At 37.2% G+C, this 130,955-nt stretch overlaps 1 protein-coding gene across 1 annotated transcript; it reads right to left on the bottom strand.

Annotated features, from left to right (window-relative positions):
• Positions 1-13,844: 13,844 nt before the first annotated feature.
• On the bottom strand, positions 13,845-110,300 carry fat2 (FAT atypical cadherin 2). Its single transcript, XM_007555038.2, has 29 exons — positions 110,089-110,300; positions 93,540-96,803; positions 91,157-91,468; positions 79,829-79,887; positions 78,616-78,927; positions 77,028-77,238; positions 68,460-68,599; positions 67,864-67,926; positions 66,666-66,878; positions 66,023-66,233; positions 61,811-65,478; positions 60,907-61,303; positions 59,318-59,517; positions 58,358-58,511; positions 57,662-57,895; positions 53,516-53,905; positions 44,604-44,815; positions 41,499-41,636; positions 41,263-41,406; positions 37,441-37,638; positions 34,537-35,137; positions 33,618-33,818; positions 29,964-30,121; positions 24,255-24,708; positions 20,074-20,227; positions 18,056-18,155; positions 17,815-17,963; positions 17,050-17,327; positions 13,845-15,676 (listed from the first exon to the last, which is right to left on the bottom strand). Exons 2-29 carry the CDS (start codon positions 96,772-96,774, stop codon positions 15,180-15,182), a joined length of 13,083 nt encoding a protein of 4,360 aa, XP_007555100.1. The 5' UTR covers positions 96,775-96,803; positions 110,089-110,300; the 3' UTR covers positions 13,845-15,179.
• Positions 110,301-130,955: the final 20,655 nt, after the last annotated feature.

Below are 130,955 nucleotides of genomic sequence, written 5' to 3'. Positions count from 1 at the left end.
GTTTCTAAAATCCCCAATAAAGCACCGGATTGTAGCTGGTGTTTCAAATACAGTCTGGCAAACAGGTATGTGTATGCAGATACGAGCGTACTCCCACACAGCCTCTGTGTAGCTGTGTGAATTAGATCAGTGCTCTTTGGTTCACAGCAGGGAATTCTCTGATATTCAGGAATCCGTACAGTACAAGTATGTCTGTGTATGATTGTTTTAGAACATCTAACTGAGAGAACACATTTGTTCTGAGACGAGCAGAGTTCAAATCTGCATATTTATGAATTGTCGTGTCATAAATTATGTATCATGTCCCTAGAGAAGTGTATTATTTTTTTTACCTTACACTGTACACATCAAACACATATTTATATGTACTCTTCTCTAATTGAATATAAAGAAAAACCTGAATAAATGAGTATAAATGACACAGAGTAATAAATAGTTTAAAACATATACTTAGACTTCACATTTACCTGCTACTGCAGCTCTGTGGGCACAACAGTCATCTTGTGATAGGAAGGTTGTAGGTTCGATTTCAGCTTCCTCTTAAGTTAAGTGCCTGGGCAAGGCACTTATCAACAAGTTGCCTACCAATCTGCATATTGGTGTGTGACTGTAGTGTAAAGTGTTTTGAGTGGTCAAAAATGATTGGAAAAGCGATATATAAGTCCAGTCCACTTACCTTTCTGCTGTCTAAAAAAGGTTTTGTTCCAAAAAAGGACGATGTGAAGCATTCTATGTCTAAAACATCTGATTTTGAACCAAAATAATCAAAAATCTCTCAAACTATAAAAAACAAATAAATTATGATTGTCCATATCCTGATTTTCTTGGCCAGAAATGTAATTTCAAGACACCTTTCTTTTTTTTTAAATATACTTTATTTTTTGTCATTTTAGCAATTTTAGAAACATACATAAAAAGTTATACCCCCTCTAACACAAACTACAGAGCATCTACCATCAAGAGCTTTGAGTAATGATCACCAAAAAAGAGGTAATTACATTACAGTTGGTGTGAAGCTCCGATGAATGTTCCATGTCATCCAGTATTTATTGTATTTATAAGTGGCAAGTCTTAATGAAAAAGTCAGTCTCTCCATTGTGTGAATTTCCTCAATTATACATGTTATTGCATGCAAGTATTTTCACGTTCCTTCCAACCATGACATGTGTGGCGTTAGCCCGAAGTGATTCTTTTTTGGCCAAACATCAATTTGTGACAAAACTGTTTGTATACAGCCTTGCAGCGTTTAATTTGTGCCTTTCTATGAAAACAATTCCCTGTTATTCAGAAGACAAAGTCCGACCAACAACATTTCAATAGCTGCACTACTCACTTAATCACTGAACTGTTGCTATACGATAGATGAAAGAGGCTGTTTTGGTGACGTAATTGTTCTGTGATTTTCAAGTGGTCATTTAAAATTATAGCGAATGACAGGCAGGCCAGGATCACCATAGAGTGCTTTAAACCCATGAAATGAGTGCTGGTTTGTTTTTTGCTGAATTGCTCCTTCCCACTAGTCAAATCCCAAAATAAGTCTTTATTTTATCAGCTCAAATTGTGGCTTTGCACCTTTGGTTTTAGTTTATTATTGTCTTATTTAATTATGCCTAGGTTTGGTGTTTCTTATGTAAGGCCTCACTCTTTAACAATTCTTAAGCAAAAATCGATTATGTATACTTGCACAGAATCATCCCCATAAAACCCACCATGCTTCATAATATTTTATGGAGGCTGGGGATTGTGGCAGCAATCGCTCTCCATACCTACCTCCTCCAGCTCATCTGAGCAGAAGCCAAGGAAGACCCAAGCCACCAATGAAACGTGCTCTCCCTTACAAACCCGGGACTGATTTCTCTTCCTGGTGGAGGCACCCCTACATCTAAAACATTTCCTCTGGAAGGCACCCCGGCATTAGGCCTCCCCACCACATGGGGAAAGCCAGCTGTACCCGCTGCCTTTTAAAGTGACGAAGAAGCATTAAGCTCTTCAAGGGCCCATTTGGCCTTTAAGCTCATTAACATTACAGCCACATTCTTTCAGTCTTTGTTCACTGTTTATTATGACAGGTAAGGGGTTGTAGATTTCCCTCTCTGGGTCGTTCCCCATCCTGCCTCCTGATCTTCATTCAGACTGAGAGATTCTAAAGCTCCTCCATCTGTGGCAGTATCTAATTCCCAACCCCTTTTCAAGTTATACGGGCCATATGGTGGGTTGTCTTTAATCAAAATTAGATCGTAAACCTCATTTATTATGATATTCATTTCAGATTTCTGTTTCCCTGAAAAAAGCAAGCCCATATTTTTGGAGGACAACCTCTTTTCCGGCAGTCATAACAGATCACCATTCCTCCAGAGTCGTATATTGTCCATCTAAGAAATGTTGAGTCTATGATATTTATTCTCTTTTAAGCTTTATTTTGTTCCCCACAGAAAACACCTGGCTTGTCAGCTGAAAAACACACCTGTTCCTCGCTAACTTCGCCTACCTGCTGTTTGGTTGTGGGGAAGTAGTGTACAGAGGGCTTTCTTTAGGAGGTTTTCTTTGAAAACAACTCCCTGCTGTTGCTGGAAATGATGGGATGCGCCCTGAGAATGAATCTAAGGTGAGGCGGCGAGTGTGGTGCTGATAATCGAGCTGAAATGTGCTTTAAAGCTCCTTGAGAGCAGCGAACATTACAAGCAATTTATGCTTAAAACTCCCTTCTCCAAGGGTAATTTCTGACTTGCTGAAAACACAAATAAATAAATATTTTAACCAAGCACTCTATTTTATGTAATTAACATAACCATAGATAAAATTTCCATTTTTAATTCTGTACTAAGAGTCCTTTGAAGTCTGGATTGCACTGACATCAAAGGGTTGGTTTTGTCCTTTGTGATGCTCAGCCAAGCCTGTTTGATCAGTTTGGGGTTAGGTGATTTACCTGGTCACTTCAGGATATCCTAATTGCTTTCAATTAAAATTCTATCAGTAAATTATGGTTGTGGATGTATAGCCCTCTCAAATCAGTTTACACTCAAGCCTACATTTCTTCTGGTTTCTGTAGCTTCATTAATAAAAACATGCATGTCTGGTAAATATTGTCTGTTGGCGTCACTTAGCCCCATTTCTATACGGTAGTAGACTAGAACTGGACTAAAGTGCATTACATACTATCACAATCCTAATTTGTAACCGATTCTGATTACATATATGTGATGAAAAATACTTTCCTTATATATCCTTTAAAAACTGTCTGTGCTGCAGTCCGATTGTTTAAAGCGATTTTAGAATTATGTGGCAGCCAAAAACATAAGAAAAGAAACAGTCAGTGGTTGAATATTAATAAAAAGTGGTTCCTGTATTTAAGGATTAATGTCTCAGTTTTATGCTGTCTTATTTTCTACACAAATAAATGGAAGCTGAAGTCATTTCCATTAACAGATGAGAGATCTCAACCAGCTCTGGTCCACAATGGGCTGCCATATTTACCTTGCACACCGGGGAGCATGAAGCGTTCCAGGTCTGGGGTCTCAGTGGAGGAAGCCATTATTTTCTTGTTTAGTGGAAAGGCCTGATATAATTCCTCTGTGCTGTGGGTTTCCACTGTTGTCTAGAAACTGTTTCACTTGGCAACATCTTCATTCACAAGCATAAATCCTGCTGCTGCAAACATGCAGACCAGCAGCACAGGTGGATATACCACTGAACTGATTCCCAGTTCAATTAACTTCTGCACAAAATTAAAGCCAACACTGACTACCAGTTAAAATATTCTATAACTCTCTGTGGAATGCCCTCTGTGAAATGGGATAAAGTGCTGTGCAAAAGTATTAATATTCCTGGAACTTTTCAAATTACTTTAGCAAATTTTTATGTATTTCATTAAGATTTCATGTGATATAATAAGGTAAAGAAGCACATAATTGATTAGGGAAGAAAAAAAAAGATATTTTAAAGCTTATGCATATGGAAATCTAAAAAAGTGTGGTGTGCATATGTAAGTCAGGACTCTTCATTTTAATACTCCAAAATGAAATGCAATGCTAGCGACTGTTATCAGAAGTCAACAAGTGAATAAAAATTTAAGCAGAGTTAGGTTATAAAACAATTACTCAAGATTTAAACACTTTAAAAACTGCTATTAAATACTTCTGACATAAATAAATAAAAAACAATGGGACAAAAGCAAAGCTAACATGACCATCGACCACCTCCACGGTCAAATCCAGTCCTCGAACTTACAGGTTAACATAACCTACAGGTTACATTTAACAGAATGAAACTTTGTTTGTTTGGATCCCCATTAACTGTTGCCGTAACAACGGCTACTCTTCCTGGTGTCCACATCAACCCACATTTTGATTTTACAGAAAATCTGTAAGATCAAGGAGGAATCCTAGATTCCATGAATGTTTCTTATTATGTCTGTATTGTACTAGAGCATAAACTTATATGTCAAGCGTCTCACAAAAGAGACACATAACTGTGAATTGTTAATTCCAGAAAGTACAAGGTCACAAGTTGCCTCATAAAAATACTGCTTCCTGAAACTAGCTTGTCAATTCATGGGCAGTGCTCCTTCAACTTACCTGGAATGTTTTATATGAAATAAATAAATAAAATCATATACATTGAATATAATGAATTGCTACAAGGGTTTTTACATGTGAGCTGAATAAATGTATATTTAAAAAAAAGTTTTAAAAAGATACATTTCCAAAGTCAAAACTTTGTGACTGATTAAAAGTTAATTAAGACAAAGTTTTATGTTGGTAATGACTTTAATAAAGTTTTTCAAAAGAAAAAAGTCTTAAGAGGTTTTGGTCACTTTTTGCATAAATAAACTCTGAATTAAAAAAAAAAACGAACTCTCAGGGATGGTTATCTCTTATCTCTGTAGCAGAAGTGACATTGTTAACTCAACCCCCTGAACACACACACACACACACACACACACACACACGCACACACACACTGTCACATACAGTGCTTGTTTTAAGTGGATAATGAGGACGATACCTGAGGTGCTGAAATAATTGAAGCTGTTTGATGTCACATCAAATACCCTTCACACAGTTTGACATGCACTGCAACACACTCATGATAACCTTTCTCTGTAATTATAACGAACATTAAAACACACACAAACCAGCAGGACCACATCAGCCGTGCGGGATACGAATGATCTGCCTTGCTTTCCAGGGACATCCAGCAGACACAGATGTAATAAGGCCTGGCAGGGCTGCATGACAATCTGTCCCCGTGTTTTCATGAAATCAGAGACTTTACAACAAGAGTGGTAGGTCTCTGTTTTAACTTACACCTTTGAACTGAGTAGATGGGAGGCAAGCGTACATAATTGCTGCAGCTGTCTGGAATTTTATTTAAAACTCAAATGACACAAATTACAGCATATTTGGATCTAAAATTCATGTAAATTGTTAAAAAATGATGAAAACTCGATTGAAAGTTGATGCAGCCAATTCTCAGTTAGAATTATGACCAAGTTTGTTTGTTGTCTCTACGGTGTCTGTCGTTTTGTTTGCTGATCAACCTTCTTTTCCCCCAAACGTTCTCCAAATCTTCCTTCCAATTTTTCAAAACAAACTCTCTTCTGATTGCAATAAATAGGGAGTAAGTGCTGGAGTGTTATCAGGCATATAGCACTGTCTGCTAACCTTCATGCAGATGTTGACAGCATTACAATAGACTTTTGAAAGGGTTTGTATGAGTCCAAGAGGATGTTATTTAATTGTACAGATGTAAGAAAAGACTGAGTCACCAAAAACATTAAATAACTATATGGAGACAAATTAAATTGGAAAGATTTATTGAATGCAAGTGACATTTACAGCTATGAATAAACCCAAAGGTAAATTTCAGAAAGATACAATGTACTTGTTTGCACTGAAAAAATCCTGAGTTTGATAATGTCCTAAATAAAATTTACAGCTGTTGGGCATGCCTTACACATTGAGCTGTCAGTTCATTTTTTTTTTTTTTTTACTCTATCCCAATGACTGGTAGGAGTTTTATAAAATATACTCCTTTTTTAGTTATTTCTTGACTTTGTTTTGCTTGAATCAAAGTGCGGTTGAAGGTAATGTCTTGAAAGGTATAACTTTATTTTAATTGGCAGATGTTTCCACAGCTGAGGTTAGAGGATATTTAAAGTAAGAACTTTAAGTCTTCAGACTTTTTTATTATCTGACCGAATTTACAATGATTTTAATTCCTTTGTGGGAATGAAAATAATAGAACTAATGTTAGTTGTTATCTATGTGTGATTGGAACATTGGAAATATATCTGTGTTTGGATCAGTGGTTTTGCCCTCAATCCAACAAAATAAAACTCATTTAGAGCTCCAAATGCTACAAGGCCTTTGCAAAAAGACAACTTGGATATTTACTATAGAAACTTTGTGGTTTTATTTCTATTTTTAGGTTTTAACACAAAGAAAAACATAAAAGATTTGCTTACTCAGAATACCCTTATTTACTTTATTGTTTAAGGCAGTGAATTAAAAGTATTCACACCCCTTTGACTTTGTCATGTCATGTATGCTCTTTAAATTCCTCAATCTTGCATCTATGTTATTAGGATTTTATGTGATAAACCAACACAAATTAGCAAATATCTGTGAAAGGGAACAAATTATGGTTTTCAAAATATTTTACAAATACTGTACCAGGAATGTTATTATAGCTCAGTCAGTTCCTACCACCTTTCTAGAAAGCACAGCTGGATAAAAATGCATGTTGTAATAAATACCTATGTGCCCAGGAATATACATGATGCCTATTTTAAGCACCTGTAATCCCCTCTGTATGTGAATCTGCTGCACACTGTACCTGACAGAAAGTGAGCGGACGCTACCAGAGGTCACGGCCAGTTCATGCCTAAGGTTCCTCTGACTGTGAAGTCAAAAAGTGAGAATATAAAAAGAAAATGACACACGTCAGTAACTACAGTACGTCTGCATGAGAAGAAGACCATCATCCTCCCCTCTTTCACGTACGACCACACTAGCCTTTAAATTATCACACTTCATCATCTGTTGGCATTTAAACTTCAGCTGTTTTAAGGTATTTGAAATACCAGCCATGCTGTTTGTCTCTTGAATTATTCTGAATCTGAGCAAGGATATTTCTATTCTGTCTAAGAGGTAAATCCTCAGCAAACAATTTAGCAGCAGAAACATGCACATTTACAGCATGTAAATCAAAAGGCTGGCAGCAATTTGGATAAAACAACCATCCTCAGATCTCTTAATCATGCAGATTAAGATATTTTGGCAACCAGGTGGGAGCAATCAGAATGGCCAACAACATTGCAGATCTGCTGCTCTGACAGTGTGCATTTAGGAAAAGCCATCTTTTTTGACGTTTTACTATAAAAATCTATCAGCAAACTGAAACTGGCTTAGCTTCTCAGTGTAGCTTCTGATAATTCTTTAATACGTACAAATGATTTAAATATCAATATAGCCAGTCATTAAGAAGATTTAGAATAATTACAAAAATGAGAAACAGCAGAAGGGCTAAGGATCGATGCAGTTATCTTTTTTCTCTATTAAAATTCCCGTACAGTAGCAAGCTGATGGCTCAAATTGCAAAGCAGTGATGCCAACTACACCCACTGAAGAAAGGCACCCAAGCATTAAGTGAAGCATCTGGAAGGAATAGTTCAATTTGGAAGAAATTTGGCCAACATGAAGACCAGTGATGGGGATGTAAATTATTCGATTTGCAAAAAGCTGAGTTGTTAGGAAAAATGACAAGAAAGTGGGCTGGCATGGAGCCAGGTGCACGTCGTGTAATAACCTCAGATGTGGGGCATTACAAAATGAAGCAGGGAGGCACAATGTTTGCAGGTGAACCCATTGATACCCACACTCTGCCACTATTTTAGGACATGTAACCACAAGACCCCAAAACCAAAATGTGAACCTTATTTAAATCCAGTAAATACTATGTAAAGCTATGTAATGCAATAGATGCCATCTGTCTGCTGACCTGTTTTAAATGCTGTAAATGACTGACCACCACTTATTGCCTCTGTTTTCTGGATGCAAACATGGAAACTCTTTGTAAATCAAATTATTTACCATTTATTGTTAGTCTGTAAACAAGGTCCACTCCTCCTAGGTGACTTATTGTTTAACTGTTTTTTTAGTTTGATTCTTTCTAACCCAAAGCAGTGAAATTGCTAAGACAGTTGCTAAATATTCTTCACATTTTACACTCATTAGTGAATTATTACATTATGTTCACATTCACAGTACAATTTATTTGCATCCACAAGTACATTGTAATAAGTGAAACAAAAACGAAACTCACATTGTATGGATTCACAATGCAACATAATATATTTAGATTTTTTGTAGTTTAAAGATTCTGGCTAACAGCTAATGAAAACCCAGACTCATTTTCTTAGAAGATTTAAATTTTTGATGGATTTTTTTTACAGAAATGTTGTGTTACTGTCTCAAAAGTTCATTGCTAAAGATGATTGTTGTTCATTATGTTTTGTAAAGTCTAAAGCCAGAGAAGAAATTCACCAAGACATTTTAGAGCACTTAACACTTTTCTATGCAAAACAACTTCATGGGAATGGAAATTTCTTTATCCAGCATGACTTAGTGCCTCTTTACACTTCATTTTAATGTGACTCATTGACCATCAGATCAATCTGTTCTATATCCCCCCTCGAAAAATATGTCTGCTTTTTAAGACACATAAGACCAACTATGGAGACAAAGGAAGGTTTCCATTAAAGTAACTTTGGCTTCATTAACAGTTCAGCAGAGCCACAGGCTAATCACCTTTGAGCCATTCAGAAATTAATTCAAAATGACCTCAGAGAAAGTTTGGACTGCATATATCAGACAGAATATGGGCTGATTTTCAACAGGCTGATATCTGGACACAAATCATTTTGCTTGGTTTTATGCAATGCTCTAATTTTCTGAGAAAGAAAATGCATACAGTGTCAAAAGCGTTTGATGCTGTGGAGACTCAAACTGAAATAAACCTTAAAAATCAGCCAACATTTTAATTTGAGGTTAAAATCCTGGAGTTGGGCATATTAAAATGTGATGCTTGATACTTTTACATGCTGTGAAGTTGTTGCTAAAAAGCAATCACATAAAATTAATTACAGGAGGACTCCATTAAAGACTGCCAGTGACCTCCTCACCACCTCTTTCTCCAATGTGAGCAAACTGCAGTGGATCCAATTCTGTTTGAATTGCACTAAAAATGAGAGCTATAATCATTGAGGAATTTCAGTACTTTAATCTTCGACACAGGGAGTCACTGAAACCTGCAGGAGACACGTAACCTCATGGAATTGAGGGGACTTTACAGAGATGAAGGACTTTTTCTTCCCTTCTTCGTTCCCCAGCAGTGTGGAGAAACCTGTTTTTATCAACATGGTACCTGATTCTCACAAAGTAACAAAAAGGTTGAGGATATGAAAAAAGGCTTTTTGCCTGAGGCAAGCTACTCAATTTCATTCAGACATGAATGAGAGGGAAGAAAGAGGGGAAGTTTAAATGTGTTCAGACTAACAGCATAGCGCATAGCACATGCTTTGATCATATATGGAGACAGAGAGGGAAGACAGAATGTGGCTCTTTATGTATTCACAGAATCCTGAAAGTGACCTTCGAGTAATGAGGATTTAAACCCTTATGTAGTTTTACTGACAACTACTCAAAGTTACATAAAGTTCTCACTCACCCTACCTTAGAGTATACAGTATAGATACAGTTTAGTTGAGCCCATACTTATTCATACTTCTAGCACATTTCAATTGTACCAACTTGGAAGTAACATTAAAATTTGGAGAAATGCAGCCAAACACTCAGACATCAAACCCAACAGAGAAACTCTGGAAGGAGATAAAAAATTATAAAGGAAAGAAGAAAATTCAACCTCAACAACTTGGAGCTTCTGAGCTTTTATCAGAGTTTGACTGATGTAATTTCAGTAAATAATTTTCTTTTGATTATTAGTTACAACTACGTTTTGATATACCCCTTTTAAAATAAAATGTAAATGATAACAGAAAACAATGTTACATTGGTTTATCTTTTTATAATATAACACCTTGGTTGGCTAAAAACAGTTTCAAAATTGAATAAAGATTTATACTATTAATGAAACTGTTTCACAACACTTCTAATTTAATTCCAAAAGACATACTCAACCTTGATTGTTTCCTGACTTGCAGAATCAAGAAATCACTTGAGTTGAATTGTCTGACAACACAAGGTAGGCTAAAAGATTTAGAAAAAGCAGCACATTATGCTGTGATGTAAAGAAAAAGTTAAAAATCTGAAGTTACCAACATGAAACAGATGTAGAAAATTGTGACTTTGTGTCTTCTGTCCTTGGAAGTACAGAACCTAAAGTCCTTGTATATCAGACTAGATAGGAAATCTAACTCATTATTCTGTTAATGTTCAGGTGACTGCTTTGGTTGGACATCAGTAACGAGCCTTGACTAGGCCACTAACTGGAATGAAAAAATGATCACTAAAAAATATTATTTGTATGTTTTCTTTACGATATTGTCACGAATCGAGGGAAAATCAATTTACAGTTTGCCAACAGAAAAACTCTCCCTGAGTGAAAGACACAGTTAGATGCAAAACCACAAGACTCAACGACAGTAATATCATTGAATCTACTGCCTGTTACGGCTTTTAATGACATTGAAACTATCTCTTTTCACTTCCACTCACCCTAAAGTGTCTAAAGAAGAGTTTAACAGCATAGCTGGCAGAAAATTTATTGCACCATTACAAATAAAGTGCATTATAAAGGAGTTATGTTACCACTGCAGAAACTTAAAGCCTGTCTGACTTATTTGGTGCATCAGGGTCCATATACATACTCTGCTTTTATATAGAGTTTGTGTGCAAATAACATAACAGAATATTACTTTCAGATCAGTCTGACCTTATCCTCTCAGAAAACATTTATCCTTTTCTTTAGGAGAAAAACTTCTTTGCCACTTTGTCATCACTTCCAGCAGGGCCAAGTACTATACCTAAGCCATGAACTCCCTATTGATGTTGCTAGACCATCAAAGGTTTTGTTTGAATTGTGTAGAAAATACAAGGTGCCTTTCTGTGTTCATGGGACAGTTTTGCACAAGCTGTGGATGAGATGAGTCTACACCTCCCAAGCCCTCATCAGCGAGTCATCTGCTATCCTCATATTCTCTATCTGCTCAATCCCTTTCTTCAATAAACCTTTAAATCCAGTCTAAGTCGTCCAAGAAGTCCTCTAAGACGCGCCTTCGAAAACAGTGTTGGTGTATATTATTTTGACAAAGGTTGAAACTGTTGAGTTGAAATTATTACCCTGGTTGCTGCTTTTTATCATCTAGAATGGATGTAGCTTTCAGCCCAGCAAATTCTATTTGATAGCATGCCTACGTTATATCTGAGTGTGTATAGTGTGAAATCCTCAATTACAGTAGTAGTTTGTAAACCACATGATGCCTGTCAAAAATGCCGTGTTGTTTCAGCGCTTCGTCTCCATCCTTCTCTGACTTTACCACCTGACCGGCAGACAGCTGTGCAGGCTCACAGGTGTTTTTAAGGGTTTTCACAGTCGTTGCAGCTTTATAAAAACAGGAATCTTTATAATAACGCGCAATATCTCGTCAACATCCAATCACCTGTGAGAGCACTCTGGTCAAACAGGAAGTTTCTCCTTCATGTACTGAGATCAAAGTTAAAACGTGGAGGTGATCGAGCCTTTGCTCCCACGGCCCAGACTGTGGAACGCCTCACCTGTCCTTTCAGTACGGCTCAGAGCACAAAGTCATTTAAATGTCTTTTAAAAACACATCTTGTTCCCCTGGCTTTTAACTGATTGAATATGAGACGCTATACAGTTCTTTGAAATCTTAACTCCTCTGTGTTTTATTTATTTTCCTTACAGTTTTATTATGTTTGATATTTTATAATTGATGGTGTAATTGTGAAGCACTTTGGTGAGATGCTGTTTTTAAATGGACTTAGTTTGCAGCTTTGTGTTGTTTAAATATTGTTCTCAAGATTTTTGCAGCAAGTCTTCAAGTGAAATTTATTAACATCTTTAAGTAATGCTTTATTATTTAGTCAGTAAACACAAACTATGCCTGTGGGTACAGTTATTATTCCCTGCAAACCTCCAGAACTTTCTTTATTTGATGAAAGCGATGAAGAGCTGCTTCGGACTATATATTTGCATAAAGTTTGGATTCTAAGTAATGTGTTACTGCTGATTTTTCCCTTCCAATATGTCCAAATTGAAAACAATGTTTACATTGAATAATTAAAAGAATATGAAATAATTGAATGATCTTCAGTTTCACAGAAATACAAGATTAATGTGAATGTATTATTATTTCTCAGGTGAGTATTTTTTGTTGAAATTAGAAATTAACATCCACGTCCTGCAAGATTCATAAGTGATTAAATTTACCAGAGAGGAGGCACCCGGATTGCTGAATTTGTTTCTAACAAAGAAATAAATGAGCAGAAATTGTTCTTTGTTGTCTTAAGATTAATATCACAATCATGTCTGCTGGAATGGCCTTTGATGAAAAAATAAACCAGAGAGAAACTAAACCAATTAGGACTCCAAGCTATTTGCTTTTGGTCAGCATTAATACATTCATGGATGACTTTTAATCTAGTTCCAGAGCCAACCTTTTTTTGTTGGCTAAGTTTGTGGCGAGTACTGATATTTTGTTTGAAAGACTTGCATTTTAGACTGGCTTGGTTTTGCTCTCATTGGAACATAGTTTCAAAAAAATTCTCCTTAACTTCCATATTCATAGGTTGTGTGCTGATTTTGTGGGATTAAAAACAATTTGAAGTTGATATCGTAGTTTCTAGAAGCTGTCTTTTTATTCACCTTTGGAAACAAAAAAGAAGTAAAGCACATTTTAATAAAATCTCTCACAGAGAAATAACAGAAACATGGGGATGCCCACATTAATACAAAAATAAACTTTGTAAATGAATTAAAAAAGAACATATGTAACACACATTCAAGCAATTTGCTTCCTGCATAACACAAAATTTGTATTAAATGTACACGTCAGTAGTTGCTTCGTTAGTTGCTCTTAACTGAATTTATTCAACTAAACTACCAGTGAAAAATAGGATGCACATCATCCAGTGTGACCATGTTAAAATGTGAACAGGACTGGAAATTCATGTTGTAGAAAACTGATTGTTAGAGGAGAATAATGATTCAAAATTTGGTACCTGAAATGTGCATAAATGAGTGTTTTGGCTTTGTAACAAGATCAAGTTCTTCTTTGTGTTTAAAATTCATAGCAATGTCTATAGCGACGCCTATAACAGCAAGTTAGAAGGCTGTAGAATTTTATTCAGCTGTTCAATACAATAAAACTAAGCCGGAAGGGTCAGTTAATTTAAACACATGCATTTTGATTAGTCTAACATTTTACAAAGAAGAAATGACCCAAGAATCCATCTGATTACCCTTGTTGAATCATAAATTTGGAAAGAAAGTGAGATTTCAGTTAAAACTCAGAAACATTGATGTGCTATCATCAGTTATTGTGCACAGATTTGATAGAATCAAATATTCATTAACTTGAATATCTTCCTCCTTTATGTGCGTATTTTCTTAAAACTTACTGCCTACTTGTATGTTATGCAAGAAGCTTTCCTTTGTGAATAAACAATAGAAGTTAGCTGTGCGTATTTATTACACTTCATGAAGAGAGTTCTTCAGAATAATAGCAGAAGTGGGCAGACAATAACTCTGAGTCATTTACAATAGAGTAGGTTTTAGCTAAGGAGAACATTTTATTTGTTCAGAGTCACTGAAATGACTTCAAATTTCTCTCTTTTGGAATGGCTATAACTTTTTAAAATATGTAAACGTTTTTAACGGTAGTGTGCATCTTGGAAATTTGAGTTTTTATTTTGGAACAATCAGTTCATGTTATTGCAATTTAGATTAAATATTAAATGTTGCAATTAAAAAAAAAAAAAAGAAAAACTGAAAAATACTGTTTGCTGCTAGTAACATTAACTTTACATATCTACTTAAAAAATGTGCTGCATGCAGCAAAAGTAGTTTTTGACCGAAACAGGAATTTCATTAATCAGAGTGTTGTATTTTCCAACATTAAAAATGGCTGACCAGGAGTTTCTTTGGTGCTGCAAAACTTCCACATTAAGCGTTCCTGTAACATCAAGGGTAGAAACATTGCTGAGCAGTGGGTAATCCAAAACTTTGAACCGAAATCCATTCTGCACTCATTAAAATCCAGGAGGAAATGTTCAGAGACACTAAAGCTACTGAATCGTCCCAACACTGAGGACAGTGGAACACATTTAGAAATACGACATCACAAATAACATCACCAAATCACTCGTTTAAATGAGGATCCAGCCCCCATCGGAAGAGATGTGAACATGAGTAAACAAACATTGAAATGCTCATCCTGCATTTCAAGTTCTGAATGTCTTGTTTAACACATTTAAAGTTGTTTTATTTGTATCCTTGCAATTGGGAAATGACCAGAAGCATAAATTCACCTATGATTAAAGTATAACATGATCTACTTGTTCAGTGCAGGACAGGGAGCAGGCATTAACAAATCAGTTTTGTACAGAGTGGCTGTCTTATCAGAAATGTTGATGAAATGCTTGATATTTAGCGACACATTTTTTCCAACAGTCTTTTCTGTTGAGAGGCAGAGTCTCTCCTGCTGGTTAAAAAAAGTAGTACTTTATCTCCTTTTTATTTCCAAAGAGTGCAGGATCAAGTCAGCAACACTGTTCATATTTTCTAGGGATGGCGCTCAGCAGTTTTTCTTTAATTAAAAGATGAACTTCTGCTGAACTACTTCCGAAGAGGTAATTGAGCAGCTTTGGACTGCCTCAGTCTGGTCTGACATGGGAAGACAACATTGCCTGTTGAAGTCAAATGAATCAGAGACACCTACACTGACATTTGCAATCTTTCTTTGATGTCCATCAGGGTGGAAAGAAAAGGAGATTGGATTGAGGAGCTCGGCTGCAGTGGACCCCCAACCAAGATGTGTACTTGTACACAAAGCTGCCTTAAAGTGGAAGTGTGATAGTAGTTCATGTATGAAGCAATATAATCTTCAGGAATGATAGAGATCTCTCCGTGATTTTGTCCTAAAACATGACTTCTTCACAGCTTCCATAATCACTCTCCACCATACTCAATCCATCATAGCCGTGGTGGTTTTGCCCCGTGGGTCGTGTTTGAGGCTGGGCGGGGTTCGGGCCCGGTGGCGGGCTGGACTGTTCAGCGTAGGAAGGCATAGCCACACTTAAGCGCATGCTGAGTCTTTTATAGCCCGAAGAGACGTTGTCGAGGCTCCGCGTGTGCTGGGTGGGATAGTAGCTGATGGCAGTGTACTCGTTCGGGCACTGTGAGCTGGGAAGAGGAAGACCGTCTGGACCCAAAAAGTCGTCTAAGTTCTGATTGCTGTAACACGGAGGCAGCGGTGCCCGACGATCGCAGCGATCCAGTGGGAATGGGAAGCCCCCAAAACGGGAATTTCTTCGAGAGTCCACAGTCGAGGTGGAGTAGGTGTCCTCCACAATGTCAAACTGAGGGAACTCCCGGACTGTTGGCCGTCCGTAATAGTCTGGGTCTGCTGGGTAGACTGGAGACAAGAGAAGGAAAACGTCACGTTTTGTCTCAAAACAATCAAATACACTGTTTGCAACACTTTCTACAGAGAGCAGAGGCTAAATTTATTTAGCTTCTAGTTTCACATTCTTACTCCAGGCCAAAGACAAACAAAATGAACAAAGAGATGTAGAAAGACGTTGTTGTTTGAAGCACTCCATAAATTAAAAGCTGATACACTTTGAATTATCACTTACTATCATTAATAGATTTGAACTATAAAACCACACGCATCACTGCATGTGGTCCACATAGGTTTGACAAAATCGGGGCTAAAATACGCATGTTAAATTGTTCAAGCACAGTTCCTACGATTGGCTTTGACAGGCAGAACGGGGAGAGGGAATGTATCTAAAGAGGACCCAGCATGAAGTCCCCACATTTCACCTAAAGGCAGGCTGAATAAAAAACCTTCTAAGAAAAGCACCTGGAGAATCCTTCTCATCTTCCTTCAACATTATTACAATTCAGCTGGAAACCTGAGCATAGACACCTTCAGCCTTTTATATGAATTTCTGTCTTTTTTGATGTGGACAGGCTTTACAGAAGTCACTGCAGGCCAAGTCCGTCACCAGGAGCAACATATTTTGGGATAAAGAAAAGTTTCAGCGCGCTCCTCCAGAATATACTGCCAGCAGCACAAGTTTGAAATTGTCTTTTTTTCAACAAGAGAAGGGAGAGCTGTGCTTGAATCATACTTTAGTTATTTCCACTAAATAACCTCTTGTAGCATACGTCGACATTTTCCTCAAACACCTGCTTGGTTTCCAAGCAAGTGTTTTTTTTATACTGTTAATATGTCTGAATTTTAAGTTTTCTATAACTGTTGCTGCAGTTTTTTTTGTTTTTTTTTTACCTCAACATATTGAAAAATAGCGATCCTGACTGACCAGCTCAAAGCTCTCAAACCTCTACAGGTCTGATGCAATTTAGATTTTCAAATGATATTTTTGTTTTTGAAGGATTGAGCGTTTTAAATCAAAATGGTTAAGATAATTCAATTCTACTTTGTGTAAGAACTAAAAGTAACAAATGTCGCCGTATCTTGGTTTTAAGAGAATAATTTAATCTCTTCTTTATTAAATAAATTAAACCATTTTGTTTACATGATTACCATAAAGCATTTAGCAAAAGAAAAATGGGTAATCTTATAAGTTAATGAACTCTAATACTATACTGACCACATTGAATAGACCTACCATTTTATTTTATTGTGCCATGATTTCTTCTATTTATTTACAGATTTTTATTCCCTGACTGAATTTGCTCTAAGTTAAAACGTGATTTGTTGCCCTGTCATCCAAGCCTGCTGATCTGCATGAATATTTAAAACAAACTGCTACACACCTTCGTAGTCCATGTCCCAGTGGCCCTTCCTGATGGAGTCATTGTCGGAGCTTGACGGCGGCCTGACAGGAAGGTTGGGGGCCACGCTGCACACCACCGGCCGCTGCGCCTTTGGGGATCCGCCTCCTGCGGAACCAATTTGGCTGCGGGGCCTCAGGGATCTGAATGGTGTGTGGTGGTCCAGGTTGTTGGTGGCGTTGACCAGCGAGCTCATCTCGGTGGAGTTGACGTCTTGGCATTCTGCCTTCAGGCTCTTAGCCAGACTGGGCTGGAAGTAACTGTTGGGATGAACAAAGGTGGCTTTAGTTTGACACTGTTAGCAAGTAGTTCTGTGCTGATGATTAAACACGTATTTGTTTGATGCTGGTCAAGAATTCACTTGATGAACTTTTTATGATTTAGTTTCTCTTTGCTTGGAAAAAAAGGAACATCCCTCTCCTAAAAGTTCAGTAATGTGATTCAAAAAGTGAAACTCTTACACTGTGATATATTTCCAAAATTTCAGTTTACATCTTACGAAAATCAAAAATTAATTTTCTCAAATGATTACTGTATAGTATTTTAATTTAATTTAATGGGGTTGCTTTGCGGGGCATCATCTTGTGGCACCACTTCCCCAAAGCACTTGAACGGGGTTTTCATTAACAACCATGTCACGGATGTGCTTCTTTTTATGCCCATATTTTTTTTCATGCTTAAATTATTTAAGCAAGTGTAATATGAAATAAATCCACACCTCTCTAAGGAAAAAAAAAATATTCTCACCCATTTGAGTCCTGGACACAAACAGGTTTTCTCTTCTTCTTCTGAACATAACGTCTCCTGACGCAAACAAAGACTCCAACCAGGAGGACTATTCCCAGGACAACGGCACAGATCTGTATGATTTCCAAATAGCCAATCTCTTGAGATACCTGACACAGGATGGGAGAGGATGAGTCAGACTTACAGAGGAGGAGAAATTACAATAATTGGTTCCAAAGTGCAAAGTTTCCATAAAACTGACCACTGGCAGCGGGGCACAGTAGATCAAACCATCAGTGACTTTACAGTCATAAGCTCCAGGACAGGAATTAGGCTGGCAGACCTCAACCTCGTTGTGGCATCTAAACCATGAAAGGAAGATAGATTCAGTAAAAAGCAGAGAGAGGAATACAGGTTTGTACGAATCTGGAGCATGTTTACTGTACTTGTTGTTCTACATAGTGGAATAAAAAGGCTTCTGATCTTTTTTAGGGTCAGTTGTATTCAATTTAAGCATTTAAATTTACCACAGATTAGAAGACTGAAGCAACATTATGATTTATGCAGCACCTAAATACACAAATCCTTAAATAGTCCTCACCGTTTGACTCTCCATGATATTCAGTTAGAGACATTTGGACCAACTCAAGTTTACTTTCTTGCTATACAGGGTATTTATAGCAGAAATGTGAATCACGTCAACATTAAGAATTGTTTTTTTTTTAGAATATGAACATAATAATATATCTAACCCTGTTCTGTTTTTTTTATTATTGTGAAGTATAGTTAAAAACATAGCAGGCAAGTTAATGGACCAAGAATTATTTTAATTTGTCAGTTTGCTAATAAGAAATAGCCCAAAGGCTGTTTTTAAATAAGGAATTACTTTTTTAGAATTAAACACTTAAAAAATCCCTTGATAGTAACACTCTTGTATTTTGCAAGCTTTGTGGCCAAAAACCAAGTCTTTCCTCTTTAAACTGTTCAAATATTTTAATTAAATCCAACAGCCAGGGGCCAGTGTGGCTCTGAACAAGAATGTTAAAGCAAAGAGCAGCACAAAGACTGGCACCTTGGCCAGGGAGTAAAGGTTATCCTTGGCTAATGACACTAAAAGCTTTACTGCAGCCCTTCATCTTCCTGGTCCAGGCAAGAAATACTCCCCAAGTACTGTCAGCGCTGTGACTGCTGAGTGTTACCGCCTTATTACATAAACCTATCGTGTTATTTTGCATTAAACAGCCTGGTGCTTGGTTTAACACACACATTTCCCAGATGGTAAATTTACTAGATGTGATACACTAAACTGTTTCAAAGCAACTCTTTAATTAAATAAAAAGAAAACATTTATTCAGTTTATCTGCAGAGAATTTGGTTTATAAACAGGGCTTTTGACACAGTTAAAGCTAGGATTTTTGTCCCTTCTGACCTTACATGGATGGACATCTGTTGTCTGTAATTTATCTTCATGTGCTGCTGACTGAGTGACTTTTATTATGACATGTACCGGGTGGAATAAAAACATCTTCACAGTCAAAAAAAACCTCTCAATTACAACCCACAGTCATTTTTCACTCGTTCAGTGGAAACGTTACCTGCAACGTGGATTGCTCTCAATAACCGTGAGGCGCAAAGCAATTCCACAGACGGTCTTAATGAAAGAAATAATATGCAAATGAATCAGTAATTTTGCTTGTCGTCCGCTGGTGATGCAAAAGGAATTCAAGTATCTAGTGATGAGTGGATGTTGTTTGTGTGTTCATCAAAATTTGGAAGTCCGATTGAATACACATAAAAATTCAAGGCCGCCTGCGTCGTTTCTCGAAAGACAAACTTTGAAGCTGTTCTTGATGATGTGGTTTGTGGGCTTTTTTCTATTTCATTATTCTCTTGGCCTTGCTGGACCGAGGCGATTACCTCTGAGTATGTAATTACAATTTTGTGTGTGAATGCTCTCTGACCACAGTTCATCTGGGAGTGATGGGATTGGTGGTAATTGGTTTTATTATTTCAGCTCCTCTTGTTTATTTGTTGAGTTGCAACTATTCGTAATATGTTTTACAATGGATAGACTAAAGCAAGGTCTTCTTGGTGTGCTTTAATCTTAATCTCCTCCCGAGAGGTTGCAAACATAATCATGTCTAAATGATGATTAGTGGGGATTGACGGATTGGCTTTTACTCTAAAACATCTTCCAGCTCTTATGTAAAATCAAAACAGTACAAATAAGCAATGTTTTCAAATAGAGAAATAAATAAAAAATGTGACAAGTGTGTCTACCTTGCTTCGGTGTTGTCCAGAGAGCAGTTACATATGTAACCCGGAGCCTTTGGTATGCACACCCTGCCGTTGGTACACGGTTGCGAAATGCATGGGTTGACGGCCAGCTCACAGCGGTCGCCGTGGAAAATTCCTGCACATGTGCAGTGGGGCTCTGCAGAATAAATAAAATGCACTTAGACAACTGAGACAAGAGCGACTGATCAAAGCCGCATCGAGCGTCCACAACAGGCAGGAATTAATCACAGCAAAGGTCAACGTGATCCAGCCTGATAACGCAGAAGTGTGTTTGATATGTACAAGGGAAAACACAGTAAGTCACTGGCCATTAAAATGAGGAGTTCTAAATGTTCTCAATTACAAATATTAATAGGAATAAAAATATTATCAAGTATTTTTTTTTATATACATGAAGAATCAACAAAAAATAGAGGAAAACTGGAAAGAAAATCTTTAATGCTTTGAAACTTATGTAAGTTAGGTAAACCAAAAGTAACATTAAACACATAATTATAAATTGAAAGGGGTGAACTAAACACAACATGAAATTTTATGAAAAACCAGTGAAACTTCAGGACCCAAAAATACTGACTGAAGTAAAAATGGTAGCAAAACCAATGAGTCAAATCTGTCTTTGTGGAAGACATTTCCACTGAAAAAAGCAGTTTGAAATGTGATATAGAAAATGTTATGTTGCTGTCTTTTCACAGTTTCTTTCTGTGGTGGTGTGACAATCCACCATGCTAAAACTATTATGTCTCATCAGTGTACACCAATGTTATATCAGTGTCGGATAATTACTTTATGTAGTATCAATATCGCAAAAGACTGCATGGAATTGAATAATTGTTGACTCTTCATGCCACTAATACTTTAGCATGTGGGAGAGAAGGGATGAGAATGCATTTTTATTGCACCTGTAGTCATCAATGTAATATTTAAAAATGCTGAATTTTCATAATTTCCTGTCATTATGCTCATCTATTCTGGACTTTCCTCAGCAATCTTTGCATGAGCAGTGAGCCACTACATGTACAGGCCACCAGGCTACCTGGAGACCTTCCTGCGAGGCAACCGTATGATCCCATTACCTGCCATTATATCATTTTGAAGTATTTAGCAGCCACTTGGTAACTTGTGTTGTTTTCATAACCGTGACCTAAAAAAGGCCTGAAGTAGGGAAACATTGACAACAATCTAATCTGTCTTTTATTTTCTTCCCAGCTGTTTTACGCAAAGAAAGCTGCAGTAAAACAAAACAAACCTTGAAGTCTGCATTGTGTTTAACATCTGTCTGATGGCATTGGCCTTACCTCGAGGCATCTTTAGGGAAATAAACACAGTTTAAGATAGTGGTTGTTTCTTACTGCAGCTCTGCTTTAGTAACTGAAGCGTGACTAAAAGATGAGTTGACACGATGATGAATACAATCCTGAGAAAACAGTAACCTTTCATCCAGTGTCCACAGAGGCCATTTGCATATTGTAAAAGAAAACAATAAAATATAATGTAGTTATGAGCCTTTAAAAGTAACTTAAGTAAAGAAATATTATTGTGGGCGGAAGATTATTGATAACAACTGTACAGGGTTTTTGTTCACATATTTTTTCTAAAGCAAAGAAACCTGCATCAATAACAACTTTATGTTCTGTTTCATATCTAAGCTGTATAAGAAAAACTAGATGTAATGCTACAATTTCACAGTGAAGCTCATCGGAATAATTTTTTAAAAGATCCTTTTATGCTAAGTTCACTTGTGCTTATCAGCTGCTGTTTGGATAAAGAATAAATCAAGCAGCTAGAAACAGGCTGTCAGAAATGCAACCTTTTAGAGATTGAATTTATTAGTATAATCTGCCTAATTAGTGATAACATGTCACAAAAAAAGATATGTTGTATTGCGCACAACATTGCAATACATTGGAGTAGTCTCTTATGCTGACAGGACAATATCTCTGACTGTGTGAAGATCCATGCTCTTTCCAGCCTGTTGACACTGCACAGCTGCTAAACTGCACATGTGCTGGAAAGCCCAGGGTTTAACATTCATTTTAAAATGAACATGAAATCTTTTGGAAAGAAACAACTTAACTGCTCTAAACACAGCTGTCTTTCATGAAGGATGTCTTCCAAAAGGACTACAAAGTTCACACAATTGCTTGACTGCAGAACTTTTTGTACACTATAACTTATTTTGACAACACAGACCTAAGGGAAGACGTGGTGGTTTAGCAATTTACATGAATGCAGCCAAGTCTATTGCTCATTGCTGACTTGTAGGTTATAGGGCTATGCATTACATTCTCCTTTGTAGTACAATTTATTTTTTTAGATGTGACACAAAACCCTTTTACATTGTTTTTTCAAGACACATTTTATAGGCTTCATAAATAACGAACATTAAAAGATAAAAAAAGTGTGAATCATAAAACTTCTATGCAGGAAAAATAAAAGTCTCTGTATAAATCTGTGTTTTGTAGTTATTTTGTTTCCTGCTCATTTGTTGATGCTCCTGGAACAACATATAGAGGTGCAAGACAGACTTTCTCTGTGGCTACTTTCAATGTTAATATAAAGCAAAGTTAAGTTGAGTAAATACAGAAAGCACTTTTCAAATAATGATTTAATTTATCAAGAAAAAAATTAAATAAAAATCTTTCTTATCTCATTTAAGATTAGTTTTTGCAATTCCTTGCAAAAGGGATATAAAGACTACTGAATCTCCCAAAAATATCCCAATAATGTTCAAGATATTTTAGAAAAATATCCTGTGAACTCACAAGACAAACATGAAACTACCTGGAAGGTGTGTGTCCTGCTAAACTAACACGGCACTGAAGTTTCATTGAAATAAATCATAGAATAGTTATTGTTAATGAAAATGATGGGGAATGTGTGACTGTTAGTTTGTGAAATAAAAGTCAATCGCACTCATGTTATGTAGCAGGACAATAATCCAAAACATACAAGCAATTGTTTACCTAGCTGCAGCCAGAAAAAAATAATAAATAAATAAATAAATACAAGTATTAGAGAGGCCTCATTAAACTCTGGCCTTCTATCCAATTAAGATGCTGTGACATGACTGAAAAATTATTTTTGTTCTACCTTATTCTAGGTCTTCTTGCTGATCTGAAATATTTAAATCAAAAAGCAAAAATCTAAACAATCTATAAAGGTCTAATTCTTTCAATAGCACTGTACAAATCAGCCTTTCATATAACTGTTTAGCATCCCTAACTTGTTTAAGCAAAACTATTTAATGGCTGCTGGATTGTGTTCCACAGCAATTGACTTCACATTTTGTACAACGTCTAAAAAACTAGAATAAAATATGCAGTAAAATGACCTGAAAAATATTCCAAATTAGGGAGCTCTTTAATCAAAACTTAATAAGATAGGGCTATTTTGTACTTTTTGTTTACAGCCTTATTGGAGCACAGGACTTGTACCTGTTCTTGTACTGACATCTTTATTACAGGTCTGACCATGATCCAGTTTCTGATGTTTGAGAACTGTTTCTAATTTATTTTTTAATGAGTAGATAAGAGTCATAGTGTTCCTGAACCATATGGATCATAGAGTAAAACATCCCTTTTACCATCTGCTGATTTGACGTATAATCCAGCTGGTTATCATGGTATAAAGACGGGAAACCCTATCACTATTTGCTCATTCTGTATGTTTGTTTAAGTATTCCACTACTTTGTCTCTCTGTGATCTTTAAACTCATATGCTCATCCTTACCCTCTAATGGACTGAATGTACTGATTTTAAAGGAGGATGTTGAAAGCTCATGATATCAATCATATATTTGACCTGATTAACATAACTACTTTATTGAGTTATTATGCTGATCAAATGTTGTTCAGCAAGTTGCATTTAAATCTACTTGGAAAGAAACATGGCTCACGACAATCATGACAACAAACTGAAACATCTAAGAAACTCGTTTAAGTTTTTAGTTGGAAAAATGTGAGTTTTTCTGAAAAGCATGTCACACTTTTTGGAATTATCAAAATGCTGTGCATGCTATTCACTCTTTATCTGTGGTCCTATCAGTAAAGAGCTATATTTGGTAAAAAACAAAACAAAAAAAACAACAACAAACAAACAACAAAACAACTTTTTAGCTTGTGTGTGTGAAGTGATTTTAGGGAAAGCCAGGTTCATTTACTCACCTCCAGCAGCGTTCTCCTGGCAGACGCCTCCATTCTTACATGGTTCACTGTTACAGCCTGCGGAGTTGTTGCAGCACTGATACACCCCGTACACCCTCCTGCTTCCTGGTCCAGTCAACTCTGCTGCATCACCCTGGACAATTGGTTCCTTATTGAGCTTCAGGCCCTCCAGACAGCCAGTGAAATGATGTGGGTCCAGGCCCAAATCTTGAGCGGAGTCCTGAGGTAGAGGAGCAAACAGCAAAGCGCCATGGGAGTGCATCATTCGGCACGGCTCTGCCAGGCTGATGGAAGCTGGGTGCTGCTGGTCTAGAGTCAGTTTCAGAGAGCTGGAGTTGACCTCCAGCAGGACGCTGTGCCAGCGGCCGTCCGACACCAGATGGGATCTGACCAGCAGTGTGCCGGGGGATTTGTTTCCACATCTGTATCTGAAGTGGAGTTCCCCTTTGGTCAGCTGGGGAAGTAAAACAAACAAACAAAAAACAAAAAAAACAAATAGGATAATTAAAATTCAGGGTTCAGAAATTCATGACATTTAATAAAGAATAAAAAAATGTAAATCAGAGTTTTAGGCACAGTTTGATTATCAAGAGCTGCTAATTTTCTGTCGTTTAATGATGTAATATGTCTTAAATCAGAGAATGAATCAAAGAAGTTCATTGCTGTTTCATTATTGATAAATATGTTATGTTTTTTTATTGTGCAAAGCATTTTGGACTGACTTGTTGCTCAAATGTGTCATACAGATACACTTGACTTAACTTGACTTAATACATAAGTTGAGTAAATATACAAGTACATTTTTGAACAGTGATTTTATTTATTAAGAGAAGAAAAGATCCAGGTCAACCGGGCTATTTGTAAAATAAATAATCATGTCCTAAACGTAATAACTGTTAGTTCCAACTTGGGTGGCAAAAGCTGCCAACACACACCCTCAACAAGTCATCTGTCCAATAAAAGACAGAAAGACACACAGGATAAACAACCAGGACCTTCCTTCTGCCAGGAAACAGGCTACTAACTGTGCCATGTGCAGCAATGACAGTAGACTAGAATGAGCAAACATCTCTGATTTTAAAAAATGTCAAAAACATCTACTTACTTAAAAATATGTAATATTTGCAAATAAAATAAAATAGAAAACGCTTAAACAATGTGTTTTCATATTTACCCAACTTTAGAACACTTTCTACTCTTCAGATGCAATTTGGGGAAACTCTTAAAAACAACTAAGCAGTGACTCATGTTTCTGTCTTTTTTGAGTAGTCTTTTGTGTTACAAAAATAATCTTTTGCTGATGCGCTGCTCAACTCCCCTCTACTTGACACACTGCACCTAGAGTCAAACAAATATGCTCAGCATTTTATCTCCATAAACCGTGGCCTCTTAACGTTTCTGCACGCTCAGCGCGCTCAAGAAATAACTAGCCAGCAGCTTTTCCACCTCCTTTTATCTGTTCATGTTTTCTTTATGCAACAGAATCATTTTCCACATCTTCTGTATTTGAAAAATGCTATCATACACGAGAGAAGACGGTGATGCATCATTGACACCAATGCAACTGACTCTCAAAACATTAATAATTCCAATATCTGTTTTTTTTTTAGATCTTTCTCATACCTTTATGCAGAGTGATGCTATTTTGCCTTCAGTGACCAAAATAAAGTTCGTTTCATATCCAAAACAGTAATAGATTTCCTGAGCTGAACCTGCAGAATCCCTCACATGGATGAATAAGGAGGAAAATGAGGATTGTTCTATATTTAGCTAACCAAAGGAAGATGTTCTGACTGAGGGACAGCTTAAATATGTGTGAGTTCCCTTTTAATCTATTGCACAAGCTGAGTACAACTTATTTGTGACGAAATAATTAAATAGAGAGAGCAGTTTGATGCATCAGGGATCTTACTATAACAGAAGAGCCCATCTAACATGTGTAGCCTATAAAGCCAAACTCTACTGGGACTAAAGTTCTCCAGCTCTCTATTTTTTTATTCTGTGACTTCATAAATCACAGTCACAAATGCTGCAAGGCTCCTGCAAGCCGCTTTAATGCTGCAGGGCAAAGTTTACCAGGCCGGCACAGCAGCAACGCTTATGTTTTCAGAATGATGGTTATGCGCACAAGCAGAGGTACCGCAGAGTGCTCAAAAAATATTTTCCCACTGACATATTTGTCCAGTTTTTGCTTTTTTATTATATTTAAATAAGGTGTGCATTATATATCAGCATTAAGGTCGGTATTGGTCCAATAACTAAAACTGGGCCGATATCAACAACCAATATTTATTTCCATCTTGTTTCTGTTTGTTTGTGGGTGGATGGGAGATGGTTGGTCATATTTGTTTGTTCATATGATGGTGACAGTGATGTAGCGCGTTTACTTGAAGCAGAAAAGCAATGTCAGTGCTGTGGTTATTTTTTTACAATGTCAAAAATATATTTAATATCGTAAATACCCCTGTAATCCATAACAGCAGTATTAATATAGGATATCGGTGTCTTCCTACATTTTTATGAACCTGCATCCCCAAATGAAGTTTCTCAGATTATGAAACTCATTTTACTATTGGACAGAGATAGCTTGAATGATTCTAAAAATTAATAATTTAAGTTGATGACACCTTAATGGGAACAGCTGTCATTTAGAATTAGCGATATCTCACAATGATTCTTTTTCGTCACTGTGGAGGAAATTTAGCGCATTGTCTTTTTTTTTTATTTCAGGGGCATTGAGCATGCATGACCTGTTTAAAGTCATAAAACAGCAACTCAGTCCAAATAAAATCCAGACTTAAAAACCAGGATTGTCCAAAACCTTCATGTTGTTCCACTGAACTATCCAGAGTATTTCATACTTTGCTCAGCAGCAAGACCACAAACTGGTGGCTGGACCTTCTCTTTTCAGATTCTTTGGTAGAGATCAGAATTGTTATTTTTAATAATTACTGCAAGCTGTAATGCTTGCAGACCATCACACTACCACCAACATGTTTGATTACAATCACAAGGTCCTTTCTTTGAAATTCAGTTAGTTTTACATCAGATTTAACAGAACACAAAGGTTCCAGTTATCCTTGTCAGTCCCCTCATTAAGAAGGAGCTCAATAAGATGTTTAATTGGTAAATTTAATGTGAGCTTGTGCACATATTTTGGTTAGTAACTAGGTTAAGCCTTGAAACTCTCATACTCTAGCTATTTTCACTCTCTTTCTTTTTCTTGAATGGTGATTGAATGCTGATCTTAACGAAGGCAACTGAGGCTTTCAGTGCTTTCCATGATTCTAGTTTTGATAATCAAGTCACTTCTTTAAATGTCACAAGTGCTTGAGCAAGAAACTCTTCCTGCTCACTCGTCAACATAAATGCCTGAAATAAAACAAGCCAGCTTGTATAGCAGCAGTGAGTGAGTGTTGGTCCACTGACTCCACATCAGCACATATCCACCGCCTTGTTCACTGTCGAGTGTGCTAACTGCTCTGCTGTCAGGTCTAAAGTGACAAGTCACCTTCACTTGTTCTTCACAGTTTACTGCTGCTGCTTTTGATTGAAGCCGCCCCACTTTTCCTTTCAAAGGTGCCGAATTACTCTAGAGTAAACTGTGGGATTAAATAAAACAATTCAGCAGCAGTGAAACTTAAGTTTTAAAGTTAACTTAAACCCACACACTCAAGTCCAAGGTAGTGAGAGAAGTCGAGCATGAGTTCCTCACCTTGGTTAAAAACTCTGGCTTGTAATGACTTCCAGGAATCAGAATAAAACATATTCAGCCAGAGAGCCTCAAGAGCCTGAGAGATATCTTGCCAATAAAAAAAAATCTACACAAGAAAATACCTTATAGAACTTCAGGGACTTTAAAAAATGCATTTTATCCATTTATGGAAACATGTTTCTTAAAGAACACAACAACTCATTATTCTCCTTCACTCTGCCCGTTTAGTTTTGTACAAAAGACTTTGCACTAGAGCACAAAAATGAATCTTCTCTTCCCTTCACTGTGCCACAGAAACATATTAATAAATCTTGATGACAGTAAAGTTTTTGTTGGGACTCCCAAAACAGAGTCGGTTCTCTCAGTGGGAATTTAAAGGAAAAAGGGGCCAAATGGGACCAATGAGCTCCTACACCAGAATCGCTGACATCATAAAGTAATGTGGAGCTGGACATAAGTTTAGTTTGGTACTTAAAAGATACTCTAAAAAAAGTCCTTTCGCAAATATAGAAATTAAAAGTGAAAAAGAGTTAGATATTGTACCTTTTCTCCTACATGAAAAGGTACATGACCTTTTGCTTCCTTCTGATTGACATTAAAACAGACTAAACCTTTCCATATCCACACTGGTTGGGATTTTCAAAGCCTTGTGGGAAGAGCTGAAAAAGTTTGAGAACAAACCTGACATCAGTTCTGCCAGGAGGAATTAACCAAAACTCCAACAAACTATTGTGTGAAACCTTTGGAAGAAAACTCAAAACGGTTGCCCCAAGTCATACCTCTTAAAAAGCCATTCTACTAAATAAACAGGCCTTCTGAGTCTGAAGAAGGTTGAAAAGCAAGTCCAAGATGTTTTTTTTTTTCTTTAGCAACTAGAAATAGGTTTTGAATTCCCAACTGGTACAACAAAAGAAAGTTCAATCTGAATTAATGTGAGAAAGTGGGATAGAAAAAAAAGTTTGTTTTTTCAGATATTGGATGTAAATATTTAATTACAACTGTAATGATCTTCATGTTTAACTGGAAGAGGAGCAGAAAGAAACTCTTGACAACAGCTTTGTTTTAAAGTCTTGAGGCACAGAAATGTCTCAACCTGGTTTCTTTTATATTAAAAGGAACAAAGTTTTTCTTAACTGTAAATGGTCCAACAAAAGGCTCCTTTAAATCAGGTTGTTATAGCTGGATGTGGTGCAATACTTGAATAAACTCTCAAGAGGATAAACAGGTTACATATAAAATATTTCAGAATTGAACTTATAACTGTGAACTGTGAACTTATATAATAAGAAAATATGAAATTAGGCCAGAATATGAGAAGCTGAAGTCAAGTATTTGGGATTCTGGGCTCAAAATATTTTGAAATCAAGCAATCCCCCCTTACTGTCTGTGTTCCCTATGGAGAACTCCCTTTGATTAAATCAGCAGCTGCTCGATTTTATCTTCCGGCCCGTAAATTAGTGTCAAACAACAACATTACACTAACAGCATCTGAAAATTAGGAAGAGATTTAATCTCTCTGCGGTGGCAAAACTGGAAGAGCAGAATAAATTACCCCCCAGCTCAGGGGAGAGCACAACAAATACATTTCAAATGAATGCAAATAATGAGCCTCTGCCTCCTTTCACTGTAATTATAATGCTTCCAGAGTGTTTCTTCTTATTTTGTCTTATTCTGCTGTTGTGACATTTTCAAACTGAAGTGGACGTCTCTTGCAGCAATAATAAACATTGACATGTTACTTATAATTCCATGACTGACCCTTTTAACAGTTTAACATGAATGTTGGTGCTTAGAAAAATGAACAGAAGTTGTTGGGAACCCAAGCAAACACTTTATTCTGAAATACCACTCTATGTCTTATCTTTAAAAGCTGCTGAAGTGATGATAGGATTCTAGATTCAATTACTTCATAATAACACTAGAAAATTCACAAAAATATGAAAAGTAAGTCCTGTTTTTTGGCGTTCAGTTATAAACCACGTAAGGATAAATACCTGTAGAGCCCCCCAGTCGTTTGCACCTCTAGAGGTCATGATGAGGCCTTGCTCCTGGAAAGTCTTGAACCTCAGCGAGAGTCTGAAATCCTGGCTGTCCTCATCCATCCTGTGGAGATACTTCAGGTAGGATGTACTGCCAAACTTCAGAGCTGACTCTGAAACAGAAAAAGGTGAATCCAGTGAGGAAAAACACAGCATGAGGAAAAACATAACTGATGATGATAAACTAATTGTGAATTATTAGCTGTACTTTTACAAAGTTCATCTACATTTGTGCACATTTTCTCATTTTTGTGCCTCATTTTTCTACTTTAAAACTTGTGTAATAACTGGTGGTTTTGGCTTGTATAGATTTGAACACATTTCAAATTAGCATCTTCAAATCTGAGCTGCTAATGACCAGAAGTCCCACAATATGATAATTGATCAAGGAAATATAATAAAGAATTTCTCCATTAAAAATAAGAATTATTTCATTGCTGCTTGCATAAATATCAGGGGAGAAAGTACCAGTTAGTCTTTATGAAATGTATGCCTTGTTTCCACAGAGCGGGAGAGCACAGGTCAGCGTGTTTTTCTGCAATTAATTTTATATTTATGTATGAAATACCTTACTTCTATAATTGCCAGAACAGAACAATCGCCAACACAACATTTTAAACAGACTCTCAAACTAAATTTACGACTGAGTTTTGCGTCTGTGGAAGATTACGTAATCCTTCAACACAAATGCCTTTACTTTATAACATTTTGGTAATTACAATTAACCAGATAATTGATCAGTTATTCATTTTTGTTCATTTTAAGCAAAGGGATCAAAGATGGTTTTGGACAGAAAAACTGGGACATTAGCAGCTTACATTGTTTCTGAAAGGTCCCGATTTTAAGCTCACAAAAGGCCACAAGGTGATCATGTGACCAAACTTTCAACACGTTTTACTCGTAGAGCTGCGCATTGAGCCAGCTGAGTTCCCCACCAAACCTCTTTTGGTCCTGCTTCATTAATGAAAACGTATCAATTGGCGGAGGTGGATGACTCAGTGTGTGATTTACGAGCAGCCAGAGGCACCATAAACTGGGAATATCACAAACTTGCTATTTAAACGAGGCAACAGAAAGCTTTGCCTGCTGAACAGACACTCATGCTCAGAAGGTACTGGTGAACAAACAGGCTGCTGCTGCTGCTTGTTCACATCTGAACTGCTGCATTAATCATTCTCATAATTCGTTATTTGAAAAGCTAGTGGCATTTCAGCCAAAAACAATAAAAAAAAAATAAAAAAACACCAGATATGTAGACAGGAAAGTATTGAGTTTATAACATAATCTATTTATTTCTCATTTGAATCTGTTTGGATTGTGACATCCTAATATCAGACCTGTTAATTCTTAATCCTGATTAAGCACTACAGAGCACTTTGCTGAGAGACTGCTGAATAATGACAGGTGTAGCGATGTTACTGCTTCCTCATCAAAGGTAAACTAATTTAGCGGATTCAATTTTCTCTGTCTAACTGGGACTAATTAGTTTTCTAATCTGTGATCCATTAGATGTAATGATAACATTAGGAAGGTAGAGAATGGGGACCATGCATTTTCTGTATATGCCCCTGGAAGCACAAAAGTCTCATATTGCAGAAACCCCATGTTTTTTCATCAACTAATATGATGTTCTAGTTTGCTACTTGAGCAAATGTGTTTTAGAAAGATTATTTCAGGTGAAGACACAACATTTCCTCTTATTAAACTCAGCATTCCCACCTCACCTGCATAATTCCACTTATATGTTAAAATAAGATGTTTACATATATTTCATAAGCTTTTTTGACTTCCATCCATGTAAATTATTTTCTCTTTTAGATTAGTTTAACAAATTGAGTTTATTTGCTAATAGGGGTGCACCAATTCACTTTCTACTTCTGATTCCAATACAGGTATTTGAGGTTTAGTATCAGTCAATACTGATGCCATACAGAAAAACTGTGCTGAATCGACTTATTTTTTTTAAACACAGACATAAAGGTAGTGGATAATGAAATGATTAGATAACTCTGCACCAGTACAGCACACTTAAATACACCAATGTTTCACAAGCTAAAAGAACAACACTGGATCAGGCTCCAATACTGGAGCCCTGTATTTGCTAGGGTTAGCGACTACAACCAACCACAACAAACTGCTGAAATCTAAATACTTGAGACCCCTCTAGAAGCTCTTTTAGGCGCCAATTGTAATATTAAATATACCTTTTGGCCTGATATGCACAGTGAAAACATAACTGCAGTAATCCTATTTGACTTAAAACAAAAAAATATAGTCTAATTCAATGCCAGGCAGTGAGTAAAAATTGTCTTTGTATACAGTGCATATCAACATCAAGTTTCAACTATTCTGTACATAGGGAAAGGATCATGTAGGGCAGCGGTTGCTGAGGTTTTGCAGCAGCCATCAAATTGAAAGAAGTGGTTAGCATCCAAGCTTCGCGTCTATGGCTCTTGTGAGCCACACTCACACTTTATTGGTGTCTGAGTGTGTGTATAATAGAAGCACAGCGCAGGCTGTTAGATTCTGTGTCAACAGAGCGCTTTACTCTGGCAGGAAAGTGTTGGCAGGGTGCAGAGGAGAGATTTCTGCCAGCATTTCATCAAAATAAACCAGCACTGACACAGCAGCCTTTTGTGTGTGTGTTTGTGTGTGGATGTGAGGACAATATCTTGGCTCAATTTTCTGATAACGAAACAATCTCTCTCTCTCCATTACCTCTGTCTCACTCTAATATTTGTTTCCCATTGTTTTATCACCAAATACAATACATTTATCAGCAAATGAAGCTGTCAAACCTTTAAACTTGTTACAGCTCAGTGTGACAGCCAAAGAGGCTGGCAGGGAATCTATCTGACACAGCAGTACGGTGAGTATAATCCCAATACGGACCTAATCAGGTCAAACAAGGGACCACTTAAATTAAACATCTTTTGGAGGGATGGGGATGGATCTGGCTGTCTGTAAATTATGTTCAGAGATGAGAAGTCCTGCAAAATGTCTGTGTGCTTTTCAGTTTACTAAGCCTAAAATCAACAGGCTTGTTATGTTATGTTATGTTATGTTTTTTCATCACTTTTTAAACTAATGTTAACATAGCGCTGAGTAATATGGCTTACAAATAAAATCTCTGATTTTTTCATACCAGAGACTGAGCAACTCTCAGTTTTATTTTCCTGCAGTTCTAGTTACTGATCATATAATTACTTGCTTTAAAAAAAAATCTTTTAAACATGTTGTTTAATGAAAGCAAAATAATGAAAGTATTTTTTTTCTCTGCTCCATTTTCTCCATCACATTTGGATGAGTCTGAAGCTAAAAACTCTGTGCTACATGAAATTGCTGAAGCTCATGTAGAGCTCATTCTGTTATGTATGTTTCCACTGTTTTAAACTGGAACGACTATAAAAGTTTATATGAACTTTGGGGTTGCACACCCAGATATTCAGAGCGATAGACGCTCTGAATAGTTTGTGTTAGCAAACTTAACGTTTCCATTCCAGAACCACAACTTTCTCTGCGGTTCACACGATCTCACATCAGCACCATCTCTGATGGCTGTCTCTCTGAAGCTCAGACACACACTGACAGAGAGACAGAGTGACGTACCGTTACAGGAGCAGACGCTCTCCCAGGTGTGCTGCGGTGTGATGTAACCAGCTCTGGCTGTGGTGAAATGGCTCAGCTTCGCTCCTGACAGCAGCACGGCGTTCCTGCAGCCTCTCGCCAGACAGCTGGCTTCCACACATCCGTCATGGCTCACCTTGGGAATTTTGAGGCCCAGGGAGTCCTCCATCTCTGCTAAGACACCTAAATCAAAGTGTTCACATTCAGACAGTACGCACTGCCATGATCACAGGTGTTAGGCTATGTTCACTCAGCAGGCAAATGCGATCCAAATCTGCCTTTATTTTGCCCATTCGCAGCCGTCTAACGGGCCAATTCCAATCTTTTTAACCCCAAAAAACACTTCCATATGTGTTACTAATTCAGATGTGTATCCAATTGTTTACACAATGTCAGCAGTCTGAATGGTCACGTCGTCGTTTATCTGGCTTTTATGTCATTAACGAGGGAAATGTATCATAATTCTGCACCTGACTTGATAAGTTAGGATGTAAACAATGGCTGAAGTTTATGATTAAAAAATTATGAAAGACATCTGTGTCACTGAAGGGCATCACATCACAATCCCACCACTCCTGACTCTGACTACACATCCACACAGAGCCTTTGCTATTAGTTGTGCTTTCATTTTATTAGCTGACTTTTTCTTGTTGCAATCTCATGACAATACTATCGACTCCTATTGAGGAATAAACCTTAAAATTGATCCATAAACGGTTCGATCCGTTATTATTACTGTAAACAGTGATGTCAAAGTTCTGCCCATTCTGTGCATGCTGGTCACTTTAAGGATGTAAACCATGCACAAGTCTCTTTGCAGCTGGGTTTAACTAGTAGTATGAATTAAAGACTTGCTGTGTGAATGTAGCCTTATAAAGAAGTAATTGTGCTGACAGCTCACCTTCGAGTTTGCTCCCTGACAACGACTGAACGAGTCCTCCCTCAGGCCTGCGGACCAGCAGCACCTCCAGGGCCTTGGTGTCAGGCAGCTGCTGCAGGCTGGCCAGATAGAGCTCTTGTTTGGGAAGGCTAAGAGACTGCGCCATTTTGCGCTGGAGGCCTCTCCAGTGATCTCCCAGGAACTCCTCGGGTGACATCCCGACCAGCTGCAGCGTCAGGCCAGAGTCCAGCACTCTCTGATTGGCTGCCCACATGTGAACTTTGACCTCTGCCCAGACAGTAAACTTCCCGTCGCTCACGCTGATGTTCAGCGAATACGAGCCCACCTCCAGGTTTTCATCCGCCCAGATTTTACCGTCAGTCAGGTCCACGGAGAACCTTTGGCCCTCTGGCTTTTGTGAAACCATCTTGTAGGTCAAGATGTCCTGCAGGTCCTGATCCGACGCGTGGAGTTTGCCGATGACCCGATTTGCAAATAGCCCTCCAGTGGTAGTAATGAAGACCTCGAGGGGGACAACGGTGGGAGGATACTTGCTCTGCTCAGTGACGTTGATGTTGATCACACAGATAGAAGACAGCGGAGGGTGACCACTGTCTGTTACCTGAATAAAAAAAATGCAATGGTTTCACCCTTTCCTTCACACAATTGCATTTTTTTAAAGTATGGCACTTTTAACAGATATTGTTTTCCTGCTAAACTGATTTTGTTTATTAATTTGTCTTTCCTCAAACGAATACGTCACTAAAAACTAAACTCTTGCATGAAAATGACTTAAGTCTGAAGTATTTCAAAGTTTTTAAAATAATCATTACATTATATTACAGGAACTAATTCCATTTTAGCAATTCAAATAGGGAGTTAAAATCAACTAAAAACACATATGTTTCACATGTTCAAAATTCAATTTCTTAGCAAAATTGAGCACAAAACAAGGGCTACTCAATCATAGGGAAATCTCCTGACTTGACAGCTGTCCAGCAGACACTCACTGATACCTTTCACAAACTAGAAACCCACAAAAGAGTATGTCTAAAGAAACTGACTGCTCTCAAGCTGTTTTATCTAAGCAAATAAAATTTCTGCATGTGGAAGGGGGGTGAAAGTGTCAGAAAAGAGATGAAGAAACAGCAAAGGGGATAACCACAGCCTTAAGAGGATTGTAGAGCGAAGCTCTTTCAAGAGTTTTGAGGAAATTCACGAGGCATGAGCTGCAGCTGGAGTCTGTGCTGCATGAGTCACCACACATAAATATATCCAGGACATGAGCTACATCTGTTGCATTCCTTGTTATGTCGCTCCTGAATTAAAAGCATTTACTTTAGGCTTAGGGGAAAATGGACAGGACTGTTGCTTAGTGGTCCAAAGTCCTTTTTTAAGATGAAATGAGTAACTGGAAATCAAGGCCCCAGAGTCAGGATGAAGAGCTGAGAGGCGCAGAATCAAAGATGCTTAAGGGTTCAGTGTGAATTTTCAGTCAGTGATGATTTGGGGAATCAAGTCATTTCCTGGTATTGGCCTTCATATTCAGGTCAAAGTCAGCCCAGCTTCCTGGAACACTTCATTTGTCCTTTTCCTGACATCGTTGGCAGAAATGCTGATATCATTTTCCAGGAGAATTTGGTACCTTCCCACACTCACAACATTACCACCATCTTGTTTAAAGACCACAATAACACTGGGGTTGAAATGCCAAATGGTCTGATCTTAATCCAGAGAAACTGTGGAGTTTCTAAAAGACACTCAAGGCTTGATCAAACACAACACTACAAACACTGCTATCCAAGCAACCTGGACTTCTTCAGCAGAACCACAGGATGATCGCCTTAATGTCACACTGTATTGGTGCTGTAATTTATGCAAAAGAAGTGTTTAAGGAAACCTTTCATTCACTGCAAGATAAGATTGCCAGAATTAACAGAAACAAAATTTTAATTTTAAAATTTTAATTAAATTTTAAATTTTAATTAAACATTTGCCACATTTTCATATTTCTAATCAAGTCAGTTTATTTGATTTAATGAACACAAATTAGGTCATTGAATACAGATGGAAGATGTTTGTTTTTCCAGCAACAGTATGTAACTTTTAGGAAAAAATTGTTTTTTAAATATTTGTTAAAAATGTCACTGTCGTGACTGTATAAGACAGATAATTTGTGAAAAAAATTATTTACCCAGTACTTCCAGTATCAACTTCAGAAATGCACTTGTTGGTCAGACACAACCAATCAGAAACAGGAGGAGGGTCTTTGCATTCTCAATCATTCTTGTGTATGCGCTGCTCACACTTTCCTCCTTGTTCTCTGCTGTGCTACAGCTTGTTCCCAACAGCAGAGCCTGTTAGCTCAGGCTCGTTAGCAAGGCCACCAGTTACAGGCGGAAGAGCTTTTCTGTAACAATGAGTTGTTTCTCCACCATTAGCAAAATTTACACAAAGTTGATTAACAGCACTAAGATCTTCTTCCTGGCTCTGATCGGTTGGTTTTGACTGAGAGTGATGCATTTTTGCAGATCGGAATAGTTTTTGTCACAGATTATCTGTCTCAAAAAATACTGTCACGGCAATGTGATGCTTTCAACAAATAAGTCAAAAACAGATTTTTAAGTTATGTTATAGCTTTAAGGTTTCCCAGAGCAAACTTTTAATTTTCTGACAGCAGCTGAGGCTACAAGGTAAACTCAGCAGATTTAAACAGTAGGATCACAATTTCTTCTTTTTTTGTGGTTTTACTGACAATGTGAAAACAGAAATTTCAATGTCAGAAGTGACATGAAGACTTTGACAGAAATTGCAGTGTATTTGTTTCCAGTCCACTGGGTAAAGAGGGAGAAAGCAGCTTAGTGGAAAGAGAGGCAACAGACAGAAGTGGAAGAGGAAAAACAGAAATGTAGTGGCCCTTCTTACCTGGATCTTCAGCTGATGGTAGGGTTTGTTCTTCTTCCTGAGAGGTGCAGAGAGAGACAACAGACCACCCTGGTCGACATGGAAACGGCGGTCACTGTTGCCACTGAGGATGTGGAAGGAGAAAGGCGGGCCGTTCTTTGGAGTGTCTTTATCCGTCACAACAAGCTGAAGGATGCTGCTGCCGATGGACTCGCCCTCCTATAAAAAAATTATTTTTTATTTCAGATTTTCATTCATCTTCCAAAAGTGTGTATTGAAAATCAACAGTGCATTTATAACAATTTATGAAAAACTTGACCAAATTAAAAAAGTTTATGGGTTTCATTTTAATAACAAGTTTGCCTTTTCAATTGAATTTAATATGTTGTACTTCACAAAAGATGCCAAGCTTAACTGAAAGAGATCAAAACGTGTTTGCTGTGATGAATTACATATTCAGTTGGAGCTTCTTTTCATTGTGTCCTAATGCTATTAGAAACCAGTGGCCCCTTACAAAACAAAGCTATCAGTCTCAGAACAGCACTCTGCCGGAGATGGATGGCAGGAAAGGAACACAAAATGTGGAATTATTGGGCTAACACATGCACCAACCCATGTGCTGTGTTAGCAATTTAAATTAAAGCATGCGTCACTTATGAGTCAGGTCTGTTAAAAGAAAGCTGCAGCAGACTGTGACCAAAACGGTTGAATGTGTTGTAAATGTTGAAAGCTGGTCTTGTACCTCAGGCTTTGCTGAACACAAGAGTTACAATGTTGACACAAAAGCCTAATTAACTTAAGATAAAACAAAGTGTCAAGCAGTTTGAGCCTTTCCTCTGTCTGCATATTTGTGGTTTTATGAAGCAGCGGAGTAACACATTTTATTACCTATATGACCACACCTGCTACAATTTGCTTATAGACCAAACAGATCCACATAAAATGCAGAAGGCTTTTGTGTTCCTATGTAGGATTAGAGAAACACAGATAGGTGAATTTCATTCAAAGACCACAGGTAAGCCTTTAATATCATGTTTACATCCAGACCAATCTTGAATCCCCAGGAACAGATATCCAACCATCATCGCTTCTCTAATGTACTTGATCCTAAACTTCTTTGTAGGCGTCTCAGTAGGTGCAGCAGATTAAAAATGTCACCTAGTCCATTCTGTACCTTAATACTAGGCTCACCTACAGATGAGTGCCAGGGCCCCTGATCTGCAACTTGCAGACAACTCCACTATCATTTGACAAAGTGAGTCTTGAAATAAAGAACATTTTAAAGGTAAATGTGAAGATGCACTTTACTGATCCGACAAATAGTAAGATGTTATTTTTAAAATAGTTTGAAAAAGTTAGAGGTGAATCAGACTGAGGTTTTCATAAGATCTAAATTATTTTACAAAAAGGCATGTGCTTACCATTCTGGTACAAGCTGCTATAAAATAATAGTTCATGACCAATAAGTAGAACATGAAAGAACAAAAAACTTTAAGGTATTTATTGTACTGAAAATGTTTCTTATTCCTCCCCCCTCTTTTTTCACTCAAGCTGAGAAAAATTCAAACAGCTTTTATTTTGGCCTACATTTAAATACTTTTACTTCAGGATGGTCCATTAAGGACCTGAAGTTAAAAAAAATAAATAAATATTCATCCAAAATCCCGGGGCTTCACTGAAGTTAAAATCAGACTGTAATTGAACAAAATGTTTGTCTGCAAAAGTTACTCTCTAGGAAATTATTCAGAACAAGGAATGCACGCTGATACAGAGAAAGTGGTTTATGCAAAAAGACGTAAAATTCCATTGGGTTTTTAGTAAACCATAGTCCAGAATTTACCCGACTCGGCTGAATCTGCAAATAGGCTCTAAGCAGAACAATTTAATCCTGGTATATTTGAAGGTCTTCAGATTGTTTTCACTGCTCAGTGGAGACAATCTTCCTCAGCAATGTAGAATTTCTCTTGCTTTATATCTTCTGTGGCTTCCTCTGTGGGGTTCTGGGAACCAAAATGAATCACTTGTCAAACTACTGGCTTTAGTGAAGATTTCAAACTCAACTCCAGCCTATAGTGGCAGCTTCACTTCCCCACACAGATGTGCCTCTCGTAAAAGCAGACGTCTGAAGGTGACAAATAGTCAAACAAAGACTGTAATTAACTGCCAAAAAGGAAACCCAGGCCGCTGTCGATCTGCAGCACCTGGCTGTAAAAATTAACAACTCCTCAGACCGTCTGCAGCCGCATCCATCTGCTCACTGCAATCAGAGCGCCTTCATCAGGCGGAGCTGGCGTTAGCACATGAGAGCATTTCAAAGACTTTGGATTCATCCACAGACGACATTTGGCAAAGTTTGGTCTCACGACCAAGCTTTCCCGTGGCTGGATGGTGTGAAGAGAGCTGGCAAACCTGCAGCAGTCAAAGTGATGAAGAGCTGGCAGATAAAACACTGTCAATGAGCAAAAACCACAGCTAGCCAGGAGCAGATTTATAAACAAACATACACAGCCATGTGGAAAACTGACACATTGTGAAATACATGCGTTCCCAGGAGCTAAGGTGTAGGTAAATTGCCCGTTAAAAGTTTTTTCCACCTCAGCAGACGTGGCTGTGTAATAAAAGGTTTAAAGCAAAAAGGTTGAACACAGTGACAATCATGATAGCTGATCCCGCTGATGTTTGAATTCAAAGTCCAGAAACAAATCTGTGTGCTCTTGTTTTGGATCAAGTCAATGATCCAAAATAAACAAAATAAGTCATTTGTAATTTCTCTTTAATTATCACTGGCTATGGTATCTCTATGTAAGCATGTCAGGGAATATTTGGGAATACTGTCTGCCCCTTTTTCTCCGTGTAAACAAAGTGACCACAGCATGAGGCACTTTGCGGGAGGCATTGCATTTTTTGCTCATCCTCATATTCCCATTGTGCCTTTTTTTACACAGAGTCGTCAAATATCACACATGAATGCAACTGTTGGTCTTCAGGACACTGGTGTTTATATATATATATATATATTTTTTTTTTCTTTTTTTTGTAGGAGGCGGCGGCTTATTCCTGTGTGTTCTTGCTGGAATTCTTTATTTGTCTCCTGATGTATTGGTTCATGACAGTTTGTCAAAGCTGTGCTTTGTGTGTGCAGCAGGGTGTGCAGCCATTTTTTGTTTTTTTAAGCGACAGACGTGAAAGATCTCTGTGCACAAAACAGTGGCTGCAACGAATCAAAACACAGTGGCAAAACCTGTTCAAACGTGCATATGGTTCCTGAAAGGGTCAAATAAAAAAAAAAAAAAGTACATGAAAGACAAGCTGCTTAAAAAAAATGACTTATTTCTCTTTCCTTTTCAGGCCTGGAAAAGGTACATCTAAAACACTAAAACAGGACAGCAGAAATCAAGGTCATTGGTGACTTAATGAGTTAAGATGATTTGCATCAACTTAATGTGCATAATATTTTTGTGTCTTTTTTATTTCAAGCCCTTATACTTCTCTAAAGCATTCATTACTTCTCAAAACAATCCTTTTGTAGGGGAGCGCTGAATGCAAAGCGTAGGAAGAACTTGTTCTTTCATGCCAGCAGCAAAGTGGATGCATCATTTGGACAAAATGTACAGCAGCCAATATGTGGTGGCCCACGCCGAAAACAACACACACACAAAAAATTTGGAAACTGTTTTTGAAAGCATGTGGATTACTATGACATGGATGATGGAATATCTGCACAGACATATCTTTCAGGATTCAGCAATTAGCTGGATAAACATCAAATAAGCCATGTTCCACCAAAAATGTCTGCCTGCTTTCTGTGAATAAGCTTAACACAAAACGTTCAGGTTGTCGTACCTGCAGCACTAGATTGTGGTTGACCTGAGAGAAGACCGGTGGGTTGTCGTTGACATCCATGACAGTGATGGTGACGAGGACCGCCGATGACAGAGGGGGCCTGCCCTCGTCTGCTGCCTGCACCGTCAGAGAGTAATGAGGGATCTGCAAAGCAGAAATCAGGGTTTAACAAAACACTTTTTGTTTTCACATTATTCAATGTTTTTCTTTTTTTTTTGTATTTCACACACGCTGACCTCTTCTCTGTCCAGGGCTGTGCGGACAGAAATTTCACCGCTGCGAGGGTGGATGGAGAACTGCTGCTGCAGATCTCCACTAACGATTGAGTACCGAAGCAGATTATTGATTGGACCATCCAGGTCTGAAGCCGTTACCTGATAGGAATGAAAGAATACATAATAAACATCACAGTCAAAGCAAATGTTTTTTTAAATTTTTTTTTATATTATTATATATTATTTATATATTTTCTTTGTGATGGCAGGCACAAGCTTTTTTCCATGTCTTAGAGAAATAAAAACAAGAAAACTAAAATCCATCACTTGTATCATATTTTCTACAGTACGTCACACCTAAAGCATAACATTTAAGATTTTGTCGATCTGATTTTTTTGTATTCACTGCTGAAAACATTTACAGGAACAATCAGTATAGGGTGCACATGATGGATTCTATAAGCTGATACATTCGATTGCTTTGTTGCAAACCATTAAATCCAATTGACTTTAATTATTAATATTTTGCTACTTAATGAAAGACTTAAACATGTTTTGTTAGGATTTTGTTCAAGCTTCAAAGCATTACCTACCAACCTTTTGACCAACGTGGTTGATTGTTTCAGTCCTTTATATGTTCTATAATGACCCACACTTTAATGGAAGTTGCTTTTGTTGGAGTTTATTTTAAATAAATTAGATGCAAGTTTTCCTTTAATGTAATTTCTCTTCTAGATTCTATTAATCCCCGAAAAATATCTTGAAAAAATGTTTGGTCATAAAACAGACCCAGAAGATGAAGACTTAGTTTCACCCTTCAGTTTCTCTCTGAATTTAGTTCACTTAAAAAATTTAATCCAACTTTCTGTAGTTAATTAAACCAGTGGTCCCCAACATTTTTATTACTGCGGACTGGTCAAGACTTGGAAATTTTGCTGCGGCCCCGGGTGGTTTGGGGGGGTGAACCGTCAGATAAAGTGTTCCCGCTAAATCCTGAAAATACCCAACTTGGGTTGTCTTGGCCCTTTTATCGCAGCCTGTGGGGTTTACCCTGACTGGGAATGAGAATACAACCTGCTGAATGTGACAGGTAGCCAATCAGAAAGTGCGGTGACGTAAGAACAGAGGGGAATCCCAAACAGCTGACATATCACGCAACTGAGAGTCCGGTGGATATCAGAGATGATATGTGGAAATGTTTATTATTATATGTAAAGGCCATTATTATGTATGTTTACGTTTATTCAGTTAAAAATGTTAACTATGAAAAAACATAGTCACCTGCAAATCATAGTGCAGCAAACAGAGCGGCTGGTCCCGCTGTCTTTCATCCACCGCCTTTTCTTTTTGTTTCTTTTATCTCTTAAAATGACTCCACAAACTATCACTATTGTTTCTACATCGTCATCCGTGTTTGGTTTTTCTAAATTGCCGTATGCTATGTTGGGGGTATTGTGGATTTTCTTCTGAAATCGCAATGTTCGTGACTGGAATCGGTTCGTGTGGTTTGTTGCTCCTGCCTTGTGGCTGAACACGAACCGATTGAACCTGTTGGACTTTTATCAGCTCTCTGGTCACAGAGGTTTGGAGAATCGGCCGACAATCCTTAAATCTTGCCGTCTAAACCAGAGTTAAGACTCACAAGCTCTACTCATCTCCTCTCAACCGCTGCCCAAACGCTCTGACTCTGGTCGCTATGGTAACACTTATATATCCCTTCAAAATAAGATACAGATGTGACACAAAAACGAACATTTTACTTTCGTGAAAATTTTAACTCACGATAATGACTAACGGGAACCCTGAGCTTGTTTCTCTTCAACGAGACGGTCCCATCTGGGAGTGATGGAAGACAATGACACCCGAAGTGTTGCTTATATCCACAGCCTGCTGGGTCTCTACGTGGCGAAGCAGTTTGAAGCTTCATTGCCTCATTAGCAGCCGGTCGCCACATGTTACTCAGAGCGGCTTGTAATGTGGGACTCACCTACCGGTCCGGGATAAATCCATCCTCCTGTCTCTTCTCTGGGCCTTTTCCACTTTGCAAAGAAACTTTCCAAAGAGACCTGATCTGTTTTTTACTCATTTTGCTGCTTGTGGGCTCAGCGTTGGCGCTCAAGTAACCGAGAGAATCCGGTTAAAGGATTTTCAAAATAAAAGATCCTCCAGACTCAAATAAAACATAAAACTGAAATATTTAATTATTTCTTGCGCGGCCCGGTACCAATTGGTCCACGGACCGGTACCGGTCAACGGACCGGGGATTGGAGACCACTGAATTAAACAACTGAAACAGCTGGCCATCAGACAAAAACGTTGGCCTGTTAGATGACAGCGTTGTAACCAGTGAGTCGCTGAGTTGTGTTATTGCCATATTATCTGCTGCCGCCCTGATGAGACGTCTGACATGTGGCTTAATCTGGTTTCTGCACCTTTCTCACCTGAATCCCTGATCAATACATAAGTTCGAACTGTTGTCAGGACTCTCTGCTCGACTCATTCGTCACCTCCTGTCATGTTGTGTATTTGTGTGAGATCACATCTGCTTGCACTGCAATTAAACATTACCGGATGAAATGTTTTATTTGGCTCACAATTATCAGTTTTGTGTGTGTATATATGTCATAAATGATCAAAGCTTTGCTTCATTAACTTTTCATTGTGCAACCTGGTTTTCTACACGCTTCAGTCAAAAACATATGAGGTCTTTGTACATTAATTTATTTTGTCTTTCACCTTCCGCGTCTTTTTTTAAATTTTAACAAGGTTTTCTTGTGTGTTTAAGGAATTATAATAATTTTTTTGAATTACATTATCTATTGCTAAATTGTAAAAATGTACATATAATAAGCTTTGACTGAAAACAATGATTTCAGTGCTTCAAATCTTCATGAAGTTCACTGTGTACCTTAAGAAAGCATTAGATTTTTTTCATGTAAGTCAAGGATTTTGTCTATAAATGATAAAAGATAGATTAGAAATGTAAAAATAATGGTTTTAAAATGCCTTCAATTTAACATAGTATGAAGAAAGCTTGTTAAATTTAGTGATAAAGCACATATGTATAAAGACAAATTATGTTTCTCCAGTTTAATTACTTTGCAATATATTGTATTTATTCCTTACTTTCATAACCAGACTTCCGGGTGTCAGATCCTCCAGTATCTCAGCGCTGTAATCGCCCTGTCTGAACACTGGTGCGTTGTCGTTCATGTCCGTCACATTGATGATAACCGTTGTGATGTCACTGAGGGAAGACTTTCCACGACTTCCCTCCACGGACAGGTAGTACTCTCGGGACACCTCGAAGTCCAGCGGAGCCATGAGGGTGAGAAGGCCTGTAAGATGACGACATAAACACTAAGTTTGATATCAGTCACTTTGAACAGCAGAACAAAAATCTGATGTCTGCTTGATGGACTGACAGAGAGCTGTCTTGCACCCTTGATGACCGCAGTTCACACCTGACTGCTATCATAAGAACAAAGAAGTGCTTAAGGGTTTCCCACATATGTTCGGCTTTTCCCTTAATGTGATGCAATGAAACTTTTAAAGTGCAGGCTCAAAAAGTGAACAACTGGGAGGACAAAGTAAACAGTGCAGAGAAGAAAACTTTCAATCTTTAGTCTACCTCTACTTTAGACGATCTCAGGATCTTTTTTTTTTTATGTTAATACTGTCATTGTTACCACAACAGCACAAGAAAGTGTAGTCTGGTGCTATTGTATTTTCAAAAAAATGTTTTCATTTATGTTTTTTTTAGAGTATTCAGTGAGTTCTCCTATTTATATATTAAAACTTTAAACAGCTAAAGACCTCTGTGATGCCTTTTCTACAAGTGATAGGAATACATTCAGGATAGAAATCATTAATTTTACTGCAATATAAAGACTAATTTGAACTGGAGGTTTACTTGCTATACATTGCACAATACTCACATGAGAACTGCTGCATAAAGTTATGAAGACATCAATTTATTTTACATCTTCAGATATCTCAGTGACTTTCATTTTATCTGTTTCCCAAGCATTTCCTTTGTGTTGCACATCTGAACTGTCATCACAACCTCCTATGTAAACCATGCTCTGCCTGACTACACATGAGGCTGAAATGCAGAGTCAATATTATATGGAGTGACAGGCATTTTATCATCTTTAAACGAGTGTTCTCGTCGTGAGGGGAATGTGGTTTGGACGGTGATATTTTCCATAAGTGAAACACATCGTGTGTGTGGTATCATGTGGTACATCTGAGCTCAGTAAAGATGTTAGTTTAACCTTTAAGGAGACATAAATCTCCCCATAAATGCCTGCTGTCTGTGTGTTTGCTGTCATCCTCATGTGAAGCCCAACATCAGTTTATGGAAACAGCTAAAGCAGTTAAGATGTGACCAGTGTGTTTGGTTTGTTAAAGAGTCAGCATCTTTACCACTGACAGTTTGAAGCCTTTTTGCATCTGACCTGCTGAATATTTGCTCAATATAAATGTTTTGTCTGAGACAAAAGGAGAAAATATGTTTTTGTTGCTAAGAGAACAAGAGCAAACCATCCTTACATTGTCAATGAGCAGTCTATGTGCTGATTGCTGTCTTAGTTTTTTAGTTTCTAATAATGACTAATGTTTAATTGGTCGCTATTAAAAGCTCACAGAAAGAGGATAGATAGTTTTATGGCAACATCCTTGATGAAATCTAATTAATTTACACAGAAAAGTTCAATTAAAATGTTTCTATGGCTATTACACTTTTAAAAGACATAATTTAAAATACTTTACACAATAACTTTGACATAAAAGACAATACAAATTTTAAACATTGGTAGCTATGTTAGTAATAAAATTGTATTTTCAGAGATCAAACCTGGAACAATATTTTACATTTCTGAACTGGCAACTGACTTCCTTCATTAGCAGAAAGTGCTAGTGGGGTTTTTTGCAACACAAACTATCAAACTAACATCACAGACAAGAACATCTAGTGGATATAATGAGATTGTAATTTGAAGGATAAAGTCTTAGCACACAACAAACTCCTAAATTCCTTATTAGTTTTAGATTTTAGTATTTCTGTTCAGTTAAAACATCTTATTTTTTCCTTTCAACCAATATGCTGTTAATGGCTATGACAGAGAATATGAAACATCCTTGGCAAAAAAATACACCTCTCATCTTCAGAAAATAACCAAAACATGTTTGCCTTTCTTGGAGCAGTACCAATAAAGACCCGTAATCCAAAACCATACAGAAAAAAATAAATTACAGCCCGCAGCTCTAACTCCAGCACATCCTGATCCACTCATTACAGTCCAAACCACAGATGTAAACAAAAAAACTTAACTCTGTTTAACTTTTAGTGAGATCACACAAACTCACAGTGGTTTCAGTGTTTGGAGATGGGACATGCTACAACTGTGGAGGTTATTACCTTTTTTTGTTTTTGTTACACTGAGCAAGTGTGAAGCAACAGAACGTCTCATTGTGGGCATCTTATCCCACACAGAGCCGGAGCGTACCTACCTGCTGCAGCTCGTCATATCTAGCAGAGTGTGGGTGAAACACACTCCCAGTTTTGGGCTGCCAGCCAGTCTGCCAAAAGACACCTTATTAAGAGAGAACAAAAATAGGCTCCAACAACACGAAACAACCATCCACCACTCTGCTAAAGTCGAATACCTCCATGTTTCAGAGAGTAAATTATTTGTGGCCCATACAAAGAACGAGGGTCTCATTTTATTGATTTTTCTGAGATAAAGGGATTTTCTGCAGCTAGTTTTAGTCAAAATGATCCAAGGCGTGTTATTTATTCATTCGTTGTTGTTTCGATTTACAATCCAACTGTGAAAATGCAGGCTGGGATTCTGTTTTCCCTTTTGTATCAATAAAACACATCTCTCTCTTTTTTTGCAGAATTCCCACTGAGAGGTCTCTGCTTGTTTTTAATTTGTACTATCCCAGGGTTCCTCCACTTCTTATTCTTAAACTAAAAATTATTGGAAGAAGTGAAAATCTGTTTTCATATGTGTAAGAGATCAACAGCAGTGACATCAAATATATATATATAAGCTGATTCGATAGAAATAATGACTACTACTTTGAAATCACTTAACTCAGTGAGACAGTAAAAGTGTGTCCATCGAGCCAAATATATTACTGGCAAGCAGTTTGAATGCATGCCACCCGAAATACAATAGCCTTCCAGATACTTCATCCACACAGTCCTTAGCATTTGTGTACATATTGTAATTTCAGTGATGATTGTGACTGAATATATTGTGCAGCTCTGAGCTAAAGTGATGAGAAAGAGGTTACTAGATGAAAAACCTGTTGAAATACTGAACAAATAACAAACTAAATCACTTTAAATTAAAACAAAAATGACTTAATTACAAATAGAAGACTACACAAAGATCAACTTTCAAAACCAAGATAGAAAAATCAAACCTAGTCCCTTATCATTTACACATGGCACAAAATACTTTCTATAGACCAAATTCTGCATAGAGAACAAACACACAAGTGCTCAGTTTAACAATAAATCAATATTCTTCTTTTACACTGTTCTACTTTATAGTAGAGAATATATTAACTTGTGACTGACTTTCTTTTTCACATATCACTCACAAAACTGTGCCTAAAATAAGAACAATCTCGAGTAAGAGACCAACAGCAGTGAAATGACAAAAACAAACCAACTCCAAGGTGCTAAACTGTAAAACAACAACATAAAAAACAACATAAAATAAATTAAATAAAATTTTATTTATTTACCTGCTCTAGGTAAAATCATCAAGTTTGTTGTAAAGAAATTGAGTGCATAGTACTTTATCTCTGTCCTCAGACCAATGACACTGCTTCTGGTAAGAAGCCTTTTCCCATCCTCTCGTTGTAGCTGGCATGAAATCCAAGCGCCTGCTGGATGATGACCACTTAAAAAGTTTATACTTAGGATGGTAAATGTTCTTCATTAAGTGCCCTGGATCCACATCGTTGAATCAAGATGTCTTAAAGGTAAGCCTACCTAAAGCTTTTCTGTCTTGTGAGTTACAATTCCTGTCATTAGAAACTACTGAGTAACAGAAATGAAGAAGGTTTACAGTGGCATTGTGGAGATATTATACCTTTTCAGTCTTTTTAGACTGAGACACACTATTCCTTCTTTACTGGGCAGGAGGTTGGTGTGCTCCAGGTTGGAGATATGGAGTCTAGGGCAGGGAGAACTTGCCACTTTCTCCATCAGTATCCTATTTAACTCAGGTGGTAAGTAGTTTATCCTGCTTCTTTCTTCTGATGTCCATTGTCTGGTTTTATATAGAGATTAAATGTTTTCTTTACGCCACAGAGTTTTGATGTTAATGGATATCAGCAAATTCCACAGTGGTGTTAGGGCTGAACTGGAATCAAAAGAGTATCAAGAACAGAAGTGGACTTAAAGCAGTATATGCAGTTTTTTATATCTTCCTTCTGCTGAGGATCCAGTGGCCATTAGGTGGCACTAATCTCCAGTTCCTTGAGCGTTTTTTTTTTTTTTTTTTTTTTTTTATNTACACATGGCACAAAATACTTTCTATAGACCAAATTCTGCATAGAGAACAAACACACAAGAGCTCTGTTTAACAATAAATCCATGCTCTTCTTTCACACTTTTCTACTTTATAGTAGAGAATATATTAACTTGTGACTGACTTTCTTTTTCACATATCACTCACAAAACTGTGCCTAAAATAAGAACAATCTTGAGTAAGAGAGTTTTTGATGTTGATTGATATCAGCAAATTCCACAGTGGTGTTAGGGCTGAACTGGAATCAAAAGAGTATCAAGAACAGAAGTGGACTTAAAGCACGGCCTTGGTGGCCTCCCATGTTGGTAACTGTAAAACGGTATATGCAGTTTTTTATATCTTCCTTCTGCTGAGGATCCAGTGGCCATTAGGTGGCACTAATCTCCAGTTCCTTGAGCGTTTTTTTTTTTTATTTTATTTTTTTATTAAATGCTGAGCTGTGATTTATCAACCATCAAACAGGGGTAATTGCTCTTCTATGACGTAATTTAAAATAAGTCTTTATTTTAAAACTTCCCACAAAGTGAAAGAAGGAGATTTGTACTTTTGTTTATTGTTTGAAATGGCAGCTTACTGGTAGCCTGTGGAGAAAGACCATAAATGATTCAGTGAAAGGATGAGGTTTTTACACATCTGGGCCAAACCACCAGATAACACATCGGTGTTAAACATTTTCTCTTTTCCAGTGAGCTTTAGGGATCAGACTGGAAGCCACAGTTTCACAGCATGTCTCTGGGGTTTTCATGGATCCCTCTCACCGTTATCGTGAGATGTTTGTGCACGTACAGTAATTATGCTAATGTTTTTGATTGCCTGTTATAACCCTGCACTGTAGTAAGCCTTTGATATAAACATACAGCAGCAGCTTTTTCTTCCTGCTGCCAGGTTTCTATCAGTGTGGACTTGTTTCACATTTTTGCTCCGAGCAGTCTGAGTTCATTCCACACAGCGTGAAGTGACTTCCCACAGAGTAACTGAGTGAGGATTGTTTGTCATTGTCAGCTTCTACGCTTCTACTTCTCACACATTTATTGTGAACACAAACAGTAGTGCTTTGAGAAGCTACAGCAAAGGCTGTTAACACCCGTAAGAAGCTGCAGGGTATTAATTTGTTATTAGCTACAAACAATAAAAACCAAGTCAGCTTACTTTGCTTTCACTGGAACACAGAGCTCAAAAAAGATTAGTACAAATCTGTCTTACATTTTTTTTTTTTAATTTGCAGATAAAATCGTGTGCTGGCATAAACAGTTGAGGATTAAGTTGTTGAGGATTGTCTAGTTGTTACCTATTTCTGTGGCGATAGTGTGTAGGTGTCGCAATAAAACAAAACTCGGGATATTGTTTTATAATCTAAGCCTGCTTTAAACTGATTCACCATTTCCTCTGTAACCTTTGTGGTGTGTTCTTTGGTCTTCATGATGCTTTTTGTTCTGTAATTTTCTCTAACAAACCTCGGAAGTCTTCACAGAACAGCTGCGTCTATACTGAGATTACATTACTAATCAGTTCACTTCTGAAGGCAAATGGCTGCACTCAATTATGTGCAGTGGTGCCAGAGTAAAGGACTTGAATGCTAATGCGTACCACACACTGGGATTTTTACCTGTAGATGTGTGCCTTTATTTTCCTTTCACTTCACTGTTCTTCACAGTTCTCAGTGGTGGACTATCACCAAATCACCCAGTAGAATAACACATGGAAGATATTGGCAGCTAAAATTGTGAAACACTTCAAATGCTAAGTCGCTTTTTGCAAGATGGTGTAAAAACAGCACAGTGGAGACATTAGAAAGTACAAATTTAGGTTCATTCAGCGAGCATAATATTTCCTCATATTAATTTAGATTTTTAATTCTCAGTACAGCTAAGAACATGTGGTACATTCTCCTCTTTTTAGTCAAACAGTCCTTCAATTTGTTTTAAACCTATTAATGAATTTACTGAATGTACTTTAATTTTTTCACAATTTGTTGGTTGATCAAAGCCCAATCCAACTTTCAGGCACGAAACATTTGCTCTTCATGCTGAATTGAAACAATGAAGTATTTACCTCTGGAAAACTGCAGACACGCAGAACTTTGTTGAGTTATTTCTCCCTTACTCTGCTTTTGAAGATAAACTCACCTATTTGTCACATGATTAGTTTATCTTTCCTGATGATTCAGTGAAATATTAAGCTGCCATGAGGGTTAGACCCAATCCATCTGGCTCCTGTTTCAGACAAGACAAACTGCTTGCTGTCTAATATTGGAAAAACACCTCCTGATCCACAGCCAGTGTTAGATTTACTGACCACAGCCATGTCCTTTAAAGACAACTTGGAGATGCTTGCTTATCAAGCGAAGGATCCATAGTTCATTCAAAAACCATATAAATTATCTAATGTATTCTTCACCAACCAGTGATGCTTTTGAATGATGTTTTATCAGTTCAGCAGCAGATATTACAGTTATTTTTAAGGTCCTTAACTGTTTTCACATCTAAAAACACCTGGGAGATTCAGGGGAAATGCAGGCTGTCTGAGCGTCTGCTGCTGTTCCTGTATGCCTTTCACAGCAGGAGATTCATGCTCACAGCTGGAAGTAACACGGAGTAATATCTGGGAGGAGCGCAGAGACTGCAGGGGATGATGGAAAAATGCTCCGTGGGACTCTCAGTTTTGTTTACAGCATGCTGGCAAATGAGTCCCATTGAAAAATATTTTAGTATTTATTATGTAACATATAACATTTTAATTAGAATGAATTATTGCTGAATACGTAACAAAGGAGTAAACCACAGAGGTGGACAATAAGGCCTATAAACAATTTCACAATATCTGCAGAAAAAAGGGGTTTGAACATCTGTGTGCTCTGTAATTGGATACATTCTAATGACTTGGTGTGATCTCTGCTTGTTTTTAGATTAGATTTTAATAATTTGGAAACCTGGTAAACCAGCTCATGTTACAAAATTATTCTGTGATTGTGGGTTATGTGAATCACAGTAAATAAAATACATTTTTATGTACTGTTTTTCTATTTTTTCTTGTTTTGTTTTTGTGTGCAACTGTAAGAGAGCAAAAATGTAGTTAAAATTTGGATTTATGTCCCTTTTTTAATAACAAAACATATGGCCACAACTGTAGAAATTGCACTATGTTTGGAATGTTGTGAGTATGAGACAAAGAGAGAAAAAATTAGGGATTTGCCGGTATTTAAATTATTCATACTATTCAACAAAGTCAAAAATGTACTTTTTGCAAAATATTAACTTTTGTTCTTCTAAATTAAAAGGTTAGATATCATATACTGAATATACCTCATTCGGCTCTGCAAAGATCTGTTTGTTTTCTCTCAATTGTTTTGAAAGAGATTAACTGGTGAAGCCAACAGATGACGGCTTCATTCCTTCTATGTTTCAAACTGCAATAATTACATAAAGCATCACATCAAAGGGTAAACATTTTCTGCAATGTTTCCTGTAAACAAAATTTATTCATGATGCTTTAAATTCAATAGTCGGAAATCTTAAACTATATTTCAACTTAGATATCAAAGAGGTAGTTCTACATTCTCAGGAGTCTCAACAAATGTATTTTCTTCTGTCAGGCTTGCTTGTCCTTCCTATTTAAAACATGAGAAGGGTGAATGCAGGATGTCTTTCAGACAGCCTTGAAAAAAAAAAAAACAGACGTGTTTGAGTAAAACTTTGAATGTTTCTGACTTTTAATTATACATCAGACTTTTACATTACATACCTCATTCATAACTTCCCCCCAAAGCATTTCACTCTGTTGACATCGCAGGGGAATGTTACTTATTAATTTATTTGAGAAAAGTCCTAATTGCTATATTCCGTTGACAGTTTAGTAAAAAAATATAAATAAAAAAATGATGGTGCCTCCAGCCACCTTGAAGGAAATCAAATCAAAATCTTTTTTCTCTGGATCAAAAGTTTCAGCTCCCTGGTTTGTCTTTGTTGTGCTAATACAATGCAGATGAATTATCCACACAATGAACTGCTGGCACTCCATTCATCATGGCCACAGCATATTTCAGATATTTATACACTAAGGAAGAAAGTTCTCACAGTAACAAATACGCTATTGTTCCACTCATGAAATACTCTTTGAGTTTTACAGACCGGAAACTTTCTGATTCTGTTGCATTTAATTACACATATTTTTTTTCTATTGTTCTGTTTAGAGATATTTATGTGAAAAAAAGCTGAAATATGTGTATTTTAAAATGAATTGGTTTATTTTGTGAAATGGCAAATCTACTTATTCCTTTTGTTCCTTATCATATCTTCTACATTTTTACTTTAATTTTAGGTTGTTTTTTTTTTAGATCGTATTTCATTTGAAAGTTTATGAAAATTTTGAATACATACACAGAACAGTTCTCACAACCCAGTGAAGATACATATTTTTTAGATTCACCTCAGAAAATTAATTCAGTTTTTAAATCTGTGGACAAAAAAAAACAAACATTCTGACCTGTTTGTGAGTCTAGGTGGAAGCGGCCATCCTCGTTTCCTGAGATGATGCGGTACATGATGGGATCCGGACCACCCCCGTCTCTGGTGAGCACCGACACGCTCAACACCTCAGACCCGACCACCAACGACTCTGGAAGCTGGGCGGTGTACTCCGAGCTCAGGAACACTGGTTGATAGTCGTCCAGGGAAACCACATCCACTGTAACCGTGGCAACAGAGTACAGGTGGCGAGGCAGGCCACGGTCGGTGGCTTTGACCTTCAACTCAAATGTTGGTGGGGTGTCAGAGGTTAGAGGTCGCTCCAGCCGCAGGACTCCAGAGAACTCATCCAGAGAGAAGAACCCACGGTCTCCTGCCAGCATGGAGTACTTCACCTCGGAGTTTATGCCTGAAAAACAGAAATTTTGATGTACTTTAGCTCAAACATGAAGAATAAACAGACAAGAGAAACTCAACTAAATTTGACCTCTCTGTGCAGAAATAAGTTTTTATTTAAATATTTGTCAAAAACTTCTAAATGTTTAATAAAGAGCTTATATTTTAAAATGTATTTTAAACAGAAATAAAACAAAAGATCAATAGTTTTCTGGTTTATCTGATGAGAGTGCAAAATGACGTAAATTGTCCCTTAAAAGTCTAAAACATGGTGGAGGAGACAAACAAATTAACTACCATTGAAATTATTATTGAAAATAAGCACAGAAATGGTTGAAAGCGGTATTTTAAGGAGTAAAATACCTCTAAACAATCGTTAATCCTCAGTCGTTTACTATTATTACTGAATCACATTTTAAAGACAACTCTCATCTTTATTCCGCAGTTGCTTAAAAGTAAAAGGGGAAGAGAGAGAAAGAGTAAAACAAGCAGTAAATGCCTCAAACTGGGATTTGAATTGGATTAAAATTATGCAGCCTTCATAGATGGAGCGTCTTTTCCATTTATGTTTTCACAGATATCACCATCAGTCAGTTGCAAGTTTTGGATAAATGATTTCATGGACAAGCTCCAGCTATTGCTGCCCCTCAACCAATTCAGAATGAAAGAAATTATCTGAGATTATGTGGCAAGATAAAATGTGTTGCTATTTCATACAAAGCATGTCACTCTCTTATCTGCAGCAAACCAGATAATAGATAATAACTCAACAGATGGTGGCACCAAATCCCCTTTTCAGGTCATGAAAAAAGCAACAGAAAACCTGTTTGTTCAGCAACTACTCATAAGGCCTCTGAAAGCAGCATTCTTGTGAATTAACTTGATTTTCAAGTCCGTATTTTCATCAAGGAATTTCACATAAACATTCAAACTTAAGTCACACAAGGAAGTTTAGGTGTTCTGCAGATTAACTGGACTAAAGTTTGAAAGATGATGGTTAAGCTGTTTGTCTTTCTGTTGCCATGACAGAAAACACACTTCAGTGTATTCCATTCAAAAACTAAGATTTGTTCTCAAAACCGTCTCGGTCTTTAAAAGCCAGCAGCTGGATTTGAAAAGTCTGCTGATGCTCGCTCATTAAGAAAATAAATCAAATCACTGAAAAAGCAAACTGATGCACCAGTAGACAGAGTAAAGCCTCAAACAGGCTGATCTTTATGTTTCATCTGTGAGAAAGCTGTGAGAGCAGGTGAAGACAAGCTGCTGCACATCTAAAGGAGTGGCTGAGCTGCCAAAGTACGCTTTCCAAAAAAAAAAAGTCTGTACCAGCTGGTTTATGGGCAGACACTTTGATTACTTTCTTTATATTTGCCAGGGCGTCAAAGTTTGACCATAAACCTTTCAACACTCAAACTGCAAACAGACAAACGCATCTGTGCAGACTGGGCTCTGCTGCAAGTTTTTAAAGAAGAAAACTTTTTCCTTAGGTCCCCCTGCGGTATTAACTCTATATGTGCCAAAATGGTGTCAATTATTTTTTTAGAAGCAACATAAACTATGCACATAATTCATCATCATCAACAGGAAAAACAACATTGAGTGGCCCCCACACCACTGCAGCATAAGAAAACCCTTGAGAACACACACTGAGAGGGTGAGAGGTTCTCCTGTAATATAATCTTGGAGGGAGAGAGAGAGAAAAAAGAGAGAAAGAGAGAGAGACAAAGAGAGAGAGGGAGAGAGAGAGAGGAAAAATCTAGAATAAACACTATTGGCTACTTCACCCACATGCTGTGAATTGCTTCCTAAATGTGTTACTGAATTGTGAAGAGATGGTGGCCTTCCCACATCTGGATGCTGCCATCAACTTTTTTTTACCTTGGTACAAATAACTGACCGGTACATGCCTCTTGGCCACATACTACTGAGAGCTTTTATTTTTGCATATTGACCATTTGAAACTGGATATGGAAACTAAATCTAAAAATGGAAAGAGGTCTCTTAATTTCATGCAAAATAAAGCAAAAGAAAACAAAATATTTTTCCCAAGATAAAAATACAAATTTCAAATGTGTGACACTAAATGTGTTGTAACCATTAAACTCCAGGATATAAGAATGCTTCTCTGTTTCAAAAAGAGAGAAATGAGACTCTTGGTTTTTCAACCACTCTTTCAACTGAAACGAAAAACTGAAACTTTCTTTCACTGTTGATTAAAAACAAGCTAGTAGGTATTCGAGGTCCTTAATGTGATCATCAGCAGCTATTTCCATGACCCTTACATAATCTCCTTATCTACTCATTGTCTGTCAAAGCACCTTACAGAAGAAAATATCCTGTGAATATCGTCTTCTGGATAAAAGTGGTGATTGCAGTTTTACCTGATTGTACATATATATGAATGATTATGTCCCTGCTTTCCACTTTGTAACAAACACAATCAGTTTACACTGATGTGAAGGGATCAACCCCTAGATATTTATTCTTCAGAAGACAGTTTCTCTTTACATTGCCATATTTAGTATTTAGAGTTTAGTATAAACTCTGATAAAGTATTACTAATAAACTAAACTAATAAACTACTAAAGTATTAAGCTTTATAGTCAAATCTTCTATGTTTTTTACAATAGCTATTTTTACTGTTTACTATAAAATAAAAAGTAGTGGGGAGCTTTCCATTTGAATGAGGCTCAAAGTGAAATAACAGTCAGAGGTTTTTCTACCTAACTGAAGATGTATCAACAGTGACATTTGGTGCAGTCGCAGATGCCAATTACTTAGAAAGCAGCTGCAAGTGCAACTAAACATTTCTGTTTGGTTGACTGTAGAGCTCAAGATTCCTCTTCAAGCTGCAAATCTCAAGTGATGATTTAAACTTGTTTGTACGTTGAATTTAGCACTCAAAACAAACTATCTACCTGCCTTAAAATAAACTATCTACATATCTGCATATCTCCCTGAGCCTCTCAAAAAAAAAAGAACACACACACACACACACACATGCGCACGCACACACGCACACACACACACACACACACATACACACACACAGACACACACACATGCATGCGCACGCACACACACACACACAAAATTGCGTTTATCTATAAACAACCCATAAAACAGTGTTATGCATCAATATGTTTGGTTGTTACACCGGGATTAAAGAGGAGGCTACACTCAGCAAGTTATGATTTTACACAGACTGAGAGTTGGTGCGAAAAACACAATGAAGTGCCAGCTGGCAGAAGAACACTGTTAAAAACAAACAAAGATGTAAAAAATTGTAGTAAGTGATGAACTGAATTTATACAACTCAAAGCACTTTATACTAAAGCCACAGTCATCCATTTAAACTCAATAATATGCACACATTCACGCACCGACACACATCAAGAGGCAACTTAAGTGCCCAGGGGCAAGTCGACATGTGGCAGAAGGACATTTGAAACAAACTTACAATTTCCAGATTTTCAGCTCATGAGGTTAAGTGTTAAGAGAGTTAAATCTCTGTGCAGACAGCTAGAATGACATAAAGTATCAAGGGGGAGTTTCAGAAGAATTAACTCTGTTGCAAATGGATTAGCATGTCATTATGTATGGGATCAGCAAAAACATGCTTATCCACATGCATATTCTAGACTTACAAAGCCAGGCTTGTGATACCAGGCCAAATGTTTTACCTCAGCATGTTGGGACCTGAGGCACACAATACATTGTTCTCACAGAGCTGAAAATCTCCCATTTCTAAACGTCAGCAGTTGCTCACCTGTGTCCGGGTCCTTGGCGTATATAACAGCGATCGGCGTGCGAACCGTAGTGTTGTCGAACACGGTGACCTCGTAGTGACTGGAGGAGAAGAGGGGCGGGTTGTCGTTCATGTCCTGGATCATCAGCAGGATGTCGGCCTGACAGGATCGACCACCGCCGTCAGTCGCCTTCGTCACCAGGTTGAACTCCGAATGCGTCTCACGGTCCAAAACGGCCAGAGTGAACAGTTCACCTGAGGGCAGGTGGATTCAGAAATAGTTCATCACCAAACAACATTTTATATGTATGTAAAAAAATATTTTATTCTTACGGATATTGAAACATGTTTATCTACAGTGGAATTGGCATTTATCATTCCAAAAGTAGTGGAAAAAGTTTGGCAACACATTTTAAAATGTAAATTTGTGACCTCCAATACATTTTCTTATTATTTTACAGTGAAAGTGATGATTGTTCTCAGAAGGACATGACAAAATGAAAACCGTCTGGTTCATTTGTAAAATCAGTATGAATTTTAAGTGAGAATAAATGTTATGGCAGAATGAAAGGAAGTGATGTCAGTGATCTGCTGGACAATAACAATTGCTTTGGCTTCTGTTAGCTCATTACAGCCGCAGATTGTTGATGTTATCACCATCCCAGACACTCACAGAGCGAGAATGCCTATTTTCACCCCAAACAGGCGCCATCATACCTGTTCTCGGATCCAGATGGAACTTGTCTGCGTCTGGACCGTGCAGTGTGTACGAAATCTCGCCATTTGCTCCCACATCTGGATCCGAAGCTGAAACTTTGAGAACAAACTTCCTAGGTGGCGAGTTCTCCATCACCCCCTCTGTGTACACCAGCTAGAGACAGAGGATGAGAAAAATGAACAGGTGGCGCTGAGATAATGACACAGTGTTTACGAGCTTCAATCATTTCAGACGTTTCAGCAGGCAGCTGAAAAGGGATTTTTTCAATAAATTATTCTCAGATTAAAAGTATCCTTTAAAATAAAAACTGACATATATCTATGGGTGATGAGATATATATATATATATGCCTGATGGCACGGCGGTCAAGCCAACCGCCGTGCCATCAGGACCGAAGCAACCAACCCCACCTGAACACCGTCACTTCACCCAGAAGCTTGCTCTGTCTATATCCATGTCCTGAAGGTGTTAGCATCTTTAGGCTTCTTTGTTTCTATTAATTTTGTTATTTTCTCTCATCGATAATCCGCTTCTCCAGAAAGTACTGGAGACACATAGATATATGTGTCTCCAGTACTTTCTAAAGCACTCTATGACAGCTATATAAATATTTTTTTCTCTTACTTTCCTGTATAAGAAGAGGAAATGTACCTCACCTTGTATGAGACGACATTTAATGTAAAACAAGACTTTTTAAACATTGTTTTAAAGACTAGTTTAAAGTTCAACTTTTAAAATGTCCTTGACATCTTTTATGAACATTTCGTGCAATAGCGCAAGTACTGCTGTAAAAACAGCACTCCTCCTTTGTAATCCCTTGTGAAAGAAGATCCTAACAATAAATCTGGGACTGCCTAACCATTCAGTAGATCCTAGCAGTGAAGCAAATTTGCTGAGCGGCTCAACACAGAATCTACGAAGCAACAGCGTTCTGTCAGAGATGCCGCGAAACGACTCACCTGTTCACAAACTGGACTGTTGTCGTTGCTGTCCAAAACATGAACATCAACAGTAACTGGAGCCTCAAACTTCCCATCAGTGGCAGTCACAAGTAATGTGTATCGGCCTTTGGTCTCTCGGTCCAGGCTCTCCTTCACAATCAGACCCCACTGACCTTCGTCCTCCTGGACGATGGCAAACTGGCCCAATGGGTCTCCGTCTGAAAAAAAAAGAAGCCGCATGATGCTTTTGAATCTGACGACTCCATTGTCATTGCAGCTGAAAATTATTTGTGATTCTCCGATTGTTTCATATCTGCTACTGTCCTGTTAATGTTGTTTGAGATTGATTTTTTTTCTACATTACACTTGCAATCTTAGATTCTGTAACTGATTTTGTCTGTTGCCTTGTCGGACACACCTTGTCAGACAGGTGATGTGTGCTGGCTAACGCTGAACAAAAGGTTTCTTACAAAAACAAAATGTTTAACCTCAAGAAAGAAACTGTCTCGAGCTGCCATTCAGGTATTGCACTTAAATTTAATTAAACTGCTTAGCTGTACCACAGGTTTTCTTTGGCAGAGATAAAACATTAAGTGGATTATATTCCACAAACACCAACATTAATTGCCCCCGAGTTATAATTTATGCTGATTTTAATTTATAATGTTGACATAAGACTGGAAATACCACAAATTAAGTTGACATTCTCCCAGTTTTTACGGGAACATGCATTTAGCTTCCTTTTTTTTGTTACATTTTTATGTGAAAGTTGTGTTTCTACAGCAAAATGTAGAAAGTTTATTTGCCGTTGAAGCCTTAACAACAATAAAAAAAAATCAGAGCTTTAATTTAGAAAAATATCTATGTACTGTCACTACCAGATTTCCAGTTTTACATATTTGTGGCTGTTGCATGTTTTTGTGTAAATTTTGTGTAATAGCTGTTAAAAGAATGAGAATATGAGTATACAATTCACTGTTTTTGTTATAACGTAAGACATTAAGTGTTAAGACATTAACAAAGAAAAAAGTTAACTCCTTTTAGTACTATTAGTAATATTGTCTTAAGACAAAACGAAAAAACATTTGCCCTGCAAACTGGAAATCAACAGTGAAAATAACGAATTCTTATTGATTTAGAGTAAGACAAACCTTAAATAAATTAACACAGTATGTGGGCGGTTTTAATATATATATATATATTTTGTGACAACTGAGACTTTGCGTAAGATGAGCCCTTCCATTGTAAATAATTCCAGCACAAACACTCATCTCTGTGTCAGAGCTCCTTCAGAGAAGTTTAACTGTCTTGGATTTGCATTAATTCAAGGCTGTGTTTGTGTTGTTAGCTGCAGGGCATCCAGTTGGTATTCCTGTGTTGTCACACTGCTCCACTTTGGGATTAATTGGAGGTGGAATAATGTGACTCAGTTGAGGGTGATTAACACAGATTTTCATTTTGCCTTATTAATGTCTTTATAAATCCCACAGTGCAGTAGATCTTCAGAGCAAAAAAGTGATTTCACTGATGAAAACATTTATGCTTGCTTGAGCAGATAACCACATTCCACAGTGCAGTAAAGCAAACTGTGAGTCAGAAATACAAACCTGTGATATAACATGTCACCAAGCGGTTCTCCAGGGACACGTCAGCATCTGTGGTCGTCATTGAAACAATTGGCTCAAACGGGGTGGTATTCTCCACCACTGACCCGTGGTATACATCTTCCGTGAATTTTGGCGCGTTGTCATTCTCATCTGTCACCATCACCTCCACGAGGACGCTGGACGATAGCTTGACATCTCCTCCATGATCTGTGGCAACCACATTGAACTTGTAGACTCTGAAAGTCTCGCAGTCTGTTTCTCGTAGAGTGGTGATCCAGCCGCTTTCTCCTTCAATGGCAAACACCTCATTGATGTCAACCTCAGTGTCATCAGGCAGCATCTCCAAGCTGTAGGTAACCATGCCATTGGTGTCTGCGTCTGGATCATTGGCTGTCACCTAGAGGTCAGAGACCCATTAGCTTATTTTGTGCAGAAATCTATTGTGACATGGATGGTAAAACACTTAAGTGGAGGTTAAAGTAAGTGCTAAGACCTCTAGGTGCCAGATGCTGGCACAATAAACAAGAAAAAAGACAATAACTTTCAAAGATAGCTACATTGACGGGATATCTAAACATTTAAGTAAAACACCAGAACCTACTTTAATGTCTTTTTAAAAGTTTTTTCAGGGATGCAGTTGTTTTCTAGACCTTTATTCATACCCAGTGTTCTCAACATTCCTTACAGTCTATGCAGATATCTTATAAAGAAAAGGTATATCTATGTTCAGTCCATGTATAAGCAGTAGACATGCAAATGTCTCACTGTACTAGACACCATTTTACGCTTCTCTGTTCAACAAGAACTTTGGCATTTCCTTGAACTTCAGAGGACCCTGGTCTATTAAATGCATTCAATACATTGGGAGAAGTAAACCTATAAAAGAAAGCCTGGTTTGTCTCACCTGAATAACAGTGGTTCCAGCAGGCATATTTTCTGCCAGGAAGGCTCTATATGGGCTGGCATCAAACATGGGCTGGTTATCGTTCACGTCCTGGACCTGGATGCTGACAGAGACCAGCGATGCAACGTCTGTCCCGTTATGGTTCCCCTGAGCGATCACATCTATCTGGTACCACTTTGTCTTTTCATGGTCTATGGTCTTCTGTAGTAGCAGAGTGCCACTTTCCTGGTCCAAGCTGAAAACTTTGTCTTTATTGCTTTCCACAGTATTCCCATTGACCAGACTGTAGATGAGAGGCATGTCAGAGTTGGCCCTCACTGAACCAATTTCCGACCCGATGGGAAAATCCTCTGCAGCAGAGAAGGTGTAGAGTGGTTCTGAGAATTTTGGCAGGGGGACCTCTGGAGGAACCACCTTCAGCTGAACAGGGACAGTGGAGTTATAAAAAGGGAGGCTGCCGTCACGAGCTTTCACTTTAAAGTTAAAGATCTTGTTCTCCATTCCAACCAGACTCTCCTTCACACTAACCACTCCTGTGAAAGGGTTGATTTCAATGATGTCTTCTACAACTTCCTCAGCTTCATCCACAGTGTAGGTCACATCTGCATTTTTACCATCATCAGCATCATAAGCCATAATCTGAATGACAGGAGAGCCTTTATTTACAGTCGACTGAATTGAAACTTGGTATTCTGATGCTTTGAATTGAGGCACATTGTCATTCTCATCTGTGAGAATAATTTTGACTGTGCAAAAGGCCACTTTTCCACCACCATCCTTTGCCATCACTTTTATTGCTATCACTTTCTGGGTGGGGTTTTCTCTGTCAAGCGGTTGAGTTGTAACAATCTGACCGTCTTTGAGGATGGCAAATTTCTCATCAGCAAGTTTGTTGATGATGGTGTAGTCCACACTTCCATATGGCCCATCATCGGGATCGATAGCTGCCAGTCGGATAACACGAGTTCCCGCTTCTGCATTTTCAGCCAGCTCTGCCTCGTAGATGCTCTTTTTGAAGTAAGGACTGTGCCTGTTTCTGTTAATCATGTCAATACTAACTGGGGCAGTTTTCTGAAACACTCCATCGGATACAGCCACAGTCAGGTTGTAGTAAGGATCTAGATTCCTCTTGCAAACATTGGAAAAGGAGATGATCCCTGAGGATTCATTGATGTTGAAGTATCGATCCTTGTTACCTGAAATTATTTTGTACTTGAGATTATTGAGGTCCTCTGAGTCAGGATCTGAAGCTTGAATTTTAATAACAATGTGGCCACATTTGGCCATTTCATCTAAAGTAGCTTCATACTGAGAACTGACAAAATCAGGAGGATTGTCATTGACATCAGTGACATTTACAAAAACCATCACCTCGCTACTAAGAGGAACAGTCCCATTGTCAGTGGCTTTGATTTTCAAATTAAACTGTTCAATGTCTTCATGATCCAGGACCTGTTTTGTGATAATCAATCCAGTTTTAGGATTGATCTCAAAGAAATCAGTTTCGTTTCCCTCAGTTTTAATGATCCGGTAGGTCAAATCTTTATTTCTGCCAGAGTCTTTGTCCGTCGCATTGAGTTGGATCACAGAGGTGCTGATTGGAAGCCCTTCGGCAATGCTCACACTGTAAGTCAGCTGTGGGAAAAGTGGTGGATTATCATTCACATCCTCCACTACAATTTCAATAGACGCCTCTGAGAACGCTCCGGTAACAGAGTCAGTAGCTCGAACTGTCAAGAAATGCATTGTCTGGCTCTCATAGTCCAGAGGATTGGTTACGGTCAGAACTCCAGTCTTAAAATCAATGTGAAAATGCTTTGAAGCATTTTCCTCCTCAAGATTGTAGATGAGCCGATATCCCTCAGGGTTTCTGGCCTGAACATGCAGAATGGTGGTGAATGGGGGAACATTTTCAGGAACTCTAAGTGGATAAAGAAGAGTCTGAAAAACTGGATTGGTTCTGTTCCTTACTTGAATAGTGAGCTGAGCAGTGGTGCTATGATTTGGCAGGCCATCATCTGACGCCACAACAGTCAACATGTATTTATTCAGGGCTTCAAAATCAAGAGGTCTTTGAAGGGATACATCACCCACATCTGGATCTATCCTGAAGAGGTCAAAATCCTCCTCCAGAGAATACATGATCGATCCATTTTCACCCAGATCTTTATCAATGGCAGTTGCTTGGTACAAAACATCTCCTGGCTCGGAGTCTTCAGAAATCATCATTGAAAAAGGCAAATTTAGAAACTGTGGAGAATTGTCATTAACATCATCTATAAAAACTTTGACTTGAGCTGTTGCTGTTCGGGGTGGGGTTCTGGTGTCTTCAACTTTTACCACTACGTTATAAATATCTTGTTCCTCTCTGTCAAAAGGAATGCCGGTGGTTTCAAGAACCCCTGACATTTGGGAAATAGTAAACCTTCCCATGGGGTTGATGACTGAATATAAAAGAGGCTCATTCAGGTAGCATCCTGAGACTTTTAGTGCTGCCAAAGTTTTCACTGTATTTAGGTTTTCTGCAATGCTTGCTGAGTAAATTTTATGCTGAAATTCTAGATCACTTGGCATCAGCTCAGTTACATTTATGTTGACAGTGGCTGAATCTTTAAAGAGGCCATCTGAAGCTCTGACAGTCAGCTGGTAAAATGACCTGAACTCAGACACGTTGCTCACAGTTATGACTCCCGCATTGGGATCAATTGAGAAGGCATTGTGAAGATTTCCCTCAGAGATGCTGTATGAGACTGCTGAATCTCCATCATGGGCCGTGACACGTACAACCTCAGTATCTCTGACGGCTGGGACAATGATAGATGACTCATACACAGAGGCGGTGAATTGTGGCGCGCAGTCATTAAGGTCCAGGACACGTACAGTGACCTTGGCAGGCTCTGCTGCATACAGTGATGGTTCCCCTGAGTCCTTCACCTGTACTGTGAGGTGATATTCAGCTTTGGCTTCAAAGTCAACTGGTGAAATTAAAGAGATGGTACCCATACTTGGGTCAATCTTGAAAACTTTCTGCGCTTCAGGTTCAAGGATCAGATATGTCAGCAGAGAATTTGAATCTCGATCTGCATCAAATGCCTGAACTACCAGCGGTGCACTTCTTTTCCCCGTCACTATGCTGTTTACAGGAGCTGATTCACTGATTTGACCCAAGTACTCCTTCTGCTGAAATACAGGAGCATTATCATTCTCATCCATCACATAGATATGGACCAGAGTCTTGGACATGGCTCCAGCTGTTGTGGAAGCTGTAACTTTGAGCTTGTAGGACTCCCATGTTTCAAAATCAAGATATCTTTTGGTGGAAATCAAGCCAGTGTAGGGGTTGATATGAAATGTGTCATTTAAGTTTCCACTCTCTATACCATAATGCACTGCAGATGGGCTGGAGGCAGAGATGGTGACCACTGGTGTGCCGGGAGCACTTAGTTCACTGACCTCTGTTAAATATTCATCCGCGGGGAAGATGGGTGGTGTTTGATCAGAAATGTGGATGTGGATGTGGACAGAGCAGAGGTCAGAACGTTGAGGGAAACCCTGATCATTGGCTTTTACTGTTAAGTGGAATTGGTCCTGAGGCTGAAGGTCCAGGGGTTTGGAAACGCTGATGGAGCCCAGCTCAGGATCAATGGAGAAGATGTTGTCAATGTTACCTGCAGGAAGGTAAGACATACTATGTTATACATAAAAAACCTTCCTAATTTTAGTTTTTGATGATTAAGTCATTTTTATATAAAAATAGGTACAGAAAAAAAACTATTTATTTTTCACGGTGTTCAGTGATAACAGTATTATCTCATTGATTCTTCTGTTGTCTCTTAAACTTTAAAAACTGTTCTGGGAGCAGTGACATTTATCTCACACCAGTGGTCATTTTTAACTTCACAAGCATGAATCTGAGATAAGACAATTACAAAGATGGATGTCGTTTGCTGTATAAAACACTAAATCAACAATGTGTTTGATTGCAGCAGCTGGCATTGAAGCATCATTCTCTGTCTCACACATTCCCAGGATCTTTGATTACCCGTGATCCGCCATAATCCCAAACAACCCAGTGTGAAAGATTTAAAGACTGCAGATACAACTGAGACATCTCCCAGGAGCAGGTTTGTATAGCTAAATGAATGTGAAGCAGCGTTCAGGTGAAAAGAAGCAAGCGCAGATAAAATATAAAAATAAGCCTGGGCAACTCACCAGAGTGCAGCGAGTAGCTGATGTCTGCATTGCTCCCCATGTCCTTGTCTAGGGCCTTGACTCGGACAACCTCAGAGCCCGCAGGGGCCAGATTAGAGATGCTAGCTTCATAACGGGGGCTGAGGAAAGCTGGAGAGTGGTCGTTACAGTCCTCCACATGAATCACCACTTTTGCAAAATTCTTCTTCATTGGAATCTCCTGGTCACGCACCTGAAGAAGAGAGTTAATATTGCAGCGCGTGAAGAGGTAAAAGGCCTCTACATTCCCAAACCAAACACTGTAGCAAGGTTTTATTTAAAAAACAAAATAAAATTAAGAGGTTGTCATTTATTATAGCAGAAATAAAATCTTTGTTTTGCTATTTGTTTTATATTTTTATTAAGTTACATATTTTTTCAACCAAAATCTTTAGTGTTTAAATATTTCTATTTTTTTAATACCTGATATCTATTTTATCAAACATAAGTGTTATTTTAACAATAAACAGTTGTTGTTTTGCAACAAATACAGAAAATTAAATTATAAAAACTAAATATTAACATAATCATAAATTTTACCAATTAAATCCCACCAGTCTATCATCAGTGCAAAATTCAAAGTCTTATTTTTAAAACTTTTTGTCATTACATAATAAATGGTTACCATAATGATGAGTGTATGAATAGAGATCTTCTCAAAGTCCAGCTTCTCCGTTATCACCAGAATGCCATTCTTTGGATCCAGGTGAAAGAACTTGGTGCTGTCCGGATGAAGGCTGCTGTGGATGGAGAACAGCAGGTTGCTGTTGGTGTCATCGTCCTTAGCACTGATCTGCAGGATGTCCTTCCACAGGGACGTGTCTTCAGGAACCCTCACCTTAAGGACAAGAGCAGATGATCACAAAGCAGTCTGGAAACACTTACTGTGTTTTGATTCTTGATGGTTCTTATAAAGAAGTAAGGTAAGAAGGGAGTAGAGCTGAAGAGGAATATCAAGCTAAAAGAGTCAGCTCATCTGCAAACAGAGAAATAACAGTGTTGTAAAGTTGTCAGAAAACATAGAACGTAGCTTTTTAAAATATTTCCTTGCTGTCTCAAAGACATACCCAGGTTATTCATATTTGTTCATCTCAAATTCAAGAACCAAATGCTTTATAAGGCCTCAGTTTTCCAAATTTTGTTAAGCAATGGATGAAAGAGCACAGAAAGAGAACCTTTCTTCTTTTTCACATGACGAAATATGGATGACAAACTGCATGACAAAAGGAGTAAATTATACACATTTAGCAAATCATGAAATATCCACAAAACATCTTTCAATGGAAGTCTAACAGGAACCTATTCAGTTTTTATACAGATATTAGGCGAAAAGCTGCTGTACTGAATCTGCCTCTTTTTTATTTTCTGTATCATTTCATTTTTTTTTTAACCTGGAGTAAAGCATGTCTTAAGCAGTGATCTCTTTCAGTTGTTTATCTCTTTCTGGATCTATCCACAAAGATCCTGTACTTAAGGGCACAACTGAGAATCTAACACATTTCAGATTTCTGTAAGGAAATCCAGCAAGGCAGGTCATAGCCTTTCTGGATGAAATGTAGACAGGAATTTCAGCTAAAAATAACACTATTTACATTGAGCTTTTGAAAGAATAACACATCGTAAATCTTGGTTTTCTTTAATGTTTGCTTTTACTTATATTCTTTAGAAGTCATTTCAACATCAATGGCTGTCTAAACTTGTATTATATTCAATTTCTGCTGACGCGTCTCTGCTGGTGCTTTACATCTCAACATCCCCATTATAAGCACTCATGCATGACCTTTGGAGGATCATTCTCTGTATGATTAAATATCAACTCTCACCTCATACAGCGGTTTCAGGAAGACAGGTCGGTGTTCATTCATGTCCAACACACGGATGTTGGCCTGCAGATTGGACACAGGATTGAAAAATGAAAGAAGAAAAATCATGAAAGATCCATCACCTGCAGCACCTGATCAGCTGCTAAAGATTAATTAAATTAAGGTATCTAGACAAATTCAGCCTTTGTTTGTTAGTTTGCACCACCATAACTTTAAAAATAGAGGAAAAAAACGACCTTATAAGTCATGAAAAAATGTCTCATTTGATCAAACAGAAATGTCAGTTCAACTGTCTTTTCTGGTTACAGATGTAAGAGGAGAAAGGAAAAGTTTCTGCTATGGCTTAAAACAGGCAGAGCAGACAATATAGAAAATTTCAGTTTTCATATAATACCATGCTTCAGATGTCTTTGATCCGGGCACATCAAAGCACAAAACAAAGTAAAAGTTAAAGGTTTTTTATGGCTGCGGCTGAGAATAATAGGAACTTTCAGAGTTTTTAATTTATGTTCTGGAAATGTGTTTTTGTTTGTTTTATGTGTTAGCATTGCTTCTTGTGGTTTGCTTTATATTTTTATTGTTTTATATTTTCTAACCTGTGTGGTGGCGCTACGGTGGCCATCTGTGACTTCTATCGTCAGGTTGTAGTTGGAGCGGCGAGCAGCATTGAGTTTTCTGGCGATTGAGATCGTCCCTACGTTCCTTTGGATGTCAAAGTCTTTCTCTTCATCACCACCTAAGAAACAAGGAAAAACAACAAAACTTCAAGGCAGAGCTATCGATCCGTCCATCTGTTGGTATAAGAATGGCCATGGTTTCGTAGTGAAACACTGCTGTTCTGATGCAGGTGTTAATTTGGTCTCCGCCATGGTTTAGGCATTGGCAAGCACAACAACAGACATAAAAATGACACTAGAAGAGATATGAGATATTTTGCAGATGTAGATGCTAAATCAAGAGCAGACATGATTAAAGACAACCTCAAGACATAATATCTGACAGACTGCAGGAATAAAGCATGTCTTATCGTCCTTTAGGATCTGACAAATTGCACCATCCTCTGCAAGAGCCGTAATTAATACTGTATCTCTGTCCTTAATTTTTAAACTGCTATAACTCCTCCAACCTGAGTCTGAGTGAGTACAAACATTTAGGGATGATGCTACTGGGTTTAATTCATCTTGCAACACTGACTCATGTCAGTCGGTGGTAGTTAATAATTGTAGCCCATATTTTACTGACAGTCTTGTCCAGGTTCAGCTCCCTCTTCCCCCCAAAAAACCTGCTTAATGAGAAAGTCTCAGCAGCTGGTTTATCTTAAATACATATGTTTGAAGAAACAGAGCTGATTGAGACTTTTCTACCTTTTTCTTTGCATCCTGAGGTGAAAAAACTGAAAAAAGCAACATATGCCTCACATGACTTATTACTGGTCTGCTGTTCACTTGTAAAAATTGAGTTTCATAAATGATGCATGATATTCAGAAAAGTCAGATAGTTAAAGATGCTCTGCTGTTATTTGAGGTTATGCAATTGAGTAAAGTTTTAATATCACACAAGTTAATATGATTTAGACATCTTCTCTGACGTCTAAAACTGAATTTACTCAACTTTTGGCTGAAACTTAAGACAGATGTTATGAAGAGTTCCCAGAATTAATAGTGAAACAGCTCTGACTTAAAGCAGAACTGGCTTAGACATGAGAAATAATCCAGATAGTCTAGTTTATGCACAGATTAAAGTTTATCAGATGCCTAAGCAGTCTCAAACGGTTGATATGCTTTATCTTATCTGCTGAAGCATGTGTGAGTAAAAGCATGCTAAATGAGGGATCTGTTTGAACACGGAAACAGTTTGTCTCGTCTTTGCAGTTTCTGCGAGCCATAAAAACCTAATCACATAATAAACACTTAAATACGTGTTCAGACATATGACAAGCAGTTGTACTTCGGTGAAAAGGGATTTGAATGCAGCTGTTTTTAGTCTCAGCTTAACAATGTTGCTGCATTATGTATTATTTTGAGGTTAACAAATATTAATTTGATAAACAACCTTCAAGGTTTATTCAGCAAGTTTAAGAGTAATAATCCCTGCAGGTTTGTAGCTGCAGGGACTGTCGTGATGTGAGTTTGAGGTTGTACCAGTATTATATTAAAAAATGTTTAATGAAAAAATTATAGGGAAAAAAATAGAAAAATCACAAGCAGCACAATAGGTCAGAGCAGAACCATAAAAAATAATCACAGGAACCAGGCACCACAGGGAAGTAACAGGATTATACAGGAGGAACCAGGAAGGAGGAACTGAAAATGAGTTGTATATAACAGGGGAACACAGAGACACAGGACCAACAATGATGCAAATACTCACAACTAAAGACAATTTAGACAGACCAGTTATCCTAACAGTCATGATTTTGGAATGTGGGAGGAAGCCAGAGTATCCAGAGAGGCCCACTCAAAATATTACTACTCTTAAACTTGCTACCATCTAACTGAACACCCACAGTCTAGTGGTAGTGTACAGTATAGTGTCCTTTTTAAATCAATGGCAAAATTACATCTCTATAGGTCAATTTGTGCTTTTAAAGCATTAAAGTGCTGATCAAATTGTAACACCATGTGGAATTGAAATAAATTCTTGTCTGGTAGGTTTGGTTGAAGTGACCAAGGTAAAACAATGCTTTAGAAACCCAAATCGAATTTTTTTTGTTGACAAAAAATTATGCAATGCGGTGTAAATCAAAAATCTTCTCTTTGTTTATTGCCTGGCTTAGAAAAGTTTGATCCTCCCTTGTTTCCACCACTTTAATCTCCATCATGTGTATAAATGTGTTATTTTTGTAATTTGCATCACAGTATCCACAGTTTACTTTTAATCCCGGATGTATCCTGATTTATCTGCGAGTTGGCTTGTTTTCTTTGTCACAAATCTCTTAATAATCTAACATACTGTGATTTTAATCTCCAGTTTTTCTGACTCACTCCCACCATCTGCTTTCATCTCTCATTCTCTTACTTTTCTCCATCACTTCTCTACCACTCTTCTTTTTAATACTGAATATTTCCCTTTTTATCCTGCACCCCCCTTGATTTGTCTTGCTTCACGTCTTTCTCTCTCTCAGCATGTTGTGTGCACATACATGAGAGAGGTAAACCTAACGGCTGCTCAGCCAGATGGTGTTTATTATCAACCCTTGCAATTTATATCTAGCGGGTATAAAGACAACAATTATTTCAGATTTCTTTTTATCTTTATTTTCTCAACTTTTATTGTGCACACTTGGTCAAAGTATTGTTTGAAACAGACGCAAAAATAATCGGACCACAGCGAGGAGTATTTCTCAGTTACAACTCAATGATCAAACTGAAATGTCTAGAACCAGAAACCAGACTGACTGTTTGGTATGTGGTAGTGGTTTAAATTTGGAAGCCGTTCAAGACTGGACACACTTTCGCACATCATGACCTGTAGTCTCAGCAGACAGAGAAGAAAATGTTCTGTGGGGACAATTTTTCACGTTGCTGATCATCTCTAGCCAAAAATGATGTCACTGCCACGGTTGGAGGATCCTTTGCTCCTGGAACCAGCCAAGCAAAAAGCATCTTTCATTCTTGTTATTCTGTGGGCTTCAAGGATGATACACTGGGAGGGAAAATGTGCAGACCAGGATTTTATCCATCTATCCTTCCATACATCCTCTAAATGTTTATCTGGGTCAAAGCCCCCGGAGCAACAAGGCAAGCTGAGCAGCTTCAAGCCCATCAGTCATTTCCAAGACAATTCTTGGCTTTACTCCAGCAGATTGGAACAAAGATAGAAGATAATGAAGACCACACATATCTCATACCAGGACAAAAAGTTAATTTACATATTAGTAGACAACAAATGTTTCTTGCTCTCTGACCAGAAGATAAAAGCTCTTTCTTTTGATGTTATTAAAATGTCTCTTAACAGAAAAAGTGGATTAGAGAAGCCTGTCTTACTTTCTGAGTGAGGATGAATCCTTAAAAATAATTTCAAAAACGTGTCAGATTTTATTTTATTTTTTTATATATCAAACTCTGCCCTTCAAATGAATTATACTCCCAAACATTATCCGTATTTTGAATTGTCACAGCCATAAAAAACTATATTGTACTTTCTTGGGTTTTAATGGAGCAGACCAACTCAAAGTTACATGTAAGTGTGAAATGGAAAGAAAAAAAGATGCATAATTTTAAAAAATATTCTTAAAAGAAAATCTGAAGTGTGGACTGCATTTGTGTTAGTCTATAACCAACCAGCTAGGTCATTGCAAGCCACTGCAAAGGTTTAGATGCAATAACGCAAAGGACAGTGAGGACAGCAGAAAAGCTGTTTGACAATACAATAGATTCCATAAACATATCCAGGTCCAATATATCCTAAACATTGTCTGTTGTTTCTGCTGATCTCTGGAATCTGGCAGTAAAATTTTTGAAGCAGAATAACCTCATCACTGAACAAAGTGCTGAGCTTGTTTTCATCCACTGTTTAATTTATGCTCATAGTGTACAAAATGCCCTTAAAGTTCATTGGCTAAACAAAGATTAAATCCTTTTATGAAAGTTTAGTTCTTCATTTGTGCTTCAGTAGGGTCAATGTAAAAATCACATCTATTAGTTATTATAGACTTTAAAAAAACAATATTGTAGATCATGAATTAGCTACAAGATGCTCTTTAGTTAAGCACTTCTAAAAGGAGTCAAAACAGCTCCACTGAACAGCTGAGTTTGCATTAGATGATCCCTGGAGGGTAAGTTGAGGAGGGTGAGCCAAAATAACCAGAAGACAAACAACCTTTTCAACCGCATCTTCCTCCAGTAATTCCTCCGTGACAGAATGTCGGGAACCTTAATTTCTAAACCTGTCATCCATATGCTTCAGGGTCTGCTCTAGGATTTCTGACCTGCCTGAACCATTCGGCACAAGAGAGGAGGGGGAACATCCTCATGTTACCCTCGATCCGAACACAGGGAATCACATCGGCCCTCCTGCTGATAAAACATCCTTTTCTCTCATTGGATGAGAGAATAAGCCTGGAGTCCTGGTGAGTGTCAGAAGCGAAGATCGATCAGTTTTTGTTTTTTTTATTAAAAGTCTTCTAAAGTTATAAAGGACTAAAACTGTTTCAAAGGTGAGGTCATCAACGTCTCTTTTCCTTTTCTGACAGTACAGATTAAGTAAATTTATAGCAGACAAAGTTCTTAGTTGAATTTTAATAAATTAGGTTTAGTAAAAAATAAATAAAAAAAGGAATATGCAGGTGACAGTTGTAGCTCTGATTCACATTGAATTTAAAAACAGGTTTTTGTTAAGAGTTTCTGACTTACTGCTCTTTAAACTGATCAAAACCCATCTCACACATAATCTTCAAGGTTGTTGGTCTTTATTCAGAAAGCACTTCAAGAATAGTCACTTCCCCCACCCCCCCTGTCCTTGTTAATTTTTCATTCTCTTTAAAGCCTACAAAAGGTGAAACAACGTGTGCAGCACAATTAGAAACAAATTAAAGAGAAATGTCTTTTTCCTTTCTATCATCTTAAACATCTAACAACCCCAATAGAAGCAACATCTGCAGAAGATGTCGGGGTCAGGAGTGAAAATGTGATAAATTATTTTTAGCTTGAGTCTGGCTATAAACACCTGATCCCAGACTTCATCTCCAATTTATTTCTCTGGATGTTTCTCCAGTAACTGCACAGGAATGTGGCTGAAAAACACTTAAAAACATAATGTGACAAAATGATTTTTACTTTATGGTTGTGACCTCCACCCCTAGAGCGTCTGTCAACATTAAATTAATCCTCCTGTCTTTGCAGGTCGTGACCCTCATATTGACCACAACAAACCCAGCAGGTACCCCAGTCCAGAGGCCCACATCCATCCACAAACAGTCACGTCACCATCCATGCTTGCAATCCCACTTTGTGTCGCAGACCTATTGTTTTTACACATTCACAGGTAGTCTCTGAGTTATTTTGACAGCTAAGAAAGCTCTGTGAGTTATCATGCTGCCAAAAAACAACGATAGGAATCAGTGTTCTGCTGTTGGAGAGGAGGAAGGCAAAATAGGGCTATAAATACAGGATCATATCAGCCTGGGAGAGGAATCCTGTGACACAACAGCCCCTCGTATGCCAACGCAGAGATGAAGGTCGGAGATACATGACCACAGAGCAATCAGAACGCAGTGAAATAAAACAGAAACATGACAGCCTGTCCTATCATGTTGTGATAGTGGCACAAAAGTAAATTAAAGAGGAGGGGGGACAAAGAAGGTGGCCTGATTGAAGTGACGGGTGACAGGGCAGAAATGATCATTTCAGAGGTAATAACGAGATACAGCAGAAATATCCTGCAACACAACAAACACTTTAGCTCCGACTTTTACAACCAACCAATCACAGCAGTTGCAGACCCTGGCCAGCGAAATACAAAAAAAGGTTTTATCTTTTAGCATCTCATTACTACTCTCATGTTACAAAATCAACAAATTAACACACACAAATAAATCCCACCTTCCTTTTGGAGTATTTTTCTTTCAATGTATGTCGACGTTGAGCGCAGAAAAAGAGAGTTAAACTCCATCTATTGAGGGGAATTCAGAAAGCTTGGATTTTTGTTGCAATTTTATGGTTAATTCAGCAGTAAAACTTTGATCAATTGTTGACTCCACAAAACTCCCAAAGTACTTAAGTATAGCAGCATGTGCCAAATTATATTTTTTTATGTTTGTTTGTTAAAATGACTTTACTTATGTTAATATTGCTGAATGATACTGACTATCAGTATCACTCAGGATGATTAGGACGCCTTCTCTTTGTGACATAATAAATGTCAGCTGCAAATGTCAGCAGCTCAGAGGCAGCAGAGTGTCCTCTGTGGGATGCACTGAGTCTTTGTTGTGATCTGCTGAGTTCTGGCACCGGTCAAGCTTTGCACAGAAAACCGAACAGGAGGAGCTTTCGGCCTTTTCTAGTCACACGCTGCCCTGCTTGGCAGGAAAAATGAAAACGTCTTCCTGTGAGGCTCAAAGAGAGCGGCTCTCACAAGCACTTCCGGAGACATCCGGAGGGCTCATTTCCACTTTAGCTGGGAAGGTTTTCACACCTTTCATTTTCTGAGAGGGTGTGTGTGACAGTAATGTTCAGGGCAGAGCGGAGAAAGAGGCAAAGGAAGGCGAGAAGAAGGAGGGCAGATCGCAAATCTTTCCCCTATAGTGACTTGGCAGCTGATGAGACGAGGATTACTGCTGATTTTCTCTCACAGAGAGAAACTACCTGGTGATACAGCTGGACACAAGGCCCCGCTGTTTCTCCTCTTTACCTATGCATCGGTCTATTCCACCATCATGAGCCAATGTTCAAGGAAATTTAATTAAAGTGCTCAATGAATGAACCTTCCTCTGAAAACAATAAACAAAATGGCAACTCCGTCAAAACCTTTTAAAGGCAATATTCTGTAATTTTCACCTATTTATGGTCCAGTGTTTGTTCCTAAATGTCTTGTTAAAGAATGTTCTCAGCTTGGGGGCAGAACATGCCAGCAACAGAGTCCAATTAGACACACTGTTTGGATGAAGTGCTTTAACTTCTGAGAAAAAATGAATAAAAAATGACGCTTTATAAATCTGCTTTTTAAGTACTGTTTCCAGTGAAAGGCCCATGTTTTTAACAGCAGACAAACAGCTGAAATCACTCTGACCCGATTCTGTCAGACAGCACACAGAGGCAGCAGGATGTTAAGCCAACAAGCAAAAACCACAATTAAAAAAGAAATAAACAAAAGAATGCAATTACAATAATAGATGTACCTGCAGGGCAGTTCTGTAAACCGGAATATGGCTTTTAAAAACAAACTCATGCACTGACACTATTATGAAGAGCTGGGTGGTTGGTGGCTAATGATGGCCGTCAGAGTCTTTTCACTGGACTAAAATCAATCAAGACTAAACCTTGCAAGAAGAAAAGTTATAAAAGCTAGTAAACTAAGCCAGAAGATTAACGTCCTTTGAAGCACAGAACAGCAGGAAGAGGAGAGAAGACATAAATTACAAATGTATACTTGCAGTTTAAAAACCTTGGCTGTCTTTACATATAAAATGAATAATTCATGTTAGTATAATCTCAAAACATGCATTATACTAACCTATATTAATTTCACAGAAGTATTAAAAAGTTTTAAAAAGCTTTAGTAAGTATACCTATTAAAGACATGCAAAAATACTGTTATTGCACTACCATAATCTTGCACCAAAGAATAAAAAACTCAATCTTACTTTGAGCACATTTATTTGATGGGAAAAAAGCTAATTATTACCACCCCTGCTGTTAATACTTTCTACAACCTACTTTCCCATTCACAAAGCACCTAGTTTTCTCCAACAATATTGTTCAAGGCTGGATAATAATTAGAGAGAGAGGTCTTTAATCTCTTATCTCCTTCCATCGGTACATATGTTTTTGGGGTTTTTTGCAATGATTCCATAGTACATTCTCCTCATGAAGAATATTTTCTGTCCACAGCTCTAAAAATCCCACAAGCTTTAAACTTCAAATGAAATACAAAAAACAAATACAAGTACCACAATAACTCCTGGAAGCAGTGAAGTAAAAGTTGATTTTCTTCCTTCCACTCTTAGGGTTCCAACATTACTTAGCATTGCAGCCCTTTGCTGACCTTTAGAAAATATCCTACATCACATTATAAGGCTGTTCATAAAGATGGATGATGATTGTGAGCTGTTTGTTTTCTGCAGCCCAAACCACAGCTCCCACAGTCAGCACTCTAGTGGAAGTTGCAATACACTGAATGTCAAATATAATTTCCCTCCAGTCGCTGGAGTTTAATGTCACACAGAGCCAGAGTCGGAGAGACTCGCTGTGATCTATGAGGAGCCATTACTCGGTGATCAGTGCATGCTCGTTTCTGGAGCTTCATGCAGTTTGTTTTCTATTCTTTCTTGTCAAATTTAGAAACCTATAGAAATAAATATTAATAGTATTTTAAAACCTTGTTTTCTTTTAGCCTCGTTTCTGAGATGCTTACTCTTCATTAGAACTCGAAGTTCATTCTGCTTCTCTCATCAGTTCTGCTGCTTTGATCGATACTCTGCTGAGAATCTAAGTCTGTCCACTCACCTACAATGTTGTACTGCAGGAAGTCGAGATGTGTGTCTATTGCGATGATGCCCACCATCTGAGTGACAGATTCTGTTTCTATGACAGCGAAGTTGAAGTGAGGCTCTTCGAATGTGATTGGTTTGCTGGACGGTGGTGGACGGCGGACCCACTCAATATCGAGTCGAGTTTTGGATGAGAGAGGAGGGATGCCCTGATCGGTGGCTTCGATCTAGAAAGGTACAGAAAAAGTTTTTTCATACTAAAAACTGACTTAATCTCATTGTGTGTGGACCAGAAAAAAAAGAAAGAATATTTGGATGATGAACAGGATTGGATTTTAATTAACTGCACAAAACTGAGAATTCTGAGGAGTTCTGAGAAACAATTATGTTCTTGTGGAGACATATGGAGATAATTAATTTAATGTCAATAATGCTATTTCATGATAAAAGTAGCATGCTTGCATCTGGTTTAATGACACTATAATGTTTCTCCTTGCAATCTGACCTAAATCACTTACAGCACATACTGATATAATCCCATATTTTTTTTTATGTTAATAAACAAATTATGTTGTTATTATTGAAAATGTGCTCATTGTAACGTTAAATTACAGGAGCCTATTATCTCGACAAAATTTGCATTGATAATTAGAAATAAAGCAATTCTTTATATTTTTTGTTTCTGTAAGTAACGAAGTGTAAATCATGGGTCTCTATTACATTACCATACTTATATAAACTTTAAAAGAAATTCTCACTGCTACTGAACATCTAGAGGGAATATTGCAAGATAGTAGATTTGCTGCTGTTTCACATAAAACACTTAAACCTCTGAAAATGTAAAAATGAGAAGTTTTTCATTGGTTATGTAAGTGAAAAGACAACAACTTTCTGATGTTTAACGCTAACCATCAATGTAAGCAATGTTGCTGACTTGATGACACGAAGCTTTTAAGGCTTTTATGCTGTGTAATTATGCATGTTCTTACTCAATATTCTAAAACTTCTGACTTCAGTGTCAGAATAATCAACTAAAAAAATCCTCCTACTTGTGACAGTTTGCATCTCATAACATCTCTTGCTCAGACTTTAATCTTTGTTGGATAAATTGTTGCTACAGAGTTTGAATGCATAAAAAGTAAAGAAATGCATAGATCTTTGTTGATAGTGTTAACAGATAATAGTTTGAAAATGACCCTGGTTTTCTAACCTGGATCTCATATTGAAGTGGAAGAAAATAATGCTTAACCAAAATGAATAAAATCAGATTTGTAAATTTTGTGACTTCTGCAATAAAAAGGTATTTAGTGATACCAAAGTAAATGTGGTTAAATTGCTCTCCAATGTCAAGTTGGAGACCTTCACACTTTTATTTACAAAGCATTTGACAGCCATGTGTCATTGTGTGTCCACTTCCCAAATAAGCACTACTTTCTGTTGGCCTGCTGCATAAAGTCACAGTAGAAAACATCCATGTTGTTTTGGTTGCAACATAGCAAAATTTGAAAAAGTTCCCTTTTTTAAGGCATTGTACTCTGAAAGTCAGACTCATACAGCTAAAAGCTGTGAAATTCCTAACAATGCAAACAACATGGGACACCTACTGTGAGGATGCTGTAGTTCCCTGGCCAGAAATCCCCCTGTGATGTCACCACTCCAGTCAGCGGGTTGATGTGAAACCGCTCATCGGTGCCATCCTGAAGCTTGTAGGTGATGGCAGCATTCAAGCCCTCGTCATCGTCTCGTGCGACTATCCTGCAGACTTCCTGTTTACCGTCATGATTGCGCTGTTCCAGCACTTTGACTTGGAAAAGTTTGTCTGTGAACGTCGGCCTTTCGTCATTGGTGTCCAGGACCTGGATGACAACCGTGGCAGTAGACTGCAAAGGTGGAGATCCGTTGTCTGATACAATTACCTAAAAGAGAAGAAAAGCAAGGTTTAATGTTTTGATATTTGTTCAAATTTTAAACCTAAATGACTAAATTAGAAACATTTTTTCATGTTTTTGGTTCTTTAGTTATTTTGATTTTTTTATATGCTCTTTTATTTGTTTTTGTATTTGTAGTATAATTATGCTAATGTGTAATTTGATGAAAAAAAACAAAACAAAACTAAGGATTGTGCAAATCATCAATTAAACAAGAAGGTGTGAACATTTACCACACATTTGGATATTAAACTGTTACCTGGTCATTACTGGTACCAACATAGATTAATTTAAGCATCTCCTTATTTGTGTAGCATTAAACCTCATTGAATATTCTTTGGTTCTCATTAATCTGCTGCGTAAACTCAATCAAGTTACAAAAAAAGTAGGATGTCTTATTTCAGAGCCAAAACATTGATATGGAGGATTAATCAGTCACTTAGCTGTTTTCCAACTCAGAAGCTCAAGATCAATACTAAAAGTAAAGATATTTCCAATCGAGAAAAGTTAGCTTGAACACCTGCTGCTCCTGTGAGTAGAAATGGTTTACTCTGATAGATTTCAGAGTGTGTTGCTGAATATTGAGTGAGTTTAAAAGGACACCTCGATGAATTCAAACAGTGATCTGTTGCTGCTATCACACCTCCCTACAGCTGATTAAAACATTCCAACTGGATGCCATGTTTTCTGCACACAAGCCTGCTGCTTTTCTGTAGAAGTGGGATTAAAAACAGGAGGTTAAACAGGCAGCAGCTTGCCTTTAACAGTCTGCAGAACGTAGCGTGTCATGGATTTATTGATACTGTGGTAAGTCAATGCATTACAGAGTAGCAGGATTTTAGTTTTAGTGTAGGTTTGAAGATACTGAAAATGTTCATGGGAGTCTGACCTCGATGCTGTGCTCGGGTTTTTCTTCGCGGTCCAGAGCAGCGTGTGTGCTGATAACACCTGTGAATACAGACACAATCAGCGTGGTTAGTGTTAGTCCAGAAGAGTGAGAGTGGACATTACACCTAAACAAACAAAGACAGGTGAAAGTTATATGTGCACATTTGTGTCTCGTCTGGGGCAGAAAAACAGAGCCGATCACACCTGAGTAAACACAGTTTATTTTATGTTTACTGTGTTTTCTTATGCAATACATTCATGTTTGCTTGCTTTAAAGTTTGTTCATGTGTGGAATAAGAATATGTTTAGGTTTAAAGGTCATGTTTTTATTTTAGAGAAGAGAAAAATAAAGCTAAGCACCAAAGGAAACATCTGAGTAACACTAATAAAACCAGATACTTCCACACATAGATGATTAAATAGCATTTGTACCCACAATATCTGGAAAATATTGCAAAACAAAAACACATTTTTTATTTATTTATGTATTTACAGTTTCAAAATAATCCTTGTATAAAATGCAGAGAACTAAAACATGTCAGGACATTTCCATTTTAGATTGAGCCCAAAAGCATTTTGTATCAGTTTATAGGAACCTCCCTCTATTCAACAGATGTTCCCAGTCGCTATTATATAAATATCATAAACAGCAAAAGAAAGGTTTCCTTGACAAGAAAAGCCTTTTTAATTCGAATATGTCAAATAAGGCCCCCCTTCAATAGGGGAACTTTATTTTTTTGCCCCCCTATTTGAGATAAAAAATAAATCGAAAGAGCACTTTCAAAGCAGGAAACATGGATGAAGTAAACACAAACAACAGGAAAAAAAAGGGATTTCTTTTTGCCAACTAAAACCAGTTCCTCCTGTAACAAACTTCTTGTGCCCTGGGATTGTGAAACAATCAGAAAATTGGTTTCCCAATATGATAGAAAAAGACAAACCATGGCCAGTCAGTACAAATAACTTGGGCAAGGATTCAGCAGCAGGTATTGTGAGCATAAAGAAAATATATGCTTTTATTAGGATTTTTTTCTTATCTGATGTCCAAAGATGCTATTAAATCAGTAGCTACTCTCTCTAAGCAATCTTCCTGCATCGTTACCAGGAATACTTGGCTAAGGCAGCTAATTACTGTTAGCTACGTCTCCAAATCTAATAACCAAAATGACTTTATGATGAAACATTTTTTTGATTCAAGACTGCAGTGTGCCTGACAAAAAAAAAGTATCTTTGGAAAATTTTATTTCTTGAATATGTTAGTAAAAAAGTCTCATTCTTAAAGAAGGACATGAACCAAACAAGTGGCTTCGTTTTCACCATTTCTCTGCATATGAGGTGTTTAGTAAATCAACTAATAAGAGACGGCAAGCAGACAGAAAATGTGAAATAGTTGCAGGGACGCTGCCCAGATGGCTTTGGCAGGAAACACAATGAGAACTTTAATCCATCAACAAAATGTATCTGAACTGCTTCAGAAATTGTCTTCCCCATTACATTTTCTGAGGTTAGAGGAGTCAGTCTCACAATTTCCGCTACTTACTCCCCGACTGATAATCCAACAGACGGAGACAGAGGCAGGGTTTGAACTTTGCTCCCACTCTCAGAACAATTTTTTAGGAGAACAATAGCGATCGCTGTTGGAATGTTTACCACTTCTGTTCTCTCTCTAAACAAGTATGACATACACAATAAGTTATGGATAATTAAGACTGTTTAATCTCAGATTTTAGTTTTACATGTAATCTATTTTTTGTGTTTTCTTTCTTACCTTTATTTTTCATCAGAATAATTTACATACCAGGTTTTTAATCTGTCTTTTCCCACATTTTTGTGCACTGAACTAAACTAATTGCATGGAAATGTCAAAATTTGTACAAAAGCAAAGATAGAATTCTAAATAACCTATTTAGACAGTTCATAACCAACAAAAATATATATATTTGGGGGTTAGTTTCACTTTAAAGATGTTCAAACCTTGAAATATTGATATATATTGTAACCTTGCTGTGAACTCCTCTCTAAAATGTCTCCAAGACCTGGCAGGGGTGTTCCTTGGTCTTTATTTTGCTGTTTGTTCACTAATATTCTCTTACAAATCTCAGCTGCCTTTTAAGAGCAGAGGTAAGGAATTCTAAAAAAAAATTGATGATTGGAATGACATACATTGTTAAAATGTTAGAGAAGTATTCAAACTGTATACACAGGGAAAACAACCTTGACATCTTTGCAGCACCCGGCTGTTTGAATTGCAAATGCAAACAGACGAAATGTCAGGATCAACAGCTGTCCTTTGAGAGTCCCCCAAAGTGTTTGGTCAGGCAGCGCCAAATGAGGTGCAGGCGTTGTTATGTGGAGGGACGTCTAAGGGGTCAAAAGTGGAGTGAAAGGCCCTGTAGAGAGTCGTTCTGTCCTTTTACGACGGTGCAAACAAGCCCAGCTGAGAGGACAACAACAAGACAGGTGGGCCACATGAGAAAGCGTGTTTCTCTCAGCAGGAAAGACATGGGAATTGGGGTAAAGCTTCATCTCTCCCACATTGCCTGTTTTCACTCAGCGGCACTGAAGGCCTGTCAGAACTACGTGAAGATAAACAGCGCTGCCTCACATGTCAGCGCCATTTGTTTGTTTCCTCATCTTTCTTTGCCAATTCACAACTGGTCTGAAGCTCCAAAACTGTCGCTTCTCTTCTTTGTAATACCTGTATATATATTCACTGAGCTTCATAAAATTCTATTTTATGTTTCTGAGCATGTTAGGATGATCAGTGAGTCGTTTCGGTGATTTAAGACTGCAGAGCAGGTGTCTAAATCCACTGTTTCAGGCTTGAAAAGGGAAACTCTATGTTAAGCTGAGAATGCAGAAATCCCTCAATAACAAATGTATGCAAATCCAGTCATGCGGGTAAACAAGTGCCTGAAAAGAGATGAGGCAAGAATTGTCGCTGCCTGCAGGAAAGAGCGATTTAAAAAGAACAATGCTGAGCTGCCATCCCTGAGCAAAAAAACATTCACAGCTTGACTGTTATCTGATCTAAAGCAGAACACTCTATTCCTCATGATGTAATGCAGAATTTGTACATTTACTGCAATAATTTTCAACACACAGACTGTTTCAAGATTAATTCACAAACACAATGTGGACTTTATGTAGTTTTTGCCATGTCTAAATCTCAGAACTATACATGCAATATATCACCTGGAAAATTGTTCTCAACTTTCAAACATGGCCAGTGGTAAAATGCCCAATTGGTGACCATGAGGAAGTATTGGCAAACAAGGTGATCAGAAGCATCTGACACCAACTGCTTATGCAAAATGATAATAAAATCTTCAGTTCAGTAGAAGCACTGAGGAGCTGTTCCCCTCAAGGTACAAAACTATCCGGACAATCTTGATGTAAGGTCTAATTCAGACAGACCCACAACAGTGAAAAAAAAAAAAAAAAAACTTTAGTAGATCAAATAACAATTTATAAAAGTTCAGAATATTCTCATAGTATAATCTGAGAAGCACACTGCCGCTCTGTGAAGTATTAGTGGGAGTTTCAAAAGCAAGGACATACTGTTTCTAACTTGTAATAGAGTCTTTGTTTGTATCTTGGCCTTCATCTGAGCTGATAGCCACATTTCTTCAGAGATTTCTGGATGTCATCCAGAACAGAAAGACACTACATTGTGTCTCCGTTTTATTTTACCTGAGAATTTTCACAAGATATTGCTGCACATAAAAAATATCTAAGAAAATAAAGTTAATACATTTTTTTAAAAAGACATTAGACATATGGCAAAATGTTATTGGTCTCTGGAGAGTCTTGAGGACGTCTTTTGGTGCATGTTAAAGGTAGAGTGGGCTCCCCATTAAACATGATATCCTGTGAGAGTTTCAAGAGGTTCAAGAGTACGGCTTGTGGCAACTGGCGGAGCACATTTGTTCTGCGAGAACTAATCGACCCAGGCTGGTTTGGTCGTATCACAGGTGTCATCTCATGTCTACACCAGGCAAGATGAACTATTGTGACTTTAACAGTCTTCCCAGATTTCAAAAGGACTTTGATTTTACAATAATTAATTGAGCAGATTTTTTTTTTTTTCCATTACTGAAAAGCCTGGGATTTATTTCATCTCCATGACAGCAAATAGGCCATTAAAACATGCTGAGTTCATCCCACAAGATTTCGTACATTTTATCATCAGCTTTAATATTAGATTTATTAGAAATGTTATTATTGCTATCTTAAGCAGACAATGGTATAATTCTTTGACAAGATAGCACGTAAAATGTATTAATAATAATAGCAGATTTTCCGATTGGAATTAAATTATTACTAATTTGGAAATATTGGTTATTAAAATTAAGCTGCTTTATTCTTTCAATATATAAATTATTAAAACTTTTCAAATTAAATGTTCAATTAACTTTAAAGTTTAATATTTAAACTTATTTAAACTCTTTCTTTATTATTTACTGTTTAAGTATTAAATATCTGAGTGATTTTTTTCTTGTTTACCCATTTTTCCTCTATCATTCTATCAGTTAGTTGATAGTTTCACTATCAACTAACTATACCGACTTGTGTTATTATAAAGCTGTCAAAAACGATGTTTTCAAAGAAATTCTGGATTTCAATTGCTTGTTTACTCCACATTGCTAATATTGTAGTCAAGACCACCTAACCCGAGACCAAGTCAAGACCAAGACCAGAGAGTATCGAGACCGAGACAAGACCAAGACTTTTAGGGTCCGAGACCAAATCGAGATCAAGACCGAGAGAGGTCTGGACCGAGTCAAGACCAAGAGCAGTGCTCCGCGATACATGACACAATAAAATGTGAAATACGATCAAAATTGTTTCTTAAATTGATCTGAAAGATTCACATTCCCATAAAAACACCTAGTTATTAAACTCTTAGAGCTGAAATAAATTTAACCAGTATCATTATCAATTCAAACTCTTTGTTTTGTTTTGCTTCCATCTCTGGAAGCAAAGCTGCAGCGGTTTCGTGCCATTCCTAAAAAGATAACGCCCTAGTCAATTGTCCGTATTGCCAATGTCAGAAACCACCACTGTCTGCACCAACGTAAACACTCAACTATGAAGACTGACCAATGAAGCAAGAAGTAAAGAAGCACGATTGTTCTCACCCTCTCTCCTGCTGTAACATCTGACACAATGACTGGTGAAAAAAACCAAAGAGCAACGAACATGCTGTGCTCTTCTGTTCTTATGTTTTGTTTATTTGCTGATTAAATAAATACCAATTTATGTTTAATTAAGTAGAATAATAATAGCTACTGCAGTGTATACAGAGCATTACAAGAACAAAGAACGGCTCTCAATGAGGTTCCAATTCTATCCTCTTAAGTAAAGAGCAGTTCAAAAGAATCAGATCGTTTGTGAATGCCACATCACTATAAAACAGACTTTGGTCACTGCGTTGCCCCATATTCCAGCACCTCCGCACAATAATTCAGCACAGTGAGTGACAGCATTTTTTCTTATTAAGTCAGTGATTTTTGAGAGGAGGGACAAAATGGGTTTCAATTTTCTCCATCAAAAAAATGTAATCATGCCTCAAGCTTATGTATTCAAATATAACAAATAATGTTTTGGAAATGTAAAGATGCTAAAGTGCAGGCTCACAGTTGGAACATTTTTTTTGAAAATTAAATTTTAATGGACCTTACCCAGAACTTTGTCAACACCATCTGACAAAATAAATATAAAATTATTTTTTAAATACCCTATTAGTGATATTTTTACTCAGTTTTACAGACACCTGCTTCTCAAGAAACAAAAGAAATATACTTTAAAACAAAAATTAACATAAAGTCATCTGACCAAGTACACATTGCATGACGGAGTTGACAGCTAGCTTAGCTAACATCACGTCCACAGAGCCTACCTTTCGTTGAGCTTCTTTTAAGTGACGATAAAAACTAGACATAGTCCCAAGGGTCTGTGAAAACGAAGTGCTGCTGAATTTACACGTCGCCATCAGATTTCTTATGATTTATGCAGCGAGATACTATTACTAACGATTAGACAGACATCTGCCGCTCAGAGAAAACCACTGCGCATGTCTTGGAGCGCCGCGTGCGAGTGAAAGGGGAGGCGATGTGTGACAGCTGTAACAGAAACACGTAAAACGTCACGTTATTGCTTGGATTTTAATCAATATGTTTTGCATCCAGCGAAAACAAAGATGTTAATATACTGGCAATTTAGTGATATTTCCACAATTGTGGTCTTGAAATAAAACCCCGGGTCCTCAATGTCCGAGACCGAGACAAGACCGAGATCAAATGCGGTCGAGTCCGAGACCGAGACCATCAAAAAGTGGTCCCGAGACCAAGACCGGTCTGGAGTACTACAACAATACACATTGCACCCACTAAGCCATGTTTCCAGAGTGTGTACAGATAGTTCTTTATTTGGGAAAACCCCCAACATTTTTATGTGTAATTTCTTGTAACTGATAAAATGCTGATGGCATTTTCCATTCCGCTTAAAGCTGAAAGTGACGAAGGCACAGAAACCTCCCGTATGAGGACATTTCTTACAAAAAAGCATCCATATTCAGCAGTAGCAGAATCACCATGATATGGTGGCCAGGACAGGAAGCATATCTGCTTGAAAGTATTCAATTTTTCAAGTATCAATAAACAATGAGCATTTTGATTGCCTTGCCTTTCTCTGAAAAATGGGTGTAAACATGGATCACATGTTATATTGAGATGTTTATGGTGTTTCACGTTATTGGTTAATATGTCCTGTCATGTTAACACTCATTTTGAGGGAAGATTTGAGCTTCTCACATTTTGACTTTGAAGTTCATGGATGTTGTGGCAATAACATTATCTCACCAGAAATCAATGATGGAAACAAAAAAGGAGCTATTTAATTGTTTCATTTAAAATGCAAACTACTGAATTAAGATATAAGCTGATTTTCATTTTTGTAGTTAAAATGAGCAGACTTTTAAAAGTGGCTTAAGTTTCTAAAAACTTAAAAATTGTATTTAATAGCAAAATTATTAACAAAAGATATTTAAAGATAATCTAATCTCATCTTCAGCAAGCAATGTATGCATCCCCCAATGATGTCCCTATGAAAATGTGATGAATTAAAAGAGATATTTTTGTTTGTTGAAACCTATTTTTGATACCTATTTTATTTACTTGTCGATCTGTATTTGATTTGTGGTGAAAAATAAACCAGAGGTGCATAGTAGAAGTTTTTATTGTACACCCTTTAGGACTTTGTAGTCATCCCGAGAAAGTAATAATTATTGTTCTTAGAAAACTCCACCAGAAAAGGACATTTATTATTTTTAGTATTCAGTAGCTTATTACACATCTGTTGACAAAGTTATGTGGCAACAGAAATAAGAATATGAGCTGAAATACCACTAAGTTGCAGTCTATATTTAAAGTACACCAATATGTTGCCTGCAAATTGACCTAAACAGTTTTTGGACCATGAAGCTACAGTTGGTAATATGCTATGGTTTCTTTTCATGGGGTTACTGACAACAAGAAAGCACAGGATGAGAGATTCACCTTTATGCGGGCTTAAGTATCAAATGTCAGATACAAAAACGCATCAAAATTCACCCCTTATCAGTAAATGGACCATAAACTTTCTTTAAAAGTTTGACAAATATGCCGTTTCAAAATGTTAATGAAATGGGTACATTCCATACTTGTCTGGCCTTGCCAGTGCACAACTGCTTTATCAAATAATGAAACCTATACCTTTACCAAAGCAATTTTCTTATGAAGCAGCAGCTTTGATTATTAAAACTTAATGTGGGATAATTGTCTTTTTTTTTTTTTTTTTTTCAAAGCAGAACTCATTCCTGCCTGACACAAAGTAATTCTTGGCTGAAACCAACAGACAATGCTGCTGCATAAAATATGCTTCTTAGTCAAAAGCATTAGATGTGAGTCATTTTTATCCTGTCAGAACATGAGAGGTTTCTGCACAACTCACCCCACGCATTAGTAATAGGTGGTTTATCTGTGAAAATAAGACAAGGTGGATCATGTTCCAAAGATCCCGTTTCAACAGAACATTTATTTCACTCACAGTGACTGTACCTGCCTAAATTCATGTGGTTTATTCACATTTGTGGATGTAATAAGAAGGTGTTAATTACTTTCAGTTTTAGCTATCTTTTGATGCCAGAAAACATAGTTTTGATGGCAACTGAGCAGATGAGAGTAGTCACACAATTAAATTTAATTATGTTTTTTTCTGAAACCAACTAATATAAACTTCTTTTCTACTGCAAAAATGTATATCCTGTTCAATGTAGAATTTCAACAAGTTAATTTGATTTCCAAGACATGATTTAATGACATAAGGGACACATAGTAGTTTTTTTTTTATCCTAATTTTCCATTGACCCAGTTTTACAAAATGATGCTGCCACCAGCATGTTTTACCATAGGGATGGTCAGTATTTGTAGGATTGGAGTCGTGTCACACTCTCTCCAATTTAAAGTTAACAGATTGAACAGAGTTCTCCCTGTGAGATGTTTAAAGCTCATTTTATTGTCCTATAACCCAACAGTTCTTTAAATGCCTTCTTAACTTTCTGAACTGACCTCTCTGCTGTGTTCTTTGGTGTCCGTTATGCTCTCTAATCACCAATGTTTTCCAACAAACTTCTTTCTGTCCTTTACAGAACAGCTGTATTTCCACTTAATTTAAATGTCACATATTTGACTCTATCTGCTAATTAGATGACATCTGAAGGCAGGCATTGCTAGTGTGATCAGTATAAGACTGAAACAGAAATGCATGTCATAAGTTTTAGATTTGAAAAAAAAAACAAGGTCCTGTATTACATAAATACATAGGTCTGTCATTTTGCAGATACATTAGTTGTGACATGATAAAATACCCAAACATTCAAGGAGTATGTATTTTTTAAAGGCATTGATAAGGGTAAAATTAAAAGTAGGTTTGTTTTTACTCTACAAAAACCTTGCATTTTAACAAAGCTGTTTACACTTTAGACAGCATTTTATAAGACTTCTACTCAGAAGTTAGAGTGAAAGTTTTAGTTTAGTAGCTTTTCTGCAGAGATTCTGGTTCAGATCCAATTAAATGATCTCAGACCAGACTTGACGTTAGGAAATCCTCAGGATACAGAAATACACAGGAACACAATGAAGGCTTTCAACCAAAAACACTCTATTCTGTTCTCATATCTGCAAGTAAATGAATATCAAATACAGCTGCGCTCAGACAAGAAAAGGCCTTTCCTGGTATGACACAGCGGGGCTGTTTCGACACCTACAACTTGTCCTGTCTCCTTCTCAACACAACTGGCCTTCTCTTTCTGTAATCCCTCAGTCTATTAGCCTTAGGGTGTGGACAAACAGCACAGCAGATAATAGGAGGAGGACAGTACTTGTAGCAGCTTGTAATGCCAGTGCTCATGGTGCTCTCCTTCACCTGAACATCAAAGTCCTCACCAGGTAATTGGGTTGTAACTGTCAAGAGTTTGTACAGATACTAAGGGTTTAGTGCTACTTTTTTATAAAGATTTACTTCTCCATCAAAATCATGAAGCAGTAAGTTTAGCAGTGACTGCTACTTTACTTGCTTCCAAGTTTTAATTTCAGCTTTGCTCTCTGTGACACGCCTACCTGCGCTGCTCAGACTTGTACAAACAGAAACTTTTCAACAGACCTTCTTGTGAATAATACAACTCCTGCCAGCCTTTACAGCTCCTTGTAAAGACTGTAACCCCTGAATCAAAATGTGAAACTTGCCTTGGGGATGTGCTGAAACTATGAGAGATGTCTTTTGAACACAAAGCATATTTTAGTAAAGGTGTAAATTATTCATAGGAGAACAGGAGGCCTATATTTTTGCTTAAACTGCATGTGCAATACATATATAGCAAATTGAAATATGATCCATTTACACCCATCATACCACAGTGGAGGTAAACTTGCATGTTAACTTAAAAATACGTATTTTAGAAGAATAATTTTGCTTTATAATGTGAAAATAAACCATACCTATTTACCCATCTATTTATAATTATCTATATCTAAGAGACCAAACAATAAAAAATAAAGTTTGAGTCAACCCTAAACCAACAACATTTTGATTTACAATGTAATACAAAATGGCAGTATGCAAATATTTTTGTTAATGGAAATAATGATTTCCTTGAAACTCATTTTCTTTTTGTAGGAAAACATTTGTGCAAGAATATATTCAGAGCTGGAAATAAATGTATTGTACAAGAACAGAAAGAAAGAACAAAATCTTTTAAATGTAGTGTGTACTTCAGGATATATCAGGACAATAAAAAGACCTCAGCTAGACTAAAACACACCACAGATTGCAACATTACCAACATTATTAAGAAAAGCAAAACCAAACTGGAAATTTATATGAGAAACTAACTGCACCCTAGCTGTTGTCATAGAGAAGTAGCAGCCAGATGCTGCAAAGTAAATGCTATTGATTTACAAGTCATCATCAGTGGAACCACCTCAATTTCTTGCTCTGGACCAAGCAGGTGTGTGTTAACACCAGGCTAAACTGGGAAGGCCGCATTGTCTTCATTATGGGAAAAGTTAAATGCCCTTTCCAAACAAAGTAAATTTGATTCTGCAGTTTATTATTCTATATGCTAGCTGTTGGTCTCCATAGGATTGAATTTCCCAGGAAATTCAACCCACAGCCGAACCAATGACTACAATCCTCAAAGAAACAACAAAAAAGTTCAAGACCTCTTAGAATGGTCCAGTTTTCTGGCAGGCAAACTGGAAATGAGGGTATAAGAGCAACTTATTTAAAATAGATAAAGGTAAAGCATATTCTCTCTAATAGCATGTCAACATGACTTAGGTTTGTTGCATTTGAATGAATCACACCACATTAGGAACAATCTTCTTTGGACAGGAAAGACCAAATTAAAAGAGTATCTCAGCACAAACACTTTTTTCACCCCAATATCCAATGTGATAAAGGGTTGATGATATGGTCTTTTATTGTCTTAAATGACTTGGACACCAAGGAGCTAACCATAAGCTACCAACTATGACAATTAATTGTGGAGTTTAGCATAAAACTATCTATTCGACAATTAAAACATGGCTTAAACATGGGCAATGAACCCAGACACAGCAGGTGAAGAATGCTTGGTTTTCTGCTTGAAAAAGAAAAAAAAATAGTTGCATTGGCCTGGTCAAGTCTAAACCTTAACATACCTGTGGAGAAGACCTGCTATCTAATAAGATCATAGAGAAAACAATGACTCTACAAGATGCTGCATATGTTTTCTTTGAACTGTTTTTACCTGTTTTTGGATCCACGTCAAAATACGTCTTGTGAGATTCCTGCATCTGATAGGAAAGCTTCCCCTCAGAGGACATGTCCAAATCTGTGGCCAACACCTGGATGACTGAGGTCACTTTATCCACCTTTTCCTGGACAGATGCAAAATACACTGGCAGGGAAAGCTCTGGAGCATTGTCGTTAACGTCCAGAACCTCCAGAAAGACGTGAGTCCAGGAGATCAGAGGCTCAGTTCCCAGATCTGTGGCGTAGACAGAGAGCCAGTAATGCTGTACCGTCTCTCGGTCCAGCGCTTCTGCTGTACGAATCACACCTGAAGAGCACGAAAAGATTCAAAACATTATAATCTGTTTTAAGATAAATATTCTTTTTTTGTCGTTCTTTTGGGAATAGGAGGGGAAGAGAACTTTTACCATTCTGAGCTAACTAATTTGGACAAAACTGTTTACTTAAAAATTCTTAATTGAAACCTCAGTCCATCAAAAGCCATATGAAGAAATGTCAGTTTAAACTTTAAACTGACTCCACACAGGGTGAGAACTCAAAAAATAAAAAAAAGAAGAAAGAAAACAGGTAATAATTCAGCACTGTTCCACCATGACAGAGAACTCTATTTACCCTGATTTTATCTGAACCCTAAGTGCAGCAGCAGGCTAATGGAATGCAGGGCCGATATGCTGCGGGGTCACCAGGTATCTTCCACACTGATGGAAAAATACCTGAGGAAGCACTGCCCTGTACGACAAGTTTATCAAAAACTCAGAAACAGCATCAGGAAATGGATTGATGTAAAGATCCACTGTGTTTATAAACTTGCTATATTGTACTGGCAATAATATGCAAATGGGATTTCATGTTTGTGGTTATACCTGACTTTGACCTTCAGCCTAGTTGGTAGCAAATGCTGATAAATGTGTCTGTGTTTCTCTGCTACATCAACTGTCACTAAAACATTCTCTCTGCAAGTTCTATTAAGATTCTCTTTAGAGATTTCAATCACATCACTTGAACCTTGTCAGGACAAGCAGCAACCTGGAGCTCAGCTTGCAGGTGGACTGTCTAATAATTTCACACCTTTAAGTGATTTGTGCAGTCTGATGATTTTTGAATGTGTAAAAATTACATATAACATGATAATGAATGGACAGGTGACGTTAACACAATGTGAATCACTGAGCGTGGCAGGCTCTCTTTCTGAGAATTTTCAACCAGTTTTTAAATTTCATTGAAATGAGTCTCTTTAACATTACTTCAGTAGCTGCCACATAAAGTACAAAATATTTGAATATGAATATATGTAAGTACTAAGTTTTATGCTACAGAATAAATAAAAACTGCCCCAAGTTGTATGGAGACCATACAATTGATAGGGATCTGACTGCACGGATTTTACTTGATTGATAGGATTAGTTTTCATCATCTTTTTACAATCAAAATAGTAAAAACAATATTTAACATTTTCTAATGTTCTTGCTCTCCACTGAAGAGGTTGTTGTTGTTGTTAACCGTTAAACTGATCTTCACTACAAAGAAGAAAACCTGACAAAATTAATATAAAATTACCAGATAAAATTGATAGGTCAACAAAGCACTTCAAAAATACTCTTCCATCTCACTGTATTAAGGTGACACAGTTGTATTGTGTACATCATAAACACAGCTGCTAAATGATCAACTGCCTGGGGAAACAATACATGCTGGCTAAACTTCTCATAGTTGAAGAAAAAAAAAAAAGCATTATAATTATTGAAGATGAAAACATTGGAAGACTGTAGCTGGCTTTGATTCTAATCATACAGTGACCTAAAGGCTTAATTTAACTGACAAGCTAATCTCTAAATATTTTTAATGTACATGCATATGCCAGTTGTGATGTTTATGTTGCACTTTCTCATTGCTTTTAAATAGTTTTTCTTTTATCCTGTCTTGCAGACATGGATTACACTGAAGCTTTATGTGGCATCAAACTGCAGCACTTATGTCTGATTTAGTGTTATTAACTAACTTTAAATATCATCACCTTTATAAAATAATGACCTAAGTCATTTTTTGCCTCAAGTGATTTTGGCAAAAAGTAAATAAATAAAAATGCCTTTTGGGAAAAAATGACTTAGGCCATTGTTATAGGAAGGTGACGGTGTGGATAACATTTGACTAAAGAAACTATTCATAAATATATTGGATTTTCTTATCAATGTGATCTTTGTAAGGTATTCATAGTATACATGTTTCATGCCATTGCATTTTCAATTGATGCTAAAAACTAACTTGACAAAACTAGAGTGTTTCTGGTTACTCTGTCATTCAGTTTAACCCCAAACTCAATATGTATTTAAAATTGCAACATATTATTGAAACAGTGGAAGAAAGCTCAATTTATTTACCTGTTTCTTCATCAATAGAGAAAACTCCAAGCCCAGAGCCATCGCTGATATGGTATCTGACCACTGCATCTCGACCCAGATCTTTGTCCGAAGCTGAGACCATTACCACGGATGTCCCCACTGCTGCATCCTCCATCACTGCCGCTTCATACACAAACTCTGTGAACACTGGCTTGTGGAGGTTTTCATTGACATCCAAAACCTCAATTTCCACAAAACAGGACGATGACAAGGAACGAGGGAGGCCGTGGTCCACGGCTTGAACTGTGAGATTATAAGATGGTCGCCTCTCAAAGTCCAGCTCACGTTCCAGGGTCAAAGTTCCAGTAGAGGAGTCGAGATGAAAGATCCCACCCTCTGTGCTCATTAGTCTGTATGTGACAAGACCTCCACTACCTAGGTCTAGGTCTACGGTCTCCACCCAGACGAGCAGAGTTCCCACAGGAACATCTTCTGCAACTTTTATATGATAGACTTTTGGCACAAATTTAGGTGGGTTGTCATTTATATCCTCCAAAATCACCACCAGGTTAGTGGTAGAGAACAACTGAGGACCAAGTCTGGCTTGATCTGTGGCTCTGATCCAGAGATCATGTCTGGGAGAGTTCTCTCGATCCAATGGACCCGTCACAATCACCTCTCCAGTCAGTTCATCAACTCTGAACGTGTCAGTCGGAGTCAGAAAGGAGTATAGGACATTTCCATTCAAATCTGTGTCAACGTCCACTGCTCTGGCTCTGAAGATAACAGAGTTTTTCTCAGCGTTTTCAGGTACTTGAATCACATATCTGGGCTGATCAAAAACAGGAGGGTTGTCGTTGATATCTATTACGTTTACAGCGAGAAATTTCCAGGCAGATGTTTGTGGTGTTCCCAAGTCGTAAACTGTAATGTTCAGAATGTAAAACTCTTTGGATTCTCTATCCAGGGGGCAAGCTAAACGAAGTTCTCCAGAAAACGTGTCAATAGCAAAACACCCATCTTCATTTTCTGTTGATATTGCATACACCAGCATGCTGTTATAGCCAGAGTCCATGTCTGTGGCCTTGAATTGGAGAATGGTCGAATTAAGTGTGTAGTTCTCAGGAACATCAATAGAACTGGGAATGCTCTTAGCAATTTTGGGAGAATGTCTGTTAGTGATGTGGATATCCGAGAAAGATTCTTCTTCTTGGTTGATTAAAACTGGCTTTATTGACTCTATTAGTTTATCAGTCATCTTTTTAAAAATGCCTGTTTCCAAGCAGCTCACTGTTGCGTTCTCACCTTTGTTTGTGACAGTTACTCTTACAACTGAGACTTCAGAGTGATGCTTTCCATCTGTAGCAACAACTCTCAGGGTAAATGAGCCCTCCTGTGGGGGAATTTGCTTTTTAAGAAAGACTGAACCAGAAATGGAATCAATGCCAAAGATTTGGGCCTCATTTCCTGACTCTATTATGTACTGGAGCTGCTGCAACTCATCTAAATCAATGGCTGAAATATCAGCAAGTATGTGCCCCACTTTTAAATCAAGCGGTATTGTGATGTTGCAGCCGACTCTTTCAAACAGAGGGATGTTATCATTCAAGTTGTTCAGGGTTATTGTCACGGGGCATTCGCTGACCTGACTGAAGGGACTGCCACTGTCCGAAGCCCAGACTCTTAGGTGATACCGCCGTTTCATAAGTTCATAGTCTAGGTGTTCAGAGGTGGAGATAATGCCTGTAAATGAATCTATTGTGAAAGGTAAAGGTCCAGAGCTCGCAATAGAGTAGGTAACAAAGCCATTTTTACCTGCATCAATATCGAAAGCAGTGACTTTTAGAACGCTGCTGCCAACAGGCATGTTTTCATCCACTGTAGCCTGATATGATGTTTGTCTGAACTGCGGATTGTTATCATTCTCATCAGAAATCTTGACCACAATATGAGTCTCTGCTTCACCATGATTGGCCACCACATCAAATTCATATCGATTTTTCCTCTCGTAGTCAAATTTCTCTGCTGTTATGATAATCCCAGTTTTGGGATGGATTTTAAAATTCAAGCTGTCTGGATTGCTTTTGATGCTGAATGTAACATTTTGATCAAATGAAGTGACAGAAACTTTAGTCACATGAGTTTTAGGAGGGCAAAATTCACTTAAGGTGACAGTATAGGTGTCCTCTAGAAATGTTAAAGGCCAATGAGGACCTGCTGGAATGTGAATTCTTGTAATTGGAGACAGAAAGCTTGGAGAGCTCCTATCTTTAGCTTGAAGGGACAAATTCAGCCCAAACGGACTTTGAGACCAAACAATCCTCTTTGTTGAAATCACTTGGAAGTCCATGTTTTGCACACCTGAAGGGATTATCTCAAAACACTGGTGAGGATCCCCATTTACAATATGAAGAGATTCCACGGGCTTGACTCCTGCTTCAACATGGATGCTGATATCTACCTCTCCATCTGCAGATACTTTGGGTTTTGGGGGAGGGGTGATGACTGGAAACTCCTTTGGCATCTTTTGTATGTTGACTGTGACGCGAGCAGTGTTTCCAAATTTTTGGATGCCTGATATCTTTTTCGTTCTGTCCTCTGCTAAAACTGTGAGGTCATACCTCTGCATCCGAGTGTGATTGAGCTTCTTGACAAGGGTGACCACGCCTGTGAATGGATCGACAGAAAATGGATGAGCTCTGCTTGTGAAGGAGTAAAAAAATTCAGCATTGGTTCCAATGTCAGCATCTGTTGCGCTGACTTTGACCACACTCGTCTTGAGTGGAGTGCCTTCCATTATATCCACATTGTACGACGCGGGATAGAAAAGCGGCTTTAAGTCGTTAGTGTCGAGCACTTGAATAAACACCTTTGTCTTAGCCTGTAATTCAAAAGTGCTTTCTGTTGCTTCCACTGTGAGAGTGTAGCTGTCTCTGACCTCCCTGTTCAGCAGAGCTGAGTTACTGCTGCGAGTTTTGATCCTAAGAAAGCAGAAATCCCCCACTGATAGAGCCTCTGCTTGGAAGAAGTCTTCATCGTCACCTGCAACGATGTTATATTTGATGTCCCACAATTGGTCTGTCAGTGGAATACCCATCTTCACAGGGATCTCAACATATATCCGCGGGGCAGAATTTTCATTGATAGTGGCATTGTAAAGATGGTGTGTGAAGCTTAACAGAGAGGTGTCTTTTCCTTTTCCCATTACTCCACGACACTTTGCTACAAGGAGAAATGTCACTAAAGTGAAGAGTGTTGTTCTTGATATTGCCATCTTCAGTACCTCGTTGTCTGACCTCAGACCTGTGAGAAGGAAAAACAGGAGTATTAAAGGATGTATTAAACTTTAAATGAGGAACAAAAGACGCTTTGAAGCTAAAACAATGGAGTCCTTTGCTCATGTTTGTATCGACTTGTTCATCTGCACATAATACACTTGTAGTCATAACTAATACCCAGGTTATTATGTATACATGGTACAGAGCCACACAACAGCAGAGAGGAGGCCTGTGGCGTGTTTGACTCGTCCTAACTTGCCCATACAGAAAAACTGTAAAACAAGTAAAACAGAGCAGTGTTTCAGGGCCTTCAAGCTGTTTCAGACAGGTGGCTTCTAGATCCCTTCCTCATAATTGTTCCTTTGAAGAACGAGAACTAGGAAAAAAATAGTTGACTTGATTCTCTCTAAGCTTCTTCTTTGGCAGAAGGATTTATTGTTTGATGACTTGGTGTCTTGCAGATGACATCAGAGGGTTAAGCAGGGATCTTAATTTAAATGGCTGTACCAGTAACAGCTGACGTGAATCACCAAACTGCTGCATTCATATCATATTCGACGCAAGACTGAAATGTTAGACAAAGACGACTATCAGAACAGTTTATATTGACCCCACTGCATAGTGCTTAATTATTTCTTCAAGACTGTGCTTCTTTTTAATTATTGTTCATAAAGCCAATGATGACTTATAAATGATTAGCCTAGTAAATATCGTTTGTCCGTACAAACGACAAACGTTACAGTTACAGTTACAGTTAAGTAACTTAATGAAAGAACATTTCCCTGAGCTGAAATTGTAACTTTAAAATATCTCAAGATAAATGAATAAAATGATAAAACTGAAAAATGTCTAAGTTATCATCTTTTCCTTCTCTGATGATCTGGTTACTCCGGCCTGAAACCAAAAGGCAGCAGGTAGAGGAGACAGTAAGGCACAGCATTTATTGCATTGTGCTTTGAGACTGTTTCATTGACAAGTACTGGTGACTACCTCCAAAATCTGAATCTTGAAATGTCCCACAGCATTAAACAAATATAAACCTTCAATAATGGTCTTCTGAAAACACCAAACTAAATCAAAATTTAAAAAAAATATATGGACTAAACTCTGAGGCCAGGTTGGTGCCACAAAATCCAAAGCTTTATGAAATGAAATGACATCAGACTTTTAAAGTGCTTCTGAGGACAGTGAGAGACACTTTACATAAAATCAGTCATTCCCATTCATGCACACGTTTATATGCCTTAAATCAACTCTTCCAGTTTTCCCAAGAAGAGGAGTCACATATCCAACCAGACTTGCTTTAGGTTTTGAAAAAGCATGTGATAAAAAATAAAATTCAATTGAGGGAAGTTTAATCAAATATCATTAGAGTTAAATATTTTCGTATTCAGTCACCTTGAAAAAAGAATGAGTCCAACAAGTAACATGAAGCCAAAAATTAAAAATTAAAGTTTTATGTTTATGATGAGTTTATGTGCAGGTTCCAGTGCTTTGCTTTTACTTTCAACCTCTTCATGTCTAATGGTGAGAAAATTAATTCTGACATTTTGCCGTTGTAACTTATCTGTAAAAAAAATCTATGTTTTTCATACCATGATGTTGTTGAAACAATTGCGTAACCGATGCTATCAAAAATCACTGGAACTACGATTAACTTAGATCCAAATGAGATTTTAACATTCCATGGTTGGGTTAATGTTTTTCTTCAGTGCAGGTGCTGCATTTTCTTTAACCACAAAGATATATAAAAAAAAAAAATAAAAATCAACACTTGTTTCATGAAGCTAAATGTTAACTCATATTAGGATGTCTAGTTTTACTGTATGCACTTTATTTGTGAACAGCATTGTGGACCCTAATCCACCAAAGTTTTTATTGTATATAACCACAAAATGCCAATGTTAAGATTTATAGATTTTTAAAATTGTATTGTAATTAACTACTATGACATATTAAGTTTGTTACAGAATCTACTTTTTTGATTAGGTATTATCACGACAACTCTTTTTTTTTTGTCAACAAATGAAAAGAAAGGATACGAGTGTAGGACCAGAGAGGTCCTGAAAAACTAATTTTGTAGTTTCACAAAAAATACAAAAAATAATAAAACGCCATAACAGCAAAACACCACATGAGCAGGAAGAAGTTCAGCTGTCAAAACATTAATTTTGTGAATCTACAAGGTTCTTTTTTTCTATTATTTGCACAGAATCAGTTAAAAAGCAGAACAATACTTAGAGCAGATCAAAGATTTACTGACATCAGAGGAATGAAACACAACTCCATGCATAGTATTCATGGTTAAAGAAAAAGCTACCTGACACCACTCTGATATTGCTGGAGCACCCAGTTATATGAATAAATGTGACAGAAGTAAGCAAAGAATGCTTACAAAAACCTGTGTCATATTTTAAACCCGTAATCCATGTGGGATCCGAAAACACTGCTCTGGTACACAATATGCTGAACATGCAGGTGTTTGACTGGCGCTGGTGGTTTCAGTAATGGATTCCAGGTATGTGGGATTTTATCTTGAATCATTCGGTGACAGGTATTCAGATTATAACCGTCATGGTGCCACTTGGATTTCAGCTTCTATCAAGAGAATCTTGTAAGCTTAGGGAAAATAAGGCATTTCAGATCTACAGCACGGAACTTTTTTCCAGATATTTTGTCTTTTACCACCACTAAGTGTCTTACTCGTACTTTGCAATGTTTGCTTTTACATATGACTTTGTGCTCCATTTCAATGATATAGATTAATGGCATAAATATTCTATGTCATTAAATACACATTGAGACTATAGGTAACAAATTTTGATGTATATAGTGATGGAAAGCATATTAATTAAGGAAAATTTACTGTATTTGGTAATAAACAGCACCATATTTGACAGTAAACTAAACCCGATTCAAAACAAGTCTTGTAAAACCGGAATACATTATAAAATACTAAAGGTAGTTTTAATATTCATCTTTTTGACTTTTGACGTACAAGTAATGACCAATGGTCCTATACTTCTTGTAATTTAACTGGCCTGATGACAATGCAGACCATTGAATGCTCTTTAGCAACACAATATCACACAGCAGAAATACAAATATTTGTTCAGCTAAAGGTAAATCCTTTAATGAGCAACCAGAGGAGGGTGATTTAAGAAGGAGATGAAGATGGATTACTGTCTGACTACAAACACCGTTCTGTTCAAGTATAATATACCTTATATCAAACACGTAATGAATCCAACAAATCAGCCCTGTTTGCTTTGTCATCCCTGGCTAATAGATGTTTGCTCTCATAAACTGCAAATGGGTTTGGTGTGTGGAAGCCGCCTAGACTGTTCAGAGTCTTTCAAACCACGTAGCTTGACAAAAACAAAACTACTGACTTTCTGTTCTCCTAGTTTTGAGCTTGTCAGTGACTTTCACATCTTTTCATGTTTATTCCTAAAACCTTTCATCAAAAGATACAGCTCTGCAGGGCAGAGGCCTCAGGATGTTACTGTGGTTCAACTCAAACAAACTAACACCTCCCTCCTTCTGTGTGCTCCAGCAATCGACCTGCAGCCACATGTTCGGCTCCAGCTTGCTGGGTCACATTTCGACATCACCCCACATGCCTCCCAGCATAGAAGGGGAACTGTTTTTGCAGCTTTTATTCACCCCATCAACGATCTCTGTCTGTCAGTGAGAGCATGATCAGCTTGTACTTTCTGCTGTGTTGAAACCTACAACAAACTCACACACTGTTAAACACAATGCAGGCAAGTTCTTTGAAGTTTAAAAGCACTTGTTCGGCCAAATATTTTTGACATAGTGGATTACCATCAGCAGGTTCAATATTTTTAATTTTATCTCTCATATCATGTATAGAAAAAGATTCATGATACGCACACGTATGCTGGTAGATCTTGCAATCGACCTCTATTTCTATGCAGCTTTTGAAAATAAGGTATATTACGTAATTCTCAATTTTTCGGTTAAACATGATTTCACTGCAAGTTCAGCTTTCATAACATACTGGATGTTATAAGAAGCATCAACAGCTCTGGAGATGATACTCATCTCTGATGTGAAATAAAAACACTCAAACAGTTAAAGAAGCATGTATCACAATTTAAAATGCTGAAAGCAGATTAATATTCTGCTTCTAAATTCTGAGGTAGCCGTGAACTAGACATTAGGACATTAATCATGGGGTTTCCATTTTATCTGTTATTTATGTGCGTGTTTTCAGTGGGAAGGATGGATACCTATGTAATGCAAGTACACAAAAGATGTATCCTGAAGCATATGGACCTACGTTGTTACACATTTTTATTTTCTATTCTTTTGTTGACTTTTAATGTCTCTTTAAATTTTGATGTATTGTTTTACTGGTTGTAACACTGGAAACTTCTATATACTTTTAAATCTTAATCCTGGAAGTCTACACAGGGACACAGGTTGAAAATTAAATATTGCTAGAAATCTGTGTACATTGGATCAATTTTTTTAAGAGGTAATTTTGCATTTATTTGCCCTTGTTAGATGAACAAAAATAATGAAAATAATGGAATAAGACACATGGTATACAATTGTCCCGGGCTATATTACATTGCTTTAAACATTCATTGATTTGTTTTTGACTAGTCCATGTCTTAACTTGGGATTTTTTTTATCTGCATAAATGAGGAAATTTCTGTTCCTTAGTTAAATTAATCAATGCACTTTTTCATTTCAAAAGTTGGGTTTTGTCTTGAGTGAATATTAGAATTCAAATTTATCTTGATGCATACGAAATGTTTCATGGTTAAGCCTCATCACCTGCATAAGAGTTCATAAAATTGCAGACTTAATCTTATCAGGTCCTTGTTAGAGAGCACTGGAACATCACATCACTGTATGGCCACCAGGGCAGGTGTTAGCCATTCAGATTATAGTTTGCTCCTGTCATGTCAGTCAAAATTAATTATACTTATGAATTCTGAATTGTCATTACCTCTAAAACTAAAACTTATTTGACTATTTAGTACATAAACACAAACTTTTCATATTGATGATATTAACCATTTCACTGACATAAATATGTGCTTTTAAGGAAAGAACTATCCTCAAAAGCACATTCCCAGAACATCTAGTCCCTCCAGGTAGCTTTGAGTCTCCCCTTGTTCTCCAGTTTGGACTTGGAAAGAAATCCTGATTAAAGTCAGAATTCTAAGAAAAACATCAGAATTCTAATCTCAGAATTCTGAGGTTTTTCTCGGAATTAGGAGATTAAAATCAGAACTCTTCGTTATCCTTATCTTCTTATCCTCTTCCGTACTGATCTGTCTACATTACTCTTACTACAACTAGTGGATAAAACACCAAGAGCCCTCAACTGGTTCACTCTAGGCAGATGTTCATGGAGGAGGACTGGTAGGATAAATAATTGATGCCATTCTACAAGTAATCTAATACAGAAGAATAGTTGTTCAGTCTGAAGTGAATACTTCCATTTCATTTTCATTAAATGTGTAAACATTGTACATTTGTTATGAACGTTTAGTGCTTGGCAAAAGCACATTTATTGCTTTCTTTTTTTGAGAATACTTTATAATATCAAGACTTATGATATTTGCCAGGTGTTTAGATGAGTTACAAAAAAAGACACCTGCCTCAGTGTAAAAACTCATTTTTTGTAGAAATAACTTATTTGAATGTCAACGAAATACACCCGGATTGAACTTTTGTCCTTTGTGTGGCTTACTTTTTATTCTGATTATGATTACTGTTCTGAACCATTTAAGCATCTTACTGTGCTAAAGATGAATTGTTCTTGGACAGTAGCTGTCTGAGAAGCTTGACCTCTTTATACAACTCCAAAGGACATTTGTTTTGTACTGTGGTCCAAAACCTAATGTTTTGGACAGTAATCTTATTTTATTTTCAGTATTAAATAAAAATAAAAACTTGTGTGGCATTTTGGAGTAGAATATATTCAGAAAACAGGTCATCAATGCAAGCTTGTTCTCTCCAGCACAGAGCTTTAGTGCATTCATTGAAAAGGTATCCATTTCCTGTGTGATGACAACCACTTTGATGAGATGAATCAAGCATCTGCATGCCTGCAAGTCTGCCACTGAAAACCCAGAACTCTATGACAAAACTATAAGACGAGAGTAAAGGGTTCGCACCGTACAGCTATCATTATCTCTGTCTGTGTTCTGATACGTGTTGAAATAGTTGATGAATAAAAAACATCATGGTCTTTTTTTTGTCTCTGAAAATGATACAGCTTTATGTGCCTTTTGCCGCTGCCTGTGCATTTGTGTTCATCACATGAAGTTTGTTCCTGTTTTTTTGGAAAAACAACAAAAAAAAAACAACAAAAGGAACAAAGTGATTACACCCCTGTCTTTTAGAAGAAAGAAGAGAAGACGACTTGTTTCTAACACAATATATCAGTAATCACATCAAGAAGCTGCTTTGGATCTGGGTGTTTTAAAAAACGGGGAGGAAAAAACAGATCTGGTGCGTATTTCTATAAAGTCAAATTAAGATTCATCTTTATATCTTATTTCAGTAAAACTTATCTCAATTTCTCAACTAAAAATATAATATATACAATAACTCTATTGTTTGTTTTTTTATATAACACTATAGTTTGCATAGAAATGTGGTATTAGAAACTCCACTGATTTTATGCTAACTTTGTGTGGAAAAGTACAGGATACATGCGCACAGCTAAGATACAAGGTTGACTGAATAAGATTTTATCATAGCAGTTTCTTTTTCCTTATTTGCATGCCAGGTGTTTTCCAAATTTGCATGGCAGTTATCAAACAAGGATGAGTTACATTTTCACTACTGGTTGAAGATCATGCAAAGGCAGAGCAAAGATGAAGAAGAAGGTGCTTTGGTCAGATGAGTGCCTACAAAATCACCCGCAACGCTCCATCCCCACTATCAAACTTAGTAGTAGCTGAATATGAGCAAATGCCACATTTTCATATTTTTATTTGTAAAAAGATGAACTGCTTAGAGTGGATTTTTTTTTTACATGCTAGGAATTACTTTCTGTCTTCCTCTTTAGAAAATGACAGATTTGTTTTTATATGTTATCCCTCATTGTTTTTAGTGCAGTCATTAATGCGTCCTCTTCTGTATTTGCATGATTGTCAAGTTCAATTTCCTTTGTATCTATTATGAAAACAACACCTTTAGGCTTTACACAGGTACAATCCGTGACAGTAATGAATTTGTGATGGAATATTAGGCCACGAGGGACGAGGAGCATTCACCTGGTGTCAGTCTATTGACTATTCACTTTTTTATCAAGATGAAAGAATAAAGCAACATTTTCTTTTGAATACAAAAGATGGGGAATGCTTTTCATCTCTGCTGGGAATCACAGAGAAAAATGACCCCAAACTGTCATTGTAGACAATTAGACGTTACAGTGAGAATTAATGGCATGCGGTTCCAATCAAATTAGAAATTGTTACAAAAAACAACAACAACAAAAAATCATGCAGATCATCAACATTACAGGCCATGTTCAAGTTCCCTTGTGTCTGGAAAAGTGACACAAGGGAAGAGTGGTTAAGCTACAGCAAACATTAATGATACAAGGAACAATTTCTAATCAAATTTTTAAATTATTGTTCATTAAATATGTTGCTGATTTGGATCAAAAATATACAAATGTTCCAGTGTTATATACATATAAAAAAAGACTTTTCTTCAGCTGAAAAGAACCTGTCATGATTTCTCTGAATTCCTACATGTAGGTTTAGATGCAAATGATCAGGGGCTGGTTAAACTCACTGCTTTCTTTGGAATAGAGTGGATCATTCTCAGCTGTGTGGGAGAGCCTGATTTAAATCTAACTGCAGGAACTCATGCAACGTACTGTGCCATGAAAAAGTATTTTTCCCATTATAAATTTCATTTTCCTTTTTGCTTAAATGGTTGCCAAAAAAGTTAAACATTGGACAAAGATAACTATAGTAAATCTATGAAGAGCCTTCCAAATAATGGGTTTATAAAAGAGCTATAAAGAAGCCTGACCCTCTGGAAATATGATCACTCCCCTTGGTAAATCATGAATCAGCTGAATGGCCCCATTTTTCCTCTGACAGCTATGTTCAACTTCATTAGCCAGGCCCAGGCCTGACTTCTGGTAAAACTGTACAATCAAGAACTCAGATGAACAGAATCTACTTGGCGACAAGAAGTAGAACATGAAAAATTTATATATATAAAAAAAAAACATCTAAAGAAGCTCAAGAACAGGTCAAAAGCAAAGTGACTGACATTTGTCTCACTGGGAAATAAAACAAAGCTATTTCAAAGACTGCTTATATAGCTCATTTTATGTGAAAACATACAAGGTATTAGAACAAGGTAATAACATTTACCCACACACATCCACAAGCTATAAATGCATACATGCACACCAAGACATGCATGTATTGGTATGCAAGACATGCAAGGCATGAATTTCATTCCATCCAAAGACAAATGCAAATCACAGCTTACCCTGATTTGGACAAAAAAAAAAAAAAAAAAAACATGTAACTAAATTATCATTGCTTATGGATAGCAATAATTTTATAGATGGATACCAAATTAGCATATCTCTTGTATAATGAGGAGCAAGCGATTTANAAAAAAAAAAAAAAAAAAAAAAAATGTAACTAAATTATCATTGCTTATGGATAGCAATAATTTTATAGATGGATACCAAATTAGCATATCTCTTGTATAATGAGGAGCAAGCGATTTAATGCTTTGAGCACAAGTAAAGGATTTTAAATTTGATTCTGGTTTCTACAGGTTGCAAGTCCAAAGTTTTATGTATTATGCTTTGACCTTTCAGTGCCTGTGTTTTATAATAACTGTAACGCTGAATTTAAAAGGCAGGTGAAGAGGCCGTAACAATAATCCAGGGGCACTTGTGACAAATGTCTGATTTATTCTTTACTCTTGCTTATAAATAACTTTTAGCTTCCTTTTTTGTCTGACAAAAGGCAGATTTAGTAATAAAACTTATATGAATTTTGACATTTAGATTATTACACCCAAGTGTCTTGTATCAACAGGAATGCAGAATAACATCTAAAGCATCATAGACTTCAATTTTCTCTCTTAAAAATCACTGTTCAGGATTAAACAATAAGCAAGAAACAATGTAAAATTTGAGAATGTCAGGGACAAAACCACTCCCTTTGATTCTCACATTTGCCAACAGTCACAATTATGGTAGTTCTGTGATAGTTTGAAGACTCTTTTCTGCTTCAGGAAGATTCACCGCCATTGATGGCACCATGGATTCTTCACTAGAAATGGTTGGTTACAGTCAGCAGTTCACAAACTCAGTCTTGAACACATTTGGGTTATGCAAAATGAGAGTGATGTGGTGCTTCATTGTCTGTGACCTTGAACAAGCCAATCATTGTCAAAAACCTTGCAATGTTGCTAAATCAAAAAGATTCTCACAAAGAAGAGTGGGCCAGAGATCCTCCACAAGGAATTTAAAGACTGATTGCTAGTTATTGCCAACAGTTGAAAACAGTCGTTGGCGCCAAGAGTTGCACAACCAGTTATTAGGTAAAGGGGGCAATTACTTTATGACACCAGGCCAAGAAATGAAATGATCAATTGAAAACAGTTTTTTTTTTTTTTATTTACTCAGACTGGCAAGGTCTGATACTAAAAAAACTTATAAAAATTATTTTAAATGAGCTAAAAGTAATTCAACAGTAGTGATGATCCTAAACTGGTTGATTCAAGTAAATATTGGGATTATCCAGATTTTGTCCAACATTCATGTTTTACTTCAGAAAGTTGATGTTTCAGCATATCATTTTCGCCTTTTCAATTGTTTGGGTTAATGCTAATGAGTGCACATTAAACACTGTTCACAGCCATCGTAGTGTGACTAAGTTGGTTCAGCTGAGTGTGTGGTGTAATTATTGTAATTATTGTAATTTTTGTGTTCCTAACGACTGCATCGTTACTCCTGGTTGTACAATAATTTGCAAATCAAGCATAAGATAATTGAAGGTACTGATGATTCTGTAAAAACAAACATGCAATGTGCCTGATTATATAAGCACATAAAGAGGTCTTCCTTCTTTTAACCAACAAATAAGTCTTTGGGTGATATTTGGGGGTTAGGGCTGGACAAGTCTCTCTGTCTTGTTATTTGAAAGAAATGCCTTCAAGCACTTTGTTCTCACTTTATTACTTTTTCCTGAATGATTCTTATCAGTTCACAGCTCTGACCTCTGACTTCTGAGCTAATGACTCCAGTTGGCAGTAAGATTTATTCTCCTGTTGACTTTATCAAAAAGATGACATTACAACCACTTTGAAGGCACAATCTTAACCCGTTTAATCCCTTTTTTTGCCCAGCATTACAGGCAGGAAGTAAAGAGGTCTGGTCATGTGACCTTTCACACTACATGAAATTGATATTGCTTAGAGTAGACACTCTATTATTTGATTTAAAAACTTAAATTAGTTGCTAAAAGTCAAACCAATTATTTTAGAGGTTCAGAAGCTAGAAAAAATGTCTGGCAACAATTGTTGCAGGTGGGATTAAATGGTCAATTTTCCATGCCTGTTTTACTTCAATTAAGGAAATTTGGGTCACGTTTTAACAAAGCAAAATATGTTTTCTGTCTCCACAACCATAAAAACTTAACCATATTGGATAACCTCAAAAGTACCAACACTTTTTTCTCTGTTTTCTTTTACTTTCACAGTCAATGCCATTGTTGGAGTTCACTGAGATCAGACTTCTTGGATTAAGTTAGGGCGAGGTTATGATGCTAACCCCTGTCTGGAATTAGAGAGGGGCGTGGTGTTCACTTTACCTCTCTCACACCCACAGTAAGTAAGGCTTTAACTTAATCTTTGAGGTTGTCCTGTAATGAGTCCCTGCTTTACTGGTCCAAAAGCAGTTAACCAACAGCAGGAGTTTAAGGCATCCAATCAACTCCTGAGCATCTTTACTACTCAATTTAATGTATTTGGTTTTCATATAAATGTTTTTTTTTGTTTTTTTTTAGGTTTGGATGACTCTTATTTTGGACTTCAGTGCCTTCGATTTTCTTCTGCTCTGATAAGCTCTGCATAAAGGAGCAGCAGAATGTTACTGTCGACACAATATCTTATGAACTGTGAAATTGAAAATTTCAGGAAAATAGTCCAGGTAGGAAAAGCCTGTCAGGTGCTTCATCATGCTATCTGGATGGCTCAATAAAGTTTTGCAGGTCATACATCAAATCTGAGTCAAAGAACCTGTGCAGAAACAAATATGACAGGTTTTAGCATTAACTCTGCTCTTTTATATGAAGCCTTAAGCATATCCTACCAATACAAACTCCAAAGATTAAATGTTTTGAGGACTAGAATAGTTATATTAAGCTCCTGGGTACACACAGTTTTATGAAAGCCAACCAAATGATTCTGATTTCTCAGAATTATGATATGGAATGACTCTCTTTTAGCAATAAGTTAACAAAGAGTTACATTGTCTCTGAAATTCACCACACACACAAGCAGTGGAACAAACCACATAATTTATATAACATTAAGTTTATAAAAATAGAGGACTCTTGTGGGCTCCCTTGTTTGGTTTTGGGCACTAGATTAAAAATAATAAAAATAGTGATGAAATCATGAGTCAGTAGAAGTCTATCTGGTGATTGCATTATGTTTTCTTAACACTGTGTCATCCTACACACAGTGAAGAGCTGTTAGTCCACCGGAAGCAATAAGGTAAGCATGTCAAAAAACAACTTAAGATTTGAACCTCGTCCTGAACTAGTTACCTTGATCCCAAAGTGGTGTCAGAGATGGATCAGTTTCAGTTTGTAAGAGTGGACACCAAAATGGCTGGTCCATTTGTGACGTTTCTATCACGTTTGACGGCCCAAACTAGAGCAGCATATATAGTTGGTATCCTTTCCGACGATACAATTTTATCTCTGTGTGAAACAGACTGCTGTCTACAGGGTTAGGTCATGCCAAGTGAAGGGTGAGGGGTTGAGTGGAAAGGTCGAAGATGTTCCTTTGAGTTAAACGGACCCCACACACAAATAAGCACCCACGCCCAGTCTTACAACGAAGGCCATAATTACAGAAAGGGTCAAGAAATGCCTCTGCAGGATTCCTAGTTCGCTTCCCTGCCATTCATTCAGACAATTCTGACAACAGGAGTAGAGCTGGAGTGGACAGGGTAGACGGGTCTAGTTTTAAAATACTGAGGTTTTCACTTGGTTGATTAAATATCTCCAATTTAGACAGAAACACACCTCAAAAGTCCAGCAGGTTCATCTGATGGCGAATCGCTCATTTTACTGCTGGCAGCTTTGTTCATTCTTTTTCTCAAAAAATCCTATCAAACACATTATCAGCCATCAACCAGTTTTAGTTTTCCCTTAAAATCACCTGTGAGGGTAGTAGAAAACTCTTTGTAAACACGCAGTGGTCTGAGCAAGTTAGTTGTAATATTTCAACAATTATTAAAAAATAATGTAAAATTCCATAAGTCAGACTATAACCATGGGCAAGTAATCTAAACTAAATGAAAACTGTGATTTACCTTTATTCTTCAAAAGGCTAAGCAAAGCAACACCTGGATTTTCTTACAAAAGATGTTTGAACAAAAAGAGCAATTTGCATTAGGAACATAATTTGTCGTTATTAAAGTAGTGAGTTGACCATATTTGGAGGTCATCTGAGTGTCCATTCATCACACACACACACCTCCTTCAATGTGTGAATGCAGTGCAAGCAGACCTTGCAGGAAAGTGACAGAAGCCAGAGGGTACACTTTCACCTCAAGACCAAACCAACTTCTGAATTGAAAAAAAGGTTCATCTTGTCCTGTCGCTGCAAAAGATTTGTGCACATGCTCCAATCTGACTGAGCAATTCGTTTTCTCACAAAGTGAACCAGGTGAAAGTTGAAAAACGAAAAGCAAGGAGGAAGACGTTTTAGATGAGTGGAACTGCGTGCGCTGACTTGCGTAAAGCATGTCAGAGCTCTTTACTGTTCTCATGCAAATGTCAGGTTTAAAATTCCAAGGAAACATATAGTTCTTGGAGTCACCCAAACATGCCAGATAATTCACTGTGATTTTAAAAAAGCATCTTGAAGAGAAACCAACATGTTCGGTTGAGTAACATTTAAAAGGTTTTGCTCCAGTTGTAGAGCAACTTTACTGTTTATACCTCCTCCAGAACAGTGTTTAGTTTTACATTACAACTAAATAGCGGAGGCTCTCTTCATAATAAACAGTGTGAATTGGAGTGTAGCAGTAAACTTGCCTGAGGTCCAGTTAGGCGACTCTTCCAGGAATACTTTCTCCCTTGCAAACGCTTCAGGAACTTAAAGAAAACTCTGACAGCATGGTGACAACCAGCATACTCCCACAGACCTGTAGTGTGCAGTCCATTGAGAAAAAGAAATACACTCATGTGAAGTTGTTCAAGTTGGTGTTAGCTCCTTCAAAGTTGCTGCAATAGAGAGCTACTGAGACATCTCAAAACCTCCCTCAGGATCTCCATCCACTCCACCCACTTTTGACTGTCCCTCCTCTCACACCCTCACACACACGCACACACACACGCACACGCTCCCTCCATGTGCCCAGATTGTGGGCCTCCCGCTTTTCTTGCCTGTGGGCTCAGGCCTTTGGACCAAAGCCAAATTTGTCTTGCTTCTGTGGATGTGTACATACCAGCGCCCGTGCGTGTGTGTGAGTTTATGTCTTTTAGCATTTCTCACCTTGTAATTCCCCTTTTTCCGACAATTAATGCGTGTGTGTAATAGTTTCTTTACAAGAGGCCCGCTGTATTGCATTATTGCATAATGTGAAAGCGCACTGACCTTGTGTGTGTCTTTACAAGGTTTTTTTGTGTGGTTTTGGGAACTGACGGTCTGACGAGATGCCTCCATCCTTGCATTCCCTCTGTCCAACCATGATATTTGCAGCACTTTGCACTAAGACCACGGGAGTATTAAAATGTTATATTCCACTGAAATGAAAATAAAATAATACAAAAAAATATATATATGTCTTCTTTCCTCTTGTTTTCATTATTTTTTGTACTTGTGTTAAGATAATAGGGATGGGGACGTGTGTGCGTTTGTTTTTATGTGACTTACATAAAACATTAGCCTCATCAAAACATTAGCCTTTAGCTTGAAGAAACGAGTGCTGCCGTATTGTAGCGTGAACGGATCACTTTCTAAGTTGTCCTGTACGACGGTTGTGATGGAAGAGGTTTTGTTCAATTCAGCAAGAATGAATTGTGTGATCTGGTGAACGGGTCCTTTTAAAATACTAATTCTAGAAATTCAGTACACTCAAATTATCTGCCGTTCCCATCACTAGTTTGCAAACAACTTGGTACATTACTGCCACCTTCTGGTTGTGAGTTTAAAAATGTGTTATTGGTAGGTGAGAAGAGAAAAAAACAATGATTATAACAATGTATTTACCAGTTAAAAGTATTTTCTTATTGAGAAATAGATTTGCAGCTTGTACACACATAAAATCATACCAAGACATCAATCCATTATCAAAACAATAGTCTACTTTGTAGCAATTAACTATTTGAATACACTGTACCTTTTGATAAGCAGTCTTAATTGTAAATAATTTAACTGAGAAATAAATTAGGCAAAATGGTTAAGTACTGGGCTGCAAAACAACTAAATTAATTCACTAAAGTATTTTCCTTTCAGCTTATAAACACAAAATATTGAAAAACCCACCTTCCGTTGTTGAGTCACTGTTTTGCCAGGCAAAAGAAACTCTTTTTATTCGAAGAAGCGGTTCTGAAAATTGTGCTTTTTGTTCACAAAAGTAAACTTTTAATGGAGGCCACACACAGAGTCATCTTTTCTGAACTGATGATTATGGGTGTTACTATGATTAAAACCTAATAAAGATGGGGGTTATTCACTGTTTGTCTGTGTTTGCAACAGACTCATCAGGCTTTTGTGTTGCTGTTGTGTAAACCCTGCAGGTAAGCAGTTTACACAGCTCTGTAAGTCCTAGCTCAGGGCCATTAATGGTTAGGAATGAGGGGGGAGAACAATGGATTTTGTGGGAGGTGTATCTTCTGTGTTTATCATGTCAGGCTCAAGAAACATTAAGTAATTTTGTTCAGATGAAGACCTGAAAACCTGAATATCCACTAACAATTACCTAACAATGACCACTGATTACGTTCTCTAGGTCATCAAAATAAATTAGGGCTTATGAACAAGAAAAAATATTTTAGACCTTTTATGATTCACAGAAAAAATGTTTTCTGACTAATAGACTAATTATGTGTAAAATACTCATTGCATCAATGGACTAAAAATTAAATACTTTTTTTATATAGAAGGTTTCCTCTACAACAAGTCTAAACAGTGTGAATGTATGACGTGACCTCAAAAAAGTTGCTATGATTTTCAGTTTTCAGCACTAAAGAACTGTCCAATTTTCTGTGACATCTAAAAAACAATTTAGAGTAATTTCAAAAAAGTCAAAGTAAAACAAATTAGACAAAATATAGTAATCAGTTCTTGGTCCTAAATAATAATGAAAAAAGGAATAAGACACTTCTTTTCACAGTGTTATGCTGCAAGATGCAAAAAGACAGCCAATTCTGTGTTAACTAATCAAAGGCAGAAAAGACAAACATGAAAATCTTTTTATCTTCACGCTCTCCATGTAGACGTTTTCTACATAAAGAGGTTTAAAACAACTAAAAATAGAATCAGCTAACCAAGTTCATCACAGTTTCAAAAGTCTTGTCCTTCAACTTTCCTGGACTAAAAAAATTAAAGATAGACAGTGTAGATTTTTGTGATTTGAAGCTAAATATTGATGCAATTCTCGATACCCTGAAAAGAACATATAATACAATCTCTATAAACGAAGAAGTTCACGGTCAAGAAAATGTAGAAAAATCACCTTCAAGTTTAACTACAAGATGAGATGAGGTGAGAAAGGAGATAATGTTCAGTCATCAGTAACTGTTTGCTTTATGAAGGACCTAAAGCTGTATTTTAGGTTTTGTTGACAGATTTTTAACATGAACTTTTAGCAAGTACAGTGGAGCTAAAACTGAAGTAAATCAGTATATTTTCTACACTGCTTTGTATCTGTTTAGCATAGCTTAAACGACATTGATGTTATTTGTTAAGATAGAGAAAAACTATTATATGAATTTATGATTGTGTTCCTTCATTGGTTTAAACAATTTAGAGTCAACTTCTTCTCAAATGATATGGAGCAGTCCAAACTAAATTCATGCCATTTGTTAACAGAGATGATGATTATTTCTTTGTTTTGTCTGTGTAGAATAAAATTGGAATCAATACTCAGCTTATATCAAGAAACCAATTGACTAAAGTGTCACATAATTTGTTTCAGTGGGGAAATATATAAAGGAAGCATAAAATAGGGTTTGAAGAGCCTTGAGGTTCCATTTTGAGTTTTCATTTTCATATTTATGGCCCATCTCACCCCAGTGGCTTTAAACAGTGTTTTATTTCACAGAGAGTTGGCTTCACAGCAAGCTTTACCCTTTCAATGCAGAAATCAAAATGTTTTGCCAGCACAGGATGTGGATGAAAGCGGCTCTCCCATCTCGAACCTCATCAGTGGGCAACTGTCACCAAAACAAAAGCTCAACTATTTTACATAGCTGAGGAGAAAAAATAGCCCTAAAAAAAGTAAAAATGCTGAATAAATGTATTTACATTCCTAACAAGGTCAATTGATTCAACACTCCCCAATGACAATACCTATGAACTATCTGGTGAAGATTAACATTTAACGTGAAATAATGCTAAACTATAGGGTTACTTTTAAACCTCTGTAATCCAAAGAAAATCTTTGGAAATAATGAGACACAGGTCTATAAAGTAGGAAGAACAAATTATTAAATAAAAATTAAATGTAACTTAATCACAGATCTGAAGAGCAACTAAAGAAGAGCAGAAATCTCAGGGGAGACTGAGAATGACAAACAGTTTGTGAATTACAAGCTGATGAAGAAAGAATGGCAATGAGAGATGGAGTGGGGATAAACAAAAACAAAATGGGAAACAGAGGAGAGCAGGCACTGATAAGAATAAGAGGTAAAATCAAGCCGATTGAAGATTGAAAATGTGGGTTACAAAGAGGTGGACATTGAGGTAGAGAGGATGATAAAGGAGAAGAGAGGAAGACAGATGATCAGGGAAAAACAAGGGAGGAGGCGTGATCTAGAAATAAACACCAACAGAAGGTGGGCACGAAGCCACTGGCAGCAGGTGAACCTGAGCCGAGAGCAGGAGAGCCTGGAGGAAATGAAGGCTCAAATCCACCTTACGCAGCCTGCTGCTGCTACATCATGCTGCTGACTCCATACTGCACAACATTTGCATCTACAGTGGGGGTCGCTCAGCTGATTATTATGTTCTTCTGACTGACTTACAGTTGGGTAAAATGTCACCAATGTCCCTTAACACCAAGTAAATGTCTGATTTATGCCTCATAACTACAGTTTCACTATGACAATCCAATGACTGAACAGAACCAAAGTCTGTGATATACATAAAAACATTTATTTGACATGTTTGAAGGGAATCATGCTTTCCTTTTAATTCTTTGTGTATGCTTGGTGTGGAATACATTCTTTTCCTACGCTAAATGTAGAAGTAAAAAGTAATTTGAATTTGTTAACGATGCGATTGAATTCAGACATATTTTAAATGTCGATAAGCTGGACCTGGGCTACACAATACTGTAAAACTCTAGAAGTTTTAATGCCACCCAACCACAATGCTACTACAGCAGTTATTTAATTGGTGACTGTTTGTAATTGAAGTGCAGAGCTTTGGTCTTGATATCTTACGTTAAATGTTAAGAAATACAATGTTGTTTAACCACAATATTGGACAAATATATAAACAAACAAAATTATTAAAAACAAAATGTTTATCTTTAACACAACACAATTTTTTCAAGCCTTAAATAGCCCAAGAATCCCAGGTTAAGTCCTTTCAACGCTTTGCCAAAATGGCTGCAGTCCCCAATTTATGTTTCAGGGTCTTTAATTCTGAAATTTCATCTTCAAGATTTATTTTTTGTACACTGCATTTTATTTTATTTGTTCAACTGTAAAGAGATCTTGGAAAAGTGACTTTTTACCAGTTTGCTGTCTTAAAAAGCTGAAGAGGAATATTAGTATACACTTAATTTGGAAATACTGATCATATTTTGGTTAAATGTTTGTACTTACATTTTTCCTACATAAGTCTTCCAAAAAATATATATTTACTGCAGATGAATGCATGCATATTTTATAAGATGTTTGGTCTAACAACAAAATAAAAAAAAAGTGTATCACTCTGCAACTAAAATTAGTTTCTGACAGGCAAGACTCAGAAACATATTGGGAAAGCTGATCAGATATTAGTTATTTTCCTGTATAAATATGGATGCTGGTGGCAGTAGGTCGTAATTTAGGATTCAGATAAACAATGTGACTAGATTCAAAAGCCACTGTTTTTACTCAGGTGCCCACAGAGACCTCTACACAGCTGCATGCAGTGTTCATAGTTTGGAGTTCCAAAGTAATTTGAATAATTACAACTTTTGCTCCATAATTTAAAATCCTAAATGATAGAGCAACGAGCTCCTGAAATAATTGAAAGGAGTAACTTTTTTGTTGACTAATTTGTTTTCATTTTCTCATAATTCAACTCAAATAATGTTTTAAATCATATTTGTAAAATAACTCATGAAGCACAATTCCTGCTTTAAAATGTTATTTCTGAATGTGAGTATTCTATTGCATCAGATAACAAGAACAATCAGGAATCACAGCTGGTGAGCAAGTCTTTTGCAGGTCAAAGTTCATGTTTAATGAAGCTGTTAAGTGTAGATGAGTAAATACCAAATCACCACAACATCCAGATAAAACTGTCTTTTGAGCTGTAGAGCAAACAGAACAAACCCGTCTTTTGTTGCTCCGTGATAACACTCTAATTTAGTTATCAAAAGATCTAATTTAGATCCTTTTGATAACTAATATTCATTATGAACATATCTGCAGTTCCATATGAAAACCACACAAATACCTACAATTATTTTTCTGTCCATCACAATTTGACTGCAGGCACACTATCTGAAATCCTTAAGCTTGCCAGTTTTTCTGCTTGCAGCACATGGTCTTCAAAGACAAAATGTTCACTTATTGCTCAACATATCCAACTGACTGCCAGCAACCTCTGTAATAAGAAAATCAATGTTTTTTTTGTGTGTGTTATTTTTTTTTGTGTCTATTTCGCCTGTCAGTAGTTTATTATGCTTGGGGCGCTATGGTGTCAGATTATACTAAACTACACATGCAGAGCTGTGAGGAAAAAAATAAATAAATACATATTACTACCAAAGGAATGTTGCAAACTCTCGTGAGCAGAAACAAAACGTCTCTATCTTGATTTGCAGAGACCACCAATCAGATTGTGTAAAAGCCAACGTTATTTGCAGGGTGAAACAAATCATGTTCAGAGATGCACAGGCAGGTTCTCTACTTGCTAATATGTCAGGGCTGTCAGAGGTCTTCAGTGCGAGTGAAGGTAACACAGAGCCATGAATGTTTTCTCTGTGTTTGGGTCAAATTTTGAACAAGAGACATAAGTGTAAGGAGCTCTAGCAAATCAAACCAGTTGAAAATGACAGAATCTGCCAAAAAACAGACAAATTCAAATGTCAAGTATTATAATCTCACGGGCAATGAAGTCTGAAAATGAACATCATTTTAGTGGAAATAAGTTTTCTGCTGTGACGCAACGATAACTGGTTCAAATTGGAACTGTGATATGATGTGCAGATAGAAGCAGTTGTTTCTTTGGACTGTAAAAGTAAATTGCTTCTTTAAATCCATTATTATAGAAAATGGCAAAACAACAATTAAACTCCACCTTAATCTTGTCACCAACATGCACTGGCCAGAACTTGTCATCTGAGACTAAACTGTTGATACCGCAATAGTAAAATCTAGGCATGATTCAGATTTTGCAACATTTAGTTAGAATTTTTTTGATGCGACTTTTACCCAACCAGTTGACCAATCAAGTAAAATACCCTAATGTGCAGTTCACCTCATACTATTAAAGAATACTGATACAACAAGTAAAAACCACCCACTTTTACTGTTTATGAGACAATAAACAGTAGAACTGTTTACCTCTTGATTTTCAAATTTTTTTTGCAAACATAAGAAAAGCAACCATGTTTTTCTAGTGGTGACAACAAGTAATAAATCCTGAAATCTATAATATAAACATTTTTTGGTCATAAAATTACCAAATGTAGTCATTGGTCATTTTTGCTAGTGTCAAAAAAATTTAACATTGTTACTTTTTTTGTTGTTGTTTTTCTTTCAAAAATAGGATGCAATTTAGACTTAGCAGCTAACTTTTGGGTTAAGTTTCAAATGAAGACCATAGAACAATAAAAAAGACCTTAAGTGATTTTATTAGAGAATTTAAGAAAATACCTGGAGTTAATGTTGAGCTTTTGTCACGACTAGTTCACCGGGGGAAGCAAGTTTTCATTTAAGCTGATATCTGTGTAAACGTTCGAGTCCTTCAGTTCAGCCGTGTCCTCCTCTTGTTCCACTCTGTCACATTCAGATTGATGTTTAGTGAAAGCATGACTGTCGCCACAAGTCATCCCCACAAGTCTCCAGGTGAATTAATGGACAGAGGGTGCAGAGTTTTGAATAGACCCCAGCTGACCTTTTTTTCAAAGCATGTCAGAGTGTCTGTCAACAAGTTCACCTCTTTGCACTCTTACCTGTCACAAGTGACAAGAAATTCAGGAATTTAGGGTCTGAACAGTGTTAGGGGCCAATGAGGAACAAAATGGAGGTTTAATTCGATGTTTTTGTCAGAACCAAAGGGGCCAGTGATTTATTCCCTGGCCATTAACTGTTGTCTTTTCTTAACCTGAGACATTTCTCAATGAATTCGATTTATTTAACCATCTTGACAAGCTGTCATGTTCTTCCCATTTAAGCTTCAGTGGATGTTGATGTAGTCAGGCACATAATGTTTTTGATCCTTGTGGCAGTTCAACTGTAAACTCCCATGAGATCTAGAGAGATAAACATCAGAAAAAACTTAGCCTGAATTCCTCCAGACAACAGCGTGACATTGATGGTAATGTGGTGTCTTTTCGTGTTTTAGAATTTCTTTCACCGTGCAAACAATCAGTGATAAAACCAACGATAAAAACTCAACAAAGCTGTAAATCTGATGTATCCCATGGTGGTGAATCTAAAATATACAATGTGCTTACATAAAAAAAAAAATAATGTATGAGCCAAAGCAGGCAAGCAATATGTAGGGATGTTTCTTTTCTGAACTAAAACTTCTGTCTTTGAGTCATCTTTGTAGTTTTTATATCTTCCACACTTCTCTTATTCTGTAAAAGATGTAAAATTATCAGACCTTGCAGGAGTACCTTTGATTTGTAGTTGCCCCCACCTCACCTGATGCCTACCCAGACAGCCTGATAAGAATCATGCAAGCAGCAGCAGGACTCAATGGTCCTGTTCATCGAATAAGAACAGAAAGTATTCTGGGAAACAAGACCAAGTTCTGGTCACTGTTTAAAAGGTCCCTAATTTGGGGGCAATAGCACAGGTTCGAAGACTCTAGAGATCAACTTGATTAATGGATTTTCCATTTTGTGCTAACTTCAAAGACTTACCTAATTCCTCCAGAAACAACATTTGACTTTAAATTATCTCCAATTTATTGCTAAAGCTACATTTTTATGCACTTTTGACTACTTCTGCCTCATCAATTGAAAAGAAATCTGGGGTAAGAGGTGCTACAAGGCTAGAAAAATCACAATAACCTTTACATAATTTCACATATGCTGCAAAAGAAGAAATGATAACATTAGAGCAGAGCTTTGATTGATGGTACTCCCTAACTCTGCCTTTATCTTGCTCCATCCTGACCTATCTCTGCATTTATGCAGCATGGGTTTAGGCTGCTGGACGACAAACTGACCACTTTTTCTCACTCTACTACTTTCTCTTTTGGCTCCTATTATCTGCTGTTATTTAAACTATTAACTTTAAGTTTTCTATCAGTGTTTTTTTTTCTCTCCATATAAGTTACATCTGGTCTGGCATTCTGTACCTAAGTCTCAAAAGCTATTGTTCCTCTGTTTAAAGTTTTTGTAACAAAAAGAATAATTTGGTTTCACATTGATGATCAATGGTGTAATATGCCTTTAATATTGATTTTTCTCTCCAGTAATAAGAAAGATATTTTCCTGTTTATCTTGTATGATTTTTTCTTCTTCTTTTTGCTGTGGTTGTTTTTGAAGTGTTGTTAAGGACATGGTATTTAGTTTCTCTGAGGTTATTAATCATGTCAGTGTGGGATACTACAAGGATCACATCTGAATGATAACAATATCAACCAGAACCACAAATATTTACACACCAGCAACTGTGGGGTTTGGATATACAGGTTCTTGCACAAGACAGTATGACATGGATACATACTAAAGGTAACCTGATCGAGGTTTTTACTTGACATTTGTATGAGCTGTCCTGAAAGATCACAATCTTTCTGCCTCTGGCTCTGAGGGATAGGGGGCAACAGAGGATGAAATTGAAGCAAGAGGAAAGAAATGTTTATAAAAAATGGCAAAAAGGTGCAGTTTCTAACTATTGCAAACCAAGAAGCAATCAAAGATTAAATGTCTTTGCTAAAGTGTTGGATTTTTCACGGATCATTTAAAAACAGGAATGTTGTGAATTTGGAGGTCCTTAAAATCTCCTCAGTTCCTCTTTGGTAAACATCCATAGCCAAATCAATGAAAGCAAATTCTACATCAAACAAAACTACTACACTGAATTATGTGTAGGGCAGATGAAATAACATCACAACAAATTTCAAAAACATAAAAACATCAATGTTAGAGCTACCTTTTCCAAGTCACAGTCAGGGTTTTTTAAAATGTTTTTTAAGACACTGCTTTTCATTTTCTGACAAACCTTTACAAATCAAGTTTGACACCTTCAGAGATCTTGTATTTCTTCACTATCGTCCTCCCTGCTGTCTGTGCAGCACCAAACAAAGGCTTTCTTTCAGGTGTTATCTTGTCCTGGCTATGGCCTTGTGCTCCTCCACCAAAAACAAACAAAAAAAAAACTTTTTTTTTTCCTTTTCTGCCTATAGCCAGCCTGTGCCTGAGCAACCGGAGTATGGGATCTTACATTTCACAAGAAAGTGCATTAAAAAAAACATCCTGTCTGATACACTGGAATGTAAAATCCCCTCCTTCCTGAAGCACTACTGATTCTTAAAGGTAGTGCTGATTCTTGCTTATACCTGAAACATTGTTGGACTATGTGGACACCAGACTTACGTTACTGGTATGTTGAAGGGTTTTATGATGCATTAGGAGTTGGCCAGTATGAGATTCTCATTCTCTAAAATTGTAAAAATAACACTAAGATTTCATATTACAGAATTAGCAGTATTAGCACTAACATTTTAAATGAAAACTATAACATAAAGAAATATCCTTTGAATAAAACAGGGAATCAAAAATTATTTGTATACTGCAGCTAAACTTCTTTAGCAGACTGAATATTAGTTATAAAATGCTACGTATAATTTTTTTTGCATTTGTATAAGAAGACCTAAATAAAAATTAGGAATAAACAACTTTAAGATTTAGTCCATAAATGCATATTTTTGTTGTTCTGCTCTTTGTTCTGCTCCATGTAACAACACTATTCATTTTCCCTGCTGCTGATTGGCTGGACCCACAAGAGCAGAGGTAAGGAAGAATGTGGATGTTATCTACTGCAGTAGTCCCAAGGCAGACTAGACATTAGTGCATATTATGGTGTTTGAAATATTAAAAAAGGCAGTAATAATTCAAATATTGACTTAACATTAAGGCCTGCCTCGTTCACTTGGGCATTTCTCTCTTCACAGTGGGGGAGAATAGTTTACAGCGCACACAATTTTCGTTAAGCTTCATAGCATCGAACTGGCGCATTACATATGTCACGTCCAAATGTTAGCGATTGGGTAAAGTTTAAAATTTCAACAGCGTCCACACCTCCAGCAAGCAAGCATTTCTCCACAGGCCAAGGGTCCAGACCTTCTGTGTGAAGCAAATATAAAAAAAGAGTAGCTTTTTACCAGGCTATCCACAGACAGTTGCACAATGCCTCATGCAAACCCAAAACAAACATTAATAAAGTTTTTAACTGCTGGTAATGCTATCTCAGGTATCTACAAGGGATCCTCTGTGTCTAGTGACCTTCATTCACCATTTTGACTGTAAAAGATATTTACCTCATTGTTTTTTTTTTGTCAATAACAATACATTTCTGCTTGGGGTTCACTTGCTGATAGGTAAAGCCATTAGTGTTCCACCTGGCACTCACACAGAATGGGACCCATAAATATTGTCTAGATACTCCTGCAGGACCTCTCCAGGAGAAAACAGACATCTGTCTTAGGGTGGAACGTAAATTGTGGTTGACTGACAACATTAGTCTTTTCTGAAGCCCTGAAAATGCTTTTTTAACTGCCGCTCTGACGTGTAGCTTCATAGAAAGAGAGATAGACAGATGGATGAATGGACAGTGTGTCATGTGTGTCAGTGAAGCAGAACTGCTGAGAATTTGCTCCTTGTTTCCTGGAACCTGCTGTGTCCACACACATGGACACTTCAACCATAAGGTGTACACTGACACAGACATTTATACTCACACACACATAAACTTAGGAGTTTTGGGCAGTCCTGTACCTCCTACTTCAGCACCATCTGCCCACTTGATTTATGGGCATACCAACACAAGACCCCACTCACAGACACTGTTATTTTATGGATATTCATAAACAAACATTAAATCTGTTTCACATCACAGTGAATCCTGCTTCTTAAACTAAATCTGCAGATTGCAAATGTTTTGCCAACTCACAATTGATTTTAAGCTTAATTGTGACATTAGCAGATAGTCTGGTACAAATAAAAACAATGATTTGTGAAGAAAATCTTAGATCCTGAGTTTTGAACAACTGCTGCACAAAAAGGCAAACACAAAAAAGTATAAATCTAACCTAAAATGTCAAATATCAATACAAATGACCAAATATTCCATTTAGGTCTCTGGAGTAAAGACTGGCATTTAAAATTAACTTTTATCACATTTTTGTTCTTTTATTGAGGACTCTACTGCTTTTAGACATAGTCCAAAAGCTAAAAATAACATCCAGCTGTAATATTCTAATCTAAGACATTCAATATCATGTCGTCAGCATCAGGAGTGTATATGTAAAATGTACTTTCTTGAGAATTTATCTCATGTTATAATGTCATTCCCTCATCAAAAACAGAGATTTGCTTTGAGCCATTCACTCATGTTTGAGGAGTACTTGAGTCTTCTGTGGCAGCCATTCGTGGTTAATGCCTTCTCAAACAATGTGCCAACTATTTACCCAAAGCTCTACCTTGGAGCTTCAGTCTGAGCAGCGACAGTAGCTCCCAAAATTCAGATAAGTGGAAATAATTTGCACTATTGTAGGCATTTTCAACAGAACACCTGCATCACACTGACAGACATTTGATTTTATGTTCTAGTCATAGATGAGGACAAAAAAATGACATTTTTGTTCATTTCTTCTTTTACTATGACAGCTCAGGCACTGTTTTACAATAGAGGAAGCCACAAACCATCAGTCCAGCTTCAACTCATCCACTTGAGCCAATAACTGAGTCATGAGATGGATTTTCATTATTCATGTATTACTGTATAGATTTATAGATCAGTCTTTCTCTACCAACCGCAGTTTCTCACAGAGTAGAATAGGATACTCTCTCCCATATTTATTTGTACTAAAGTTATGCAACTGAAGCAGTCAAGACCATCAGTGTGATGGAAAATATCTGCAAACATTCGTGTTATGTGAGAGTTGTGCCTAAATTGTGTCAGAAAGCAGCAATTGAAGTGAATGTGACAGCTCTAAAAGCTTGTCTTGGACCAAGCTTGCTGCCTGGCATGGGCTCAGTGCCCTTTATCTCACAGTGCTTACTGTGGAAGACATTGACATTTTCTTCAAGTGAAGCAAAGCAGTTTTTAACCATTTTTTAAAGGTCAAAGAGAGTATGAACGTTACAAAAGGGTCTGTAAGAGTGATCATTACATTCATTAAGATTTGCTTTGATCAAGGCTTTCAAATCCTGCAAAAGTAGGATAAAGCTACATAGGTCACTGGAGGGCTTATTCCAGAGCCAACACAGTACAGGGGTGGGTAATAAAAGACCCATATCTGGATAATTTGTTTCACTTAGACATAGCATTTAAGATACCTGCCCTTGAGGGAATATTTACTCTGGTGAGTATATATCTAAATATCTATTAATATAGATGGAGTAATGTTGGTACATCAGCCATGCCTGGGGAAGATTACCCACTGTTTCATGTTTTCTCCCCCTGTGGATAACAGCTCTCATTGTGGCTCAAAAGACCTTGGAAGAGGTTTTGATAGTTTCCCTAATAACAGATGTCAATCATTTTGTTTCTCGCTGATTGCTGAATTTCATTCACTGATCATGGTTTGTTAGTTTTTGGGATGTTTTATTCTACTTCATGTTTTCTTACAGGTTCTAAGTGATTTTCTGTTGTTTTTTTTTGTTTTTTTTTACAGATCTGTTTATACGAGGAATCTCATGCCACTCTGGTTCGTGATGCATACATTTCTGTGCTTGGAGGGTCAGATCGGTTTGTTGTTTGGTTCTGTTTTCTTTTTCTCACATCAATTAGCTCTCTATGACATAAACATGAGGAATAGTATGCTTTCAAGGTTTTCCTTCTTTTCATTTTAAATTGAAGGCTTTGGCTGTTGCACCCACCACTCTTTAGATGTCAAGGCATATTTTCTCTTTTCATTCTCTTTAATTGTTAAATACCTTCTTTGAACTGCCAGCTGTGCAATTTGTATTAATGACAACACACTTATAGCCCAATAAGTGCTTTTCTCCCTCAACATGAATCTGTGACACATGGCTGCATGAAAAAACATGTTTTTGAGTAGATAGAGGAAGGTTTTACAGATATACTGACTTATCAGATGTCTAACACTGTTTTAAGTGATATGAATCTATGTGTACATAAAAAGTTATCTTCTTCCTGGTGTATATATGATGAGGAAAAGTCACATCAGTTGCAGGAATCACTTTTTTATTGTGTGGATGCAACTTTTCCTAAACCAAACACCTTGATCTGTCCAGTGGTATTTTCTGTACCTTAGATAAGCTTTGACATAGGCTGCCTCTGTGTATGTGTGTAACTTAAAGCCTGTTAATTCCAGTAAAAATCCTTTCTCTGCGAATGATGTGGAACACAATACGAAGATTTAGGTTTTCAGAAATAGCTCAAAGAGAACTCTCAAAGATTTACACTTCAGTACAAATATCTTTAGGTATCCTGAGGCCAAACACACTGTTGAACTCAAAATGTATCCAAGTTGCAAGCAGGCGTCTTTCATAGCAGCAACAAAGTGGGTTAATGTCATGTTTTTCATGCATACAAAAAAGAACTGCAGCAATAATTTGGTATGACAGAAATTAAGAGAGGCTATATTTAAGAACTTGTTGGCTTCAAGGAAGTTAAGCAAAACAATTTGATGACTCAGAAAAGGAAAAACAGGGGTGAGGATATTTCAAAGATGCTGGAGCTTCTGGGCGCTGTGGAGCCAACTAATCAGATTTGTTTCTTCACTGTCTCTTGGTACAACACTTGAGCAGAGGCACCAGGTTTTAACCTTGGACTGGTGTGGCAGTTCCAGGTTTTAAGAGGCTTGGCCAAGCGGTTTGCTCCGACTGTTGAGGGATCTTCTCAGCCTCCCTGGGAAAGTTTACAACAGGGTGTTGAAAAGGAGGCGTTCACTGACTGCCAAACCTCATGTTCAGAAAACACCAAGTGGTTTTTGTCCTTGCTGTTGAAACAATGGAGCAGATTAGCTACTTGATTGCTGCAAAGTGGTTGAAAATGTACTTTGTAAGCAATTTGTACATTTATTTTGTAAATGGAGGTCCACCAATATGAAGAAAGTGTTAGGGAGCACAGAATCTGAGTTGATTGAATGCGAAATTTTGGTTTTATGATATAATACTTAAATGATCTGAGAAACAGAATTTGGTGTTTTCATTAGTTCTATATCATATTAAAAAAATTAAATCAAAATAAACACATAGAATGAAACACTGTATGTAATAAGGCTGAATATGAGTTATAAATTAGCTTTGAAACATTATTCTTGTTTATTAAAATAAACAAATGTTCCTCACTGACTCAAAGGAACTCTCTGTAGGACAAAACACCGTCAATAGCTTTTCTTTCCCACTATGCCACCAAAAAGAAAAACTTCTCCCTCAATGCAAGTTTGTAAATATAATTGTGTCCCTAGAGTGAATAAAAACAAACACGCAAACACATGATCAGCGCACAACTGAACACTGAGCAGACATAAAGTAGTTGGAGAATGATCAAGGGACTTTTCACTTGTGCAGTGTTGGTGAAGCGTGTCTGACCCTCCTGAAAACACACTTGTAAAAGGCGGACAAGAACTCTGCCAACATCTCACACACCCTGAAACACACACAAGCATTCACTGTGCTGCATATGCTCAAGCCTCTCTTGACAGTTTTATTTTTATTGGCAGCTCTGTCTTTTCAGTCAGGATAATGGCTCGTACTTTTTTAACTCCCTGTTTGGTCAACTGTTTGCCAGAGTGTGAGGAAGCACAATATGGTTCCTTTATGCAAATGAGCCTTTTATCAGACTCCTGAACTCCCTGCTCCATAAAGCTCAACACAATCGAGTTCACTGCAGATGAATAGGTATTAATCACTTTTACTCCACATAAACACAAATGGGGTTATAAAGTGGCAGGAGATGCTATTTTCTCAAGTTTATAAAAAAAAAAACTAAATACAAAACTTCTAAATTGTTTACCCTACAGATTTCACATGTCAACCAACAGTGAAAAGGCCTAATGGTTCTGAAAGACAGTTTTCATACACACAATTAGAGTTGCTTAATAACTGAGAAACATAATCACTTTCTGAAACTGTTTTTTTTTATCTTGAAAATAAGAACTCTCTCAACATCCAGTAATCAGGGAATCACGGGCCAATCACCTATAAGGCAAGTTAATAAATGCAGAAACAAAAACAACTCTTTGTTGCCACAGTACCCCAGGACTGCTTCCATGGTAATTATGTTTAATTAGTAGACATTGATTAAGTAATGATTAGAATGTGTAAGCAACAAAAGCGAAAGGTTATTTGGAAAGAGAAGCTGGTGCAACAATGGCACCCAAAGTTTACACTGTCCAAAAAAAGAGAAATTACAAAATAAAACAAGAGCTCCATATTAGACTCTACTGAGTTTCCACACTAAAGGTAAAAATGTATGACAGCACATTTAAAAAAGAAAACATGTCTTTCTTGAAGCCAAAGCCTTTTTAATTAACATATTATGGCCACTTCGGCTATGTTTGCAAAGTTACAAATCTTCTGGAACGATGTTATTGGGGCAAATGAAACCAATACTGGAGACATCGTTCAAGAAAACTAATCAAAGCACAACTGAACAAACCCTCACAGCAGCTGTCTGGTAAAGTGGTAGAGAGATGATTATTTGGGCAGCATTTTTAGCCACAGCATCTGGTCACATTGTAATCATTAACAATGATGACACAGCAGCAAATCTCTATATGAACGGCAAACAAGGTGGTGTCAGTATGGGACTAGGCACCCTTCTGCAGTTTAAAAAACTACTAATGACTGAGGTCCAAAGATCTGTTGTTTAAATGTGCTTTAATACAAGACATTATATATGCTGCTATGGTAGTAATTGATGTTTATCAGAGTTGTAAAGAACTTCCTTTACAGTATTTTAATGGATGACTGAAGGTAAAAAAAAAAACAAAAACTCCTGGTTCACATTTTTGCAGCTAAAAGTTGTTCCACAGGAAACAAAATTCACCCCCCAAAAAAGTTCACCCAATATTAGGACTTTGAAAATAATTTATAGGGAGAATTCAGATACAACCTGTGTGGGTTCATGTTGTCTCCAACTGTGACCAGCTTCTGGTGCTACGGTGCTGCAGGGGGCAGCGTGTACAGCCCATGGACAGAGGCCTCAGTCCTGGATGCGGCTTCCATTTCCATCAGCTGTGACCACCTATTATTAAGCTCTGAAAGGCACCAAGCTATTTTTTTATATCATTAAATGGTAAATATAAGTTTACTTTTTATGACTGTACTTCCAAGTGGATAATAGCTCATTAACCACTTCTTAGAAAGGTAAGAACAAAGAGGATTCAACCATGGCTCCGTTTTCTCACACAAGTTCTCTGAAATGGGTAAATGAAGCAGAGCATTTTCAAAATGAAAGAAGAACAATAACCTAAAGGGACTGTGTCATGTATTGACTATACACTGTTGATTCTGTGTTTAGAGCTTTTTTTCTCCTCTATCAAAGGCGTTGTACATAGAGGAGAGACGTTAAATTTAAAGTCCTGTTTGTGTGTCAACAAAAATCAATGCGATGAAGGATGTATTACAATAAGACTGAAAAATAAAGAGGTGAAATGTCTCATCTGGTGAAATCAGTTTTTTAAATCACCATGGAGATGACAACTGGCTTGGACCTTGACAAGTTCTAACAATATGGGGCACATATCATATTGTTTTCTTCTGTCAAATATGAAATAACACATGGCTTAGCCACTTTCTCCGTTCTTTAGTGCCCCCTGTCATTAAACTGTGAACTACAGGGGAGGAAGCCCCTAAACTTTCTTAGTTACCTCCTTGTGTTTCATCAAGTTCAGTAGCTACATGACTAGACTTGATGTCTTTCTAAATGTGATGCATGTGACAGAGAACCAAAGGTCAGGATTCGATATGAACATCTTAATTCAGTTTAGCTTCCAGAGAAAAGTCTTAGTGGGTCATTAAAATTGTTGCATGTAAATGTTGTAAATGTGTGTGTGTGTGTGTGTGTATGTGTGTGTGTGTGTGTGTGTGCATATTTGCGTGTGGTAGTGTAATGTATTGCAAATTAGCCAGAAATGACTTTTAGCGAAGAAAAAAGTAGAAACCAACTGGAAGTGGATTAACAAAGATCTTGCTTAAGTGCATTAAATTTCTGGTTTATTGTTGATTGGTGGTTCTGTCATCACAGATGAAATGGAATTAAATTATTCAGTTAAATACAATAAAATAAAATAAGTAGCATTTTTCTGACTTTGGTGGAAAAAATGCTACTTTGTCTAAAGGAACACCACAGGGCAAGAAATATATTGTGGCATTATTTACTGTTTTTTTTTTTAAAAAAAAAACTTAAAAAAAGAAAAGAAAAACAGCATTCTGATTTTTATCATTCGCTGCTTCTCTATTTGTGTCCTTAACATCCAGCAATTGAGAGACCTGATCTGAGGACCAGCATGGGATAAATTTGTCTTTCTGTACTGTTTACTGACCTCTGACACTGAGCAAGGCAGTTTCTACTTTGATAGTACAGCTTGTCAGCATGATTTACAATTCCATTTGAGGGTGGAATGTCACATTAGAGCAGCTGAATAGAAAAAACAGTCCCTAATTACAGCCCTTCTGAACAAGAATAATCAGCTTTTCCCAGAGAAAATTTGCCTCATTGTTCTTTGTTGGTGCCCTGCAGAGAAGAGCTTAGATGTTGACAAGTTGGTTCGGATCCCCAGAGCTTGGAGACAATATCTACAGTAAGTATTTTGGCAACACTGCTTTTTTAGGCATGGCAGGTTTGTCCAAACCTGTTCAGTTATGAGAGCTGTCTGTTTGACATTGTGAAAGAAAGTGATTCCAAATGAATTCCTTGATCTTCTGAGTCTGTATCCGCATGTTTCTTCTGGTCCGTATCACCACTAAGCTCTTTTTTTTTCTGTTTTTCTTGGAAGGCTCTTTTAATCTTTCTGCTTCACTCAGGTTTTCTTCCTCCTTAGTGAAACTGATCCTCTCTACGCAGCTGAGATGAAGTTCCTTAAAGGGAAACTAATGAAATCTCCAGTTTGTCTCAGTTTATTATTTATATTGTCTGAAGGTTAGTTAAAGTGAATAAAACACATTGCATAACAGAATAAATGGTTAAAAGCTATTGTTATTGGTGACCTGTTGAAAGGTCACAATACAATTACATGGGCAGCAGACATCAGAAATATGTCATGCAATTCCTGCACTATAGATTTAAAAACTCATCATTGTTGAACAGTTGTTCCTCAGGCAGTTTTTCTGCCACACCTGACAATTCACAGCACAAATGCTGAGAATTTCATTATAATTATTATGGTTTATTATGTTTCTATTATCATGTGTGCTGGAGAGAAAGTCCAGATTTAATAATCGGAAAGCCCTTGATGAAATTACTGATGCTGTATGAGTTACGATAAATTACCATCAATGTTTCGACATGCTTGACATGAGCATCATTTCTGATTTTATGGGAGGTCAAGAATGTAATTACCTTGTTAGTACAGGAACAAAAAATAAGTAAGTGGATGGTAGGACATTGAAAAAGCTACATTCATTTAATAAAAGAAGTCCTAAATAGCTGATATTGTTATATGCAATTGTATTGACAGATATGTTGATAAATGGCACCAACTGTTTAAATACTGAAGCTGGACATGTAATCAACAAGCATTATCTGTACAAATGAAAAAACTAATAATTTAAAGAGGCTATGAAAGTCTCTGTGAGGAGGTAACAAATTAATAAATTCCTGCTTATTGCATTCTGTTGCTTATAAAATTAATTGTTTCTGCCTCAGGGGCTGACCTGTTTATGAGGAATGATGGGAAATAATAAAATGAGGAAGACTTTCTTGAATGGACTGACATTTCTGATAAACCTGAACCGCAGAGAAGCAAGTAATGAGATAATTTGATTAAAAGCTGGTCAACGACACCAATCAAACACAATGTTGTAATTACATTTACTAATTTATTTATTAGGTGCTTGTATTTCATTTTTTATTTTGTTTTAATGTTCCAAGACATTTACAAATATAACGATATATTAATCGAGCATTAAAGGGACAACAATAAACTGGCATTTACAACACTGAAGACATGTATAACAACAGACACACAAAATACAATAAAGTGCCCAATTAACCTAGCATACATATTTATGGGGGAAGTCAGAGACTATGAAACTGCACATGCATGAGACTGGATCAATAGTTTCCCTTCCAGCTCCTCATATGCATCATAATAACAATTTATGTGCAGACTTTCAATTATCTTTGGTTGAAAACTTTATTACAAAAACCTGTCTTGAATAACAGAATCAGACATTGGTCAAAAGGTTTGAGTGAATCACTGTGTGAAATGCCATACTTTGCTAGAACACAGTCTGATGCCACTAATGCTGTATACATTTCAAAAATGCATTTTTTTTTTTACTTTAACAGCTGTGTGGCTGTTTTAGGCTTTGTTCTTGTGTTTTCCTTCTTTGATGAGTAGACATCAGCAAGTGCTGACTGCCATCTCTGTTTATATCACCATTTTGAAAGAGTGGCCTATTGACAGCTAACAGCTGTTATAGATGTTTCCTCAGTTCTGGGTAAACAAGGAGGACAAAGCACATGTTTAATAGAATATCTCCTTAATAGACTGAGTGCCATGTCATCATCATAGGAAACTAAACATTATAATCTGAGAATGTGAGACATTGTTAATACCCACATTACCTATCATTACTTGACTTGCATTTATGTGTTTTGTTTCCTATAAAGAATACCAGCAGGATGAAAAAATAAATTAACTAGGTTTGAAAGACCTAGGGACGATTTTCTCAAGAAAAAAACATTTTTGTTTCATGGGAATATTTTTTAACATTAGCATGATTATCACAATGCCAGTATAATGATCTCACCTGCAGAAAATCGTATGGGTTGCCTTATAACTCACTTTCTTAATCTCCCTTACTTCAATAATATTCAAGTTTCACTACATAACACGGCTTATCCAGGTCCAATGCTAACACAAACAGATCCACACTGGAAGCTGTGAAGTTAAACTACCCTTCCTTGAGGTTGTTTTT

Source organism: Poecilia formosa, unplaced genomic scaffold (genome assembly GCF_000485575.1).
Source record: "Poecilia formosa unplaced genomic scaffold, Poecilia_formosa-5.1.2 Scaffold68, whole genome shotgun sequence".
Lineage (NCBI taxonomy): Eukaryota > Metazoa > Chordata > Actinopteri > Cyprinodontiformes > Poeciliidae > Poecilia > Poecilia formosa.
This window is presented reverse-complemented; position numbering and strand designations above follow the sequence as displayed.

Coding starts and splice junctions, on each gene's coding strand:
- fat2 (XM_007555038.2), bottom strand. CDS start 96,774: ATGGCAATATCAAGAACAACACTCTTCACTTTAGTGACATTTCTCCTT. Junction 61,304..61,810: donor CTGGAACCACTGTTATTCAG/GTGAGACAAACC, acceptor TCTGACCTCTAG/GTGACAGCCAATGATCCAGA. Junction 41,637..44,603: donor CCGGAAGTCTGGTTATGAAA/GTAAGGAATAAA, acceptor CATTCCTATCAG/GTAACGGCTTCAGACCTGGA.